The 121,896-nt window shown below is 47.8% G+C and overlaps 1 protein-coding gene across 4 annotated transcripts; it reads right to left on the reverse strand.

Moving 5' to 3' along the window:
* Positions 1-5,341: 5,341 nt before the first annotated feature.
* Positions 5,342-121,606, reverse strand: MAP3K4 (mitogen-activated protein kinase kinase kinase 4). 4 transcript variants are annotated; one of them, XM_058659994.1, is made up of 27 exons: positions 121,150-121,606; positions 83,733-83,923; positions 65,277-66,628; positions 48,166-48,408; positions 45,012-45,158; positions 39,242-39,399; positions 36,373-36,489; positions 35,050-35,149; positions 34,866-34,949; positions 33,836-34,099; positions 32,601-32,750; positions 30,497-30,658; positions 28,789-28,922; positions 27,572-27,650; positions 26,725-26,803; positions 22,977-23,073; positions 22,095-22,238; positions 18,728-18,828; positions 18,069-18,149; positions 14,627-14,818; positions 13,597-13,667; positions 12,105-12,221; positions 11,587-11,746; positions 9,726-9,848; positions 9,250-9,356; positions 7,200-7,379; positions 5,788-5,876 (listed from the first exon to the last, which is right to left on the reverse strand). In XM_058659994.1, exons 1-27 carry the CDS (start codon positions 121,290-121,292, stop codon positions 5,856-5,858), a joined length of 4,797 nt encoding a protein of 1,598 aa, XP_058515977.1. In that variant the 5' UTR covers positions 121,293-121,606; the 3' UTR covers positions 5,788-5,855. The 4 variants fall into 4 exon arrangements, with proteins under 4 accessions (XP_058516136.1, XP_058515977.1, XP_058516025.1 ...); XM_058660042.1 differs by having other exon boundaries at positions 26,737-26,803; positions 121,150-121,548; XM_058660153.1 differs by lacking the exon at positions 22,095-22,238 and having other exon boundaries at positions 5,342-5,876; positions 26,737-26,803; positions 121,150-121,547.
* Between the last annotated feature and the right edge of the window lie 290 nt (positions 121,607-121,896).

A 121,896-nucleotide genomic window follows, 5' to 3' on the forward strand; every position in this document is an offset into this window, starting at 1 on the left:
AGTCCCGACTTTCAAACCGCACACTGATGGCATCAGATCTACCCTGCTCCCAACGCATGCTTACCTTCGGTGTGTGCTTCCCAAGCACATCCACCTCCTTTGGTGTCTGGCAGCAGTACCTCTTGCTCAGCTGACATCTGAGCGACAGCTTTGCATGCAAACTTAGGATAAAAAGGACCATGTGGGTTAGTTTTCCGCATGATTTGCTTTCTCTGAGAAGCAGGGCTGTGACTTCCACCCAGATCCTCTCACCTGTGGCTCTGCTCCCAGGGCACCTTTCTGTCCTCTGGTGCCTTGAAATAAAAACTCCAGCTCTGCACAAGCAGACACGTGAAACTGTCCATCAGAGCAGGGAAAGGAAACAGCAAGCTCCGCCTCCTCTTGGTCATGATGGATTTCCGCACAAGGCCTTTGGAATTCTAGATGGTCTTTCGGTGCCTTTGGCCTCTCTGTGACCCGAGGGAAGGGTACCTCATGCTGACCAGGTGCCCATGTGCACGGTGCTTCATTCCCACCAATGCTGTGGGGATGGTGCCCCCTGCCAACCAAGGACCCTGTAAGCGACAGCTGTGGTAGTCTGCACCGGAGCTGCCTGCAACATTCCATCGAAGCCCACAGGAGCCAGTCTTGTCTAATAGGCAGCACATAACGTGTGCTCCAGAGGGCATCACTGTTAGACCAAACACCCTTCTACGTGGGTTCTACCTATCAGCCATCTCTTGTTACTACAGTGCAACACCTGTGGAAACTAAGTGAAAAGAGACGACATCTGTTGGGGTGACAGCTTTGGGAGATCACATCCAACACTGGGCAGCCCCCATCACTTTCAGTAAGGGCTGCGAGTATGCAGTGCCTGCAGAGGGAGGACCATCTGCACCCAGTGAGGGCCGCGAGTGGGCAGTGCCCGCAGAGGGAGGACCATCTGCATAGCTAGGAAGCAGAGAGCAGCTGGTCCCCTACCAGCCTGGGAGAACCACTTTCTGAGGGCACAGCCCCAAAGGCACACAGACCTAAGCACACCTGGACCTAAGCACACCTGGTTTATACTTCCACCCACTTAATGCCATTAATGTTTCACTCTAGGGTTTATAGTCATGTATGAGTTGGAGAACCAAACAGTATTAAAACCAGAGCACTTTAACGGGCTAAGAAGTGAATGATCTCTAAGTTTTGTTCAATGTTCTACAGCAAGGGCTGGCAAGCAACAGTCTGTGGGCCCAACCTGGACCAACCTGCTCCATACACAGCCAGCCCCCCACTGCCCTTGGCTTTTACACCATCACAGCACAGCTGAGTTTGCTTAACCAGACCACAATGCTCACAAACCAAAAATATCACCCTCTGGTCCTACAGCAAAGGCCTGTGGGCTCCCCTCCACAGAACCTCACGTCAGCAGACGCTGCTGCTTCTAGAAAGAAAAAAAAATTATCCTTTCCTTTATATTTTACATGAAATGTTTTCCTTATTGGAATGCCTTATTTACATTGCGTCTAAGATATGATTTTTTATTTTTAAAAAACTATTTTTAAAAAATGGTATAGAATGTAAACTTTTTTTTAAATGGTCAAATTATTATGTTTGCCCTCTACCTGCCATCATTAGTTTGAAAAAAAAATTTTTTTGAAAGAGTTAGAGAGAGAGGCCCTCCATCTACTGGTTCACATCCCAAATGGCCACAACAGTGAGGACAGGGTCAGGCTGAAGCCAGGAGCCTCGAGCCTCATCCAGCTCTCCCATATGGACACATGCAGGGACAGGGTCAGGCTGAAGCCAGGAGCCTCGAGCCTCATCCAGGTCTCCCACATGGGCACATGCAGGGGACAGGGTCAGGGTCAGGCTGAAGCCAGGAGCCTCGAGCCTCATCCAGGTCTCCCACACGGGCACATGCAGGGGACAGGGTCAGGGTTAGGCTGAAGCCAGGAGCCTTGAGCCTCATCCAGGTCTCCCACACGGGCACATGCAGGGGACAGGGACAGGGTCAGGCTGAAGCCAGGAGCCTCGAGCCTCATCCAGGTCTCCCACATGGGCACATGCAGGGGACAGGGTCAGGCTGAAGTCAGGAGCCTCGAGCCTCATCCAGGTCTCCCACATGGGCACATGCAGGGGACAGGGTCAGGCTGAAGCCAGGAGCCTCGAGCCTCATCCAGGTCTCCCACACGGGCACATGCAGGGGACAGGGTCAGGGTCAGGCTGAAGCCAGGAGCCTCGAGCCTCATCCAGGTCTCCCACATGGGCACACGCAGGGCACAGGGTCAGGCTAAAGCCAGGAGCCTCAAGCCTCATCCAGGTCTCCCACATGGGCACATGCAGGGGACGGGGTCAGAAGCCAAGGGGCTGGAAAGCAAAGCAGCATTTGCAAGGGCTGCAGGTGTCACGGGCAACGGCTTTAGAACACTATGTGGACCCCGTGATCCATCATCTTGAGAAAAAATGTCTTAGGAGATGAGTAAGTTAACCCCAAAATTATCAAAAGAAGGAAACAGTAGAGAACAGTATGAGGAAAAGTGGAAATAGAAAAGAAAGCAATTGCATTAATGAAACTGTAAGTTGGTTCTTTGAAAAGACCAGTAAAATTAACTGATCATCTTCAGCCAAAAAACAGAAGTAGAAAACACAAATGACTAAAATCAGGAATAAAGGCAGAGATCACTACCAGGTAACAACAAAAATTAAAAACATTATCTGGAAAGACTGAGCAGCTGCACGTCCACAAACCAGGAACAACTAAAATAGACAAGCTCCTGGCGAGATAGCCAACACTGAAACTGACTAAGGAAAACAATCTGAACTAGCCTGCAAACATAAAGAGCTGGAGTTACTCACTGAAAACTTCCCCACAGTAACAGAGGCCAGCTGGTGTCACGGTGAATTCTACCCAACAGTCAGAGCAGCTGGCACGTACTACTACCAAGGCTAGCAACTGCAACTGGGGGCGGGAGCAGGGAAAGGATGTCTGAACTGCAAAAAATGAAAGAAAACGGACCTCAGATATAGAAGACACCATATCTACTGAAGCTATTAAAGGAGTTCAGCAAGGCCACGGCTTACGAAAATCAATACACAGAAGTCAACTATGTTTACACAGACTGTAAATGAACAATCTGAAAACAAATTAAGAAAACATTCTCACTTACAGTAGCATGAAAAGCAAAAAAAAACCCACACCAAGCTGACTGCTAACGAAATCAAAGACCTAAAGAACCGGAGAAATAGCCTGGGTTCACAGGTGGGAAGATTTAAAATGGAGACCGCAATATTACCCAAGTGGGAGACTCCACAGAGAAACTGGAAAACTAATCCCAAAATATGGAAACACAAGTAATCCAGAATAACAAAAATAAAATAATTAAATGAAAATAAACAGTTGTTTTTGGGGAAAAAAAAAGCTGGAGGACTCAAATTTCCATTTTAAAATCTTACTAGAATGGTTAGACTAATGGAAGACTTAGAGTCTACAAATAAACAAAGGCATTTATAGTCGTCTGATTGTACACACGGATGCCAAACAATTTAATGAAGAATCACTTTTGCACCAAACAATGCTGGGTCAAATGAACACTCACACGCAGAGGGGTGAACGGTAGCCTTACCTGACACCATGAATTTCAACACTTTCTCATCCGACTTACAAATAAACTTGTCTTTGAATTCTATTTTCCATTCATCTTTTGAAGTACTCTCCTACGTAAAAACTTGTGACTCAATAATAAGATAAATAAACCAATTTTACAATGGGCAAAAGCAATGCACGGACATGCCACCAAGGATGAGATGAGATGCTCCCCATCCAAAAGCCCACCGAAACCACGATGAGAGTCCACTCCACACCAGAATAGCCACTGCTATTTAAAAAAGGTAAATCAACCCCACAACAACATGTATGGGAAAGGCAGCCCTTGTGTGCTACTGCTGCGAACATGACATGGTGCAACTATTTCAGGAAAAAAGTTTGGAAGCTTCTGAAAATGCTGATATTGAATGTACCATGTGACCCAGTGAAGGGCGTATGTCCACATGTGGGATGTTCAGAGCAGCATCAATAAACGGAAGGCAGAAGCAAGCCAACTGCCCATCTGCCAGGCACACCCGCACAACAGAACATTCAGAAGAATGAAGGAAGTACCCGTACCCTCTCACACAAGCCTCACCACCTCAGCAGGTAAAGTCAGGAGCAGAACACCACACACCGGAACGCTCTGTGTGTCTGTTCAGAATAGCCAAAGAGCGGGTCTCAAAGGCTGGGGGTTAGCTGGAAAATGACTGCAATTTTGGGGTGATAGAAAAGTTGTGAAATTGGAATGTCATGATAGTTGTATGACTACAGCAATAGACTTAAAACCGCTACTCAAAAGTCAGGGAGGTTCTGACTCAAGGAGCTGTGCAGGAGCAGACACTGTGGCACAGCAAGCTAGGTTGCCACTGGGAATGCCTGCGTCCCATACCTGGAGTGCGTGGCATAGAGTCCCACCTCTGCTTCTGATCCAATTCCCTGCCGATGTGCCTGCGAGGCAGCAGGTCACGGCTCCAGTGCTCGAGTCTCTGCCACCCACGAGGGAGACTCCAGCGGAGTTCCTGGCCTCTGGCTCTGTTAGCCCAGTCTGAGCTGTTGCAGGCATCTGGGGAGTGAACCAACTCTGTCACTCTCTGTCTTCCAAATACATGAACATCTTTTAATTCCTTCCCACCTATCCATCCCCCCAAAAAAGCTGTGTAAAAGAAGTCCTGCCACAAAATTCTAAGTGTCTGTAAGTCTGTCTGCGATGCCGACACTCCTGACACCGATCTCTCAGCTGACTGCTGTGGGAGAAGGCGGGAGAAGGTAGGTGCCTGCTTGGGAACTGCTGTGCCAGGCTCAGACACAGTACATAAGGGCAACTCAACAAGCTTCCAGAAAGATCACAGGAAAGCTATGAGGAACTGCACACACACAGAAACCCAACCAACCTAACAGCTAAGAGGAAAGACAATCAGTGATCTTTAATTTGGGGGTACTTCCGGGTACACATTGGGAAGGTGCCTGCTCACCAGGAGAACAGAGCCAGCGTGTGCATACAGACCCGGCACCTGCACTTCTCCGTTAGGAACACACTGGGCCCCCAGCATGTGAGGACAAAGCTTCCATTTCATTCATCGGCCATAAACATGTCGATGGACAGGAACTCATTCTCCGTGCTGGTCTGCTTCTTCCAGCACTCCTCAGCGGGACGCCCTGGCATCTGAAGGACCCCACGCAGTGGCCGTCTCGAGCACCCTTGATTGTGCTCCTTCCGCTGAAACGCACAGGCGTGAGAACAGTTGCTCCCCATCAGCCGGGAACCACAGAAGCACAGTATGACTGGACTTTCCTAAAATAAACCATTTATTGAAAAAAGAACCTTTTTCTTCAGTTTCATTAATCAGCCTTTTGTGTAACAAACCTGCAGCTTGCCAACAACAAAGAGATATGGTTTCACAGTCAGTGCACTCGACAAACAGGAGATTAAAAACAAGCTCTGGGACGCCTGATAACACTACAGCTTTCTCTGAACCCAGGAAGGTCAAACACACTACACGGATGTCACAGGTCTCAGGCACGCGAGAAACGGAGGAGGCAGAGGCAATGGTCCGTGTACAGTAGTAATGGCACTTAACATGCAGCTTCTCGAACCTCGTGGACCCTGCCACACAGCACACCCACAGGATCAGCAGGAGTGACGCTCGTCAGTCACTCAGTGTCACTGACGCTGGGCAGTCTTCAGTCTTGCGAGGGAAGAAGGCCTTTACTGCTTTTCCGCTCGGTCTCTGTGTCGATATCCCATACAGCAGTAATTGAGGGAGTCTCTGGGTCCACGCCATGGGGGCCGCAGCCTGCTGGCTCATTCTTCATCTGTGCAAACCTGTGGGAGAGCACGAGAGCTGAGCCGCTAGAGCCTCCGAGCCGCCGTGCATGCACAAGGCGGGAGGCCAAGGAGGGCTCTGCCCAGCACTGCCAGTGCCAGGCCAGGGCCAAGGGAGAAGACCAAGGAGGGTGCGTGTCAGGTCAATGCACCCAAACTAAGAGAGCAACTTAGTCATAAATGGCTATTTAGTCATAAATGGCTCTACAGGTACCCTAAGTGGCTGATCCTGTTCCCAGGATCATTCCCCACTCCCAACCCGCTTGCCTCCTGCAGAGAGCACCCGGAAGGTTCTTCAGAATTCCGGGGTCACCACTCTCAACATGCTGTCTCCCAGCAGCACACCCTGGCCCACCTCCCACAGAAGTTCTGAAGTGGCAGCTCCAAACATCCCAACGCCTACCTGAAATCCCTGAGCAGTGTTCCAGCCACCCCTCCATTAACCTGACCGGACGGACACCACTATCCACCCGACTGCTGGCTTTCCCTGGCACAGCGAATGGGACTTTGTGCCCTGGTGAGAGGCCACGGAGCAGGGAACCGCTCCTTGCCCACTCACCTCTCCCACCCCACCAGTTCTTCAGCTAAGGCCGTTCTCCTCCTTCACAACTCGCCCCGACTGCTCACTGCATAAGCACACACTGCAGCCAGAGCGCCTTCCTCCACCTGCCCCTGCCTTCCAGCCTCAGCCCCTCTCAGCCCTGCCTGCTCCTCCAGCCTCACCCATGCTCCCTCTGCTCCTGCACAGCTTCAGCCCAGCAGACAGTCTCCCCCTTTCCTTCATTCTGTCTGCCGTAACCCTTCCCTGCTGCTGTCCAGGCCATCCTTCTCACACAGGTCAGGGCCACTCCCGACAGGAAGGCGGCTGCTCACTAAGCTTACCATGTGCTACATGTGAAGGCACTTCAAACAGCTTAGGGAAAATCATAACGTAAAAATTTTGATTTTGGTGCCCAACAATTTGAAACACTAGCATGCTAGGCTTTGTCAGACCCTACAACTTTCCCATGAACGTTTGAAATACCTCCTTATACCCCATTTCTGATCTTAACACAGTGGTGGTGAATCCTAACCTGTCTTTCAAGAGATCCTACGGAAAGCCCCTTTAACTCTCAAGCAAACCTCAGACACAGCACCAAAACCAAGCTAGCAGAAGTCCCAGGATGACCACTCTACACATGAAAACACATGCCCGGCGACCGCCACAGAAGGACGTCTGGTTTCCCTGAACTTCAGTCCAAGTGTTTTACACCTGAGCTTCCAGGTGTTCTGAAGTGCCAGATGTAAAACTGAGCTCAAGCATCTGAACGTGAGGACACCTACCTTGACAAACGAGTGGTCGAGGAGCTGGCTGGCTGTCCATCTCATCTTTGGGTCACTTTCAAGGCAGTGAGCAAGGAAGTCCTTCCCTTCTCGGCTTAGTCTTTCAGGGATGGGTGGTTTATGTCCCATTCCCACTTTATACATAATCTGGAAGTTGTGTTCATACTCATGCCAAGGCCTCTAAAAAGATTAAAGAGAGACAGGTTTTAGTATTACACTCAATCTCTTTTTGGGCATCTCAAGACAAGTATGTATTAGGCAAGAGTCAGGCAAGCTTACTGAGAGAGCCACACAGTAGCTGTTTATATTGTAGCTATTCAACTGTCATCATTAACACAGACACAGGGACAAGTACAGCTGTGTCCTACTATAAACTTTATCTATAAAACATGCTGGCCAGCACTGCTTGCCTCTCTCGTTTGGGATGTTTCTAGTTGTAGCATATGCAGAAGCCTGCACTACGCAATTAAAAATTATTTGCTAAATATATCATATTACAAATACAGGGACTATACAGGAACATAATATATACTTGCAAAAAATACTATGAAAATGCTAGTAAAACCCGTAAAACCCAACAATTTTCTTACAGGGATGTTTAATAAATACTGAATAGTCAAAATCCCATTTCTGCATAGAAAAAAAAGGCTCGTAGGGGAAGGAAGCCGGCCTGTGTGGTATCCTAACTCGTGAACATCAGTTCTGTGTGGTGTGTCCTTCGTGTCCAGACCTATCCTTGCTTTTATATGTGTCCTGAAGGAAATGGCAGATACTGTGGGAGAGCTTCCTATTTTAATGCCAAGAAAAATAATATAACCTGATATATGTTGGGCAGCTGCCAAGGAAAGCTGCTTAATAATTTCATTAACTTCCTCCTCGAAGTGAGAGGTTTCTGTTTTTTTCCTCCGTGCATAAATGCTACTGCAGAGACACGTGCTGTACGTACAAACACACCAGGTGCATGTGTGTCCTAAACATCTGTTGTCTGTCCAAACAGTGTGCGCATCTTTATATGCCTGTAACTGGTCACCAAATCTGCTTCTGCTAGAAAGTACATTTTCAGAACTCCAAATTCGCAGGTTGGAGGGCTCTGCACAATCAATGCATCCTGACACTGGAAACTGGCCCGCAGTGTAGTCTGTCGTTCAAAATCTGTCTCCATAACATGTCCGTTTCCTCACATCCTCTCCAACACTGAGTACTACTCACTTGGAAAATGCCACTGCACACTAGCTAAAGATCAAGTTTCCCTGTTCCATGTACACTTCTGATTATTCGTGGAGTCCATTATCTCCTCATGTTCCTTTTTAAGACATCAGATTATTTTTCGAGCAATACTGAGTTCGCAGAAAGACTAACTGGAAGTCAAGTTCCCACACATGCCAGGCCTGCAATGCCACTGTGATGTGCAGCCACACTCCTGTAGGTGCTTGTTAGGTCAGATAACTCAGCGCTGACACATGGCTGCCACCTACACTCTGAGTGCGTGCTGAACACTCCACAGGCTCGGCAGACGCCAAGTGGCATGTGCCCAGCATCACCATTCCCTATAGAGTAACTCCTTGCTCCCGAGTTCTCCACTTTGCATATCCTCCCTGAGCTCAACTTTTGGCCAGCTGGGATACTGCACCACTCTGTGATGCTGTGGCTTCCAGCAGGTCACCCGGCACAGAAGCACCCAGCACCTGGCAGCCTTACACACGGGCACCCTCACTCAGCGCCCGGCAGCCTTACGCTTGAGCGCCCCCATCCCAGGCCACGCACACACCATTCTGTGTCTAGGAGTGGCTCCTTTTTATCGCTGAGTACTTGTTTACCTGCTGAGTCTGTTTCTTCCTTTATCTACCAGAGGACATGCTGTCTGCAATCCAGGTTATGAATAAAGCTGCAGTGAAAATCCACGTGCAGGTTTTGATTTGGAGCCAAGTGCCTTCTGCCAGTGCCATGGTTCTCTGCAAGGCCCTACCTTTGTGTCCAATCGTACTCTGAAGGCAAGGCGTGCCCAGTGAGCCCACAGCACCACCCTCTTGCCGCTATGGGCTTGGCCTACCTTGCCAGTCACCATTTCTATGACGACACAGCCCAGGCTCCAGATGTCCGCCGCACGCCCGTGGCCTTCTCCTTTGGCACGAGTGATGACTTCTGGGGCCATGTATGCTTTAAAAGTCACAGACATGGCAACAGTAATGAGTTGTAAACACAGCAGCACACGCCAGTGGAGCAAAGCAATGAATTACGATCACAAAATGGTCTTTCCCTGAGTCACATTACAGAAAATACAGAAAAGCAGACTCAAGGAACAGTTTTTTCAGATAAACTGTACTGTAACCCACAGAGGAGCAGGCAGTGTGCTGTGCTGCCCACGTGAAGTGCTCTGAGAACAGGGCAGAGCTGCCCTGACCCTGCAGGGAGCATCTCCCAGCCCGCTGACCCGCAGCAGGCCCCTGTAGGACTGAACACCACCCATCCCCTGCCTCATGTTGCACTGGCAAGTCCAGGTGCCAAGGCCGACCCAGAGGGCCCTACCTGCTGTCCCCAGCGTGCTGTTCACTTCCCCAGGCATGGTCTGTGCATTGTTTTTAAGCTTCACTGAGCATCCAAAATCCCCCAGTTTGATGAGTCCGGATGATGTGAGGAAGATATTGGCACCTAACAAGAAAGAAGTAGTTGTCAAACAGCGGTGCAACCATAATGTAGGCATTTTAAAGTTTACATGGTAATCCAAAGCTCTAGGAACTTTGTTCATAAAAATTTGTGAAACTTTACTTATAATGCAATCACTTATAAAGCCAGTATTCACAGATGCTAATCATAGAAAGCAGACATTTTAATGTCAGTATACACAGCTTTCATCAACAGATTCTGCACTGAAATACCTGGTAAATTCTAATATTAAAAGCTTCAACATTAATAAGCAAGTCACACAGAAAACACGGTTGCTAGTGGTGGTCCCTGAGCACGGGGGCCATGTGCTACTGGTAGTTTGCACACAGGTGCGGGGTCCTGAGGGTCGCAGCTAGGGCCGCCTCTGGAGTGACACCTGACCCAAATGAGGCTCCATGTCCTGTAAGGTTCAAGCATTTCCACAAGCAGCACACGTGCCCAGCCCGAGCTGCAGCTGACCCTGGGGCTGGACAGCCTGGCCCTCTGCTCCAGCCAAGTCACACACCTCTGCTGTGTGTGCTGTGCAAGCCAGGCAGCCCAACAATAAGCTCAAGTCGGACAGCTAATCCTCCCTGAAGTGACAGCAGACCACATCCTGCACTCCACCTTCTAGAACTATCCCAATTCACACGCTCGTGGCCGTGCCCCCCAGCAGGGTACTCAGGAAAGACACAGGAGTGACTGGATTTGGGTGCTCTCAGCGACGCTGCTTCTGCACAGATCCAACAGGAAGACTTTATGCTTGATGAGTGGGAGTGGCCAGGAGATAGCTAGCTGGAACGGTCATTTAGCCTAGAGACTAGGATGTCCATTTCCCTCATCAGAGCTCCAGTGTGCACTTCCCAGCTCCAACTCCTGACTCCAACTTCCTGCCAGTGCAGCTCAGGGAGGCAACAATAATGACTCAAATAGCTGGGTTCCTACAACATGGACACCTGGATTGGCTTCTCTGCTTCTGGCTTCAGTCCAGCCTAGCCTTGACCACTGCAGGCAGCTGGGGAATAACCACAGGATGGAGGGCTCTCCCTGACTCTGTTTCTCTTGAACTAATATGAACAAATGGATGAAAGCCACTTAGGCAACACCATATGGCTGGGGGGCAGCCAGCTACAACACTGGCGAATGCCCAGTGGTTCTGGGTGAGCCGCATTACTGAGCAGGAGCCAGGCCTCCCTGAGACCAGAATCAGGCCAGCTCTGAGTCAACGTGCTTGGCTGAATGTCAGCCTGCAGGAGCAAATGGAACTCTCAGGTACAGGGCCAAACAGCAACACTTCCCTGCTGTCACTGTCCCCAGGCATGCTGAACAAGGTCAGGTGCAGGGGATGGTGAGAGATGGTCTTGAGACAAGAGCATGGCTGTCACTTTGTGCAAGGAAGAGTGCTTCTGACCAGGTATGGCAGCCAGACTCACCCAAGTCCAGCCGTGGGCTCAGGGCTGGTGTGGGTAAACGCTCCACCTGCCTCCACCAGCAAGGCCGTCCATGCAGGCTCACACAGGTGTTCCCACGCCACTGTCACATCACACACGTATGCAAATAAAGCCCCGGGAATAGAGACGCTGCTCTGGCCACAAATATTTGGAAGTGCATTGGCCATGCCAGCCAGCCTGCCCAGCAGCCAGTTCCCCTGCATGGCCCGAGGCCTGGACTCGCAAAGAGTGACGGGAAGGACGTTTCTGCACAGAGCAGCAGGGCACGCTGGGTCCAGGGCAAGCGGCAGTACCTTTGATGTCACGGTGGACTATGCCATGCTCGTGCAGGACGTTGATGGCCACGGTGATCTGCTTGGCGTACAGCCTAATGACGTGCTCCTGCAGGCCCAGGCGCGACACCTCTTCCAGCGTGCCCTCATCGCAGTACTCCATGAAGATATACATTTCCTCCTGCAGGGGAACCCAAGGCAGCCCTGTGTCTGTGGTTTTCCCTGTCACACACTGAAAGTGCCACTAAGTCACGGGCTGCAGGAATGCTCTCGCAGTGGCCGCAACATCTGCCCTCCTGGGCACTGACTATGCGACAGTCGCTTCTCGCTCCTCTGAATACAGTGCGCTGTGATCTCCGACGGAGACCACACGGCTGTTCCTAGTGACACATGAGAAAGCTGCACATGTGCTCTCCTAACAACTGCATGGATGACCGACAGCCGATTCCCCTGGTCTACTGCTCTGAAATGAGAAGCCCTGTCAGCACCAGATCCCACTGCCCTCACGGGCCTCTCCACAGTGGGGGATGGCGGCTCACCCTGTGCAGCTCCACACCAAAGTACCGGACCAGGTTGGGGTGCTTGATGCCCTCAAAGATCTTCAGTTCGTCGGCTGTCTCCTTGATGGTTTTATGGTCATTGGGCTGAAATCGGATCTGCAAAAGGTATGTCACTGGTGACTTACAGTGCTATCACATGCTACTAGGCTCTAATGCCAAGTCCTTCCATCTCCCCCACCCAGGCCCACAGCCCAGTATGGGCAATTACGGTACATCCAGATGTTCTCTGCGGTGTCCCAAGTGAATTAAACAAACAAGCCTGCTCTCCAGTATTTCTTGGTGCTGTAACAGCTAATGGAATTGTTACAACTACTGCGAGGGAGTTACGAAACACATGGAATGTCCAGGAAGCAAACACTTCATGCCCACACCATGCAGAGGACAAGTTTGAGAGTTCACAACCTGTTCCGATCTGCACACGAGTGAGACCGAGGCCCTGGCACTTCGGCGCCTGGCTTCTCACACTCAGCAGTGTCTCCAGGCTTCCTCACGTGTGCCAAAGGTGACCACAGACTCAACAACAGGTGAATGCAACATGCAGAGTACATGCTGGGTTTGCTACTCGCTTGTATACAATCAATCCACATTGTATACACACCGCAAAACCATGTTGTACCCTGAAGACATACGCCACAGGATTTATAAGTCACAGACACAAAAGAAAAGAAAACAGGGCTCACTACCAAGCTGGGGCAAGTTAGGAGGAGGCGAGGGGGTCAGACAGAGAGGAGGCTCTGATGGCTAGGAAGGGGGAACGAGCAAGGCAGGGCAGAGCTGGGGGCTCAGCAAGCTCCCACTGCTCTCTGCCCACCACTCTCCTCACTCCCAAATCTCTGGTGCCTCCCCCTGACGTGGGCTCATTCCCAGGTTCCTTCCTATGCCCTGTTCTACGGCAGCTCTCTGAACAAAGCTATCACGACCAAAGCATTTCCTCCCACAGGATGGTACTGTGACTGCCCTCCTCCTCCCACAGGATGGTACTGTGACTGCCCTCCTCCTCCCACAGGATGGTACTGTGACTGCCCTCCTCCTCCCACAGGATGGTACTGTGACTGCCTCCTCCTCCCACAGGATGGTACTGTGACTGCCCTCCTACCACAGCTTGGTACTGTGACTGCCCTCCTCCCACAGGTTGGTACTGTGACTGCCTCCTCCTCCCACAGGATGGTACTGTGACTGCCTCCTCCTCCTCCCACAGGATGGTACTGTGACTGCCCTCCTACCACAGGTTGGTACTGTGACTCCTCCTCCAGACTTCCTCCATCTCCCTCTGCACGGCATTTCACACACCTGTGCATATTCAGGTTTTTGTGTGTCTCACTGAAATTTCCCACACCTCTGCTTTCCATGTGTGTGATGTCAGTGGCATCTGTCCACGTGGCCTTGTCCAAAAGGTGTAATGCATAGTTGGTCTGACCACTTGCCAGACCCGTGCTTAAGCCAGCTCCATGCACCAACAGGGGCCACTCACCTCCTTCATGGCCATCAGCTCCCCGGTGTCGACACTGATGCAGGTGTACACCTTCCCGTACTGTCCTTCTCCTGTGAACAACAGACAGGCTCCTGCTCGACGCCATTGAAACCCATAAAAACATGGTCAGCTGTTCCAGATGTGTGCTTAGGAATCCATAATTAGATTTGCTACTGAAGCCCCAAAATGTTTTTTAACAATAGAAATCTTACACAACCTCTCCAATATGCCTTTTCACTAAATTTCTATAAATAGACTATAAGGGACTCTGGTTGATGGCAGAGGAGGTGTGGGCTGAGCCGCCACAGCCCCCCTTTTCTAGGCCCCAAGACTCCTCAAGAACATCTGGGCAACGGCTCTAGGCCACGGCCGCAGGAGCACGCGTGGCTGCCCCTGTGGCAGGTCCAGAGGCCTGTGGATGCAGACACTGTTCCATCACCTCTCTCGGAAACCAAGCCAAGGGGTCATGTGACTGGACAAGACTGAGAACTACCACCAAATGAACTGACAAAGGACCAGGTTGTCTTCCCTGCCAGTCAGCCTCCTGGAGCTCTGAGCTCTCCATGATACAGCTCTCCTGCCCCTGCAGATCTGACTGCTGGACAGACGACCATGCTTCTACGAGGAACGGTCTGCAGCCAACAGCCTCTTCCCTCACACGACCTGCCACTTACTCCGCAAGAAGCAGTTAGGCTGCTAAATAATGCTTCAGAAAGAAGTACGCCACAGTCTCATTCCCACTGTGTTCCTGAGTGAGTAAGAAAACACACGGGCAAGTGGCAGCCCCTGGAGCTACCCAGCCCAGATACTTGGTGTGCCATCTCCCACTCTTTCTGCAGTCTCACCTTGCACCACTCTCAGAACATAGTCTCTAATTCAAATCAGCAAAAACCCTAAGTACCCCCGGGAAAATACTGCAATCTGCCATGCCTGTAAGAAAAAAGAGCCAACAAGCTAAGCTTACCCCAAAGGACAATGGCAGTCACCACATCTCACAGACTGCAGCCCCTCCGGTCCCTTGGGGTCTTACCAATCTTGTTTCCTCTTTGCCACTTGAACGTCACCTTCCTCAAGCCAACATGCATAACATTGTCGTAGGATTTGGGGGTGTCACAAACTTGCCCGATGATATTCTTCCTCCTCATTTCTCGATACCGCTTTTCTTCGAACAATCGCACCGACTTCTGGACGGCTCCCATGGGGCCTTGCTTCGAGGTGGAGTCTGCAGAGGGAATGGCCAGCTCAGTAGTGGCCCCAGCCACTGACCTCACCCCGCCTCCAACAAAAGCCACAGCGACAGAGCAGTACACAGCAGCACCCGGCTACTGCAAGGTTCACCATTACGCGAAGTCCTTCGACACAGTGTGAACCACCTGTAATACAATTTACACAGAACGCTTGAGCTAGTCAGAAAAAAAAATTAGTGCTGCCCAGACTGGAGCAGGTCGACTGCACTAGCCCCGCCCTCCTCTCTCCAATCCTGTCTTCGTTTGTCAGAATCATCTCCCGAAACAGTAAGTTTGACCACGCTAATTTCCCATGTAAATCTGTTTGTTTTCAACTATCTGTCAAGCAAAACGCGTAGCCCTTCACACAAGACGAGGCTGCAGAATCCGGATCTGCCTTGTCTGCCTGGTTCCTTCTCTACCTCCCTAATACCGTTCCTCAGCAGCTGACCCGAGCCTTTGGGCACCCATGGGTGCGTTTCTGACCTCCCACTCCGCCTGCTGGTCTCCCCTTCTCATCACAGCCCCTTGTGAGACAGTCTTATAGCACTGAGCTGAGCCCATGCCCCTTCTTGGTGCTTTCCCTGCTCTGGAAGGGGCCGAGTGGGGCTCTGATGTCAGACTGCCTGGGACCTAACTCGGGCCCCACAGTTATTTAAGTGTTCAACACCACTCAAGTTGACTGACTTCTTTCTCACTATCTTAGATATCATTGCTAAATGGAGCTAAGATGACACAATCCTGGGGCTGGAGTGAAGATTTAATGACCTCGGGCCTGTAAAGCATTTAGCCCAGTGTCTGGATCACAGGTTACTCAACAGAGAAGAGCCATTATCACTTGCCAACAGGCTCTGCATGTCTCCTGCTCCGACTTGGCTTCCGTGACCTGCCGTCAGAAATGCCCTTCACAGGAAGACACTGCGAATGCTGCCAGACCCTCACCCCAGGTGGCTGAGGCAGCCTCGTTACACGGCTGATGGCTCATGCAGGGGTTACTACCAAGAACTGTCACCCCTGGTTTATACCCTTCTCTGGGACCCCACTTCTCATCGCATATCCCAATTCGCTACCTAAGAACCTGAATCTTGCAGCAGAAAAAGAGATCCTTGAAAACAAAAATTTCCAAAAATTTAGAATATTTTCATTACAGCTACTTAACACAATCTTTTTAAGACAAGGATTCCCGTTTAACTTCTCTACTTCGCTAGGTAACACATCCCACCGGGTAAGCTCATCGCCAGCCGTGAGGCCATGGACTCCACGGTCAAATACTCCCAGGGAACGGCTGTTCCTCCTTTTCACACCTGCAGTGTGAACTGCAACTCTCCCAAGAGGAACACAGTTCAAATAGCTCCTGTGTTTCCTCAAATGCAAAGCATGCTTTCAAAAACATGACAGAAGCCTGGTGCCCAGGGAGACCAGTGGCGACACATGACTCACGGGGTGGAAAGGGGGCATCACTTCCTGTCGCCAGCCTCAAGCCAGGGAACCTCCTTAACCTGAACCTGCAAGACAGACTTCGTCACTAGCATGTACACTGTCTTACCACGGGCGGTTCTTACTGCCATTTTCCTTTCCAGACCTCCCTTAGTCCAGCACCTTCCTGTTGATGCCGAGTTGTTGGAACTCATCTCCCTACCTGTCCCATATCCAGGTCAGCAGGCAACTACACCTAACAGGGTCCATCTTATCCTGTTCCTCCACACCAGCAACAAATCCACACCTTCCGAGCTCTTAAGGGCTATCCAGGGCTTGGTGGAGTAGCTTAGCGGCTGAAGTCCTTGCCTGGCATCTGCTGGGATCCCATATGGGTGCCAGTTTCTGTCCCAGCTGCCCACTTCCCATCCGGCTCCCTGCCTGTGATCTGGGAAAGCAGTCAAGGATGACCCAAAACCTTAAGACCCTGCACCCACGTGGGAGACCGGAAGAAGCTCCTGGCTCCTGGCTTCGGATAGGCTCAGTTCCAGCCATTGCAGCCACTTGGGAAGTCAATCAGGGTACGGAAGATCTTCCTCTCTGCCTCTCCTGCTCTCTGTATATCTGACTTTCCAATAGAAATAAATCAATCTTTAAAAAAGAAAAGGGGGGGCTATCCAGCAACTCCGGGTGAGGCTTTTAAGGATTCAGCTGCTCACTGAGGGCTGCTCACCCTCTCCTTTAACCCCATCCCTAACTCCACCTGCATTCCCAGCCCACACCATCCAGTGCTGCCCACCGGGCTAGGCTACAAGTCATGAGGCCTCCAGGTGTTTTTTCCTCAGCTTGCTGGAGACCTGCAAGGGCCAGAACAGTCTCTTCCCTGCAGGAAATCCTCCCTGAACGCTCTGGGGCACGCTTCTGAGAAGCCACACATAGGACTATGGTGGTAGGGACAGCACTGGACATAGCAAGAAAGGAACTGGGCTCTACTGCTCTGCCATGGACCATGCTGGCTAAGCTATGTGGCCTCTCAGAAGATGCTTCACTATTTCTGAAAGGCAAGCAACACCTATGCTTCCTACTGCTCAAGACTGCTATGGCAAAAATACCCGGAGGCATTTTCTAGATTAAAAAGAGCTAAAATGGAGCTTTTCTATTTGTTCTTTTTGATTACTACCAGTTCTAGATTATAAGTTCTTTCCTTCAACTTCTTGGCATAAAAATGATTATTTCATGAATCATCACTATACTCCTACCTTGTAAAAATAATTAAATTCAGCTGCTTTACGAGTAGACTAGTGAGGCTGGTGTGGCAGCACAGGTCATCCCACGTCAGAGAGCCTGGTTTATACTCCCAGCTACACTGCTTCTGCTCCAGCTTCCTGCTTAGGGGCCTTCGGAGGTCACCAGTGATGGCTCGGGGACTCAGCCCTTGCCATCCCTACGGGGAACCTGCATTAACTCAGGGCTCAAGGCTTCAGTCTGGCCTAGTTACAACTGCTGCAGGCTTTTGGGGAGTGAGCCAGGAGCTGGATAGCAGAGTTCTTTCTCTGTTTCTCAAATAAATTAAGTAACTTTTTAAAAATCTCAAATACAATGAAACAAAATACAAATATGAGTAACATTCATGAGCCAAAGCTTTACTTCATCGTAAGAAGCAAGAAATGTCCAAAAACGTAATAGATGACAGAAATCGATGTCAAAGGCAGAAATGAGATTAGCAGATATCAATGCAGAAATCATAACAATTCAGAAGCTACCACCTGCTTTAGCTGAAAGTGGTCACCCTATGCTTCCACATCTCCGAGTTCAGTGTCCTCTGCTCACCTTTGGTCTGGCTGATAAGGGTCCGGAGTTCCCAACTTCTTCGTGCCGACCCACTCGAATCACCCCTAGGGTACGCTGGTTCTGCAAGGAGTGTTTTTTCAGACAAACGAACATTTACGAAATCACTCTGCTCAAGTGATACGGCAAGGCTAACATGGTGCGAGGCCATGGCTGCCAGCCGCCTGCTGCTCCCAGGAAGATCCTTAATGTGTCTGTTGTGGGCAAGAGAATATGGCTCTACAGTAATTCAAACCAACTGTGCCAAACCAAGACTCGGTTACCAGCATCAGAGAACATCAACTGCACTGAACTTTGCACAAGTGACTGGGAAGAGAACTCGTGTAGACCCCAGATCTCCTGCAGGACTCAGTCATAACAGGGCTGCTTCTCACGAAACTTCAGCCCGTCACCAACAAACTTGGATGACACTGTTCACAATTTTAAAATGAAAGTTCTCAGCAATTAAAACATCAGGAGTAATTTTTAAAGCAATAAAAGTGGATGTAGAAGACGTAAAGACAGTTAACTGCATTTACAAAGCCAACAGCTCAGCAGTACATCCCAGAGCTCGGCTGCTTCCTACGCTCCACTCCTTCTTAGCGCATTCAGTAGGGACGATGGGCCCGGTTGCAAGGCACCTGCCACCTGCCAACACTCACCATCTCGCTCCTCGGTGGGACTGGAGTGACGACTCAGGGACCTAAACTGCAGCTCTGCAGCTATGGACGCCAAGCGGTCATTTTCAGGGACACTGGAACCCCTGTTTCAATATTTTTAACAATTGAGCTATCAATTCAACAGAAGTCAAAATGAAAGACCCGTGAGTCTTCTAGAACTGTGAGGCTCCAGTGGGGACAACACTGCCCTCCCCCACCCCACACGGGCAGTGTCTGCAGCCCCTCTGACTATCACAACTGGGCGAGAGCTGTGGACATCTGGTGGATAGAAGATCCAGCACGGGGAGCCCGCAGCACGAGCTATCCCCCCACAGAGGCACTGCCCAGGGGCCTCCTCTGGAGGCAGCCCGAGAGCTCTAGAGCTGGGAGGGGAGTCCTTATCTGTTAGGAGCATTCCACGTCCACACCTCCAGAGCTAGGACCCAAGACCCAGAATGCCCGCCTCTATAGCACAGCATTTGCTAGTAACAACAGAAATGAAAAGAAAGCACTATTTGTTACTGATATGTGGAAAGCTCCATAATTTAAGCCCAGGAAGAATAAACATGGATTTGCCAGATCTGGCTAAACTTAAAGTTACCATCCGATTACATTTCTGTCCTTAATTTTATTTAAACTACTAAAACCATTTCATAGCTCAAACTATTTCCAAACTTCATAGTAAGAAAACAGAAGAGAATACTTAGTGATTGCTCCAGAGGCAGCCAAGCAAAGTGCAGCAGAGCAGGAAGCTGAATGTATTAAAGAACCAAGTTAATCGGCTGCCTTTCCAGCAGGAGGTAAGGTGTTCAGCAGCCAGAGTGAACCCATGGAGAGTAAACACTAGCATTAAATAAGGGAAGTGTTAAAACTGCCATTCAAACCATCAAAGAACACACAACAAGCAACACTGCATTCGCTTATTAAAAAGTTAGTGTGTATTTTAAATGAATATGGTAGCATTTATGCTCTTTTATTATTATATATTGAGTAGACTGAAGGCAACATGGTCTATTGAATAAAAAGATGCCCATGAATTATAAAAATACCTAACCTTCCTTGATTTTCCCTATAACCCTCAGCTGTGGCACAGTATCTGCTAAATCTGAAGAGAAGGGACACCATTACAGCTAAAAGCTCTGGACATGACTTGATACAAAAGCTCACTGGTGTTAAAGAAACACATGTCACTCCTCGGAACAGCCACAAACTGTGGGACCCTGGGGATGCCACTCACCACCTTGGCTTCCTGACTTCAAGAGTTCAACAGCCAACCCTGTGTCCCTCAGGATTCTATCTGAAGTGACACACCAATGTTGGTAACCAACGTCTGTGATGCAGCAACTGGCTCATAAAATTCAAAAATGAACAAGCAGCTCTGGAGCCTGGTGGGAGCCAGGCTCCCTCCAGCAAGCAGACAACTGCTAAAATGCTTCTGTAAACAGAGGTAAGACAGCTTGAGTTCAACGTAGATGTTTCTTCAGTCCAACAAAAAAAGTGCAAAATATTATGGGGCCAAGTGAAACTGGGTTTTGTCTGGGACAGACAGGGCTCCGCACGCACAGTCACAGACCAATGGCTGTGCTGAGAGTGGAGGCTCTCAGCTCTGGCGAGTGCGTGCACTCCGGCGAGCACCCCTTGGGTCCCGTGAGGAGGGTGACAAGGCCGCCCCTGCGCTGTCTGGGGGACCATGCTCCTTGCACTGCTGCTACGCGTGCTCCTCTGCAGTACAGAAACCCCAGTCCTCTGTGAACGCGGCCTGCAGCACAGCTGACTGTGTGGCTGTTCACATTCCTGAACATCAAGCACTACACAGGCCCAGATTCAGGACGGACACACACCATATGCTACTCCTGACAAAGTGCAAGACCAAGTGCACCTAAGGCATACACTGTTAGCACAGAACACCTAGGGTCCCAGTTCATGGACTGCCACAGAGCGGATGTGACGCTTTCCTCCAGTTCTGCAGCAACCTCAGGTGCACAGTGACGTAGTGGGCACCACAGCCGGTCACCTGCCTGTCCGCCTGTGTTTCAGGGAGTCTTTCGCTTTAATTCTACTGCATTTGTAAAAGAGACACTTTCAGTTGCCCAAAGGGATATGAAAATATTTGTCATAAAAGGCTTTATTCATCAAAAGGGTGAGTGGAAATCTCATGCAACATTAACTGTTAATGGTTTTTAGTTGCCTGCTTAAGCTGTGAGAGACTCAACTATTTTTTAGGTTATAGATTTTTATCACTAAAAATTAGAAATATTATTTTAATAAGCAAGAAGACCAGAAGTACTTAGATATTTGTCTGTCACTGATAACTCTGTAGGTTTTCTTCTTGCTAGGCAGTATACTAATATGTTTCCTCTGAGCTGAACTCCAAGTCCCTTCACAATGTGTTTTTGCTCAGTTCGTTCACATTCCAGTCCCTGGACGATCTTGTTGGAAGATGAGAATACTGACAATGTCCCCTGTACTAAGAGGATGGGACTCAGAGCTCAAAGTCACGTCTCCATTAAGTAAATGAGAACTTCATGACATACCCTACCAAAAAGATGACCAGAAGGGGACCAGCACTGTGGTGTCACAGGCAAATTAGATACTTGCTTGAGAAATGGCTGCTCCCCCCAGCACAGCTGAGACAGCACAATGGTCCAAATTCTTGGGCCCCTACCTCCCATAAGGGAGGACACATGGATGGAGTTCTGGCTCCTGGATTGGGTCTGACTCAGCCTTGGGTATTGTAGCCATTTGGGGAGTCAATCAGTGGATGGATGACCTTTTTCTTGGTCTTTCCATAATTCATCCTTTCAAACAAATAAATCAATCTTAAGAAAAAAAAAAAGAAAGAAAGAAAAACTACAAGGCCTTTCTCCTTTCTTACTTAAAAGGTTTAACTTAGACTTAAATTTTTCTGGAGCTTGCCAAAAGTTGAGAACAGTTCTTTCAAGTAGCAATCTTTCCTACATGTGATCTACAAACTCTATGAATCCTCATCTGTATTTTCATAAACTGCCTTTTTATTCAGTAACAGGATGTGATTAGAAAACAGACCCCCTCAAGAGTGCCTCAACACCTGATGTCCTCAACCGGAGGCCAACTCCAGAGCACCTGCTCCAGAAAGGGCGGTGACCAGAATGCCCAGGCCCTCCTCATGTACCCCATGATCCTCCTGGCAGCCTTTCCCGGGGCTGAGCCCGGCAGAGCCACAGCTCATAGGAAGACCAGCACCAGGAGATCTACTGGTACTGCTTGGTGTCATGGCCGGGGCTGTTTCGAGGACAAGCCTGGTGACCCCGTGACGTGTCTCGAGTACAGTGGCCGTGGACGGACAACCGGGGGGTGACCAGATGTGGTGCTGCTGGAGGGAGGAGACTACCTGGTATCATGGGCACTGCTGGTGGGTTTGGGCGGTGCACAGTCGCCGCCAGAGGGGCCAAGGCGACTGGTGGCAGCGGTGGCAGCAGCAGGAGCAGCAGCGGGGCCGCCGTGGCTCCGCACCTCCGAAGGCCCGCTCCGGGTGCTAGGACGAGAGGAGAAACTTCAGGAATACAGGTGAGAAAGGGGGTGGACCGGCAAGTGGCTCTGGTTCAAACTAAAATCCTTACAGCAAGGAGGGCGAAAACATTTAAAAATACAAAATGCAAACTGTTCTTTGATGGACATTCAGACCAGAGGGGGGCGCTCTGAAACTTAATAGCAACAGTAGTCCTCACCTCACAGATAGAAGTATGATTTTAAAAGTGAGGACCCTCATCAGCTCAAGACGCAGAAATGCCACCACATTCCAGGCAAGAACTGTGAAAGCACCGAGGGGTGTGAGAACCCTTCAGCAGCACACTACCCTGCAACCACACGCACAAGAGCCAAGCCTAGAGAGGCTGCTCCACTACTGAAGGGACAGTCAGCACTGGGCTTTTCCCCAACATTTATTATACACATTGGTGTTTGTTTTGCTAAGGTCATGTTTCAAAGAAAGAAAAGGGAAGAACTGATCCAAAGCCAGAAAGCATTTAGTAGCTTGAGGTTACAAATAAGCGGAGAGGCTGGGTTATCTGGAAAGGGACAGGTTTGTTCCCAATGCCACAGCGTTTTCTCCTGGGTTGAAGGTCTCATGGCTGTGGCTCAAAAAAGGGCACGCAAGGGCTCTGCGAGGACCACAAGAAGAAACACAGAACCAACACTCAGCTCTCAGGGCAAGCACCGAGCATGCAGCTCAGAGAGAACCCAGGAAGCAGATGGCCTGAGCAGCTCCCAGTACCTGAAGCCCTCTGGCGTCGGGATAATCAGGTGAGGGTTAGGAGGGTCGCTGTGGCACCGAGGCACCTTCACGGGCCGGGGGCTGTTCCGGTGAATGGCTGCCAGGGAGAAGAGCAACACACCGTCAGAGGAGGACAGTGAAAGCAGGCCCCTCGCTTAACACTCCCAGTGACCCAAAGAAACCCGGTCAGGCAAGTAAGGCATTTATTCATACACACAAGATTGTGAGAAATGTTACCTATTAGCTTAAGAAATCCCTAGCCCCCTTCTATATTCTTCTGTAAGGAAAACATCTTGTAAATCCTAACATGAAACATACAGGATGGACGCTAAATAAAGGATTCAACTCGTTTCAGAGAGAGGAAAGTGTGTTTTGGGGGCACATCTCTAGGTTGTCACCCCGTTAAGAAGGTTCTGATCAGAGGTGTCTTCCCCAGTCACTGTCACTCCCTGAGCATGTGTGCACCTTGGAGCCACGCACGTGGGCAGGACACAAACGAGAATGGACAGTGTTATGGGGTGCAGCCAGTGATAGCCAGCACCCATTGAAATGTGGCTGTGTCTCCCTACCCTCTGTCCTGAGGGTGGGTCCTAACAGCAATGGAATGATAATTCCATCCTCTACCACTTCCCCACGTCCTAAATGAGCCAGGATATTGGATGCAGACAAGTCCAATTAGTCTAAGCATTTTTAGCTACAAGTCCACTTCCTGTCATCCTAATGAGCACTAATCAATTCCTTAGCCTACAACACTTAGGTATTTGCTACTGCCCACCTGTGATTCATCTATCAACTAGAGGGGATGGTATTGCATTGTCGTGTAACCACTCCCCTCACAAGCCCCTCTAAAAGGCCCATGAAGCGGGGGCTCTCTCTTTCTGGCCAGGTGCCTCCATTACTCTGGCACCTCGACTCTTGGCTGACCCAGGGCAGGTAATCCCCTGAGCATGGTCCCTGTGTGCTGCTTAGATGGGACAATGGTTAGAATGATGTTGTTTCTGGTCTGTGTACTATCTGGAGTTCCAGGAAGGGTGAGGCCTAGCAGTAGTAGAATGTGGGCAGAGAAGCCAGGGAAAGGTGAATGTCTGCAGCTTTGTAAGTGTGTCCAGGTTCTTTGTGAGTGTGTCCAGGTTATTTGTTGCATGTCTCTTAGGATAACTTATATTGTTGGAGAAGCTGGGACATAGGTTTTCAGCTTAATGGATGGACTTAAGGATAATGACCATTTGTTCCTTTGGGAATTACGATTCATTGGATTATTGGTTGGATTGCTGTATGGACTTGTGATTTGCTATTGTGTTCTATTATCACCAAGCTTAGTTAATAAACCTTAGACATGTCTGGTGTGATCTCACTCGTACCCTGCAACAGACAGTGCCCTCCCCTGGAACGCTTTCTTTTCTCCTTTCACATACTGTAGCAGGAGATAAGTTTGGATAAAAGTTAAAATGAAACCCAAAACCATGACAAAATTTGAAATCAAATTTTCAAACTAGATAACTCCACCAGTGATTATAAAAATGCTGAAAATTCCACTTCCTCAATAACTAAATGTGTTATATTTTGGCTGCTTCCCTAACATGTTTTTCTCTCCTTTGTTTTAACACTCATTTTTTTGGATCCTTCTTTCTCCTTCCCCCTTCAGTTAATAACATTAAGACTACAAACAGTTCATCGTAAAGACACTTTATCCTAAACAGACGCCCTCTTCCTTCACCGTCTTGCTGGCTTCCTTTCAATAACATCACCCAGGAGAGACAGAAGTGTTGCATACACAGTACTCAAGTTCTCTGGCAAAACTCACAAAATAAATCCCTTGAGCCATCTACAACAGCTGAAGGCCATCGTGTCTGACTCGTGAGTTCAAGGATCACTAGGCTAAGCGGAAAACAACAGTCAGAGAGATAAAGTGAGGTGCGGAGCAGGATGACTTCCGCAAAGCCACAAGGAGCTGCGGAGTTGGCTGCCACGGAGGTCTCCATGAAGGTTTACAATCAAGACATGCCATCTTAGAGAACACTCGTGCACAAGGCTCACATTCTACATGCATCGACTCAAGGCCACCTCCGGAGCATGCAGACGTGGTTGGACAACACTGTGAGGCTTCCCTGGAAAGAAAAGCCAAGAGCCAAGAAGCAAAAAACAGATATTCAAACTTCACAGGTAATGAACATTTACCACTGAGAAGCCTGTTGACAGCAGGGGCCTCCACAGCCCTTGTGGGATGTGCAAGGGAATCAATCAGAGGAATTTCATCTTTCTGCTCAGAAGAGATTCGCAGCCAAGAGGATCCTTTGGTTGCGCAATAAATGGCAGGAAAACAACCTACACTTGCTGAGTAACTATACAGGCACAGGCCATGGTGGGCTAGAATGAGTTTGTTACAACTAATGAAGATAAAGTATGGCACTCCAGGGACCCAATGTACGAGAGCAAGGAAGCAATGACAAAACATAACAGCAAAGCCAACACTGAAGCAGAGGACAGCTTTGCTGTGTAGGTACTAGGGCTGGGGCGGCTCATGGATGCTGAGTGAGCAGCCCCTGGCCCTGGGGGGCAGGAATCAGAGCAAGGCGGACCCATTAAGAGGGCTGTACTCCCAGCTCTGCAGGGACTCACACAACCAGGGATCACCTCTGTGGTGCGGGACATTGATTGGGACAGGAATTTTTTTTTTCCATTTATTTCAAAAATCTTTCTAAATTTTCTTTGTTGGGATTCTTCTATGAGAAAATTATCCTTATGTTTAAAGTATTTTTAAAAGTAATTTTTACTGAATTCTTGCTCATGCAGTCTTAGAGAAATCTTAGATGAAAAAAGTCAAAGTCTATGACAATACACTTTAGCAGAAGTTGAACAGGAATACGGCATGTTTATATAGAATGCTCAAGTAGTTTTGAAAACAGCAGCCTGCATTTTCCTAACGGCAACAGGAGGAACATGACGCAAGTTTTAAAAGCAAAAAAACCAGTACCTAAAATCTGTTCTACTCAATGTTCTGCAGCTGGTAATCACTGTTTAAGGACAGCAGTGCTGGATAAATTTATCACTTAGGGATATTTTGGCATATTTTAAATTACATAAAGTAAGCTTTCATTGTAAGCGTCCATCACATAGACAGTTTGCTTTATTTACAGACAACGCCAAGGGCAATCTTATAAAGAGTAAAGCAGGTCATTTTGCTGATACATATTTTTAATAAGTTTCAACATACACAGGAAAGCTGCACACTAAAAAAAATAAGAAAATCAAACTAAGTAAGTGTATAGTAGCTTGAAAAAAAACAAAGTAGCCCTAACTTGGAATTGGTCATACCTGGTGGAGATGTGGGTACTCAAAACTGCAGTCAACACACACCCTTCCTGAGGAGACAAGCAGGGCCCAGGAAATCATGCCAGCCCCCGCATGTCAGGGAGCTCCTGCTACCTGGCAGCACAGCCACCTCCTCCGGGCTTCCCTCCGCTGAGAAACACTTTAATGAGAGAGCATGAAGGTCGTGCCGACATAGAAAAAAATTAGTCGGCTGGCGCGGTACACCTCATGTTGGTATTCTCACCTTCCTGTCTATGAATTTAGAAAGATTATGTGGATTTCACCTCATGTATACCTCATGGCTGTTGCTTTCACCACCAATTTCCTGAATATTCTAAAAACACCTTTTGCAGCATTTTAAAGTGTGCTGCTCACAAGGTGGTTTGCTCATCCACACCAGTATGATCCACAGGAAATGCTGTAATGCTGGTCTTACCAAGGTACAAACCTGTAACAGGACTGTGCGGCTTCCCTATGACATGGCCAATGCACTCATTCATCAGGGCTTGTAAACTCTAGAAACCAAAGGGACGGAGAATGAAGGTTCCCATTAATGGGATATGTAGCACAAATTGGCTTCCAATATATTTCAAAGAACCATGCCATATTTCCAAAGTTGGTTTTTTTAGAAAACAGATGCAAACATAAATTAAACATCAAGTATACATAATTTTCAGGAATATAGTCTATAATCCCACTTTATTTTATACACAGAAAAAAATGCACAGTCGACTCCCCAGCAAGCAATGATGTACACAAGCAAAGGCACATGTAATCTGCTGTACCACTGGGCAGTGGCAGGGAGCACAAAGGCGCATGTAATCTGCTGTACCACTGGGCAGTGGCAGGGAGCACAAAGGCGCATGTAATCTGCTGTACCACTGGGCAGTGGCAGGGAGCAGCTCCAGCACCCCCAGACCTGACGCAATCCAGCACAACTCAACACTCACACAGGCATTATGCTCTGATGTGAGACAGCCAAAGCTCGTTTCTCATGAGATTATCAAACCAACAAGGCAGTTTATAAAAGTAGCAAGTTTTTCACGAGTGCCAGGGTTTACAAACAACTAGGCACTGTCTTGGGCACAGGAACACTGATGTTTTTATAAAAAAAAAAAGGAAGACAGCAAAAAGAATTAAGAGAACTTTAACTTCTCAGTATTACCATGATAACAACATTAAAAATATCTAAGAACCATTATTACATAGTTAAAAAAAATGCATAACCAGGGAAGAGGCTGGGTTGTTTGTTTCCAATGAAAAGCATTTCAGGACATTCATACCAGGAAGTCATCCTCTGGCAACGCTGAAATAAAGGCAGGCTCAATGGCTTGAAGAAAATCAAATCCTTGAGTGGCCCACCTGTGACAGGACAACAGTCAGTAGTCACAAACCGCCCACAACATGCCAAGGTGGAAAGTCATCTCACTGGATAAACATGGCTTTTGGTTTCACTTCAATGACCTGAGTAAATTTATAATCCAACCATTCAGAAAGGACAAAAACATTTTCCTGCGTTGCAGCCCTCAGGACCTACACAGGAGTCAGGTGCCATGTGTACTTTAGCAATTACACAAGCTATGTAAGGAAAAGCTCCAAGTGGCCAGCCCAGATGCACCAAACCTATGTCTTCCTAATGTGGAAAGAGGCAGAGTGCCCCGGCAGCACCAATCAGAGAACAGGCGGGGCGCTAACCCAGGTACCAGCCCTCAGGGCTGCTGCAGGAGTAGGATCAACCCAGGGCTCACAGGGCATCTAGACGCTCCCCTGCAAATTCCAAGAGCCTCTGAACAAACACGCTGCTCATCCTTCTACTTCTCATTTACACCAAGGCACAGGTTTCAATCCCATAGGGGAGGCATTGAGGCCAGCCCTCTGGACTGGGAAGAAGGTGAATTCTCTATGAGGAAACTCCTTCAAGCCACAGCAGACGAAGCTGCTACCTGCCATTCCTGGTCTCGGTATAAAAAGAGCTCTGGGTCAGGACGCAGCTGCTCCTCTGCAGAGCCAGCTTCCCGCCAACATGCCTGGCAGACAGCAGATGGCAGATAGCATGCCAGATCCTGGCCAGCCACATGGGAAACCAGGAGCATTTTGGACTCCTGGCTTCAGCCTGGTCAAGCCCTGGCCATTAGGGGCATCTGGAGGTCGAAACAACACATGGAAGATTTTCTCTCTCTCTCTCTCTCTCTCTCTCTCTCTCTCTCTCTCTCTCTCCTCTCTTTCTTCCTCTCCCTTCTGCCCTCTTGTTCTCTGTTGCTGTGCTTTTCAAATACATGAAAACAAACTTTTTTTTTAAAGGTAACCCAATTTGGAACAAATTACTTAAAGTTTTGAAATTAAGGGATTATTCGGGTATACATGTGTATTTAATGAAACTAGTCAAAGAATTTACAGTACTCCTTTTCAGGTGATCTGCTGAAAACTAAATTTAGCATACAGAAAGAAAAACCCTCCAAATGCAGGTGACCTGGCTGGACGCATCCTGCTCGGGCATTACCTTGGTCTGGTGCCTCTGCCACTCTCACACTTAGTCAATACATAATTCATCCACTTCCGGGCAAAGCTTATATATTTGTCTCCTATCTTCTGTCTAAACTCGCCAGACATCAACCGGACAACTTCTTTATGATACTGTAAAAAGATTTCATGAATATCAAAATTAAAATGAAAACCAGTCATTCCTACATGTGATCTTAAACGTCAAGTTCTAAACAAAGAACAGAACACATCGAATCATGTAAAATTCATAACAAGGAATCTTCAAAACTGTCACAGAAAATGCACAGTGTATTAAAACATTTTATGCACCCAAAATAAACTCATGCCAACTTATCCTAAAGTGCCCGGACAGGATCTGGCACGCAGTGCCAAGAAGGATTAAGATAAGATTTTGAAAACAGCCCTGAGCACAGCAATGTGAATTCTGCTGAAAGTGAAGCAAGAACAAACATTAAATTTATGGTGAAGCTTGAGCTTAAAAACAAAACAAAAAAACAATAGAACAAATGGTGCAATCATTGAAGTTTTGTGAAAAATGGATGCGGACAATGCACCACAGAGCTCAGCAGTCCGCACACTATTTTTTATGAAGGGATGAGCTCCCGTGCAACAGGAAACTAGCAGAGGCAGGAGAGCAACACGAACTCATCTTGCCCGCATCACAACTGCAGAGGACCAATGCTTAACAGCAGAAACAGCAGCCCATACCACAGGCTTGTCAAGTCCTACAGAAACAAAAATCTGGAGCGGAACACTCTGCTCAATAGGACCAAACTGTCCTGGCAGGTGGGCTGCAGGCCAACGCAGAGCTGCCAGTGCGCCTGGCCCGAGACCCGGCACAGATGTAACACAGCTTTAGCAGTCTGAGCCTGTACTCAAAGCCGGACAGAGGCAGCGCAGGCCTGGCCAGAGCAGAGCAGAGCACAGCGCAGGGCTGGACAGCAGCTCCTTGACAGGCGTGGGGATTCTATGGGTGGACACTCCGGAAGGACAAACATGACAACCCATGTTCATTAGGAGGGCATTTCAAGAGGCCAGACAAGCCGTAAGGCTTCCCCAGGAGGCCTCATGCCCACAGCAGCATCCGTGCACGGCCAGAGTCCTAACGGGAAATCATGCAGCATCCGCCCCGTAGCCCTGATTTGGCTCCTTCTCAATTTTTGCTTCCTAATCCTAAAAATCTCAAAAAAGCAACCACACAGACATGGCTAAATCCTAGGCCCCTCGGTTGTTCAGGGAGGGACCAAATGGCTGGCATCCACCAGTTACAAAAAGATCTTCACCTTGATGGAGCTTATGTTGAAAAACAAGCTTCTATTTTTGCTTTTTCATTCTATTTTCCATGAACTCCTTGACATCCCCCATATAATCCAAACAGCGTAAAGACTGATGGAGAACGCAGTACCTCAAAATGCAGTTTCATAAATATTTTGTTATGCTTAAAAATTAACAATACATTTTTATATCAAACATTCTTTTTTGAACGTTTTAAAATATAAGACACAGGTTTTAGTGCAAACTAAAAAGTGGGCAACTACCTAACAGTTCAAAAGTCAACATTTCAGATATTCAGGAGTGAGACAGAAGACAGTCGTGAGCAAGCTGTGGTTACAGTTAACACAGTTCCCTGAGGGATTTCTAACACTCCTCCGCACATCGCTGCAGAGCAGGTGCCGGCACCCTGCTCCTCCTCTCACTCTGCCTACCTCAAACCCAAAGTTGTAGCCCTGGATCATGGCTTCCCGGTAGTACTGCTGCAGCGTGGCGGACTCACACTCATCGACTTCAGCGTCAAATTCTGACGTGAACATGTGGTCCACACGGTCAATGGCGTTGCTTATTCGGTTGCACAGCTCTAAGGCGTCGTTCTGAGGAGTGTCAAACCATGGTTAATCCAAAGGCCGCAGATCACACAACACTCACGCATGAAAGGGAAAGGCCATCAGGCCACTGCAAGGAATGTCTGCCACTTTTAGCTATCAAAAGGAATGACTGAGTAAATTCTGTTATCTTCATCTTTTCTTGTCCTGATACTCTTCAGCTCCTTATGAAATTACAAAAGGGAAAAACCCATTTAAAACAGTATCGTCAAGTGACCGCCTGGTCTTGAGTAGACACTGCTGTCTTCAGCCTCTATGTCAGCCTCCAGAGATTCTTGGCAGTAGCTTGGAATTCACTCAGATGAAGGACTGGCATCCATTGGCCACAGTGGAAAGAGAACTGGGATGAAGCTGAACGGCCTCCAACGCACAGGACCGGCCACACAGCCCAGAATTACAACCAAAAATGTCAATGGTTTAGAGAATGCCAAACTGGTGCCAGTGAAGCCTGGCTGGGTGCTTCCTTCCACAGATCCTGAAATACACCTGAACTTACATGCTCTCATCAGGAAATGCCTTAAGTACTGTGACAACATCTTCCACAACCTGACACCCTGTAGCTTGGAAACCAAGATCTGGACTTAGCCCACCTCACATGCGCACCGCACCTCCCGCCACCTTTGCAAGTAGAGCTCAGGCCCCAGCCCTTTGAGCTGTGTGATGCTCAGTGAGAAGGCCCACAACCTGGAACTGCGGCCACCCATGTCCAAACGGGCCTTTATTGATCCCTGTCCAGTCTGCATCCCTGGAGATCCTCCCGTTGGTACTTTAGCAGGGGTAACTCGGGGGCTCAGGATTCTATACTCCTTCAGCTCAAGAATAATTCATATCTTAACTAATCCTGAACTCTCTGGATGTCATCAGCTCGAACTAAAGACAAGACTACCCTGCTCTGGGATTAGGGTAGAACTACACTCTGTAACAGAGATAAACAGCTTGTTACTGTTTCTAGATTAACAACAACCACTTATCAACATCTTGTAATTCCACGGAGCTCTTCTTCAGGATGCCAAGCCCACTGTGACCGACATGGCCAGACAGTCTCGGAGGGCATGAATGGGGCCAAGATTGAGAAATGGACACAGAACTGAAAGGAGAAAAACAGAAAATAATGGGAGAGAATGCGAGGCTTTGGCTTGCTATAAATTCTAAAAGCCTTTGTGCCTGTCTACAACTGTTTTGTTCTGATGACTCACTTCACAGAATTAGCTCAACAAAAGAAATAATCTGATGTACACTATTGAAATCAGCAATCTTAAATCAATATGAACACAGGTCACTGATGAAGGAGAAAGTCACATCAGAAATGAAGAGACCTGATTCCATTGTAGCTCTGTTGCTGACCACCTTGTGTGCAGGATGACACCACCCACTGCCCAGCTTTCTACCCTCCCCAGCCCCGAAGCTGCAGAGCCTGAGGAGGGGTCCAGGAAGATTCAGGGACCTGAAATGACCAGTGTGTGGCGAGGAGTGGAATGGGTGAGGTACCCTCCTAAGAGCTCTGGCTCCCTGAAGGATGGCAGAGCACCCTGAGCCCAGCCAGCACCACACACCAGGAGGACAGCAGAGTACCCTGTACCCAGCCAGCACCACGTTCCCCAAGGACAGCAAAAAAACCCTGTTCCCAGCCAGCACCACACACCAGGAGGACAGCAGAGCACCCGAGCCCAGCCAGCACCACATCCAGGTAGGATGGCAGAGCACCCTGAGCCCAGCCAGCACCACAGCCCAGAGGACAGCAGAACATCCTGTCCCCAGCCAGCACCACGTCCCTGGAGGACAGCAGAGCACCCTGTCCCCAGCCAGCACCACAGCCCAGAGGACAGCAGAACACCCTGTCCCCAGCCAGCACCACATCCAGGTACAATGGCAGAGCACCTGAGCCCAGCCAGCCCCACGTCCAGGTAGGATGGCCTGCTCAGCACAGTACCTTCAGCTGTTGCAGGGCTTTAGCGATGATGGGCTGACTGGATGTCTGCTCCTGGCGAAGGGTCACAAGCCCTTCGATGGCCTGCTGGAAGGCTTTTCTCTGAATTGTGAGATGGGCCGACTGCATGACAACCAGCAGAAGATGATCCACCTGCAAGGACAGCCAAGCACAGGTCATGAAATCATACCCACTGCTCCCTAGTTCAGCCAGCCTCAAGGCTACCATGCTAGCGGCCACCTGACCAGTCACTTTGCAGCAAAGTGCCTGCCCGGGTAAAGCAGTGCAGTGGGCATTGGCACCTCCATCTTCAGCAGTGTGAAACATCCCCATGCTGCCCTGCAAGCAAAGCATCTTGGAAACACCCCAGAACTTAACACTGCGGGAGCCACAGGTGTGTGCAACATCCGGAAGGGAAAGGCAGGAAAGACAGCAATGGGATCCAGTGAAGGACTCCGCTAAGAAACGGAAACTGTGTTCTTTATCCTTCAGGAGAGAGCGCCACAGTGTTTGAGGGATGGGCAATGCGATCAAGTGTGCACAGCATAATCACTCTAGAACTACCAAAAACAAAAATATAGAGCTGGAGAGAGGGGGAGGACAGGCTTGAAGCTGGGAAACTCTACGTCACTGCAGAGCTCAGGGAAGGGCAGTGCAGACTCCAGCAACCATTCATGCCCTCATGTTCTGCAATGAAGTATTTGCAGGAAAAGCTGTCAGCCTCCCAGGACGAGTAGCTAACTGAAGGGTGGTGGCTGGATTTCTACCAACTGTCACACTGCTGGTCTTCACATGCAAGTGGACATTCTGCCATCTACATAACTTGTCCTAGGATCCTGGGATCCCTGGTGGGTAAGAAAGGTATGATAGCCTACTATCAAAAAAATGAAACCCATTAAATAAGCACTAAGCCACAGCCCCTGGGATCCCTGGGATTCAGTAACAACAAATTCCATTAGTAAAACAACGGCTATTTGATAACGCATCTAAACATGTACTTACATGTCTGGACTAAGAACTGGTATAAGTAAAACATATGCTTTATTTTAAACATTTCTGTATAACTTAACACCATCAGCGGAATGAGCTGGAAATGTACCTATTAAAACACTGAAGGCAGTTCATGTTTGAGTTACTCCAGTTATTAAGTCAATCACCCATGAGTTGCTTCCAGCTTACTGTGGCTGAAAGCATTTTAAGTGGCATGGTGAAAGGCGGGCCTTGGGAGGGAGACCCACCTGCATGCTTCTCAGGGTATCAACTGTCTCCACCTGGGGTGCAACTTTGACTGGTTGCGCCTCCCACCCGCCCCAGCCATCTTGAGAGGCGTGGACCCGGGTATTCTGCTTGGCAAGCAGCAGGTGGGCATCAAGTAGCGAGTCATCCGAGTCCTTGGAGTCCTTCCCAGCCGCAGCATTCAGCAGCTGCAAGATTGTACTCTTCTCTTCAGCCAGTGCATCCGGAACAAACACCTGCAAGCTTTCCAACCCAGGAATCTGTACCTGGAGAAGAAATAACCCAAAATGTTACGTAGGCACACTGTCCATGATGGAGACGAGTCCTCCAAAAATGCCAAGTCTCAGGAGAAGGCACAGTCAAGGAAGCAGCTTTGTGCCCACAGGAGGTGGCATAAGACAGTGGGCTGAGCGGGCAGAGGCCCTAGCAGCTGCTCCAAGCACAGGGAAGCTCGCTCACCATTTTACGTTCAACAGCCAGAAAATTCCTCTGAGGGGTGAAACCACCTCCATCAATGCACAGTGGCACGTCCCTGACACCTGCCCCGGCAGAGGCAAAAGGTGATATGAGGGGTTCACCCCCTCTCCCAGGGACAGGCACCACAGCAAGTCTCTGCAAGTCATACTCCTGGGATAACATTTCCACAGACAATATCAAGCACTAACTGTAAAGGCCTTAAGTCCACAACCCACAGGGTGTAAAGACAATGACTGGGAAAGAGACTGCTGACAGCAGAAACGTGAAAACGAAAAACAACCAAAACTTTAAATACGATCCTCTTGCACACATTACTTAAAACATGCAAATTTAAATTAATAAATTAAATGGATTGAGCAAATGTTTGATTACATTATCTGCGCTCTTAAGACTAGTGAGTAAGTACATAAAATCTTGTTTTTCCAATGATTTCACTGAAAAGGCTATGGAACACTCCTGCCTGAATTATTCACTACCTGGACCTTGAAGAAAAAGTTTGTTCCAGAATCCAGTAGGGAAGGCCAAACCATTCAGTTCCTCCATCGTAATGATTACCTTCACATACTGCTTTGACTTCAGAACATCCAGGAAGTCTCTCACTGGAGCTGCAAGAACAAATTCTGCTGCTATTTCCAGGTCCTAGGATCACAGAGAAACTTCCTTAGGATTAGTTTTCTTAGGATGGCAAGGATAATAACAATGATAAATTAAGAGAAACAGCTGAGACCTGCAGACTCACCTTCCTCAGCATTTTGGCAAAGCCCAGGGCCTTCGAGGCTCTCTCCCTGGCTTCATGAAAGAGCTCCTTCAGTGCCCGGCTGATCTCGATCACAGACCTCCTGCCAAGAGCAACGAAGGTCGGCGGGAATGCAGAGGGTCGTCACCACCAGAGATGCAAAAGCACTGACCAATGAACATGCAGCGAAGCAGTGGGAGCAGCCACCTGCTGAGAATGCACTGGGATACCCGAGCTGACTCCTGACCGACAGTGCTGTGCTAAGTGCTTCTGTCTAGCAACCGACAAACAGCAAGTAGTATGCCCGGTTTTCTAAAGATTTCACTACGACAGCTTCTCGGGGTTCACTGACTCTCAGCTTATAGTCCCGTCTATACTCCCAGAAAAGAGGGTCTCTAGTGAGACATGCCACCATCTGGGTTGCCCACATGCCCATCACAGCCCACCTGAAGGTAGCAGTGTGACACCACTGATCCAAGACATGGGAAGAGGACAGCTCAGTCAACTCCACACCACACTGTGTGACCCTCCCTTCTAGATCCACCCCTCGCAAGCACAGGAGCCACACCTGGCTGGATCACGACACTAGGTGTGTGTAATCTAGATCCATGGGTTTATTCAGATTGGCTCTCAAAACAGCAAGACCTGAACACGGAATCATTCTATTATTTACTATCGCTATCTTCTTTCTTGAACTCTGTGCTCCAGGGGTTCTGAAACCCACACTTCAGAGGGTCAGAGGGCACCTTTTAGTTCTAGGGAAGTCAGTTTCATCTGGGCGTTTGCAGTATCACGATACTGCTGATACGTGGCCCCCAGTCGGCCGTATGGCTGATGTACATGCAATGCCACAACACAACCAGCTGCACACGATGCAGCCTGAACAGCATCAGCACAGCAGTGGAAAATCTCAACAGGTGAGCAAGACATGCTCTGACACACTTAGAGTTCAGTACAAGGAATAAGCTAACCAGAAAAACAAAAAAATAACATCATGATCATTAGACTGTACTAATGGACTACTTGCCACATAGGTTTTAAAGGACAGAAACACAGTAATTGAAAACTTTGCAGAAATCAGGGAAGAAGGTAATTGCACTCATTTTTAGCTAACTCTTCTCTAAAAGCACTATTTTGATCATACTGAAGAGATTCTTTCAAATTTCATAGAAAATAATGAAGCTTAAAAATCAAATGGAAAAAAACAACATGGTAATAAATAAATTCTTCCAATCCAACATAATTTGGACCGAACAAGTCTCACTCACTGCCAACAGCAGCCCCCCTGAGGGAAGGAATGCCAGGGGAAGCCAAGTGCAGACCCACCTTATTTCATCAGAGGCACTGCTGTCATCTGCGCTGGTCCAAAATTCAGCGCAGCTCTCCTGCAGGCCGAACTCTAAGAAGCAACCTGTGGATTTCAGCAGCATTCCCGCAATGTCACTAAGGAAACAGAAATAACACAAATAAAGCAGAGAAGAAAAACTCTCCTTCCTCACACCAATTCTAGAATGCGGCAGAGTTTAAAAATCAACAACAGTGGGAATTTCCCTTGCCTTTCTTGTAGTATTATAGTTCACGCGAAAAACAAAATCAAAATCTGGACTGTGGCCAGTGCCTGTGTGTCCCATTACCACAGTATTTCATTAAAACTTTAGAATTTTAAATTCTACTCATAGTAGCTCTGTTATTTTTATGCAAATGTTATTTCTACTTTACACAAATGTTCAAAGTGGTATAAACGATAGGACAAGAAAACAACCGGATTCCTTAAATGCAACTTTTTTAGAATTTCCCTTACAATTATTTTTTATAGTAAGAATGAAATATCCTCTGTAGCCGTTTCTTCTCAACAGACACACCATCTAAACCTTGGTACGTAAACATATAACCCAATGTATGAGTCTACACGGACACAGTACAAGTTTCATAGCACTCTTCTGGCCCCTCTGATGTTCAAGGCAAGGAGTTCCGATCCAGTTTGACAGCACAGACACTGAGCAGGTGCAGCTAGGCACACAGCCGGAACCAGGTGCAGAGGGAGGTCTGCAGGGACTGCTGTCACAGGCCAGCAGACCAGATAAAGGCCCCTCTCACACCCAGCGAAGGGCACCCATGGCCAGAAAGCCCTGGGGACACAGGCAGAATTTAAACAGGAGAACAGAAAAGGGGCACAGCAGCCAAGAAACACAGAGGGGAGGAACGCCCAGGAGGAAAACCAACTACGAACCAAAGGCACAAATATGTGCCAGTCAAAAATCAAGTCCATTAAAAGAGAAAAGATCCCATCTGAAATCAGTCGAGGGTATGCCCACCACAATGGGTGGTCCACGACCTGGAGAGTCAACCAAGGCCTCAGATGCCTGCTGCTCGGCTGACTCTTTGGCTAGGAAGAAGGTGGGCTTTAAAATGAGGGGCAATGACCAAAGCAGAAATATGCTTTCCAGAAGCACATTAGACAGGAAGATCCAGAGTACAGTTATTGAACAGATGCTGAGAACTTGCCATGTGCTAAGGGACAGTGAACAAAATGGCAGAGAGAGACAGCTACAATTTCAGATAGTGGTAAGTGCGCTGAGGCCAGACAAAAGCAAAGGAGTGCTTGTGGGTAGCAATTTCTCTTTTAAGTCTACTGAGACAGAACATCTGAAAGCACCCTGAGGAAGTGAGGAACTGAGTTATGAAGATACCTGGGGAAAGAGCGGCCCAGGGAGAGGGACCGGAAGTGCACAAAGCCTGGGGACCCAGCATGCAAGGCCACGGCTCCAGAGCAGCGCCAGGAGGATCCCCAGATGAGCTCAGAGACTGTGCAGTCCGATGGTGGAAGATCTGGGCAGAGGGGCAGCAAGGAGCGGGGAGCACCTGTCAGGCCCTGGGCACACCTGAAGCACCAGTGGCATGTGACAACCAAGACTCCAGGCTGGGTTCAGTTCCAACACGGCCTGAGCTGGGGGAGGCAGTCCCCAGAGCAGCAGGTATGAGTCTGGCACTGCAGAGCCCCAGGAGCAGGTTCCGTGAGCGAGCCTCACAGTGAGCCCACGAGTCCCAGGGAACAAGGACAGTACAGCAGGAGCAAAGCACAGGAAGATCACAGTGATGCAGATCGACCGGGGGAAGTGAGGCTGTGGGAATCACAGACCTCGGAGCTGCAGGGAAACCCAGTGGGCGGGAAACAGACAATACAAACAGCAATTATAGGCAAAAAGAAGTTATGGAAGATAAGGAGGGGAGGAAGACTGAAAATGTGAACACACACATTTTTTAAAAGGCTAACCAGGAACCATGAAGAGGCAAGTCCAGACAGTCAGCTTGGGAACTGCCGCAGCCCGGGGACGGGAGCCTGAAACAAGAGCAGGTGTACTGCTCACCCAAAAGCCAGGACATGCAAACTGGCTAGCAGAGGGTAGGGAAGCCGATGCCTGACTCTGAGATCCGGGCATGGGGCAGGCTAATAGGGACAAAAGCAATAAGCCATCCAAGTCAGAAGAGCAGAAGTCCTGAAGTACCCTGCGAGACACTGCGCTGGGTACAGACAGCCTGACACAAAGCAGGCAGAGGAACTAAAATGGCTGATGAGACAATGTGAAGCAGACCTCAGGGCACAAGAGGGACCAGGCATGCATCACAGCAAGGCAGTGCTGTGGAGGCCACGGCAAGGAGCCCCAAGCACCACTCGGGGTCCCTGAACTAGGGAGCCCATGCCCGTTTCCTAAACAGGGTCTGCGCTGCCGCCCTCTCACTGTGGATAAACCCAGCTCGTCGATTCGGCCAGGGGCTGTGCATGCCCAAAACATCAGTTCACCAGTAACTGAAACCCACAGGTCTACTCAACTTCACACGCACTTCAATTCTTCTTTTCGTTAAAAAAAGAGAGCAGGAGTGTTAAACCTAAGACGGTTTCTCAGGCGCAAGCTTAACCTTTGGGGAGTGAAGGGGATTGTCCTGGCCTCTAGTTGCTGGGTGCAGGAGCCCTTTCCCCGTCGTGACATCCAGGGAAGTTTCCAGCTATGGCGAAGTGCCATCCAGGGACACAACCACCCCACTTGGGAACTGCTCCTCAAAACCCGGAAGCGGGGCTCAGGCCAGAGGGAATGACCTCTGTCTGCACCCCTGGACGCTCCAATGTGTTGAGAGCACCCAGGGCCCCGGAGGGCAGGCAAGGCGGGGCGCTGCTGCGGAGGTGCGAGGTCCCTACCAGAAGAGTTTGCCAGCCTGCGCCTCTCCCCCGCGGATGTAAGGAGTGATCTCTTTGGTGAAGCTCCATTCTTCTTCCAACAGGTTTTTTAAACTATGGGAGGCTTGAGGTAACTGCTGTAACATCTGGATCCAGCTTCTCATGTAATCAAAATATACCTTAATAAAAACACAAGTTACAAAGGAAGACATTTGAGAGTAGAAATCAGCAACTCCCCCTGTTCACCTCTGATGACAGGAGAGCTAAAAACCAGAAAGGCGAGACGGGAGACAGCTGTCAGGAGCAGGCAACACAGACAGGCAAGCCTCTTCATCACTGTCAGCCAGTGTGTAATTTAAAATTGCATAACTTTCCATCAAGTCAACATATTACTCACAATCCCTTTAAATCTCAAAGAAAATCACCAAAATGTTCATAATACACAGAAAAGTACAATCAAATAAAAAAAGAGCACCTGGAAATTGTCATGACTATGCAGTGAAATACATGTTGTTCCTTTCTTGTTGGGGTCATTGCTTGAAACGGCATCCCACGTGCTGGGAACAGCGGTGAGCACACCTCTCCTCAAGGCCTGGGGTGTGGACGCTGGGACCCACTCTCAGAGTACCTGGTGGTTCTGAACAGGCACTGATGCCACCACAAGCCCTGTCACTACAGCCGTCTGTCTCTGTTCTGGCCCTGATCAATGGTTGGTCAGTGTGACTACCGTCCAGGGTCCTTCTGGAGACGGCCCTTGTCCAGGCCTCTCACTGACCATGAGGACTGCCTGCGGAGGTGGCACCAGGGCCACAGCCACTCTCCCAGGACTCGCTGAGGACATCTGCCCCTCAGCCACACCGTACTGGAGTATCTTCAGCTTCTCCACCCTCAGGTCCCACCTTCCTCACCTGGCTCCATCTTACAGCTCATGGGTGCCAGTCATTTCTTTTCTACGATCCAGTAATAATTTCAGCAATAACAGCACTCCAGTCATTCCCTTAGTACTAGAACGCTTCAGCTGTCTTCGTGCTGAGGGCCCTTCAGCCGCAGGCTACTGACAACGGATCTGCAGCAGTGGCACTTACAACCAGAGCTGAGTGTGGGACATAGGTGCTCGTGGTCTCCCACCACAGGGCCCAGTTGAGGCAGGCTCCTCAGTGCTGGGCGCCTGCTGTCCTTTCACCCACCTGGGGTCCCCCATCTCCCCGACGACCCTGTCCAGGCACAGCTCTGACCTTCATATATGCCCACGAGCTGCAGAGTCAGCATTGTCTTGCTTCTCATTGCTGCCAAGCCACTCCTGCATCTTCTTACTTTAAAACCAATGCTCGGGCCCGGCGGCGTAGCCTAGTGGCTGAGGTCCTCGTCTTGAATGTGCCGGGATCCCATTGGGCGCTGGTCCTAATCCCGGCAGCTCCCCTTCCCATCCAGCTCCCTGCTTGTGGCCTGGGAAAGCAGTCGAGGACAGCCCAAAGCCTTAGGACTCTGCACCCATGTGGGAGACCCGGAAGAAGTTCCTGGTTCCCGACTTTGGATCGGCGCAGCACCAACCGTTGCGCTCACTTGGGAGTGAATCATGGGACTGAAGATCTTTCTCTCTGTCTCTCCTCCTCTCTGTACATCTGACTTTCCAATAAAAATAAAATAAATCTTTACAAAAACCAATGCTCAACCCTGCGCCTTTAAAATGTATGCCAAAGATTGTCGCCAAGCCTTTCTTCATGAGGTCACCTACTGAATTCAATTTCCCATCAGGCTTTAGACCCCACTTGTCAGGCTCTGGTCTGCCAATGATGTTCCTTGTCCCAGCAGCAGCCAACACGAAGTATGACGAGCTTCATATGGGTGCCTACCAAACAGTCCCACCGCACTGCCTCCATTACAGGCAAACGCTCCTCCACTTCGGTCAGGGTTCCTCTCTTGTTCCCACGACTGTCCCCCTCCCCTCCAGCCAGCAGCTCAACCACAGCCATAGCCACAGGCCAAACTTCAGCTGGACTAACCTACTGACTCCTCGGTTTTCCCCTGCCTGAGGTCCACTGCGACCCCACAGGCTTACCCTCACAGCAGCACCTCTGCCAGCACATGCAGGCCGGTCCACAGTCCACAGCTCTGGCTGCCTCACAGCTCAGGGACCACCCCACCCTGTGCCTACACTGCAGGTGCTCAAAGTCACCCCAACATGGCTGTGTGTTCCAGGGGCCACCTGAGTGCTCCTGTCCCACTCCCTCTACTTCCCTACTCACTGAACCCACACACCCCTCATCCACTCACAGAACAAGATCTCATCCCTCTTCACAAAGGACAGCGACCTCCCATTTTCCTGACCCCGCCCACACCCAGTGACACACCAAGGGCTGCATTTCTCCCATCTGTTCCCACGTGACCTAAGGTGCAGCTCCCTCACACTGTGGATTTCCTTCGTAGTAAAGCCAGTTGCCAGGCTCGCAGAGCAGGTCATGCCCACTCACACACCACTGTCCTTCCCCCTGCACCTGGCAGTCATTCTCAATGCCTCTCCCACCCCCAACCAGCCCAAGTCCCGCCCATATCACTTCTTAACCCTGGCAATCCCACTCTTCTGTCTGAGTACCTGTACACCTCTCAGAGCTTCTGGAGCTCCCACAAGCTGCCTCTAAGGCCAGTCCTGGCCCCATGACCATCTCCCGGACAACCTGTCCCCTGCTCCTCCTCCCTACACAGGGGGCGGGGCATCTGCCACCACTGTCAGAAATGGTTTCTCTTCATTTTTCTCCTTTTTAACTTACAAAGCAAAGAGCCTCAACAAAATTCAGAAACATTACACAGAATGAGCACATGTTAAGTGATATTCTGCCATTCTTGCTTTGGGTAAAACTTGAGCAGAGCACAGGAACAGAACTGTTTTCCCTCTCCACTCCTCTTCCTTCCTTCCCCAGACCCATCTGGGACCAGGAATTCAGCATACTTCCAGCCTCTGTGCTCTGCAACAGTCTCTAAGCTAACACATACACATGAACTTGCAGAGAAACGCCGGGGCCCTTCCCCAGAGAAGCCTACATAGGCCAACGAGCCCGGAAGCCTCTTTGGTCAGGACATCACGCTGTCCATCACGCGGCAGCCGCGTCCCACCCGGGACTCCCTGACAGCACCCAGCAGATGCAGTTGGGCACACAGCGGACCCTGGTGCTAGGCACAGCCAGCTTCCTCTGCGGAGCAAAGCCCACCCCTGCGTGGCGCTCAGGTGTCTCCGCCACCAGCTGTCTTGCTCAGCACTGCTGTTCCTTTCCAGCGGCTTCCTGTCTGTTCCCACATCACACACTCCTGCGACTGTCGCGGTTACTTCTGAAACAGGCACAGGGACACACGAGTGCTCACAACAAGGTCTGATACCTCACACACACATCAAGGTTCCCGCTCTACAGCGCAGCAGCCACCACAACAGGGGGTCAAGGTCCTCAGCCAGGCCTTCTCGCACACAGGCTCACCTCCGCTCCTGCCCCTGCCCATCTCCCCAGAAACCCCAGGGATGAACCTGGCTGCAAAGTGGGAGTATGGAGTGCTCGGACCACTCAAAGCTGCACTTCCAGCTGTTCCCTGGGTATTCACCCCAACAGAATCTCAATTTGGGGAGACTGCTGTGGCCACTTTTCTCTTTTTCGGAACATGGAAGTTTTCTTTTTTTTTTTTTTTTTTTTTTGGATTCTCTTCTTGCTGGATTTCACATAAAGGGTGCATGGCAAACATTATTTGATTGGTGGCCCAACAGCCATCTTCCCTTCCTTCCTAAGAAATGTAGATTACAGCGCACACCAGGCTGCTCGCCTGTGACATTACAGAGCAAAGTTCAGGCAGGCACCTACCAGCACAGCCAGGACCAAGTTCTAGGCATGGCTGAGAAAAAACACTGAACGTGGGCGGTCCAGGCTTCCAACACCGCACAGGTGCATCGGTGTGCGCAAACCACATGAGCAGGAAGGTGCGGTTCACCAGTCTGGTGCTCCTCACCATCAGGCTACCAACCTCATGAGACAAGGCACTGGGGGACACCTGTGGGAGGCCTTGGAAGGCAGTCTGGGAAGCAAAGTCCTGCCACCTTCCTGAACTTCTGACTTAGTTATCAGCAGAAAGAAAACAAGACAGTAACTTACTTGTTGCGTTTTAAAATGACTTTTCAATAACAAAGACTTTTCGGACATGCAAACTGCCGCCATTGTGTATACCCTGATCTTTTTTTTTTTAAAGATTTATTTTTATTACAAAGTCAGATGTACAGAGAGGAGGAGAGACAGAGAGGAAGATCTTCCGTCCGATGAGTCACTCCCCAAGTGAGCCGCAACGGTCGGTGCTGCGCCGATCCGAAGTCGGGAACCTGGAACCTCTTTCCGGGTCTCCCACACGGGTGCAGGGTCCCAAGGCTTTGGGCCGTCCTCGACTGCTTTCCCAGGCCACAAGCAGGGAGCTGGATGGGAAGGGGAGCTGCCGGGATTAGAACCAACACCCGTACAGCATCCCAGCGCGTTCAAGGTGAGGACTTTAGCAGCTAGGCTACGCCGCCGGGCCCTATACCCTGATCTTTTACACATTCTCCATAACATAAGAAAGTAATCTCAAGCTCAGGAAAATCATTTTTGGAAAATGCCAGTCCTGCCAGTCCCACTTCCGCGAGGCAGCCCAGAGAGCCAAATGGTGAATTCCTAGCCTCAGCAAAGGCAGTAAAGCGAGCAAGCGGTCCCTTGACCAGACACGGGGCATCTGCTGAGTGAGGCAATGTATGCTGTTCCAATAAAAAGGTGTGGACTCAGCCAGCATCTAACCCAGCCCAGGAAGGGGACCTGCTCAGGAGGCGCTGCAACAAGGCAAAGGTCAAGTGCAGATGGTGGTATTCACTGAAGAAAGTATCCACTGATACTGTCATTTTCTCCTCCATTTCTCCAAAGAGGCACATGACATGATCCCCTGTGCACCTCCGCTAAGGAGTCACTGTGTGCTTACTGCCTAGCAACACCACCAGCCCTGGGGCAGGCCTTCCTTGTGTGTTTTCAGTTAAGTATTTACTGACAGAGAGCCCAAGCACCAGTCCCCTCCCCAGACATCCACAACTAGGGCTAGGGCTAGAGCCAAAGTCGGAAGGCGGGAAGCCAACCTAGGCTGCCATGTGGGTGCCACAAACCCAACCATCTGAATGTCACGAATGTTCCTGGGGATACACATCAGAGCAAACTAGGGCTGGGAATTCAGTCCAGATACTCTGTGTGGGACAAGTGTGTCAATTATAGGGGAGGAGTGTGGGACACTTCCAGCAGAGGAGAACAACACAGTCAACAGTCCAGAGGTGTTCGAGCACAGGGTGCATGAGGACACTATGGTCCTCGTTACGGGAACAACAGAAAGCAGACCTGTTCCTGGAGATCAAGTTGGCCACACGCCCTCCAATGTGCTGGGCTCCTCAATGAAGCCTGCCTGTCTCGGGGACGTGCACAGGCTAGATTAGGGGATGCTTCTCAGCACTGAGGATGTGCAGGTACAAGTGGCCACCACAGCCAGTGGCCACCACATGCGGCTTCCTGTTCTTCACTTCTCCCAGGGCCATGCACGGGTCATGAAAATAGGAACGGACTTAGATTCTCCTGGGCCATTCTGCCAGTAGGTGAACTATCCTCCCAAATAAACAAGTCAAGACTTGTCAAGCATTCCCAGCGTGGATTCAGGGAGGACAGAGGTCATTTGGGACTGGAGGGAAGAACTCGAGTCACGCTCCCACGTGCAGGGAGCACACAGGTAAGGGAGCAAAGTGCCCTTCTCGGCTTACCATCAACATCTTATGCAGATCCTCCTCGAAGGCATCAATGTTGCAGCTGGTTCTCTCCAGGTCGTGCAGAACCTCCTGTAGCATGAACTGGTAGTACTGCTTCATCAGGAGGCCTCCCTTCAGCACCTCCTTACACTCCCTCACCAGCTGCAAGGCAACAGGCACAAGCCCCGTCACTCCTGCGCCAGCACCCAAGAAGCCTTCATTTCTCACACACACCCACCGGCATCCCTGGAAAACGCAGCCCTTGGCAGGGCTCCCAGGTTCCTCAGCAGCTAGCGTATGTGACGCACTGAGTGGTCTCCACCAAGAAAGAACAAAAACAGCAAAAATACTGGAATGCATTATTACAGCATGGATACGCAGAGAAAACATCACACAGGCAAATAATGTTATGCTGAAATACATTCCTCTACAAATTAATGCTGAAAGTGAATTCATAGCTAAAATCGCTTACTAATTTGCATTATAAGACAGAAAAGTCTTAATGAAATGTAACTGACAAAAAACATCATTATAACTACTCAGATACTTAACACTGAGCATGGTAGCTACAGCAATAATTTAGCTACTATAATTTGTGGCCAGTCTACTATTAAAAAAAAAAGCTCTAAGAGCTATAAACATAAGCAAACAAGTCTAAGCGTAATCTGATGAAAGACAATAGAGGTCAAGCAAGCAAAACAAAGAAGATGTTTGGGCAGAAACGTTACAGGCTGGAAGACAGTGGGATGAGACATGAAGGCAGCCACTGCCTTCCAGGTACTGCACCCCGCAAAGCTATCCTGCAGACATTCCCAAACACCAGGTGAGAAAACGTAGCACCATCAGACCTGACCTGCAAGACATGCAGTGAAACTAATACATAAAAAATTTTTTTTCAGAAGGTAAAAAATTCACAGAAAAGAGAGCCTAAAAGTAGCATACACATCTCAGCCAACTGGTCTTTTGCAGAGCAGCTAAGAGCACACACTGGAGAAGGAACTGTCTCCATAAGCAGGGCTGGGAAAACGCGACATCCACACACAGAAGACCGACCCCAGACTAATGACCATCTACAGAACTCAACACAAAATAGCTGAAGACCTAAATGCAAGAGCTGAACCTATCATACTACTAAACGACAACAGAAGGGGACTGTTTCAGGATACTGGAATGGCCAAGGCATTTACGGCTCAGACCCCCAAAGCACATAAAGTAATAAAAATACACAAACATGATTTTACCAAAAATTCTTCTGCACTACAAAGAAACCAATCAATAGATTGAACAAACAATCCATGCACAGGCAGAAATTATTTGCAAACTATACAACTGACAAGGGATTAATACACAGACTACACAGGGTGCTCAATTACACAGGAACAAACAATCCGATCTAAAAATGGGCAACAGACTTTTCAAAGAAATACAAACATCCAGGGCCATGAGAGAATATTCAGTATCACTACTAGATGCACATCCACAGAAAGTGAAATAAACCTGCACTCCCACACTTACTGCAGTGCTAATCACAACACTCAAGAAATGGAAACCCCCGTCACTGTCAAGTGCCGAATTAAAAATACCGGATATACACGGGACACTACTGAGCCACAAAAGGGATGAAATTCTGCCACTTGCAGCAACACAGAGAAGCCCATTGTGTAAAATGGTTGGCCAGGCAAAGAAACACCATACAGAATCACAAAAAAAGAAACCAAAGAAGTTAACGGCAGAATGGCAGTTAGCAGGAAGGAGGAAGAGCAAGAGGAAGAGGCTGCCGAACAGGTACAGTGAGACGGGAAAGAGAGCCTGGTGTTCTGCACAGTAGGGTGACAAAAGATAACAATAACACAGAGATGCTTCTCGCAGCTAGAAGAGGGTGGCAGGATAACACAGAGATTTTTATTGTTGTTATCATTGTCAGTAATTCTCAAACTTTTTAAAACACACATGGACTAGTTTTACAAGCAAACTATAAATAAGTTAGAAGTAATTATCCATGGCAACCAAGTTCTCGTGACAATTAAGCCTACCAACATGTGTTCAATTCAGATAATCTTACACATTGAAGATATCACATGGGTACTTAAAATTGATCTCTAAACACAATTAAACCAAGAGTTCTATTTTCTTTTTATTCTAGCAATGCTAAAATAACCTAAGTCTTATTCCTCATAATAGCCCTACTGGCAAAAGTGAGCCTGCCTGGTTTTCCCAGGTAAGAAACCAGAAGATCTTAGATATCTGCTACCACTTGGAGGACAAGCTGAAAGCCTGGTCATAGTGTACAGCCAAGTAAGAACCAGAAACAAGACAGCAGGAAGGAAATAGAGCTCTGGTCGGTGCTGGGGACGGACTACAGGAATGAAGATGAGCCGAACTCACCAGTCACTCTATTCCACGCCTAACCACACACGTGTACACGCCCCAATCACTCACATACATACACACAGATCCTATGTGCACCTTCTGCATGACCTGTAACTACCTGTGTTTCTTCTACCTGTACCAAATCAAACAGCTCCCAGCCCTTCTATCCCAAGGTGATGTGCATCTACAAAAAAGAGCACCAACCCTTTCCTCTGCCTGTCTGAAGAATTTAATTCTGCAGAGTGGAGGCAGTACGTTACTACCACAAAGCACAAGCACAGTGTTCTGCAGCACTCGCCCTGCAGACACATCTGCTGTGGCCATTCCTCAGATGACCCTGGAACGTCGGTCCCCGTAAGACTTCATCCAAAAGGAGCAACAGCCAAGACTGGAAGCTGTGTCACAGATGAAACCACCCAACTGCTTAACTGAGCAAAAGTCCAACCACCTCGCCTCTGCATGCTCTAAACCCATTCTTCCGCTTCCACATCCTTCAAGCAGAATAAAAAAAGTCAACCTGAGGAACTTTAACCATCTCTCATGAATGAGAGATTAAGTCTCCAATCTTCAAACACTGTTACCAAGAAGTCAGAGGTCATGTGACCATTCTTCTCTTTGCCCTGTCTTAGAACAAAGAGGTAGAGAGCAAAAGTGGTGAACCACAACCTTTGGGGACTACACAGAAAACATTTTACATTGTTGCCAACAGAGCACTCAAAAACGCTACAATCCAGCAGCTGTTTGTAACAAGCAGGGGGAGAATCCTCAAGCTGCAGGGTAAGAGGTCCCAGGCACACACCTGCTTAATGCTGAGCAGGGACGGCTCTCCGGCAGGCCTCTGCTCCAGTCTCAGCTTGAGGCACTCATGGATGACGTTCAGGAGCACCCGGCAGAGGACCAGGAAGGCAGGCTCGAAGGAGGGCAGGTCCATGGCCCTCAGCTCCTCCCAGGACACGGTGCTGCGTTTCTGCTCAGCTGAAGGCGAGGTCCTGGACAGCTGCACATAATCCGAGCCCCACATGGGATCTGGGAATTCAGAAAACTAGAACGAAAATTCAACATGCAATGATTAAAAAGACACACTGGACAGTACCCTCAGGTTGGGGTCATAAGCAATTATTAAATTGTTGACAAATCTATATATCCTAATTGCGCTGAGAAGAGTCTTTTAACAAGTTAACATTTTCAACTGGGACCTCAGCAAATCTGAGTGTTTAAAAATCATAGCAACAACTGAAACCAAATGATAATGCTTTTAACCAAGAAGTCTGGTAGAGAAAGAAAAGAACCAAGCTCATGCTTAGCAGTTTTGCAATATACTTTACAATGATCAGATCACTGTATCTTCAAGGCTACCTATTTACAACTTTCTCTAGACTAGAAAAACAAAACAAAACAAAACAAAAAACCCAAAAGTATGAAAAACAGGTAACTCATCCTTTGCAGTCATTTACATGACTATAAAAGCAGTAGATGTAGCCAGTTCTCTCCACAAGTTCCTGGGAAAACAGACTCCTGAGGTCCACCCAGCACTGCCACCCAAGGATGCAGCATTTGGTGCTTTCCAGGAACCCCAGGGTGGCTCACCCACTTCTTTAGCTGCCCTCGAAGTCTTACACCTCTTCCCTAAACACAGTGGAGCCTGGCTACTGTCCTCAAATCACCGTCAACAACATCCTGGCCAGTCTCCTTCACAGATCCTGCCCTTTCCTTTTATTGACAATATTAAAACCAAGCAATTTTTCTTCAATGTATAATCCCCCAGTTGCAGGTGTTCTGCCTCCATGGCATTACTCACTTCCGTCCTCCCTGTCATTCATGAGCTCCTGGTTGGCCTCATTGCTCACATCCTGACCTCTACTGTGTTCTCTTCAGAGCCAGAACGACCATTTCAAAGCCTAACACAAGGAATCCACTCAATAAAACTTAAAACTCCACCCATAGCTTCCGAGGGCCCATGTGACAGACTCCCTTTCAGAACTTTCCCCACACTGCTCTCATGTGACAGACTCCCTTCCAGAACTTTCCCCACATGACTTTCATGAGACAGACTCCCTTCCAGAACTTACCCCATACCACTCCCATGTGACGGGACTCCCTTCCAGAACTTTCCCCTTACTACTCCCATGTGATAGTCTCCTTTCCAGAGCTTTCCCCACACCACTACTCCTTGCTTACCTCAGCAGGACCTGCCCGGGAGGGCTCTGATGCCCAGGAGTTCCCCATGCCACACTTCATTTCCTCCCAGAGCATGTACTTTTTGTTTTCACAATGACCTGTTGACTAAAACCTCCCAAGGATGAGGTCTTAAACACTCTTACCATTACAGGACCAACACAGGACCATTCTGAAAGCAGCTAGTCAGGGCTCACGGCTGACACCTGCGCCCCACCAAGTCAGGCCTGAAGAACTCCGTCTTAACAGTCCTCCCGACCTGAGCCCACCCTCCTGGGCAGCCTCATCCCTCCTGCCCTCCATGTGGCTAGTGCTGTCCTTCACACGCAGGTGCCTGCTCGTCATCTGACCTCTCTGCCAATGCTGTTGCCCTGCTCAGTCAACCCTCTTCATTATTTCAATTTGAAATCCTTCGTTTTTAAAGCTTACCATGAGACATCACTCAACAACATTCTTGTCACATCCCAATCACGAAGCTTTAAACAGAGTTTATGCTGACTTTCCATTGTGGAGATAGTGTGGTTCCATGAGGAAGAGAAATCGAGGTCCAAATCATGAGCTGCTTTACAGCAAAGAAAGGCAACCATCTCACTGAAGCCAGATTTGCACAGCCTCATCTGGAGCTATCCAGGAAACACGACACCTGGCCATCTGGGGATCTCATCTTCACATTGGATCCTGGTGTCTATGTGCCCACAGGTTCACAGGGCACAGTTGGCACCATGACATCTGTTCAGTCTCCCACACAACATCCCCTTGGGCCACACCCAGACACTCTGTAAGATGTATCAGCTCTACTTCTGGAACATTCCTTCTCCTCTGAATGTCAATTGCTTCTCAGGATTCTAACGTTTGAACTCACCAACCTCAGTTAACCCCCAGGTGGTTCTGTGCTAAGGCCTGGTCATATGGGCTCCTTAGCACCCCATGGCACCCCTACAAGCCATGCACTTGAATCATTTAGCCCACTGGTCTTCTCTGTGTGGATCTATCCTAGTCTTCCATCACCACTTCCCTCTGCTTACCAGAAACCACTCCAGTCTGTTGACCTCAGCCTAACCTGGCTCTGAGCTTGTGCACTGAGTTAACACCTTTCGCCCAGGGAATCCCTCCTCATCTCAAGATGGCTCTGTGATTACTCCCAATGACAAACTGGATCTCCCTCTTTCCCTGCCAATATCTGTGCCTTGATTCCTTGGCTGGATTTACTACACTTTATTGTCTGTCTACTTCATTTCCTCCATTAGCAGGAGCACAAACTAACAGCAAATATCCCTACAAGAGTCCCTCCTGGACCTGACGTTTATGTCCCATGTTCACTCACGATTCTTGTTCTTGTCCCTTTTTCTCTGAGTCCTGCTTTGCGGCAGCTGGCCAGCTCAGTGTTGGAAAGCCAGGCCGAGCCAGAGATGGAGCTGATAATAAGGACAGATCAAAGAGAAGCAACACTCATGAAAACAGAAAAATAATTTAGAACATTCTGGAGAGCTTATCACTAGGACTCAGAGAAAAAGGGACAAGAACAGAAATCGTGAGTGAACGTGAGACATGAACGTCAGGTCCAGGAGCACCAACACTGAGTAAAAAGAGGGAGAGGAGGAGGACGTCCAGCAGTCCCAGGCGCTTATCCCGAGGGAACGGGGAAGAACAACTCTCACCTTCTGTAAAAGCTACCAAAGGAAAACTGGGTTGGAACAAAGACGTCAAAACAGACACAAAAATTCCTGAAGAAAAGCCAAGCTGTGAATCTACCACAATCTGTAGAGGCAGATACAACTATATGATGACAACTAAGTGATGAACTCAAGTTCCAGAACGGAATACACGGATTTTTTCTTAAGCACACTAGGGCACTGGCACAGTGAAGACACACTTGGGATGCCTGCACCCCATCTTGCAATGCCAGCTCCACTGTAATTCTGACTTCCTGCCAATTCCTCCCGGGAGGCAACACAGACCAGATCAAGTAGTTGGGTTTCCTGGCTCCTAGCTTCTACCCGATCCAGTGCTGGCTACTGTGGCCACTGGGATGCAAACCAGTGGATGGATGATGGCCGCACCACCCCTAAAATAAGGGAAAAAACCTGAATGTTCAATTCCAAATTATTCCAGAAACACCCGAGAGTGGAGGAAGGGACAATGGGACACAAGAACAGCGCGTCTGCTGCAGGTCCATTCCTGTAATGAGCACAGGCCTCAGTGTGGCGAGAAACTCCTCATCAGCGCAGCCAAACCAAGACACCCAAACACGGCAGGTCACTAATAAAAATGCAATGTACTTAAGAGTTCTAATCCTAATGCAATTTTGTGTGACTCTGACAAACCCCTACAAACTTCACAGGGAAGGGAGGAAGCCCAGAAACTTCTGAACGGAAGCAACAAATAGGGGAAAACGGCCAAATCTCAGTAACAGGCCTATTCCATTTAAAACAGAAAAGTGCTGGCATCGTAATAAACAGATCAAAAAAGGAACAGATCCAATTATCTGTAATAACTTAGTGTAACAAGTAGGGAGCAATTTAGGAGACCAGAAAAGAATGGATTATCCAGTGACTGTTAAGAGGCAACTGAAGGAAAAACAAGTACTGCTTGCCTCATGTCCTACCTTGTGTTTCCACGTACCTCAGGCAAATAATGATTCTGAAAATCATACTATTTCATAAATTCTTACGTGCTACAGAAATCAATGTATGTATTATTTTAAATACAGTAGCACAGTGAACAAATATCAGAGTACCTCAAGCATGTGTGAAGTGTCCCCATCCTCTACTTCCATTTTTCCATCGTTATTTTGAAGCACCCTTATATTTAGAGATTCCAAATGCACCAAAAGCTAAAGACAGCAATATGCTAGGTTAAACTGTATGACACTACCAACTTGGTCAGCCAAAAATGATCCAATATTGTCAGGTTAGCACAAGTCAAACTAATAAAAACATCTCTGGGAAGACAGTGGTGGTGGGTGCATTTTGACTTCCATTTTGTCCCCCATCAAAGAGAGAAAACAAGGTCAAGACTGCAAGACACACTTACAATGAAACTAGACAGCAAAGTATCTTCATGAACCCCAAAATAGAGGGGGAACACGATGAACTCCTCCGACGTTCACAGGCATAGCATTCAAGTGCAGGGAGCCAAGGCAGTGAATGGATATCTAACACGTGTAGGGCTCCACATTCCAAAACCACCATCGAATGCTCAGCCACAGTCACTGTGCAAGCCCACGGGAGCAGTGGAGGAGGGGCAGCGAGATGTGAAACAGCTACAGTTCTACAGAGCCCCACAAACTCCTGCATCTGGTACCTCAGATTCCCATCCGGGGCAAAGCTCCACACGAAGCGGGAAATGACAAGAGGAAAGCTCAACTGAACACGACAGAGGGAGGAGAAGGTGCAGTGGAGGGCAGGGAACCATGGCGAGCGAGCCCCAGCCAGGGCAGGTGTGTGCTCTCTGGCCCTGGAGACGCAGCACTAAGCAGTATGTGACACCTTCGAGCTTGCTCTCTCCCCAAACTTCATCAGGACATGCATCACACTGTAAAATACACAACAGAGGACTGTGACAGAACCTAACACAAGGTTAACATAAACAGAGGGAATAAGGCGCACACCCACTGGGCAGTCAGGACATGCATGCCAAAAGGGGTGGCCATGTAACCCAACTTTAAAATACACTAAAAGAAAAATATAGGCAAAGTCAAAGCGGTACAACTCAGAAAATACTTTTCTCACTTTCAATCATTTTTTTAAAAAACACAAGGGAGACCAGAACTGCAGCACAGCACGGCAGGCCATCTCCCACAATGCTTGTCTCCCACACGGAAGCTGGTTATGCTCAGGCTACTCCACTTCTCATCCAGCTCCCTGTTAATGCTAACCTGGGAAGGTAGTGGAGGATGGCCAGGTGCCTGGGCAGCTGCACCCACGTGGGAGACCCGGAATAAGCTCCTGGTTCCTGGGTTTGGCCTGCCTCAGCCCTGACCATCACAGCCATGTGCAGAGCGAACCAGGAGACGGAAGCCCTCTCTCCGTCACTGTTTCTGAAGCTCTTTCATATAAATAAATGCCTAAAGAAAATACAAGGGACACAGGAGTAAATACACATGTTTCTGCACAGAAACAGAAGGCTTTAAAAAGGAAGGCAATTTTACACATCAAAAAGGAATGAAGAAAAAGATATACATCAAAGTGACAGGAGATAGGCAAAATATACCCACAACATGTAAGTAGTGGTTCCCAAAGAAAACCAAACTGTGAAACACAAAACACTTAAAGCTGTATGTTAAGAAACTTAAAATTTAAAAAGCTGACAAAAAAATACTTGAAACTGCAAATGATGGATTTAAAAATATCAAACTGAATGAATCAACACCACATAAAACTAGAAGATGGAAAGACAATGCTTTTTTTTATTCAGCAAATTACAGCATTTTAAAGTGTAAAAAAAAAAAAAAAAAAAAACCACACTGTCACCGACTTTTGAAGGTCAATGGCTCATACCAAAGGCAATGATGGAGCGTTTATTCCAGGGAAGGAAATACATGGCAAGGTTTTACAGCCAGCCAAGTGCACATCCATGTGCAACTGGGAACATTACTCAGGGAATACCGTCTTCAAGAGTCCTTACTGAGGAATCTACACGACAGTAAGTGGCACACAAGACACTGGAATTGGAAAACAACGCAGGAGCCAAAAACAGAATCCTAAAGAGCGATCATCATCCATCCTGGTGTGCACACACACGTACATACACACACACACACACTCACTCATCCATCCTGGCGCACACAGGCGCAGACCCACACACACACACACACACACACACACACACCATCATCGATTCTGGTGTACACACACACACACCCCATCATCCATCCTGGTGCATACACACACCCCATTATCCATCCTAGTGTACAGACACACCCCATCATCCATCCTGGTGTGTACACACACACACAAAGCATCATCCATCCTGGTGTAGACACACACACCCCATCATCCATCCTAGTGTACACACACACACAAACCATCATCCATCCTGGTGTACACACACACTCACACCCCATCATCCATCCTGGTGCATACACACACATACACAGGAGCCTTCAAACAGAATCCTAAACAGTGATCATCATCCACCCTGGTGCACGCGTGCGTGCACACACACACACACACACACACCCATCCTGGTGTACACAGACACACACACACCCCTCTGTATCCCTGTAGTTCTAAGATGTAACAATGGCTTGAAGCACTAAGTTACCTTCAATCCTGGCTGTATGGGCATGCAAGACAGAAACACCACAACCATCAAACTCTGCAGGGAAAGGGATGTGTGTGTTAATACCACAGTATGTCTCTAGGGAAAATTACTTTCAAAGACATCTAGGAATAAAAGAGAACTTCCAATACTGGAAGGGCAAGTTCGGTGCTGGGGTCCATGTGGTGGGGTGGAGGACATGAAGGTGTGACGAGAACTGTTACCCTGCAGGCAAGGCTGCAAGGAATTTCCCGCTGCACCCAGGGCCCTGAGGATGTCTCTGCAAGTACCTGGAAGCCTTTCCACCTCCCTTTGCAAAGACACCCAACCACCTTGCTGAGAATTCTGTAATCTATTCAGGCATTGTCTGCCACTGTGGAGCTGGTTTTTACTATCAATGTGAGCTTGGAAGTTGATGTTGCTTATAAGTCTTGCAAGGGGCCTTTTGAAATTCACGCTGTCTCTGTCTCTGCTGCCCCCATTGACCATCCTTGATCTTTAGCTCCCTCCTTCTGTGAAGCATTTCCTCCCTTAACTGATTCAACATTAAGCTGTAGAATGAGGATTGTAGTAGGAATGTGTTACTGATTGATACGCACCATCTACTGAGCAGTTAAACATGAAACAAAGGGCAGAATTATCCTTGGAAACACCCACTTGACCATGATGCAAAAAGTCTGCCAGAGCTTGTGACTGCTTCTGTATAAATAAAAGGGACAGCTTTCCTGCATTGCCCATTATGATCCTGAAATCGTAGTGGTCCATTTCTTTCCTCTCTATGCCTACTCCACGTACTTTTCTCGAATTCCAAACTCAGCGGCAGTTGGCCTCCAGCAGTTCGATATGATGAAAAGATGGTAACCTAAAGACATCTTTAAAGAGGAAAATATAAATCCATCTTAAATATTAGGAGTCACTAAACAAAATTCTATATCCCAAACTGGAAGGATAAAAAAATTTTTTTAAAGATCAACTATCCTTAACAGAAAAGCTAGATGACTTTGGGATAAATGCACTTTCATACAAACACCTTAGATAATTGTTTTAAAAATCACAAAACCAATACCTAAAAATAAAAAAACTAAAGTTTATAAAACTATGAATGGATAAACTAAGTGTGAATACTATAGAATAAAATACTATTCAGCCCTGAAAAGGAATGGAGGACTGACACAGAGCGCCACGTGGAGGAACCTGAGAGCATGACTCCAGGTTCAATACGCGGGGCACAGACGATCTTTTATTCAGCGGCTCCACTTCCATGAAATGCCCAGACTAGGCAACCACACAGAGAGAAAGGACAGTAGTGGTTGCCTTGGGCTGGGGATGGTGGGGGATGGTGGGGGGTGGTGGGGGGTGGTGGGCAGAGGAATTGTGGGGGCTGCGGCTTCAGGAACAGGCCTTCTTTCAGAGGTAAGGAAAAAGTTCTAAAATTAGACAGTGAGGATGGGTGTCCAGGCAATGTTTACCCGACTCTAAATTTAGAAAACCACTGAACTTAACTCTTTAAAATGGTCAAGTTTGTGGTATGTAAATTACAGCTCAATAAAGCTATTATTTTAAAAATAAAAAAGGACAGAAGAAAATCTAATGGTATATCTAGTTACTGGCAGAACCATTATTCCAGATGTCTTTAGAACACAGTAATTTGTGGTCATATTTCTAGTGTGTTACACTCTATGCATGAACAAAAATACTAAAACTGTTTCTGTAGCAGTCATGTTGCATAGTATTATTCTGAGATTGTTCTGTGTATATTTTTGAATACAGTAAGTAGATAGTACTTAATTATTACTGAAAATTGAGAGTCTCAATATAAAACAAAGGAGATGATACACAAGTTAAATCAGACAAAACTAAGTAAAACTCTGAAATACCAACACTGTATGTATACCGTATCCTTCTGTTGCAATGACATCAAGAGTGTCCAGACTGATCCTGGGGTATCGTTTCCAGGGAAGCAGAGCTGGGGAACACCTGGGCCGGGGGCCATGTGGGGCCCGTGCAATTGTTTGGTCAGGCCAAGGCAACCACAAGCAGGACTTGAAATCCAGTGAGTCTGCAGCAGGCTCATTTTTAAGTTGATAATTGTGCACGGCCTGCAAATTATGTCGTAAATATCTAAACAACCCTTGCCAAAAGAAAGGCTCCCTCCCCTGCGATAAAAGGACTTGGACTCCCAGTCAAGCTGCCTGCTCCTCCACCTGGAGCGGGTGACGCAGCACAGCGGCATACAGAAGCTTGCCACACCTGGCAGCAAGGAAGCTACCAAACACTACTTGGGAGAGTTGTGGGGACAAGGACAACCGGAACCTGCTGCCAACTGTCTAAACTGACAATAATTCTCCGATCACAACAATTACTTCAGAACATTATACTAATGATTTCAACCATTTGACAGGCATCAAATATATTTAAATTTGTAACTTCAAAGTCATCCTAACAAAAAAAAAAAAAACAAACAAAAAAAAAACACTGATTGGTAACAGATGAGTCAACTTAACATTTTGAAAAAAGGAAAATTAAAGGGAAGGAATCATTTTTATCACATCATTCCTACTTAACTGAGAAACTAAATAATGGATTATGAAAAATTTCTCCTCAGAGCAATTTCTAATAAATAAGTAAAAAAATATTGGAGGCACTGTGGCATAGCCCATCAAGCTGCTTCCTGTGGTACCAGCATTCCACATGGGCACAGTTTGAGTCCCAGCTGCTCTGTTTCCGATCCAGCTCCCTGCTGTTGCTGCTGGGAAAGCAGCAGGAAATTTCCCAAATTCTTGGGGTTCTGCCATCCACGTGGGAGACCCGGAAGAAGCCCCGGGCTTTGGACAGCCCAGCTTGGTTGGTGCAGCCATCTGGGGAACGAACCAGCAGATGCAACAGATCATTCTCTCTCTCTTCCTCACCCCCTTCTTTTCTCTGTAACTCTGCCATTCAAATAAATAAATAACTTTTTTTTAATTTGAATGTTTTCATGTTTCAGTCCTTAATGATTTAGGGAGTATAAGCAATGGCCAGCAGCTGCTATTAACATCAGACACACACTGAATGTGTGCTGGGGGGTGATGCAAGGAGCCCCAAAACGGACCAAAGCACAGCACTGCACAGCCAGCTGGACTACACAGAGAACACAGAAACTTGTTAGAGGATAACTGAGGGTGCGATCTCCTCAAGTCAGACCACAGGCCAGCCTCCCGATGCAAAACCCTGTTCCTTCAATAAATACACGGCAAAAGCCAGGGAGAGAAAGATGTATGGAGACTCAAGAAAACCTTTAGCAATACAGTAAGCAGTATTTGTAAACTGACCCAAACTACAAAATAAGTTCAGAAGAAAATTGTCACATGGCAATACAAATAGGAACATTCATTTCAATTATATCAAGGAATTGTTGCTAGTTTTAGGTGTGATAAGCACTAACATGGCTCTCTTTTAAAACATGCTCTTCTATATGTAATACTGTACTGTACACTTAAAAAATTGGTAATAATGTTCAGCTCATGCTAAGCGTTCGGACCACAACAAAAGAAAATGCCACGCCCCATCCCGCAGCAAAACACAAAGAAGCCAGTAAAACATGACAACTGACAAGGGAAGGGATCAAGTGGCCACAGTTCCTGGTCATGAGAAGGACCAACATGATGGGGCACAAACTCATGAGGGTTTCTGGGAATATTTTGTCTGCTTTGACTTACGGTTAATATTTTCCACACCAAAAAAAGAATTAGCTACATAAAAGGAATAAGAAACAGATACAGTATTTTCTCACAACCTTAGAGCACACCTAACATACAAGTATATGTATTGGACAACAGAAAAATCCAGAAGATGTAAGACCGTTACTACCCTTAGCAGCAGCACAAGAATAGACAGGAACTTTGTTTTCTGTATGTTTCCAAAAATTAGGTAAAAGACAAGTATTTAAAACACACAAACAATTAGATACCAACAGCCCTTAAAGATCCTTCAAGTCAGGCTGTACTAATGATCCCCAAACCAAGAGTTACTAGGGTGACCAGGAACACTCCAGCCAGCAGCTTCCCTGTGGCAATGTGAGCCCAAATGTGAACAGACCTAGTATTTCAAAAGAAACCAAATACCTAAGTTTACATGTGACATCTTTCCATTTTTAAATGCTAGTCACCAACTAACAAATTACTCAAAATGTTATGTGGGACAGGTATTTCCAGAGCATGCAGGACTCTAAGCTAGGGTTCTGGGTCCCCATCCTGGTGTGGCCCCTGACTGGCTGTGAGAACTGGGCCAAGCTGCACAACCCCGCCCCCGCCACAGGCACACAGTGCTGCCCACTGGTCTTCACATCCCTGTGGCGTGCTGGCAGCACCAACCCAGCATTTCCAAGCTTGCCGTGCTCCAGTGGGCTGACTCGGAACTCACGGTGCTGCCGTGCTCACACACCAGACACACAGGGCTCCAGCGGCAGTTCTAGGGCCCAAGTCTTAAACGCTGGGAGATTCTGGGTGTGCACACTCAGAAGGACATGTGTTTTCTCAAGACTGACAGATGATTTGAAGAGCAGAGCATCAGAGAGAGAAGCAGATGAAGTGAGGGAGATATTCCACCCACACGGCCAGGCTCCGGGGTTCCCACAGGGACAAGGACTCAAGCACCTGATTTAACACTGCTGCCTCCTAGGATGCAGCAACAGGAAGCTGGATGTCTGGCTGACACAGGGTGACAGTGGCACCACTGGCCTAAGTGGGGCGTAACCAGCTGCGCCCAACGGCAGCCCCAGGCACACGGACTTCCAGAAGTCTCCAGGACAGTGCTCATGCGCAGCCGGGAACAGAATCCTTACAAGTAGGAATCTGGTATCCCAACACAGGGGAGCCAAACCCCTGACAACCTCCAGCTGCTCTTCATGAACTGTCACTGGCCATTAAACTTACAATGATGACCTGACCACTTCTAATTTAAAAGAAGGCAGTTAAGAAAAAACTCAAAAATATTCCTACATTGGGGAAACATGAATGAGAATATGCAAAGTTAGATATTTTGTGTACATTAAATGTGAATATATTCATTTTGCCTTTCTCTAAATTTCTTAAGAACACCTTAAATTCAGTATGGGTACCTAACATTCTAAGTTACAAAAAGTGGACTTTACAGTATGAACACTTTCCTAGCTCAATTTTTAGCACTGTAACATCGAGGTCCTAAGGCCCTGGAAGAGTCCCTGGATGGGTGCAGGCTGAGATAATGGACCTCAGGACATTGTCACTGTGTGCACAGAGGATGTGAAGTCAGCCCACATCCCCACACAACGGTGCTTTGACTGTGTGCTGTAAAGGCAAGAACAAACAGGCTCCGCCCATTCCAGATGCTAACTGATTTTTCCCCAGGGCACTGGCCAGCAGTTCTGAAGCAATCCGACACTAGAGCAGAATAAACATAAATAATTATGGTGATGGGAGCCAGGTGGCTCCCTGTAACAGAATTGCTGTGAATGAGCAGGGAGGCAGGGTAGAACTAGAGCCAGGGACTTCAGCAGGATCCCACGCTTTTAAGCTACATTGACAATCGGATGGAGGACAGACAGATGGACGAGACCTGCAAGCTGCATGGGCTACGAGATACCCTGTGTTTAACTCCTCACCTAGGGGTCAAAAAAGCAACAGCACCCACAGGAGCAGGAACACACCCAGTGCCCAAGTCTTCACCTAACACCATTCTCCCTGGAGAGAGCTTCTTCCAGCAATGCAGCAGCAAAAACGTAAGACAAGCCCAGACCGTCTTGTGGTAAGAAACCATTCAAAAAAGCAGACCACACAAAAAGGATGGGAGTGTGTCAAAAGGAACAGAAACCCATCAAAAGCCTCCAACAGCTAAAACAAGAACCAGTTTCAACAAGATCGTCAAAATAGTGCTGAATGTATAACCTAAAGCAACACAAAAATACTGAGTCCACACTGACACAAATCACCAGAGGCAAATTTCCCACCCCCAAGAACTCCACAATAACACCTGCTCCGCCACAAGGCGGCCATTCCCCCTGCCTGGAAGCTGCTCAGCAGTGCACTCCTAGACACTGTGGGCACAAGGCAGGGGCAGGGACTCCTGCAGACACCTGGTGGACCCACCTTTCCCAGACGACAGAGGTTAACGTCACCAGTGACAAGGGCGCCTCAGGTCTGCAGCCTTGGTCCCCAAACCTGTCACCCCACTATAGTCACGGGAAAATGTTCTCCAATCCCGTTATGGATGTGACAACTATAGGTAATATAGCGTCTCTGACTGGACTGTGGAATGAAGAGGGAGTTAGTGGGAAAACCAAGAAATCCAAACACCACCTTATCCAAGTAATACAGCAATAATTCCCAAAACATATAGTTCAGGTACCAGCATTTTGTTAGAATATTAATGTCACAGTTGTGACAAAAGTACAGATTTGAGTAAGAAGATGCTTAGCTGGATGAAGAGCGAATGAAAATGTTATGTTTTCTTCATTGCAAATTTATTACTGAGTTTATTCAAACAATGCAACTGTTTTTCACACTAAGGACAAATCTTATGTATGTTTACATGGCTTCTTTTTTTTAAGTTTTAAGCTAAATTAATACTACAAACGAAATAACCCTTTGTTGGAGTCACATTGGGAAGCACACCAAATCTCACTGGGCTGGGCTGACTCCCACCTGGGAGTGAAGAAGCCAGGGGAGGGTCCCAGCACCCGCCATCGAATAGGAAGCAGCAGGTGCTGGTGGCCTCAAGACACCCACCAGAGCCCACCAGCACACAGGAAGCAGCTGTCAAATGGACCCACCACCAACATCTGGTCAGTCATCCCTGGACCAGAGGCAATCTGAGCACAGACACCGGGGAAAGAGGCAGGAATGACAGGATGCTCTCAACGACCAGGGAGCAAGAGAACTAGGAGACAAAGCAAGCAGCATCAGAACAACCTTGCACCACCTTTGGGTCCACAAAAGGCAGGGAGAAACTCTTCCTCCTCTTCTCCCTCCTACCTGTGCTGTTCTTCCATCAGCCAGGAGTTAGACGGCGGGGCTGCTGCTGCCTCAGGCACCAACACAGATTTCAGGGACAACCGTGCCCCTTCAGGTAGGCATGCTCAAGATCCCAAACAACTACCTGACAAGTGCACTTGGAAACCAGTCCATCTACCAATCAGGAACCACCTACATAACCAGAAACACACTCCGAGGAGTCAGGGCAGGGAGTGTGTGAGCTACAGCCACATCACGTTAAACACCGGGATCACTGACGGCCAACTGCAAACAAAATTTTCAGCACCACCAGCCACAGTGTCTGTAACTTAAGAGATTATGAAAGACAATGATAGAGTTTTAAGAGAACTTTTTCATGGAACGTGCTTAAAAGCAAAGGTGAATTAAATATAAGATCATGCTTTATCTCTAAACATTGGCTACAAATAGAAAATACAAATAAAAACCAAATATCCAAAGTATATTTCTTCCTTTCTGTAAGTTCTTCTAATACTACCATTATCACAAAAACCATAAAAATAGAGCAAAACAAGGTATGTTCTATGTATACTCTATGGGACTGGGTGGTCCAGATGTTCCTAACAGTTAAAAAGGAAAACGTAGTAACCCTCAATAGCTACGTATATGAAAATACATGCCCTTAAAATTTATCACTTGGGGGCCCAGCGCAATGGCGTAGTGGTTAAAGTCCTTGCCTTGAACGTGTCGGGATCCCATATGGGCACCAGTTCTGGTGCCGACAACCCCGCTTCCCATTCAGCTCCTTGCCTGTGCCCTGGGAAAGCGGTCAAGAATGACCCAAAACCTTGGGACCCTGCACCCGTGTGGGACACCCGGAAGAAGCTTCTGGCTCCTAGCTTCGGAATGGCTCAGTTCCAGCCATTGCAGCCATTTGGGGAGTGAGCCATTGGATGGAAAATCTTCCTCTCTGTCTCTCCTCTCTGTATATCTGCCTTTCCAATAAAAATAAATAACTCTTAAAAAAAGATGCTACCTTTCAAAAACAAACAGAACTGATCACTTGGAAGAGATATTCAAAGGCATCATACAGTTTAAAAATAAAAGTAAACAATTGTCCAGTCTATATTTATGGTTAAATTCAAAAGAGAAAAAAAGCAACAAAACTCCTGAAGCGAGTATTTGACGTGCACAGCATGTTACCATTTAAAGAAATATCTTTTTGAGCCTCCAAACAGCCCTCCGCAGCAGGTAGGAGGGTATCACACTCATTTTACAGATGCAAGAACTCAAGCGGCAGAAAGCTGAAGGTGCCGACAAAGTCATAGGCAGGCTGAGGCGGCGCCACAGCGAGCAGCTTGGCTCCTGCTCGGAAAGTCAGCCAATAACCACAGCCAAGTAAACTCGGCGGACGAGGACGCAGAAACAGCTCACAAAGTTCAGAGGAAAACAAAACGAAAAGGAATACTAGAACCCGTGCATATTTTTCACAATGTTTTCTATCAACTTTTTTTGAAGGCTCCTCATCTGATGGCAAAAACTTTTGCACCAAAATAATTGTATTTGTAATTCCACCTCTCCATCAACTTTTGGAAGCTCCCTTGTCATTTTCACATCACACACACACAGCCCTCCTTGTGAACGCCATATACCTAGAAGAGATGTAAGAATAAAATCCTACTTTTCATTGAGTGAAATGAATTTTTCAGACCCTCTTCTTTCAGCCTGACTAGATTCCCAAGAGGAGAATGAATATGTTAGCTCTCTGCTACTCTTGCTATTTGACAAATGCAACAGTTTATGAATCAAAACTTGAATAAGGCTTCTCTAGTTTATTTTGAAATGTAAACAACCTACAGCTAATTGACAAGTCATCTTTAATTCATATGCTTTATGAGCTTTTCATATGTGCTTATTTATTTATTTTGTTTGAATAAGGACATTCTCCTTGGTTCCATCTCAGCTAGTCACACAAAGGAACACAACTTCGACGGCAGCTAAAGACCACAGCTAAGTACTGCCGCTGTTCAACAGGCACTCTAACACACAACACCAGCCACCTGTCCTCATCGCTCTTTGCTCCAAGGCACGGTTAATGGTCACAGAGTATGGAGGCGGGAAGAAGGTTTGGGGTGGGTGTGTAAAACCACCCCATGCCCACCCAGCCCCAGACCTTACCACATGCACCCACAGAGCCACTGACAGTGGGAGGGGGTTACAGGGCTCACCCCAAACCGTGCTTCACAACACAGAAGGAACAGCAGCCCCATCTTGCCCCTGCACATTCCTGGAGGCGAGGAAACCATCCCAGACAAACATAAAACCAGGGCGTGCCCTGTCGCATGCGCAGTTTTGCTCTGCCCCCTAATGTTCCACCTGCGCTGTAACCAAAGATTATCACAGAGGTTCCTTGACCAACAGGACACAAAGCCCACTGGCCTCTGCCCCCCTAATGTTCCACCTGCGCTGTAACCAAAGATTATCACAGAGGTTCCTTGACCAACAGGACACAAAGCCCACTGGCCTCTGCCCCCCATAATGTTCCACCTGCGCTGTAACCAAAGATTATCACAGAGGTTCCTTGACCAACAGGACACAAAGCCCACTGGCCTCTGCCCCCATAATGTTCCACCTGCGCTGTAACCAAAGATTATCACAGAGGTTCCTTGACCAACAGGACACAAAGCCCACTGGCCTCTGCCCCCATAATGTTCCACCTGCGCTGTAACCAAAGATTATTACAGAGGTTCCTTGACCAACAGGACACAAAGCCCACTGGCCTCTGCCCCCCATAATGTTCCACCTGCGCTGTAACCAAAGATTATCACAGAGGTTCCTTGACCAACAGGACACAAAGCCCACTGGCCTCTGCCCCCATAATGTTCCACCTGCGCTGTAACCAAAGATTATCACAGAGGTTCCTTGACCAACAGGACACAAAGCCCACTGGCCTCTGCCCCCATAATGTTCCACCTGCGCTGTAACCAAAGATTATCACAGAGGTTCCTTGACCAACAGGACACAAAGCCCACTGGCCTCTGCCCCCCTAATGTTCCACCTGCGCTGTAACCAAAGATTATCACAGAGGTTCCTTGACCAACAGGACACAAAGCCCACTGGCTCTAATGAAAAGATGCACATCCAAAAAAAATTTGAGTCAGTCAAAAAGCTAAAATACTACTCAAGGAAAATGACACAGATAAACTCATTTTCAAGATTTCTAATCAAAATAATATCCACATAAACTAACCTCTTACAAAACAGCCTCAAAGTACTGGTTCATTTTGTAAACATCTTTATTTATGAGAATGTCTGACCCTTCTTCCTAAGGTTTCAGGATCTGGCCCTTATAATAAAAATAATCATCTTGCAAACTCAGGTTCCAGTCTTAAAAGCGAGGCCTTTGCCTTACCATTTCTGACTAAAAAGCAAAACAAACTGCATAATAAACACCATACAACACATGCTGTCATGTGCTCTGAGCAAGGACCTGGGAGTGACATGCCACTGCCCACGGGACACCTACCTCCATGGGACGGTCACTCTTGACCAGAGCAATACGTGCTCTTTGTAAGGAACCATCCATGAGCTTGTGAAGTCTTAAAATTAACTTTCTTAAGCCCATCTGCTTGAGGGCCTTGTCCACAAACGGTCTGTAAATCGAGGTGAGGCAGTGCCGACTGCAGCCAGCCTCGCTGCCGCTGTCCGGGGCGCCCCAGCCCAGGGGCTCCTCCTCCGACTCGAGCCGCTCCAGCCTGCGGCTCACGCGGTCGTCGAGGCTGCTCTCCGAGCACCGCCGGGCATGCGGCCCCCTCCGACCAGAGGCCAGCTCCTCTTCACTGTCATCCGTGCTACTCTCCAACTCCTTCAGTTCTCCTTCGGTGTCGTCCCCCTCGTCCTCCGGCTCATTGCCTTTGGATGGGCGAGGGGAAGGGATTTCAAACACTGGCCAGCCAATGTCTGACAGATTCTTGATGCCCAAAACAGTGCCCATAATCCTTAATTTCTGGTTTAAGTCTTTTGTGATGTTGAGCCACAGACAGAGTGCCTGCACCCTGTCCTGGAAGTCCTTGGCGGCATATTTCTCGTAGTCCTTCTGGAGAGCCTGCAGTGACGGATAAAGTGCTTCGATGTACTCCAGCAGCTCCATGATCCGCTTCACCTGCTCGAATGACACCCTCTGGCGCTGAAGATGCTTGTGGTACGTCGAGTCACCCGTGCTCTTCATGCCACAAGGGGCCGTGCTCTGCCCTTCTGCTGGAGGGCCATTGAAACTAGCGCCATTTTGGACAAAGGCAAAGCTCCCATAATTCACCTTGAAAGTAAGGATTTCGTTGATGATGTCCGGGATGGCCTGACGGGCTGTATATAAAAATAGGTCCTGGTCGTTGATGGTCCGTCCTGCATGCCAGGCTTGCAGCTCCAACCAGATGAGTTCGTTGGATCGGTTAAACCAGAAGGCAGATGTATTTTCCTGGCCTCTTTGCTCCCTGTCCTTCTTCTTGGAGACTGAGGTAAGCTTTAGTAAAAGTCGTAAAGTTTCAAAAAACTTTAAGCGATCTGCAGGACAGTCAGTCCGGGAAGTCTGGCGCGCAGTCCTGGCGATGGGCATGGGCACCGAGACCGGGAGCTTGGAGTTGCTGCAGCCCAGGCTGAGGTAAGGCTTATTCAGGTCCACCTCGGGAATGGGTTTCTTTGGCAGAGAGCCGCCCACCGAGTCCAGCATGAAGGAGCACTGTGCACTCTTCTTGTGGTCACGCTCCGTGGTCCTGAGAGCCGCCCGGATCTTCTTGTCCTGCTTGTAGCTGTACTCCTCCACGCTCTCCACCACCTTCCCAGCCTCTCTGTGCGGAGCTTGGTTGGCTGCGTTCATTTTTTCTGTTTAAAAAAAAAAAGTCACGTAAATGAAATACAAAGCTACTCAACATATCCAATAAAACTGATACTCACATGTTCCTATACACTTTCAGGGTGTTATCAGAGGAAAGTCCATATGCTGAATATTCAAAAAGTCAAAATATACACCTAATGTTTCTTTTTTCTGAAGGTCCTGGGCTTTTGCCCTGCTCTATTACACTTGCCATGTTCTCTTTCACTGCCAAGTACTAACTGCAAGCCAGGTGTTCCTGTCTGTGCAACAAGCACATTCATCAAGTCCTTTAAGCAAACCTCGACCACAATCACCGTCCACGTAACAAAGAAGAATCAGCCTAGGAGATCTGGCAGAAGTCCGCATCCGAAGGCTCCACCGCTTCCTGCCTGGGAGAAGCTACCCGAGGCCAAGCACACGGCCTCCTGCAGGATCTTCGGGGCACAACGAGGCTGCAGAGAAAACGATGCTGACGCCACCCTAAGACTGTTCTCAACCAAGCGGAGCAGCAGTTAATAAGCAGAAATGCAGGCCATGGTGCTTCACTTGCTTTATTTCTCCTTTGCCACAAATGAGCAATAAGATTTAAAATTTTATCATGAGCAACATTAAAGAAATGTAGACTAATTACGTACTATTTGCCTATATATTGACACATAAAATCATTCACAATTACTGCAAAGGCAACTTAAAGCCAACTCAAGTTAGTTTTTTGAACATATTTCACATTATTACTTATTATTTTTTCAAGATTTATTTATTTTAAAGTGAGAGTTATAGCTATGGAAGGACAGAGTCAACCTTCCTCCATCCACTCACTGATTCATTCCTCAAACAGCCACAACATCTGGAGCTGAGTCAGTCTGAAGCCACGAGCTAAGATTTCCTCTTGTATCCCACACACGTGCAGGGAGCGAAGAAATGGGGCTATCCACAGCTGCTATTCCAGGTCATAAGCAAGGAGTTGGCTCAGGAAAACGAGCATCCCAGCACAGGACCCAGCACACAAATGGGATGCCAGTGCCAGCAGGCAGACCAGTCTGTCACACCATGATACCGGTCCCTATTTATTATATTATTACTTATATATAATTATATTATTTATATCATTTCTAACACGTGGTATGTATTTTATATGAGATGCCAATATCATAGAGGTTTAACGTGCTATGTCATAACACCAAAGCCAAATTAGTTTTAATAAGAAAACTGTTAAGGGACTAATCCTCCCCTGTCAAGCACCAGGATCCCATATGGGAGCCTGTTCATGTCCTGGCTGCTCCACTTCCCTTCCAGCTCCCTGCTGGTGGCCTGGGACACCAGCGGAGAATGGTTCAAAGCCTTGGGACCCTGCACCCAAAAAGGAGACCCAGAACAATCACTGGCTCCAGGCTCCAGACTCCTGGCTTTGGATCAGCTCAGCTCTGGCCATTGCAACCATTTGAGGAGTGAACCAACAGAAGAAAATCTTTCTGTCTCTCCTTCTCTCTGTAAATCTGCCTTTCCAATAAAAACAAATCTTGAATTTTTCATGTTTCCAAATACCACTTACTGTAGACAAGGGACCTTCAAAAAGTTCAAGGAAGACACAGATTGTGAAAAAAAACTGTGCATGATTCCTAACTTTTTTGCACAAAAAGAAACTTGCACATTAAATCCACCTTCCCACCAACTTTTTAAAATACCATGTTAAGTCCATCAAAAAGATGTTAAATAGATCTGTCTAGGAACATTTGATGCTTTTTAGTACAAACCACTTTTATTTTTAAAATTAACATTTTAAGAAGAGTGAAATTTTTACCTACAGTATTAGTCTGTTTCATAAATTTTTTAATGGTTTTTTTCTTTCCATGATACAGTTCTACAGACCCAGGGATTCCCCCCACCCCCTCATCCACTCCCCAATATTTCCCCCCATGTTATCACGATAGTATAGCTTCATATACTTTGAAATGTAAATGCTTTAACTTTTCCTATTTCCCGGTTGAAGACATTTCTTCGCGGGAACAGGCACTGGCACCCCTGCCATGCCACCATCTCATCATCGAGCTGCCTGAGTCCCAGGCTGCAGCTCTGCCCTCTATATCAGCTTTCTGCTGACACACATCCCAGTTTGGTCCCTGCTGCCCCTGGGGTGGACCTAGCCTGCACCCTCCTTGACTTCCACCTTGCCCAATGTGTGGTTGTTGTGGGCGTTTGGGAGTAAACTGGTAGATGGGAGATTTTTTTCTCTCACTTTCAAATAAATTCCTGACTGATTTTTAACAAGAGAAATCCACTATCAACAAAGAAAAAAAATTCTATTCTAAGCAATAGAACTGTTCTTGGTTCTTGGAGGCCAGAGCTGTGGTGTAACAGGTTAAGCTGCCGGAATTCCACACCGGCGCTAGCTGAAGTTCCAGATGATCTACTTCTGATCCAGCCCCTTGCTAACGCTCCTGGCAAAGCAGCTGAAGGCAGCTGAAGGCAGCTGAAGTCCTGGGCCCCCGCACCTCTACAGGAGACCCAAATGCAGCTCTGGCTCCAGTTTGGCCCAGCTGTTACAGCAATTTCAGGAATGAACCTCTCTCTCTCAAATAAATAATTATTTTTTAAAAAGAAATTTCATTACATTTCATTGTTTTCAGCTATAACATTCATAAAATATTTGCCCAGGCTAAATCTTCCAAGTTACCCTTACCTCCTCTCTGCTTCATCTAAGTTTTTATTTATGCCTTTACTAATGGAGCAAACACACAACATTCACTTTTATTTAGTTCATCAACAGAACTTGGAAAGCAGGAATGACAAAGGCTTCCACATTTCACTCTATTAGTTGTGGCACGGCTGCTTAAGCCTCTGCTTGTAATGCCAGCATCCCACACCAGAGTGCCAGTTCACACCCACGGATGCAATGCTTCCAATCTAGCTCCCTGCTAACGCATCTGGGAAAGAGGACGATCCTCTGTCACCCACACAGGAGGCTGAGATGGAGTTCCAGCCTCCAACTTCAATCTAGGCCAGCCCCAGCCATAGAAAACATTGAGAGAGTAAACCAGCAAATCGAAGATTTCTTCCTCTGTCCCTCTACCTTCAGATTAATAACTCTTTTTAAAGAACTGATTCATACTATACTTTGCTAACAACTATAAAACAATATGCACACTGTATCACTGTGTATGACTGGAGGTAAAACTAATGAGTTTAATTCCTAATATACTGAATCTGAAGAGCCCACAGAACGCCACGCACAGACTGTCTTACAGGGAACGAAAATGCAGGTGCCGGGCTCAGAAAAGCATCACAGCTATCAATTCAGAAGTCAGCAGGACAAAGCCCTTCTGTACAACACAGAGCTGGGGACATGGCCACAGGGTGGCAGCGGCAGAGCAGGGGGTGTGCCCCCAAGTACTGAGTGCCAGTTACAGGACAAGCTACATGCTTCAGGCTGAAAATGTGTACATCAATGTGGCATAGCATTCTGAACAGATTATTTTCACACAGTTTATAATCCAAAAGCAACTGAGAACAGTAAAGTATTACTTTGGTTATGTAACTTACTCATGTTACGTAATTATGATTTAAAGATCTGGGAGGAAACAAAGAATTAACTGAGAGCAGCTGGCAACTTTTAACCCAGATGGCTGGAAACGTTACATGGAAATCAAGCCACATCTACCAGGGGACAGACCATGAAGCCATCAAGAGTTGGCAGTTTCTTTGCTATTATTCAACAACTAACAGAACCAAAGGTGGAAAATGCCACAATTCCATTTTTTTAGACATAATCTCATTTTAGCAGGCTTGAAAACTAATTTTTGTAGGGTATCTACAACATCTTACAACACACAAATGCTAAGGCTTCCACTTACATGAAGATGTCACAGTCAGATATTTGGTTTGATAGAGGTAAGCAGTAAGATGGAACAGAAACCAAACTGGTCTTGAAAAAAACCAAACACATACAAAATAGAAATTCATACATACATGATGCAATTTCAAGTTGAAATACAAACCCAGTCTAGCTACGAGGGTGCAGAGGGAAGACACCGCTCGGAAGCCCACATCCCACACTGAAGGGCCTGCGTACAAGCCCAAGCTCTGCTCTAGATCCCAGCTTCCTGCTCGCACCCCCTGGGAGGCAGCAGGTGATGCTCAGGCCCATGGTCTCTGCCACTCACCTAGGAGACCCGGACAGTGGTGGGCAGCTCGGCTTCTGACCACCCAGCTCAAGGTGTGGCAAGCACTGAAGCAGTGAGGGCGAGCTCTATCTGTTTAGGATTCTCTCTCTGCCTTTCAAATATAAAAAAGATAAATACCAAACAGTGAATCACAACAGCATCTGATGAAGGATACTGGCAATTAAAGATCGGGGGGCCTCAATAAGATCATACAGTGCATTACACCAAGGGAGAGCCGAGGAAAACGTCAGGGTGGAGAGGAGAAGCCACCGGGCTCTGGTGAGTGAAGGAGCCAACGCCTTCTCCGTCTGATGGACCGTGGACATCTCCAGATACAACCCCAAAGTTCATTACCAAGAGACTGATTTGTTTAGTGCATTTTCTAATAGGTCTAAATGCTCCCCAAATTAAGAGAAGTTAAATGTAAACAGGACCTCTGAAAAGGAAAATGCTAAAAACCACAGAGAGATGGGAGGGTTTACCCAACAAGCTCTAATTAGAGGGATGAAAAGCAAATTTGTAACAATAACTGACTAATGAAACAGCTGATCTCCCAAGAGGTCATAAATTAAATGGTGTGCTTTTTTTTTTATTAGTACAATGAACGCAAATTTCCACAGTACCTTTTCTTGGACCAATCAACCACAATTCCTGCCAGACTGTAATATAAAATGATTTTTACAAAGAACTTTTTAAACTGAAAACAACAAATGCAAACCAACGTGATTCAGCTGTTTAAAAAGACACTTGTGTAAGACAGCTTCCCACCTTCCACATTTACAAAGAAATGGCTCCTGGGAAAGTGTCTAAAATGTATTTTTTTTCTAATTCAAGTCCTTGAAAATCTTCTGTCTCATCCACATATTATACAAACTCAAAACACAGGTCATATCTGTGCTCTAAGACAAGCAAGTGTGAACCAAGGCATGACTGCGGACAATGTTACAGCAATGACATCCTAGAACACCAGCCAGAGCTGCTGATGGGGGCCAAAGCAGCACCTGCTTGCTGCTCACCACACACCCCTGGACCTACTCCCAGTGTCCCTAACTCAGCACAGCTGGAAGGGCACCATGTTTTGGGAAATACTGCCTAAACTATCTCATCATTTTCCAAGCACAGGCTTTGCAAAGACTGCTATATGTTCATCACATTACAGCACAGACAGCTAGACAGATGACAAATGTCCAAAGAGAGATCCGAACCCCTGTGGATACTACTATATCCTCTGACCCAGCACAGATGCACCTCTCAGGCAGTACTGACACAGGAGTGCTGCAGGAGACGGATCTCCACAGGCGACCTCATCTACAACAGCGTCTGCTAGACCTGGGACCAGATTCAACCAGCAGAACACACAAGGCAAGCAGAGGGGAGCACAGGAAGACACAAAGGCAGAAAACACACACAGTCCACCTGAGCAACGACAGCCTGGAAACCCAAGTTAGAGCCCTGGGGGGACCAGCCTTGGGGCACAGCAGTGAAAGCCACAGTGACCCATATGGGCATCGTTAGGTTCCAGTCCGAGACACTTCACTTTGGGCCCAGTTTGTTGAAAGGAACCCAGGGATGGTCCTTTCCCTGTTCACATTCCAGTGAAAACAGCAGAGGATGGTCGAAATACCTGCATCCCCACACCCACAGGGGAGGCCCAGAGTTCCTGCGTTCAGCCTGGCCCAGCCCTGTTCACTGCAGCCATTGCGGGAGCGAACCAGCACGTGCAAGGCTGAGTGTGGTCTAAAGAGCTAGATCTGTATTCAAAGCCATTGTTAACAAGCCACGTTTCTGTGGCTATTTAGATCAAATCTAACTTAAAACAATTCTCAATGGATTTATTTACTTATTTTGTTTTTTTTAATACATTTTATTATTATTATTTTATAATACAGTTTCATATTCCCTTATCCCCTCCCCAGTTCCCTCCCTCCCAGTTCTTCTATATCATTACTAACATATAGTTCTTCATACTCAGTCATATGTCCATCACTGCGGACATAGACAATGGCAGAGAGTCCAGAATCCTATTGTCAATATATAGTAAACAGTTTCATTGTAAGTCCATCTTTGTCTGGAAGTAGAAATGCATACCACACTATATCCTCACATCTGAATGTTAGTCTCCATTTCGCAGCTACTGTACATCTCCTTAAATGAAAAGTCATAATTCAAAATCAACAATAGAAAGAAAAGAAGAAATTTACAATGCCATGAAGTTAAATGACATGTTACTAGATATGACAGTCTCCGTGACACAACTACTGTACATTCCCTTAAATGAAAAGTCATGATACTAAATCAACAATAAAAATAGAAATTTACAATGCCTGAAGTTAAATGACATGTTACTAGATATGACAGTATCCATTACACAGCTACTATACATCCCCTTAAATGAAAAACCACAAAACAAAATCAACATCCGGGAAAAAAGAAATTAACAACAACAAGAAGTTAAATAGCACACTATTAAATGACTAATGTGTAGCTGAAGAAATGAAAATCAAGAACCTTCTTGAAGAAAATGATGCCACTGCATGATGTACGAGTCATTGAATGATTTAATCAGAAGGAAGTGTTTTGAAGAGATGAAACCAACAGAAAACAACAAAATCCATGCAATACAGTTTCTGCTGATTTTTGTTGGTGAAATGTGTCTCTTCTAGACAACAAATAGAGGGTTTTGTTTTTTAACCCAGTCTACTACTCTATGACGTTTGAGCTTAAGCCATTTATATTCAGAGTTTAATATACATGGGTGCTAAAATGGGTGTCATTTTAGAAATGGGTTGTGGAGACCATGGTGGAAATCTGATATAAGAACTCAGACCTGGAACTCGGTGGAGGTTGTGGCACAAGCGACTGCAAGCAAAAAGTTGTGTACCAACCACAATAAGTAAAATCGCACTGTAGACCTGTGGGGGACACAGCTTAGAAACCTGCCCCAAGGAGAAGACTCTGCTAACCAGAAGTGCAATGACCAAGAGCAAAAGAAGAGACAAAAGCGCAATGAATATTACTGAAGACTCCCCTGCCAAGGAGCAAAACCCTATGCCAACCTCACAGTTAACTGAGGAAGACATCGAGAAAATGGGGCACACAGAATCCACAAGACTCATTTTAAAGATTCTGATCAACAATGAGAAGCTCATGCAAGAGTTCAAAGAATTTAAGGAAGCAATAAAGCAAATCAAGGCTGGTATATCAGAAATTAAGAACACAGTAGAGCAAATTAAGAGTACAGTGGAGAGTCGCCAAAGTAGAATGAAGCAAGCAGAAGAATCTCAGAATTGGAAGATATTTATTTTGAACGACAGAATTGCCGAGAGAGAGTTTTTCCACTCTCTGCCACTGGTTCACTTTCTAAATGGCCACACTGGCCAAGAGTGGGCCAGCTTCAAGCCAGGAGCTTCCTCTGGGTATCCCACTTGAGTGTCGGGTCCCAAAAGCTTGGGCCAGCTTCCACTGTTCCTCCCAGGTTGGAAGCAGGGGGCTGGATTGGAAATGGAGCAGCCAAGATTCAAGCCAGCGCTCACCTTGATGTCAGCATCACAGACAGTGGCTCTACCCACTAAACAACAATGCCAGTTCCTTGAAGCCATTTTTTAACAACTCAATTTTATGGCAATCTTACATTCTTTAAAAACAAATACTACTAACCCCAGGACTATCAGCAAAGGCCACATGTGTACATACACTTGAGGTAGCTGCTAATGGAAAAAAGCATATGCATGTACAAATTATGACTTAAATATTAAGCTACAGTTCTATCTCTATAATCTAGCAACAAAGGGGACACAGTGTGGTTATAAGACGAAGCTGATGATGTTCAGGCAGATTCACTCTGAAAAATAGTTTGCCTTATGTGTCTCTCACCTAAGCAAGGGAATGAAGTGGATTTACTACTCCCTACTGCTCTATGAAGAGGAAAACAAAACTAAGATGGAGTCACTGCCTTTCTCTTAAGCCAATCTTAACAAACAGTTGCAAGTTCATCTAGCTAATTATTGTTCAACACTTATCAGAATCTCAATCGTTAGAATTTAGTAATGATTTGATATCATCCAAAATTATCATATTAAGTGACACCACAGCTCAGATCTGTAATTCACTGAAATATGAAATCATGCCTGGTCAGTTCTTCAACAGCCTCCAGGCGATTACAGCACTCCGAATGTCACAGTCAGCTTTCCTAGTACTAAGGAGCTAACCATGCTTACCCAGATGACACTGCTGCATTTTCATGTCTTTCACAAACAGAAGTTAATACTTTGAAATTTAAACCCAAAAAATGTCCAACATTTCCAGGACAAGTAACTAAATGAGAAAAAGGCAGAAACTAGGCAAAAACAGCCACGCACCCATCTAACCAGCCACGCACCCATCTAACCAGCCACGCACCCATCTAACCAGTCATGCACCCATCTAACCAGCCATGCACCCATCTAACCAGCCAAGCACCCATCTAACCAGCCACGCACCCATCTAACCAGCCACGCACCCATCTAACCAGCCACGCACCCATCTAACCAGTCACGCACCCATCTAACCAGCCACGCACCCATCTAACCAGTCAAGCACCCATCTAACCAGTCACGCACCCATCTAACCAGCCACGCACCCATCTAACCAGTCAAGCACCCATCTAACCAGTCACGCACCCATCTAACCAGCCACGCACCCATCTAACCAGCCACGCACCCATCTAACCAGCCACGCACCCATCTAACCAGCCATGCACCCATCTAACCAGTCACGCACCCATCTAACCAGCCATGCACCCATCTAACCAGCCACGCACCCATCTAACCAGCCACGCACCCATCTAACCAGCCACGCACCCATCTAACCAGTCAAGCACCCATCTAACCAGTCACGCACCCATCTAACCAGTCATGCACCCATCTAACCAGCCACGCACCCATCTAACCAGCCACGCACCCATCTAACCAGTCAAGCACCCATCTAACCAGTCACGCACCCATCTAACCAGCCACGCACCCATCTAACCAGCCATGCACCCATCTAACCAGTCACGCACCCATCTAACCAGCCATGCACCCATCTAACCAGTCACGCACCCATCTAACCAGCCATGCACATATCTAACCAGCCACGCACCCATCTAACCAGCCACACACACACAACAGCACGCCGCAGACGAGGTAGGTCTCACCTGTCACCTGCACGCCTATGCCATCTGTCCCATGCTCTCCTATCCTAGGGACAACCACCAGGACACGCTCTATCTGGAATCCTCCCATGTGCTGGTGACACACCAGCATCCCACAAACAGAAACAAGACCGACTCCCGGCACCGGCTAGGCAGGATGCTGTGTGTCCACTTGAAGAAGCCAGGCTAACGACTGGGCCTGAAGGGCAGCCTCCACGACTCCACTGGCTCCCCACTTCCTCCCAAGTGAGACGGCTCACACCCTGCAGCCTCTGGGAAAGCTGCCGACCTCTCTGCCAGCATCTGACCTTGCCCGTAACTTCATGTCTGCTTTCAACAGAACCTGTGTGGATTACATACAGACACTACAGAAAAGGTCCTTATTAAGACAAGCTATAAACTTGCAAATTGAATTTGTAAAACAAATTGATATAGTTGTAAACTCTGTACCTAAGGCATCCAGAGTTATGTTCACATCAGGGAGCTGTGACTGTCGAGGCCTGCTCTCAATGAACAAAGCTTCAACATGAAGGAGGGAACAGGGGAGCAAGAACAGCGCACCACAAAAACTTTGAACAAAAAAATGTGCCATCTGAAAAATAAAGCACAAAAACCTGATTCTAGAAGCACCACAGAACAATGACACATCATATAACACAAGGATGGTAGAAACAAAATACAATTTACATTTCTGAGAATACCCAGGGTGTGGCACGTGCCACCTTCTGCCCATCGTTTGCACACACACTACTATCCCTACCGCAGAGGAAGCACTGGAGAACCCCCGGAGCCCTTAACTTCACCTGCCCCTGACCAATGAAGTGAGAGACCTGGCTGGGCATGGTTGGCAAGCAGAGGAACACCCTTTTAAAGGCGGCCCTGACCTCCACCTGAGCAGCCTCACCTGTCCACAGCTGTACCGCTCCACGCACCTGTCATCACAGCCACAGCTCCCACGGGCCAGCTCTTCGGGAGGCACGGGGGCATGCAGCGCCAAGCCAGGAGCTCCAAGGCAAGGCACTGAACTTAGAGTCCAGCACAGGCATGGTGGGAGTGGCTGAAAACAGGGTGTCCCACAGGAGACGAGCATCCACGGGAACACGTGGGAGAAGGTGTGCTGCACTTCCCATCTACAGGTCAACAGCAACCGCCTCCATGATTGCAGGTCCTACCCAGAGCCTATTAAATGAAGGGCTCATGAACCCATCCTCCCTGGTGCCTAGCTTAGTGAGCTCCTGGTGAGCAGAGGGGTAGAGGCATAGGGGCAGTGTGTTGACTCTCCTGTGGCCTGCAGCTGCTTGGCCTCACTTTGCTTCCTAAGCAGAAGTAGGGACCTGGGCAGCATCGTGGCAATGTAAGCTAAACCTCTGTCTGTAGCTCCAGATCCCAAATGGGTACTGGTTCATGTCCCAGCTGCTCCACTTTCTGATCCAACTCCCTGCTTATGACCTGGGAAAGTAGTGGAGGATGGCGCTATACCTTGTGTCCCAACACCCACGTGGGAAACCTAGAAAAAGCTCCTGGCTTTGGATTGGCTCAGCTCCAGATGTTGCCTGCCCCTTGGGGCAGTGAACCAGTGATGGAAAGATGGAAGTTTGGTTTCTCTCTCTCTCTTTCTGTTTCTGCAAATCCACCTATCAAAATATACATATATACATATAAGATGACAATGACAACGTGGGCAGTAAAGAAACAGGAGAGATCTAGTGACTAAGAGAGCCCCAGGACCACCTGCAGCTGGATGCCTGCAGGTCGCAGACTGCTGATTCCACCTACAGAGGCCCTCCCAGCAACACAGAGATGCAGGTCTGCATGAGGAAAGCCAGGACGGTACGGCCTGCATTCCTGAAGCCACTGCTTATTCCCACCCCTCTCTTCCCCAACGGCAGAGTTACTCTTATTGGAGGACCTGGGTGAGAGCCCCACTCAGCTTCCAAGCCTAACCTCCTGCTCAGGTGCACCTGAGGAGGCAGAAGATGGCTCAAGCAACTAGATCCCTGCCACCCCCATGAGGGACCTGGACTGAGTCATTCCGGGCTCCTGTCTTCATCCTGGCCCATTCCTGGTTGTTGTGGGCATTTGGGTAGTGAACCAACAGACAAAATATCTCTTTGTACCTAGATTCATTTAACTAATTAGTGTTACAAGGGCACTTCTTTTCTAAAACACTACACATATATATGCATGATATTTGCATACACAGCATTTATATTTGGTCTCATAGTTCCAGGACATGTCACAACAGTTTTAAGTATTCAGTCACATTACCAATTACAAGCTCTTTGACAAACATAACTATAAAATTAGACAAGAAATGGGTCACCACTGTGACGCTTCCTGTTAAGCCCTCGCCTGCCATGCTGGCATCCCATGTCAGAGCACTGGTTCACGCGTCAGCTGTTCCACTTCTGACCCAGCTCTGAATGTGCCTGGAGAAGCAGCAAGACATGGAATAAGTACTTGGGACCTTGGCAGGAAACCTGGACAGAGCTCCTGGCTCCCTCTTGTCCAGGCCAGCCCCGGCTGTTGCAGTCATTTGAAGAGAGAACCAGCGGATGGAGAACCTCTTGCCTCTCCCCCTCACTCTGCTGTTCTGCATTTCAAATAAATATATATTTTTAAAAGGTAGGTTTATTTTGCAAAAAAATTAGATGTAGCAATTTAAGAAGACTGGCAGAAATCTTAAATATTAATAAAAAAGAAGCAACACAGTCTACATGGTCGGTAGGAACATTAAAAAGAAACAGTCCTTCAAAAGAATGACATGGAAAATACACACTACATTTCAATGACCACACCTTGAAATGACAGTTCCACCACCAAGGATCTAATCTGCACCAAACGTCCACAGAGGTGAAAGACTTGTTGATTCGTAGTGACAGGAGTGCCCTATGAGGACAGCAGTCAGGGCAATCAAAGGACCGGCAGCGGAAGCCTCCTCGTGAAACCAGGCAGGAGCAGCAGCCACCGTGGACGCTGTAAGGCGCCCCGACACGGTACCAGAGTGGACATCTCTCGGTTAACAAAACAGACACCAATGCTGTACTTCTACTTCCTCTTGTCTGTGAATTTACCATTCCAATATATCACTAGTGAAGGGCCGATGGAACTCTGCAGCATCATAATTCTACCAAATCAGAGTTCTGTAGTAACACATATGCACCACAATCAGAGGCAAAACTTCTCAACATCTGAATTTGTAACAATGACAAGCAAGCCCCAGGGGTCAGTGCTATGGCATATGGGCAACACCAGCATCCCATCAACACCAATTCAAGTCCCAGCTGCTCTGCTTCCGACCCGGCTCCTGCTAAAGCAGCTGGGAAAGCAGCAGCAGACGGTCAGCCTGGGCCGACAGCCTTGTGGGAGGCGCAGATGCAGGTCAGAGTTCAACAGCCACCGAGGTCATTTGGAGAGTGAACTAAAGGACAAAGATCTCTTTCTCTCTTAATTCCCTATCCTTTAATTCCGTCTTTCAAATAAATTAAGTTCTAAAAAATCTGCAGCTATTCTGAGCCTGTGATAGTCCGTTCAGGCAATAGCTATCAGCACTTCAAACAGCGCTGCTGGTTGCTGTCTCCTTTTGAAGAGGGTCCTCAGTGTCCTTTGTAAGTCCTTGTATTCCTGCAGAACGCCCTGGACGTGCACGCATCCATGTGGAGAGGAGATGGGAGCAGAGACAGTGCAGCTGACAGGCAGCACATGCAGGAGCCCGTCTCCAAGTCCACCAAAGGACTGCACTTCCACTTGGGTCTCTTAGACCGTGTGCTTTGAGGAAGCCCAATGGCCCCAAAACACTCCTAGCTTCCCAAGCACAAGGACATCATGCAGAATCCACGACGGCCACGTGGAAGGCACCAGAGAAGAAAACAATGCTGTTCCTTCCGTCTCGGCCACGCACAGACAAGGAAGTGAGGAGGCCATCTTGGGCATCCCGTGGAGAAGCAGCCCCTGTGGGATGGGTCCTCCAGTCCCCTGAGGCCCTCCAGCTAAGCCTGCAAACACCCCAGGCAATCAATCTGCACCCTAACTAGCACCTCAACCACACAATCAGGAACAATACAAGGGCTGCCTTCATGCCACAGGGTTTGAAGTAGCCTGCTACACAGCAGCAGACAACCAGAAAAGTACAAAATTACTGGTGACCCAAAACAAGACTGCAGTTTGAAAGCACAATTTATTTGCTTGTTAAAGCAGCAAGTAACCTACCAGTTCACATTCTCTTAGGAAACTTTTAAAAGTCTGACCAAGCTAATTAATTCCGAAAAGCCCCTGAAAATACTTAAGGCCAAATATATTAATAGAAATCACACACTGATTGGAAATCTTGGTTTCTGACAGCCTTCAGGTCACAGCACAAAATCACTTGTTCCAGAAGCCTCCCTAAGCCACGCCTTCCCAGCCTCCCACCCCCGCATTGTGAGGAGATTGCTTATCACCCAGAGGCTCCCTACCAGAGAGGAGAGCCACCCCCATCAACACCTCCAATGGTGCACACCAAGAGCCATGCCGCTCCCTTAAAGAATAGGATGGAGAAGTAACTGGGGAAAAGCAGAGGGAGCAAGGACAGAGCGGATTAGAAAGGAGGAAGGAAGGGAAGCAGGTAAGACAACAACTACAGGGGCAGTGCAGCTGAGCAAAGACAAGGCTGCCGGAGCCCCAGGTCCAGGCTGGCAGCCACCCAGAGGCCCGGGCCCTGAAAACAGGCTTGCCGGTCAGCGAGGACCAAAGGGATGTAGGGAGCGTTGCTGTAAGATTCAAGGCAAGAGAGGCAGTAAGCACTGAGTAATCTACAGCACAACAGCAGCTAACACTGAATACACAACCCTGTGACACTCAGGCAGACCATTTCACAGATAACAAAACGAGACACAGAAGGTGGCAGAACCAGGCACAGAATCCAGGCAATCTGGCAACTGGGTTTGTGCTGCCACACTGTGAAGGTAAGCTCACAATGACCAATTCCAACATCACCAAGACGCTGAAATGGCGCCTCTGCTCAACACAGTCATTTGCAACTCGTTATTCATGAACAAGAACCTCAACAAGAAACAATTCACCGTGTGACCAACACATGAAGCCAATTCCTCCACATGCACGAACGAGACAAAAAACTCCTAAAAACTATAAACTCAGCAACCTGCCGAGCTCAGGCGGCTCGACTGTAAGAAGAACCCTGTGTAGAGCTGATGTTTCACTGCAGGAGCTACATATTCAAAGATGATTCTGTCAGGTAGCAGGCCCAGGCCTCAGCACTTGGCACAACTACCCAGGGGCACTGAGAAGACACCACCACCCGCGATACGACAGCCACTGAAACGGGGAGCACGGGGTGGCCGTCCCTGCAGTCAAGGCCCCACATGGCTCCCTATCCCAGCGCCCGCTAACGCACAGTCAGAGGCAGCTGTGATGGCTCAGCTGACTGGAAAAACTGGACTGAGCCCCCAGCTCCCAACCTACACTGGCCTAGCCCCAACAGTTACAGGTGTCTGAGTGAACCACTGGATGGGGGCACCCTGTTTACTCTGAGAATAAAAATGTTTTTAAAATTAGGAACACAGGTATTTTGACTGTTTATAAAGAACTATACTGGGCCTGGCGCGATAGCGTAGTGGTTAAAGTCCTTGCCTTGCACGCGCCGGGATCCCATTTGGGCGCCGGTTCTAATCTCCGTGGCCCTGTTTCCCATCCAGCTCCCTGCTTGTGGTCGGGGAAAGCAGTTGAGGATGGCCCAAAGCTTTGGGAACCTGCACCTGCATTGGAGAACCGGAACAGCTCCTGGCTCCTGGCTTCAGTTCAGCTCTGCTCTGGCCATTGCAACTACTTGGGGAATAAACCGGCAGATGGAAGATCTTCCTTTCTCTCTCTCTCTCTGTAAATCTGCCTTTTCGATAAAAAATAAATAAATCTTTTAAAAGTTTATAAAACATTAAGTGAAAAGGGAACTGGTTACAAAACAGTAAACAGAACATATCTACATAAATACACACAAAGAGACCGTAGGGTCGGAGTTCATGTGAGGGCTCATGGTGATGCTTACATCTTTTTTCTAAATTTTCTGCAGTAAAAAGCGCAATCTTTTGCAACATGAAAGTAAGTGAGAGGGGACGGTAGAGCCCTGGGCGTGGCGCGCACGACAGCTGTGACATACACGCCTTCCCGTCTCAGGGCAGGCACGGGGAAGTGGTGGCTGACAGCTCTCAGAGCTCTAGGAGCCTGTGACGCTACAAAACAACCAACAGAAAGCGGCTGTGGAAGAGAAGGAACAAACCTCCCTGTTCCCTCAGTCAAAACCCCTGAAGGAGGACAGGAGTTCCAACAGCTGTGGACTGGCTGTGTGACTATTTAAAACCCAAGGGACACCTGCAGGGCAGCTTCACCCCTGCCCAAAGGACCAGGAAAAAAATCCAAACCACACATCATGAGAACTGCTTGACAGTGAACACATTCCTAGTGCCACCTCCGGCCTTCAGACTTGAACATGGTGCTCAAGACACGGGTCTCAGTATTTCTACCTCCAAAGTAGAGGAAGCTAATGCTGCTGTCCTGAAACAGGACGAAACCGCACGTGAGCAGGGTGCCATGAGCATCTCCCATGGGGTGGCCCTGAGCCAGGGGCACTGACCAACAGCAATGCGGCAGGCCAGAGAACCAACTGCAGCAAGCATCTAAGAGAAAGACACAGGGCTGGCTTTTAAGCTCAGAAATCACAATCCAAAGTCAGGAGTTTCCAAAGTGACAAGCACAGGCCGTAGGGGAACAACCTGCTGCAAATTAGGTTTTACAGGAAAGCTGCAATATCACTTTCTGTGGAAAAATCCTGAGTGGAGAAGACGCTCCTGCCCAGCTGCCTCAGGAAGAGTTCACTCAAGCCAACAGGGCAGGGAAGCCCGCTGCTCCCTCCACCCTTGGCCTTCGAGACAGGGCTCTGAAGGGAACGCAGACAACAACAACAATTCAAAGTTTTCAGGAGGAAATGGGAGTGACTTATAGCACAGAAAACTTCTGAAACCAGCCTGTTCTTTCTTTCATAATACCCACTTTCCGTGAACTTCTCATCTGAAGACCCCACAAGGAGAGGAAACTGACCACAGAGGAGCTAAGACCACACCAAGTAATCAGAGACTGGAGCGAGCCTTAGGCCAGCACCACCAGGCCTGGGTACTAGCACGCAGTCCGTAATGCAAGCCATAAGGGAGGCAGAAACTCCTCTCCATCGCAGAGCAGCAGCTGTGGCCACCGGGCACCGACTGGGCTCAGGGCCCCAGTCTGCAGGTACGATCTAGTGGCAATGGTCTCAGGCGACCAGGGAGCTCAGGGTAACAAAGTCAGGTTCTGGGCTCGCGCAAGCCCCATGCCTCTGGACCGAAGGAGCAGCCACGGTGAGGAGGTGGGGGGTGACTGCGCCACCCACTGCACACTCCCTGCAGCCTCTGGGATTGGGACGCTGGCATTCCTCTGGCATACACCTGGCTTCTTTTGCCCAGTTCCCTCCTGATGCGCCAAGGAAGCAGTACAACATGGCTCCAGTGCCGGCACCCACAGGGGAGGCCCAGATGGAGTCCCAGGCTCCTGTGCTTCCGACTGACCCAACCCCAACTATCACAGCCACTGAGAGTGAGCCGGCAGATTGGGAACATCTGTCTCTCTCTGTAACTCTGTCTTCCAAATAGACCAACTTTAAAGAGAGAGAGATTCATGAGCAGTTATCTACCACTGAAAGACTACCTACTAAGAGGGCTATGCCCTCTCCCGCGCATCTTTTCCACATTCCCGACTCACCTTTCAGACTGCACCGACTGGACGGCTTCCCTGCGCTGTTCCTCTGGTGCTTGGCGGACATGCGCTTCATCTGGCGAGGCGTGCTGGGGGGAGAGGCGCTGTACAGATGTTCCGTATTTGTTTCATCGGAAGAGTCCTCTGCATCCGAGTCAGGCCTCTTGCAAGGGAAGTCTCCCGAAGCACACTCCTGCCTGAACGAAACGGTAAGCAGAGCGGGTGTTCAGGAAGACAAGTCCAACAAACCACTTGGGGCTCCTACACAATCCCATGTCCCACTTCCGGGTGCACTAGCCGCAGGAGCCACAGAGAGGGCCAAGTGCAGCTACCGGACGCTGCTCCTCAGGTTTGTAGGACTCTTCTAACAGGAATGATGTCTAAAAGATCAAGGAAACAAACAGCTAAGGACTAGATAAAATCAGACAGGACTGTAAACAGACTTGTGAGCCAGCGACTGCCCAGCTAACCAGGGAGTGAGCAAGCTCAGGCCTGCCTGGACTTATATCCGGGGGAGAGCAGCAGGATGATCCACCCTTGGACCACAGAGCGCAGCTTGCAGGGCTGGGAGAGGGGCAAGGCAGCTCCAGGCTCTCCGATGACAACACAACGCAGACTGTGCAAGTGTGCCCCTGCTGTCCCAACAGGGAACTTAGAAAAGGAACTCGTTTCTCTGCACCTTCAAACCCAGCTTCTCAGGAACCGGCCCTAGGAAAACGCTGCTGGCCAATTCTCTGCTCCCCTGCTAGTACCTTGATCAGCATCACCATTTTGACAAAGCTCTGCTTTTGAAAGGCTAAAATAAAACCTGATACAAACCAAGACAGATGCAGTTCTCAGCAGTGAATGAAGAGTCAGTTTCAAAATCCTTTCTACACAGAGATAATCACAAATCTATCCCATTCTGAATATTCTTTATAAAATACATATAGTTTTGTAGCCCCAAAAACTCTACTACATGCAACTAGCTTTATTCCTGGAAATTTGCATCTTGGTATAAAATCAAAATGATTTCAAAATCACAAGGAAAAAAAATCCCTGAAATAAAATAAATGAGTGCAGTTGTTTGGGCAATGCACACGAAGGCCCCACCTGCAACGCTGGATCCCTTATCAGAGCACCCATCTGCTTCTGGCCCGCTCCATCCAGCTGCCTACATGTGTGTGGGAAAGCAGCAGAAGATAGCCCAAGTACTTGGATGCCTGCACCTACGGGAGAAACCCACATGAGATTCCTGGCTCCTGGCTTTTGGCCTGGCCCAGCCCTGACCTTCAGAGCTAAACAATGTGCCTAACCACAGAGCTGGACTGAGAAGAGGTCCACTCTAGAGTGACACTGCTACAGGCGCGGGCTGGCGGGGGCGGTCCCTGTGCCCACCCGCCACCTAGCAGAACGCTGCTGCCTACTGGAACAGGCGTCCTCGGGACGGGCGGATGGGGTCGCAGCCACCTTGGCACTCCCAGCGTCTTCTGAATTCTCCCACACGTGTCACAGTAACGTTTGTGTTCTTAGGTACTTTCCCACTAACAGTGCAGGGTAAGGAAAGCCTGCAGCACCTCACTTTTCTGTCTCCAGGGGGCGCCCAGCACAGTGGGCACCCAGCACAGTGGGCACCCACCACAGTGGGCACCCACAGCCAGTGCTTTTCCACAAGCTCACACTCATACACTGTCATGGAAACCACCAGAAAGCCTCAGCACCAATGTTGGGACAGCCAGACAACAGGCTGATCAGAAGAACAGAATTAGACAGGGAACAAACAAACAAACTCCGAGCTCTGGAGACGTGAATCTGAGAGCTAAAGCCAGGCCATGCCTCCTGGACCGACAATCTTCCTAAGCCTTTAAAGACGACGCTCAGCTACAAGTTGTACGGTCCACATTCCAAAACATTTCACCAGAGTTAGTTGTGAAGATCTCTTCTACTTGACAAAATAAAGAAATAAAGGGCTATGCTAAATGCAAAATGATCTGCCTTGCGAGGACCCAGCAGCATGCCACGGATCAACGAATTCACATCACACAAAATGAGAGTGAAGAGGGCCTGCCAACATCAACCATGAATGACTCCAGAGGCATGGCCCTGACCTGAGGCGAGTCAAGCAGAGTTAACGTTTAAAGTAAGTACATACGTAGGCCATGTGACCCGCATGTCAGAGGTGAACGCTGTGCCTTAAACTCATGGAACAAGGAGGCCAACTCCTGTGAGAGTCTTAATTTAAGGAAACAGAAGATCAATTACTTGTGCAGCATCCTCCAACTGTGGACAAATTATTTCTCCACACACGGAAAAACTCATTTGGCCACACTCCCCAAATAGAAGTAAAAGCACAGACTGCTGTAGTAATTCCGCAGAAGCTGACGGTCACTGGTCTTCAAACCTGCATCTGTTACCAAAAAGAAGTCGGCTCTGTCCACCTTCACAAGGCACCAATGGACAGCAAGGCACTTCCAAGTGTTTCTGAGTCATTCAATTACTCTAACAGCAAACGTTAAAGAATGAAGTGGAGATGAACACTGTCATAAACAATGTATTCAGTGGGACAAAATAATCCATTTCCTCTGGATTATGCTACTTGTTATGCATAATAAAAAAATGAGCTGGGAAAATCTGATGTGGAGCTTCCAGCCACAACAATGCACAATTAAAATGAATCCTAGGACAGGCATTACACAAAGGTGAAGCCACGTGCTTAACTTGCTTGGGTTTTATGTAACAACCAAGATGGCATTCAACTTACTGGAAATGTTACTAGCTTATATTCCATCCAAGTAACTCAGTAACTTAATTACATGTCAGAATGAAGTCCAACGTTACTCAAAAGAAACAGAAGGGCCCAGCGTGGTAGCCTAGTGGCTAAAGTCCTCACCACAAACATGCCGAGATCCCATATGGGTGCCGGTTCTAATCCCGGCAGCCCCGCTTCCCGTCCAGCTCCCTGCTTGTGGCCTGGGAAAGCAGTCAAGGAGGCCCAAAGACTTGGGACCCTGCACCTATTTGGGGGACCCAGAAGAGGCTCCTGGCTCCTGGCTTCAGATTGGTGCAGCTCTGGCTGTTGCAGCCACTTGGGGAGTCAATCAACAGATGGAAGATCTTCCTCTCTGACTCTCCTCCTCTCTGTATATCTGACTTTCTAATAAAAATAAATTAACTTTAAAAAAAAAGAAATAGGAAAAAGTCCAACACTCAATTAAAATTCACAATGTCTACCTTCCTAATAAAAACTAATAAACAGGAAAAGAAGTTCCCAAACAGTAGAAACCCAATAGAATCAGACCAGAAACTACTGAAGTAGAACTCAGAGATGAAAACTAGCCAAGACGAAAAACAGTCTGGTTGGAATTACGGCAGTGCAGACACGGCAGAAATGACAGGCGAACCTGAAGATGGCAGCAACAGAAATCATCCGAAATGAGTCAGCCTCAGGGAGGGGGAGCCGAGCCGGGGCCCTGCGGGCAGCAGCACACACTGTACACGCACAACGTGCGCCTTGGCAGAGCCCGAAGCCAGCCCGCAGAGGGCCAGGGATAAAAACCTCGGAAAACAAGGCTGCCCAATGCTCTAACACTAAACAAAAACTAAGTTCACGGATGCAACAGGATCAGCGAGCTGTAACCAGGCTTGTATTATGTGCATCGTAGACAAATTGCTGAAGACCATCAATGAAGAGAAAAATCTTAAACACAGCCATTGGACAGCCATCTGGGAACCCTAGTCTAGAGGTAACACACAAGCACAATGCATGACAGAAATCAAGTTACTTAAAAATTACTTGGAAGATCTTGGAAAATAAACACTTCGTGGCAAACTCAAAACAACTCCTCTCGGGTCAACTAAACGACCGCAGGCAACGTGAAGTTCATGTGAGGTGAGCCAATCCAGCCAGCTGACTCCTCGGTACAAGGTGTGGGCAGCTGCCTGCACACACGGCCCTAGCAGCTTTCACAAACACACCCATGCCAAGTGTCGCTCTGGCACCACGCTAGGCTTCTGACTGCCACACCTACCAGTGTTTTACTCTTTTAACACAAAAGCCAGCTCAAGTGTACCATTCACTTCACAACAGGACTTGGCCTAAAAGTACGTCCTGGACTCAACCCAAGGAGGTCTGGTATAGCTTCAGATGAAAAACAACATGTGGAAAGAAAACAAAACAAGAATTCCTGGGACTTGGGGATGCCCAGTTCTGCTGTGACACACAGGTCAAGCACCCTGGCGCAGGAAAGGCCTCACCTGTGAAGGGAGGGGCTGCGACACTGCAAGGCCGTGTCACAGGACACTAAGAAGGCACTTTCTTCGCCGACAAGCACACCACTCACCGGGCAGTATCTTCTCCCCGAGCTGCCCACCAACCTGCTCTCCCCGTGCCGTTCCCAAAGCCAGCGAGGCTCGCTCGGCCTGCAGGACAAATCACAGCTATGTTTGAAGGGACAGAGCTGGTTCCCACACAAGAATCAATTTACTAACAAGTTAGCTGTCTCTTATCGGCCTGTGGCTGAACATTCCTCATCTGACCCCCAGGTGAACTATAAACTGCAAGCTTTCAGTTCAGCTGCTGCACCAGCTCAGATCACAGTGCTTTGAATAACCTGCTTAGTCTTGATTACTTTTCGCTCAAGACTCTAGTTAAAAACTGAAATTAACTTTTTTTTTTTTAACGAGACAGATTTCCTATGGAAAATGAACAAGAAACTCCCTTCCGGACTATCCATCAAGTTCCAGGACAGCAGGTGTCAGCTCTCTTCCCTCACACCATCTCTCCAGTATCTGGGACAGCCTGCTGAAGATTAGGCTCAGGAATCACTCGGTGAATAAACGGATTGGGGCAAAATAATCTTATCTTCAGTACTTCAGATTTAATCATCATTCTGATTCTATTATAAAATCAAGCTCACTATTTTCAGAATGTAATTTGTAACAGGTCATGAGGCTGAAGACTGGTGATTTCTGCAGGATACTGTAACCCTGGGTGCTGAGCTGTCAGAGACCAGAATGGCAGCAGCAGGGCACAGAGTAATCACCGCCTTGAAGTCAGAATTAAACAGCCTGAGATCCTTGGGCCCCTGCACTTCATAGGAAGAATGCAAATTTTTGCCAAATTATGCTGTGTTTTCTTGCAGACATTTCCCTTAGAAGTCTTCCTATTCAATGCCGCTGGGACTTATGACTAGCTTGTTTATCAAAAAATACACAGGAAGTGCAGGCAGGGTGGTAGTGAGCTGTCCAGCACAGGCTCCAGGCCCAGCCACTCCGCTGTGGACAGAGCTCCCTGCTAACCCACCTGAGTGGCGATGGGTGATAGCTCAAGTGCTTGGGCCCCCGCAGATGGAGTCGTGGGTGCCTGGTCCAGCCTGGTGCAGCCCTATCTACTGTCTGCCTTTCAAGTAGATAACACACACACACACAGAGTTTTAAAAGTCCATGCAATTAAGTTTATTTTGTGAAAAAAAAAAATCAAAATTCATGCAGTCTTACCACGAAATACATTTTTCATCAACTGTTTTGTACAGAATGTTATGAAGTACCCCTTTATACTGAAAGCACTAAAAATGAAACACATAAATAAACAACTGAACTGTACTCTGGTGGCCCTTACTTTGGTGGCCCCTTGGTGACCTGGCCACCTGGTAACCAAACCATCCATCGCCACTTCTTGAATGTGGGATAAACCTAGGAGTGCTCTAACCAATCAAATGCAGCAAGCCAGCGGTCTGTGCTGAGCCTGAGTCACAACTAGTGGTCCCACCAAAGGAGCCCAGCCTCCCAAGGGGGTAAGGCCACACACACAGCCAGGTCAGCGTCCAGCTGAGCTCCCCATGAAAGAAAGCCGCAGCTTGCGAGTGAGACTATGGAGGATTTTACCCATTCTGGGTCTGCAGAAAACCAAGACCCAGGAAACCACTCAACACCATGACAAATAACAAAACCAATGGGTTTTAAGCCATCGACCTTGGGTGTACTTTTCCTTTCACTTTAGGCGCATGGCTGCTCACCACGTCACTGAAGGCCACGTCCTTGTCTTCTGGCGATGTCCCCAACAGATGTGACATACCACGGGCACACTGCAGCATCTCCACATCTAATCCTAACTTTCTTTAAAACAGAGGGGAACTTCAAGGCGTTTGAGGAGCAACTTCGCTAGGTTTTCACACTTTTCTTCCTAAATCTTAGCAGCTCTCTGCTATACCTAACGATGCCTGCGGTTTATCTTTATTGATATTCTGAGCATTCTAAATCAGCTCATGAACAAGCCACACGGTTTGGCGTGATGACTCAGTGGCTAAATCCTCACCTTGCAAGCACCAGCATCCCATATGGGCACCAGTTTGTGTCCCAGCTGCTCCATTTCCCATCCAGCTCCCTGCTTATGGCCTGGGAAAGCAGTAGAAAATGACTCAAAGCCTTCGGACACTGCACCCATGTGGGAGACCTGGAGGAAGCTCCTGGCTCCTGGTTCCTGGCTTTAGATCAGCTCAACACTAGCAACTATGGCCACTTGGGGAGTGAACCAGCAAATGGAAGATCTTTCTCTCCATCTCTCCTTCTCTCTGTAAATCTGCCTTTCCAATAAAAATAAATCTATAAATCTTTTTTTAAAAAAAAACTACAATTCTCTTAAACATTTACATTTGATAGATTTATAAAGCAGATGGAAACAACAGCCAAGAATGGACCAACCCAAAGCCAGGAGCAAGGAGCTTCTACCAAGTCTCCCACACAGGCAGCAGGGATCCAAGCACTGGGCCACCTCCTGCTGCTTCTCCCAGTCCATTAGCAGGAAAACTGATCAGAAGCACAGCAGCTGGGACACTAACTGGTGCCATGTAGGATGCTGGCATTGCGAGAACTGGCCCCAAGTATATGTTTTAAGGAAGAAATGGATTAATGTCATGTCTTAAAAAGGCAAACAAGCATATTAAGTCTACTGAATTTACAGATTTATACAAGACAAATTTCATTAGTCCTGAATTAAGCAGAACATAAAATAATGTATCAAAACAGAAAACAAATATATGTGAAACAAGTGAACCATACGGACAAACTTGACACACACTTAGAAATGAGAATAGCTAGGGCTGGCATTGTGGTAAAGCAGCTGATGTTACTAGCTGCAACATCAGAAGCCACATCAGTGTTGGTTCAAACGGCAGCTCTACTTCCAATCCAGCCCTTGGTAATGTGCCTGGGAAAGCAGAAGATGGGCCAAGTACTTAGGTCCCTGCTACTCTCGTGGGAGACCAGGATGGAGTTCAAGCTCCTGGTTTCAGCCTGGCCCAATCTTGGCTATTGCAACCATTTGGGTAGGGAACCAGTAGATGGGAGATCTCTCTCTCTCTCTCTCTCTCTCTCTATTTCCTTCTTTGTATATAAGTTTGCCATTCAAGTAAATAAGCAAACCTTTTCTAAAAATAAATAAATGATAATTATAAATTGCTTAAAAGTATTTTCAAATATTGCTTTCAGAAAATAGACTATAATAAAACAATAAAACCAAAATTTAACAAAATGCTTTAAAGAAGTTACATCAAATATCTTTTACCAGAAGATACCCCTACATAAATGAATTACTAAATAAATATTTCAGGCATTTAAAGAAACAGAATGGCCTTAAAGAGTAGCAAATCAGGTAGTAAAACACATGAAAAGACAAATATAATTACTTGTTTTTGAAACCTTGTTGCAAATAGGTACTTGAATACAGGAAATACAGGACATTTTCAGGTACTTTTTTTTTTCTGAGATCTAAAAACAGGTTAAGTGTAGCTCTATCTACTCTCTGAAGCTTTGATCATGAGTACCAGATCGGACGGATGTGCACAAACGAGCAAGAAGAAAAGCAAATGGGCCCGAGAATCCTTCCTGGGTCCATGTGCAGGTCCCAGGGGAGCGCTGGGAAGCGCTGGGAAGCCAGGCGGCAGGATGCCCTGCAGACACAAGCAAAGAACTCCATCCCTGTTCAGGATCACTGTGGATACATTTGACACTGAAATGCCCACCGAAAGATTTCAAACGGGAGCAACATCAAATAAAGTGAGTATTCATCTAAAAAGTTATTTAGGCATAACTAAAGAGAAAAGGGGGGAAAACTGGAAGGAAAAACAAGGGGCTTATGCCAAGGGCACACAAAACAGTAGAAAGTTTACAAAGAAAAAAGAACTGTGTTTAAAGGTTTAATTAAAGGCTGTTAAAATCTATTTAAAGCTAGCAAAAAGAGAAGAATTATGGTCTCCTAGCCACTCTCTTTTTAACAAATGGGAACATGTTTTTAAATCATCCTATTATAAATCAAATCTGCTTCTAGGAAAATATTTTGGAATATGAATTAACTATTCCTTGGCAAACTTTTTTTTTTAACTTTCTTGAATGAGCAAAGTTAGATGTATTAAATACACTGCAAAGTGGGCAAGCCAGGCGGCTGGGGCTGGCAGTGCCGCAGGCTGCAAGGCAGCATTGGGCGGGACAGCCAGGGGCTGCAACATGGACTACAGGCCAAGCAGCTGCTGACCGTTCACGGAAACCAAGCAACTCCAGAGCCATTTTCTGCAGGAAACACATAAGCTGGAAGGATGCCTGGAACTCACGGTTCATCACTTTAAAACTGGACAACACAATTACTGAACTGTAACAACACACATTCCAAATATGAGCACCAACAATTTACAAGACAAGTCAGGGACTCAGAAGCTTATGAGACATTCTCACAGGATTCTCAGTGAAGGAAAACAGGAAGATGAGTGGAAAAAGCCAGCGTGACACTGCATCTCGCCTTGTGCTTAAACATCAGCATAGAAAAAGCCCAACTCTCTGGGCACCTGATCTGAAGCTGCAATGCCATTCTGCAATAAAAAAGAATTTTAACATCGGGACAGGAACAAGAAACTTGCAACAGGAACCTGGAGCATCTTACAGCACCAGCAAGGGAGAAGGAGTACTGAAAGAATAAAACAGGAAAGATTTTTGTGGCACAGCACTTAAGCCATCACCTGCAATGCCGGCATCCCATAAGAGCATTGGTTCAGGTCCTGGCTGCTTGGCTTCCAATCCAGCTTCATGATACTGTACCGGGAAAGCAGCAGAAAATGGCCCATGTGCTTTAGCCCCTGCCACTCACATGGAAGACTCATAGGCGCTCCAGCCTCCTGGCTTCTGCTAATGGAAGGTGTTTGGCACACCTCCTCCCCTCAACACACCATACCCCTTGGGACACGCCCGGTTCGAGACCCGATGGCTTGCTTCTCAGTCAGCTTCCTGCTAGTGTGAACCTGGGAGGCAGCAGGCAATGGCTTGGGTCCCTAGGTCCTTGGGTGCCTGACACTTACACGGGAGAGCCACAGTCGTCTTTGGTTTCTTCAGCCCACCTCATCCTCTTCTGTGGAATCATTTGGAGAGTGGCAATGTATGAAAGCTCTGTTTCTGTCTCTCGAATAAAACAAAAATAAATAAAATTTACCAATAATGAGAGAGCGCCAACAGGAAGGGCTCCTGTGTGGTCAAAGCTGGAACCACCTGAGCGACAGTGAGAAGCACGGGCCATAACTACAGCATCCAGAAGTCCACGCCCATAAACTCACTGGAAAAAATATCACATGGGACAAGAGGTAGCTCTCCAAAGAAGCCATATGTGTAACCTCTCTAACAGAGGCAGAATTTAACTCCACCTTGAAGTGTCAGCTGTGCTTTTACTGACCGAGCCCCACAGGGCAGAGAAGGCTGCAGAACATCACTAAGCTCACGGCAGAGGAAGCCGACAGCGGCCACACAGGCCAGGACATGGAGGTGGGCACCATGACTGCCAGTCCTGCTGCCAGTGGGCACCTCTGCTGTGATGCAACTACAGCGGCACTTCACCTCTCTGGCCATTCTCCCTAAACCCATGAATTCTCTGAAACCATGTGAAAACTACGCAAACCCAGTCTGAGGAACATTCCACAAAATACTTCACAATCAGTCTTAGAACCATCAAAGTAACAAAAAAAAAAAAAAAATTTCTAAGACACTAATCGCAAGATGTGAGAGCCTAGATTAACATGGCACCCTGGCCGGGGACTGGGAACAGGAAAAGAACAAAAGGGAAAAACAAACTCTGCTGGAATAAGGTGCAGCACAGTGCGTGGCTACTGGCCCATTAGACGTGACAACAACGCAGTGTCACGGCACAGGGTTCACGAGAACTTCCTGGACTACCTATGCACCTGAAATTGAGGGTTTGTTTAAAAATGTACTGATTAATGGCATTACATGACAGTGCTGAATAAAGTCAGCGTTCGTACATGAGTTTATAAGACTCAGAGCCAAAAGTAAGTAAAAAATGTAAAAGTCGTCACAAAAATTAATCAACTCTGTTTAAAGACAATGGGTAATTACAGCTGCAAAAAACTGTAACTGGTAGGTGAGGGAATATCATATGAAGCAGTAGCTCCCAAAACTGCATCAGAATCAGAAGGCCACACGGCCGTGTCTTCCCCCAGGGATTCTGATCAGAAGGCTGGGGACACTCCACCACTATCCCAGGGGCTTCCGTCCCAGGACCAGCGCCACAGCAACTGTCCTCGGCAGTGCACTTCACTCTATCACAGCCACAAGAGCTACCCTGAGTCCTGGCGGAGAGGCGTCCACTCCACACCCACGAGCTGGGAAGGCGCACAAGCCGAGAACGCTGACCAGGCTGAGGCCACACATGATGTGTTTTTTCATAATGTGGTGTCCATAGGACCTTGCTTCCTGTTTATAGCAAAGTCATTTAAGTGTCCTATTTGCACTGTCCTAATCATTTCCTCTTTAAATAAATTCGATTTTCTTAGAAAAGAATGAATTTGGAGAGAGTAAATAAATAGGACATGAGGCACAAGAGGACAACCAAAATAACCACATTTCACACAGGTAATGGAAGACCGACCAGCTGATGAGAAGCTGGAGGCTCAGGCAAATGAGGATTCAGAATTAAATCAAGACCAAAAAAACAGTAAGGTAACACCAGCCAGGAAGAAAAATGAAATGTACATCTACTTATGTTTTAATCAACTCTGTAACCTGTCACACAGTGATGAACTATTCTAACTATAACAGGGTAATTACTGCCATCAGGGCCCATGTACTGACCACCTGCCAGGCACCGTGGAGCTATTTCAGAAAAGGATCCCTTGCCAGAGAGGCCAATCTTTCAAGACGATGAGAGGTACTCATTACCAAGACCCATTACATAGTTTACAAATGGCACCCAGCACACCCTCCCCAGGATCCCAGCAGGATCGAGCACAATCCCAGGCCACAGGACACAGCAGGAACTGCTAACCCAACACTCAGCTTCACAGTGGCCAGCCCCCAGGCCCAGCTGCTCCCACCTCCCATGGGCCTCTCCCTCACCCCTGCTCTCTCTCCTGTGGATGTGGACCAGCGGGCAGGGGGGATGAACGGACCACTCTAAGACTACACCTATTTCCTTTAAATAAGGGAGTCGGCTTGGCTCTGAGTCTGCATCAGAACTGGGCTGGCTACAGTTTCAGGGGAAAGTAGGCACTGGGGTCCAGACTCCGGCTTCCTGCTAATGCAGATCGCAGGAGGCACCTGGAGACTGCTCAAACAACTGGGATTCTGCCACACAACCATGGGACTCAGACTAAGCTCTCAGCCTTCAGTTAAGCCTTGGCCCAGCCCTGGCCATCACAGACATCTGGGGAGTAAACCAGAGGATGGAAGATCATGCTCTTTCCCTACCCCCACCTCTTCAATATATTAAAAATTTTTTGATTATTTGAAATAAATGAACAAAAAATGTTTGTTTCTAAACATCAGAAAGTCTACCTCAAATCGTCTCTCCTTCAAACAGCGACCTCCCTCTCCAATCACGTGCCTTCTGGATTAGCCAACTTACACCACACACATAAGCACAGCCTTCAGACCAGTGGGTGTCTAAGCTGATCTCACACAGCCCTGTGTGTGTGTTGTCTAACAAGTGCAAACCACTCCCAATAGGAACAGAAAGATGGACCTTTTAAATCAGTGCAGTGATTCTGAACAAGAGGTTTTTCCCATTGAGAATGGGATTTGGGGTATGTTCACAAAAGGCGAGTCATCTGCTTCTATTCACTTTGGTTTTTCTTTTGGGGATTCTGTTCTAAATGACCTGATTCACTTATGGATGAGAACACTCAGTAACTTGTACACCTCCTGCAAGTGTGCAAGTGAGTTCACGAAGCTGACTGTCTGAGAATCATAACTGCATCACACAAATATGTCATTCAATAATGATCCTTGAGAATTGTGCCAGGAGTTAAGGAAAACTACATTTCTGAACAACAGAGTTCCCACAGAGATTTAATCAGCAGCGATAACTAGAAAATTGTATCCGGCTACACACAGGAAGACTATGCAAAGTGTGGATTCGAATGATGCTGTGAAGGAACATGACAAGGAGCACGGGGCTGGGATAGGGAGCACGGGGCTGGGCCAGGGAGCACAGGGATGGGGCAGGGAGCACGGGGCTAGACAGGGAGCATGGGGCTAGACAGGGAGCATGGGGCTGAACAGGGAGCACGGGGCTGGGCAGGGAGCACGGGGTTGGACAGGGAGCACGGGGCTGGGCCAGGGAGCACGGGGCTGGGCAGGGAGCACGGGGCTGGGCCAGGGAGCACGGGGCTGGGCAGGGAGCACGGGGTTGGACAGGGAGCACGGGGATAGACAGGGAGCACGGGGCTGGGCAGGGAGCACGGGGCTGGGGCAGGGAGCACGGGGCTGGATAGGGAGCACGGGGCTAGACAGGGAGCACGGGGTTGGACAGGGAGCACGGGGATGGGGCAGGGAGCACGGGGATGGGCCAGGGAGCACAGGGATGGGGCAGGGAGCACGGGGCTGGGGCAGGGAGCACGGAGCTGGGCAGGGAGCACGGGGATGGGCCAGGGAGCACGGGGCTGGGCCAGGGAGCACGGGGCTGGGGAGGGAGCACGGGGCTAGACAGGGAGCACGGGGCTGGGCAGGGAGCACGGGGCTGGGCAGGGAGCACAGGGCTGGGCCAGGGTGCACAGCAGTCTGGACAGCCCTGCAGGGAGAGTACAGCAAAGCAGCTGCTCTGAGGAAGGTACACCCTGAAGAAGACCCACAGTCCCAAGGAACTGACCAGAGTGGGGAGTGTGAGATGGACTCACTGGGGAGGCCAGAAGGACGGCCAGCAGGGTGGGCAGTCAGGGCACCCAAAGCGCAGACACAAGCCGTGCCTCTCATTCCAGCAGCAATGGCCAGCATGCGGGGACAGGGGAGCATCAGAAGGAAAGATCGAAGTGAGCTCCACATTCCGGGCAAAGGATTTACTGGATCAACCTCTCAGCAGTAGACAGATATACAGATGCACAAAGATATTTTTTATATATTTTGTTCTCACACAAGCACTTTGAACGATTTAAAGTCAGAGTGAACACTTATTCAATCTACATCAACAATCAAGGCCAATTCTTGTTTTGTCACCAACGCAGGAAAAACCATTATCCACCTAAGTGGAACAATTGCCTTTTAATTGTGAAATCCACAAAAATGTCAGGTTAACATTTAAGAGGTAAAACATTACCCAATACCAAAGGCAGAGCCAAAGATACTCGGGGTGGCCGGCTGGCACAGCAGTGCAGACACCACGTGGCCCTGGGTTTAAGTCCTAGCTCCAGTTCCAACTCCAGCTTCCTGCTAAGGCACAACCTGGGAAGTGGTCAGCAATGATTCGAGTACTGAGTTTCTATTACCCACACTAGAGATCTGGAATGAAATGTAGTCACTTGGCCTGAGCCTGAGCCTGGCCCAGCGTGGCTACTGTAGGCATTTGAGGAGTAAATCAGTGAATGAGACAAATCAATCTCACTCACTCTTATCTCTCTTTCCCCACTGTGTGTGTATGCTTTAAAATCAAAATACTCAGGCCCAGTGCAGTAGCCTAGTGGCTAAAGTCCTTCAAGTGAACGCGCCTGGATCCCATATGGGTGCTGGTTCTATTCCTGGCAACCCTACTTCCCATCCTGCTTCCTGCTTGTGGCCTGGGAAGCAGTCAAGAATGGTCCGAAGCCTTGGGAACCTGCAACTGCATGTGGAAGACCCAGAAGAGGCTCTGGGCTCCTGGTTTTAAATCAAGCACAGCTCTAGCTGCTGCTGCCCCTTGGGGTGTGAATGATTGGACAGATGATCTTCCTCTCTGTCTCTTCTCCTCTCTGTATATCTGACTTTCCAATAAAAACTTTAAAATATTAAAAATGAAAACACTCATGAATCCAGTTTATCACATGAAAACTATAATTTTCTCACTGAATAAAAACTAAACTGGAAAACAACCTCAATTACTAAAACACTTTAGAAGGAAAGAAAATAAAAGTTCCAATGTTTAGTTGTATAGTTTCCCTCCTTAAGAGAGTGTAACTGGCAACCAGAATACATAGAATACAGAACTAAACTTCCTGAAGATGCCACACATGAACCCCACGGACAGCTTAAGAGAAATTCGTTAGGCCACACAACTGACACATAGAAAAGGCAACAACCCAGGTATCAAAGCTGTGTTATGCTTTTATCTCCATCCTGGGGCCTACCAGTGCCAGGAGAGGGCAGAAGACTGACAATGGCATGTGCACTGTTCTGATTAGGAGTCCAAAGTTCCAATCAGATTCTTAATGACAAACATTACAGAAACTGGCCTGGTTCATATCCACCACACACTCAGGAAGGCTCTTGCACCAGATCTCATCCCAATAGGCACTGGATTCATCAAGGATGAATAACATTCATCCAATGTATAACATTCCAATCAACAAGCTACAAGGCAAGTCTGCCACACTAGCCAAGAACAAACACGACTCCAAACACAGGCTTTACACAAAACCAACTTTTACACATCACACAAATGCCACGATGGTCACTCAACACGATCATCCACAATTTTCCAATGCGCACATTTTATGTGCAGAATAACAGAGGCCTTTCTCACACCCTATAAAAGTAGTCATTAATACAAATTAACATACTGAAACTGCTTTTATTTTACGATTTATTTATCTGAAAGGCAAAGTTACAGAGAAAGGGAGAGACAAAGATCTTTCCATCTTCACTCCTCAAAGGACCACAATGGCCACAGCAGAGCCAGTCCAAAGCCAGGAACCAGGGGCATCATCTGGGTCTTCCACGTGGGTGCAGCAGTCCAGAGACTTGAACCATCATTTACAGCCCTCCCCAGCATATTAGCAGGAAGGTGAATCAGAAGTGGAGCCATCAGAACTTTAATTGGTGTAACTGGTGCCTATATGGGATTGCTGGCTGGCACTGCAGGTGGAGGCTCTACCCAGTACACCATACCATGGTGCTAGCCCCTAAAATGGTCCATAATTAAGCTATGATAAAATACAGCAAACATTAGTCCTTTGGAAGAAAGAGATTTCAGACAAACATGACAGAAAATGATACAGTGAGTGACAGAAAGGGAAAACTCCGTGGCTGGCACTGAGGTGCAGCACCCCATACTGGAGAGCCAGCGGATGTCCCAGCTATTGCAATTATTTGGGGAGGGAACCAGCGGATGGAAGATTTCTTTGCATATCTCTTGTTCTTGCTCTCTGGCACTCTGACTTTCAAATACAGAAATAAATAAATCTTTAAACTAAATAAAATTTTAAAAAGAAAAGGCAGGAGAACCATTAGTGTTGTGGAGTAGTGGGTTAAGGCAGCGCTTACTACACTGGCCTCCAATGCTGCAGTGCTAGTCTGGGTCCGCTGGGAAAGCAATGGATGTGCTAGGGTCCCCACCACCCCTGTGGGTGACCAGGATGGACTTCCAGGGTCCTGACCTCAGCCTGGCCCGTCCTCAGCTGTTACAGGCATTGAGAGAGTGAACCAATGATGGGAGATGTCTGTGTCTTGCTGTCATTCTGACTTTCAGGTAAAAAAAATAAACCTGATAAGGAAAAAAGCAAAATGCTTCTAACAAAGTATGGGCCCAGCTTAATGGCTCAAATGCCTAATTCTCCCTTTGCAAGTGCCGGGATCCCATATGGGTGTCAGTTTATGTTCCGGCTGCTCCACTTCCCAACCAACTCCCTGTCTGTGGTTTGGAAAGCAGCAGAGGACAGCTCTGCCTGCACCCACATGGGAGACCCGGAGGAAGCTCCTAGCTCCTGGCTTCAGATCGGCTCAGCTCCAGCCATTACAGCCATTTGAGGAGTGAACCAGTGGATGGGAGATCTTTCTCTGTCTTTCCTTCTCTCTGTAAATATGTCTTTCCGATAAAAAATAAAATAAAGTAAATCTTAAAAAGTGTCTTCAGAAAGTTCATGGAAACACATAAAAACTCACGCAAGATTTGGTTTTTGCATCAAAATAAACTTCTCTTCTGAGATTCCACTTTGCATAAACTTTCCATAGTACTCTCATACACAATCCACAGGTGTGAGAACAAAAGACAAAAACAAAAGAATATTGTTACTTGAGAGGCCAGCTGTGGCACATTACACTAAGCCGTCATCTGCAAAGCCAGCATCCCATATGGACACCTGTTCAAGTCTAGTGGCTCCACTTCTGATCAGGTCTGTCAAAGGCCTGGGTAGGCAGCAGAGGAGGGCGCCAGTCCTTGGGTCCCTGAACCCATGTGGAAGAAGCTCCTGGCTCCTAGCTTCTAACTGGTCCAGCTCCGGCTGCTGCAGCCATTTTGGCAGTGAATCAGCCATGGCAGCTGAGACGCCTGCATCCAAGTCCCACCTCCATCCCAACTCCCAGCCTGCTGCCAGCGCACACCTAGGCAGGCTGCAGGGAAGGGCTCAAGCAGCTTGCTCCCTGCCATACACATGCAGTGTCCACACCGGGTTTTTGGGCCCTGGCTGCAGCCTGACCTGGGCCAGGTCCAGCCCAATCCTGGCCACTGTGGACACCTGGGGCCATGAACCAGGAGATGGGAGTTCTCTGTGTGTACATGGATATACCTGTATACCTCTCAAATAAATACATATTTAAAACAAAAATAACTTACTAGGAAAGTTCATGAGAAACAGAAACAATGGTTTATCTTTGGCTCAAACAAAATTGAAATCCATGCATCTGATGTGTATCCATAAAGATCACAACAATGCACACACGATGGAAAACCTACTCATGCATTTCAAAGACAATCTGCACCAGGACACACGTCCCCTTTAATCCAATGTTCCTACAAATTAAAAAATCCATGTTAAAGAGGCAAAAATGATCTGATTTTGAAGGTTAAAAAATACGCCATAGAGTCACTTCAGATACTTTATAGCCAGTTAACTTCTTTGGGCTCCAATTTCCGTAAAGTATATAAAAGACTTCAAGGAGGCATATAAAAGATCTTAACCTAACCCTTGCAGACAAAGCTGACAATGCTCACACTGTTCAGATACACTTCTCACCCAACCCGGGCGGCAGAAGACCAAACCAGCAACACCTTTGTTAATCCCTCCTGTGCTTTTCAGAAAAGCAGTGAAGGGTCCCATCACAGCATCATTCCAATCTCTACTACTGCAGGGTGGGGTTAGTATTAACAGAAACAAACCTGCCACCAAATGCTTCTGATTCAGCAAGTAACATCCAAATTAGAATTCTAACTCCCTACAGACATGTAAGTCACGCGACTTACGACAACAGAACAAACCTTTATAAAAATTTTCCCTATCTTGAATCTAAACACTGCTTTGTGCTTTAACACCTTGTTGGTTAATCACCAGGAACACTGACATTCTTTTTTCTCATCTATGACTGGCTTTCTCAGTGCACACAATAAAGCAATACTCCTATGATATTATCATTGTTGGAAACATTTATTAATAGAAGTAACAGCACTGTGATGTGGAAAAAACAGTAGGCACATCTGAGAAATACCATTTACACATGACAATTTAACAAACTACACATGAACCGATCACTTTAAGTCACCCATGCAATAACTATTTACTGAAAGCTACAGCGTGCTAAACACTAACCCTGGAATACAGAGGTTAACAGATAAAGACACCCAAAGCAATCTGAGCTTTAGTATTCAAACTGACGGGTAAGGGCCTGGCACGGTGGCCTAGTGGCTAAAGTCCTCACTTTACAAGTGCCAGGATCGCAAATGGGCGCCGGTTCTAATCACAGCTGCCTCACTTCCCATCCAGCTCCCTGCTTGTGGCCTGGGAAAGCAGTCGAGGACAGCCCAAAACCTTGGGACCCTGCACCTGCATGGGAGACCTGGAAGAGGTTCCTGGCTCCTGGCTTCGGATAGGCTCAGCTCCAGCCACTTGGGGAGTAAACCAGCGGACAGGAGATCTTCCTCTCTGTCTCGCCTATCTGTAAATCCGACTTTCCAATAAAAATAAATAAATCTTTAAAAAAAAGAAAAGAAATTGGAAAGTGAGTCCTTCTACTTTCTTCCCCAGGCTGTCACAAAGCAGCACAAAGACAGATACTGAGGTCAACAAAACACAACTGGGCGTCTGCCTGTGGCCCCGAGCGAGCTGTTCAGGAAACAGTGCAAAACGGGACCCTAACTCACACCATGTACAAAAATTAACTCAAAAGGGACCAAAAATCTAAATGTAAGAACAAAAATTCTTAGCAGAAAACAAAGGTCTCTCATGGCACAGAAGCATGAGCAACAATTTAAAAAGAAAGAAACAATAAATTGGACTTCATCAGACCAAAAAAAAAATTTTTATACACCAAAAAGAAATCAAGAAAATGAAAAAAGACAAGTCACAGAAGGGGGAGGAAACATGACATCATGTGTCTGATAACTGAGAAGAGCAAAAAGTGCGAAGGTAAAAACAAAAGGCACAAACAAGGGACGCATGGGTGGTGTGCGGTCAGAGGGACGCATGGGTGGTGTGCGGTCGGAGGGGTGCGTGGGTGGTATCTGGTCAGAGGGACGCGTGGGTGGTATGCGGTCGGAGGGGTGCGTGGGTGATGTGTGGACAAACATCACTTGGAGCTGCCCACGTCAGTGTGTCCCAATCCAAGTGCTAGCTCCACTCTGGATTTCAGCTTCCTGCCAACGTGCATCCTGGGAGGCAACAAGTGCCTACAGCGTGAGCCCAGTGCCAGACAACCACATGGGATGCCAATGCCTCCCAGCTTCAGCCTGGCCCAGGCCCACTGGGTGCAGGCATTTGGAGAGCCAATCAGTGGATTGGTTTCTTGCTTCCACTGTCTTCCTTTCGGATAAATGAAACTTAACAAAAAATTAAATTAAATATAAATATTCTAACAGCTTCTTTTCTTGCTTGGCATTCTGCAGAAACAATGAAATATCCTTGTCAATTTTCTTTTTCCTGCAATGAGCCCTTCCTGGATCTTTCATTTTTTGAAAATGATCATTAATTAGGCACAGCCCTCAGGCTTCTTGTTGCTGCTTCCCAGGCCACGGAGCACTTGTGTTCCACAAACCAGGGCCGACCCAGGGGCCATGGCAGTGGGTCGACCAGGCCCTCGTGGGCAGAAGCCTTGGAGAGCAGGTTCAGACAGCGTCAAGCAGATGCCAGCACACTGAGTCAGGACATCCATAACTGCAGACAAGACAATGCACTTGTGAGAGTGCTAGTGGAAGGTGCAGTGTAAGCTGAATGTGCTGAAGGAGAGGACTGTGGGTCTTGTTTACACTGTTGCTGATGTCAATGTTTTATTTCCAGGAGCTGGCCATAGAGCAGATCCTTCTGTCTGTCCTCTGAGCCATCTACACGTGCTGTAAATGTAGTGGACTTTGCTTCCATAACCGAAATTATCTGGTGCATTTTGTCTTCCACACTTTGCACTTACCTCAAAATAAAGGTCTGAAGAGCTTTAAAACTACAAGTATCTTGTAAACCAGGAATCTATCCTAAAGAAACAGGCCAGAATACAGAGATGTTTATTACCTAAATATCTTACACAGGCTTGAAGCACAGCAAGCTAAACCCCACCCGCCGGGCAACAGCAGGGGTGACTGCAGCCACCGCCCGTGAGACTGAGCGCCGGCTGCTGACTCCCAACCCTGCTCCCACAGGCACTTCAGGAGCGAAGCGGAAGATGCAAGACCACTCTCCCTCTGTCTTGCTCTCTTTCCAATGAAAATAAAGTTATTTTTTAAAATTTAATTTAAAACATCATTGAAAAGATACTTGTTTTGAGGTAGGCATAGTGAGTAAAGCTGCTGCTGGAAACACCAGCACCTCATCTGGGTACTGGCTGAAGAGCAGCTGCCTCCCGGCCCTCAGCCCTGCTACTGTGCCTGACGACGCAGTGGAAGATGGGCCTGGGCCTCCGACCCCTGCCTGGAACACCCGGAAGCAGCTCCTGGCTCCTCCCTTCAGACCAACACAGCCTCAGCAGTCGCAACCATTTGAGGAGGAAGCTAGCGGATGCATGATCTCCCTCTGTCTCTGCCTGGCTCTAACTCTGCCTTTCAAACAAACAAATAAATCGTTTTGTAAAACAATATTTGCATCAAAATAGACATCAGGCTTCAGTACTTTTCATGAACTTTCTGAAGATCCACACACACGTGTACTCACACACATGTATACACATAAATACATACATGTTGAGGGAAATGAGCTTTTTTTCTTAAGGACCGCCCTACAAAAATAAGTTAGTGCCCTACAAAAATAAATAATCACATATTTCAGCCACAACTTTAGCACCAAGATCAGTGCTAAATTTCAAACCTGACAGATCTCGGATTTTAGAAGGAAGCAAACAAGAGAACAACAAGGGTACGACGCGTCTTTCCCGAGCGGCCTTAGGCAGGAAGCTAGCAGACCCCAGCCCTGCGTCCCTCAGTGAACGGAGGCTGCCCATCCAAGGAGCAGCACACAGCCAACACCTCTCCGCTCCGACAGAGTCAGGCTTTCAAACTGAAGGTCACAGCCATTTGTGCAGAGAGGCCCACGGACCAGCTCGCAACCCACACTGCACAAGAGCACTTCGGCTCCACCACACTGTACGGGGCTGTGGACCCCGCCCCTTCCTGGGTTCTCGAAGGTGTTCAGGATTGTCTGTGTCTGGGACCTGGGAATAAAAATTCCTGGGAGGAAAATTTACCCAAAGCAAGTACAGGGAAGATGTTGCTCTCTTCTCAGTGTAGTTCCCCTCCCCCCACCCCACCCCCACCCCACCCCCATCCCCAACAAATCTTTTTCCTCTGTTCTATCCTACAAAGTCTGGTTCACAAAATCCCCTCTCGAGTCCTCAGTGGCTGACTGACTGACCCTGTGGGCCTGCACTGGGCTGGGTAAGTCAGGCTGTGGCTGAAGGGTGAGTTCAGCTTTAGGTCCTCACCAGGAGGGAGGACTTGAAGGAGACAGCGGGAGGGGCAGCAAAGCTAGTGCACCTGACGGGATGCTGCGACCAGCGAAGGTGGTGGCCTTCCCAGGCAGGGCCCAGGCAGCCTCCAAGGCCCCTCTGAACACGCCTCACTCTGCAGCACAAAACCAACCAGCCATCAGAATCCTACCACCACGTGTGACATTTAGCATCAGTAAACGCAGAGTCCCCAGATTTCATGAAGGACTGAGTACACATCCAACCCATCTACTTCCAAAACCTTTGTGAAAAAAAATATATATACAAAACCCGCATTTGTATATTCCTACATTAAAGGACTTCAAGATTTTAAACAAAGATGCATCTGTAGCGAGTCTTCTCCAAAGGTCGCTCCGTCAGAAGATCAAGGCTGCGCTGACAGGCCCTACTCAGGACGTCCTGCAGCGAGGCAGCCTAGGCAAACCTCCTACCCATGCAGACATCCCCACTCCAGCCACACAGGACACCACGGCGGGGGGGGGGCTCCCTTTCTTTACCCCTTGTTAACCCACTGGGGAAGCTGTAATTCAGTGCTGAATCCATCTGCATACCACCCTGCTGCTTTCCTGGCACATGGCACCCGTCAGCCCTGAGACCGGCACTTCCTGATGTACCAACACACAACCAGGGGTACTGCGACTCAGACATCAATGCTGCCCAGCCGTGGGCGAGCAAGCACTCACGGGCAACTGACACTGCCTACACATCTGCTGAACCTTCACGGGCTGAGGCCAGTGCCTTCCACCGCAATCCCGGGAACCCTGTCCCTTTTAAAATACACCCACCCCAGGAGATTTGAACAGAAGGTTGTGGCAGAGCTCCACCTGCCTGATTCACAATGTGTAAACTTTTGGTGTGGCTTACAGCTGGGTGATGACCATACATAAAACTACAACAGACAAACCTAATCTTGTCAAGTAGAAAGAACTACAAGATCTGTCTCAGTGAGATAGGCTAAACCTCTGGAGTTAAAAGCCCAGCAACTGCTTCCTACTCCACTCAGAGTCCAAAGCTGTGGCAGTATCTTGACAAAGATGCTGCTGTGGGAAGCCACACTGGGCCAGGAGACAGACACTCCTGCACTCTAGCAGGGAAGATGGTACCTCACAGGTTCAACTGGACCCACCGAGCATGGACACCCCCAGGACTAGAGCCCACAGAGCACCCTGACCTTCAGCACCCAGACAGCCAGTCTAGCTATCTAGCCCCTGGAGATGTACCTACTCTCCATTAGCTACCCACTTTCAACACTTGAAATATCACTCCTTGCCACTGGAACCTGGGTCCACTGGCACTCAATCAGAGCTCCAGTGGCCCTGCCCAATGTGCTCACCTAAGCACTAGGTTTCAGCACGCAACAGGGAAGACGCTGATACTCTGGGTAGTCTACACATCTTCAAGAGTGGACATGCTCAGTCGGCTCCTAATCCTGCAGAGAAGGACCTGCAGAGGCAGCTGTGCGCTCCAGACCCGAGTCCCTGCCACTGGCGGCAGCCAAGTTCCCACAGCCCGCCTACCCTGGGCATCACTCAGCTTCTGCCCCTCCCACAGCTGCCTGAGTTTGCTGGGACCACACAAGGTATACTCTCTTGGGGATTCTGGCCTGGACTTCCTATGCCATAACCAGTACAGCACTCTGCCAGCTGGCTGCTTAGGGCTCCTGCAGACTTGGAGTGCACCAGCAGGGCCAGCATGCTGGCTACGACTCAGGGCTCCAACCCAGGCTTTCTGCACTCAGCCCAGCAGACAGCTTACTTGCCCCAGGCTTTCTCCTGGGCTCTCGCTGTCCTGTCTAGGACAGCCTGCAGCACACTCAGGGCTCTGTCCTGTGCTTTCCCTGCACCACAATGCACTCCAGGCTCCCTGCTCCATCCAGCACAGCACACTCTTTAGGAAAAACTCGATTAGATCAAATAAAACATACAGGTGAAAGCCTTAACAGCCTAGATCAAGCAGCAGAAAGAATACCTCATCTTGCAAGCAGGTCTTTGAAAACATCCTTCTCAGACAAAAAAAGGAGAGAGAGAAGCAAAACAGTATTCAGGCTCACTGGGACACCACCAAGTGAAACAACACTTGGCTTTTATGAGTTCCCGAAAAAGTACAGCACAAAGAGAAAACTCCAAAATTTGCAAGAGAAAAGCACCAGATCATTTTCAAGGACTCTGCATCAGACTGACAGCCGATTTCTCATCAGAAACCTTACAAGCCACAGAGAATGCAAAGGAACAGCCCAAGCGATAAAAGAAAAAAGACAAAACAAAACAAAAAGGCTAACTCAGAATACTTTACCCAGCAAAGCCTGCTTTCCTAAATGAAATAAAGACCATGTGGACAAGCCCAGACCAGAGCTCACCACCAACGAGCAGCATTCCAGTGACACTCAAGGGCATACTACATAGAGAAACAAGAAAGGTAACCTCACCATCAGAGACCGAATGCATACAACCTAGCAAAAAATGCAAAACAAAAGAAATGTCAAGGGAAAAATGAAAGGCCCACATTATTACTTCTCAATAATAATCCTGAATGTAAATGGACTAAATTCCCCAACTGAAAGACCGAGACTGGCTGCAAGGATAAACACCAAAATCCAATAATATGCTACCCACAAAAATAGACTTCAGGGCCAGCACTGTGGTGCAGCGGTTCGAGCAGCAGCCTTACAGGCTTCAGTTTACATCCCAGCAGCTCCACTTGTGATCCAGCTTACTGCTGCCACGCCTGGGAAAGGCAGCGATTGATCGCCCAAAGTCCTTGTGCTCCTGAGATCCCCATGGAAGCCCTGAGAGAAACCCCGGCTCGTGCTCTGGTCTGTTGCAGTCACCTGGGAAATAAACCAGTGGATGGAAAATGTCTGTTCAAACAAAGAAATAAGTCAAGGAAGAAAGGGAGGGAGGATAGAATATACCTATGAGAGAGACACTGAGGGACTGATGGAAGGAGGAGGGAAGGAAAGAGTGCATTTATGAAAGAGAAAGGGAGAGAGAGACAGGAAGGAAGGGAGGGGGGAGCAAAGGAAACATGGAAGGAAAGCAGGCACTTACCAGCAGACACACAGTCCGAAAGTGACAGACAGAGGAAAGCTACTCCGTGCAGATGGAAATGGCAAGCAAGAGTAGCTACAGCCAGCAAAACAGACTTTAAGGGAAACAACTACGCACAGAGACAGACAAAAAGGTCACCACATAATGATCAGAGGATCAACTCCGAAGGGAGATCCACCCATTGTAAACAAATATGCCTGAGACCTGAGCATTCACTTTAATATTTATTTATTTTTATTTGAAATGCAGATTTTACACGAGTGAAGGTGAGACATCGAGAGAGGTCTTCTAGTCAGTGGGTTACTGCCCAAATAGCCACAATGGCTGGAGCTGAGTTGATCCAAAGCTGAGAGCTTCTTTCCAGTCTCCGATGAGGTGCAGAGTTGCAACACTCCGGGCCATCCTCTGCAGCTTTTGCAGGCCAAAAGCACAGAGTTGGATCAGAAGTGGAGCAGCCAGGCCATGAACCAGTGCCCATACGGGATACCAGCACTAGCAGGTGGAGGATTAGACTGCCATGCCAGCCCCAGAGCATTAGCTTTTAGAGAAGAAATGTTAGTACATTGAAAAAAGAGATGTAAATTCCACTACGATAATCCTGGGGTACTTCAATACCTTGCTTTGATCAATGGACAGATCAACAGACAAAAATACAGTTACAGAACGTTCCACCCCACGGCTGCAGATAAACACTCTTCTCATGAGCACATGCAAAATTCCCTGAGACAGATCATATATTAGGCCATAAAACAAGCCTCCAACAATTAAAAAAAAAAAGATAAAGATATCATATAAATCTTTTCAGACCACAATAAAGCTGAAGTTAACTTCAAAAGAAACCCCAGAATGTACGCCAATGCATGGAGACAAAACAACATATTCTTGCATGAATAAAGGGTCAGTGAAAAAATCTAATGGAAATTTAAAGATTCCTTGAAGCTAATGAAACTGGATCGCAATGTATCAAAACTTACAGAATACAGCAAAAGCAGGACTCAGAGGAAAGTTCAGAGCAGAAAGTGGCCTGTACCAAATAATCAAAGTAACAAAGTATCTCGAGGATCTCGAAAAATAACATATCAAACCCTAGAAGAAATAGTAAAAATTAGAAAAAAATTAAAATAGAAACTAAAAACCGGAACTTGAAAAGGTAAACAAAATTGATAAAGAGAAAAAAAAAGTGAAGACTCAATCAAATCCAAGTTGAAAAAGGAGACATTACAACTGATACTGCAGCACACAACGAATCATTGGAAGCTACTGTACACAACCATATGACAAAGTGGAATATCTGGAAGAAACGAAGGTTTCTGGAAACACAGGACTAATCGAAACTGCCTCACAGAAACATAGAAAATCAGCACGGAGCAAATGCGATGGAGAGACACTCTGCAATACAGACTCTCCCATCATAGCAACCCCAGGGTCGCATGGCTTCATGGCTACAGCCCATCCAGCTGTGCAGAACTCACACCAAGTTCCCAGTTATTCCAAACCACTGCAAGAGAAGGAACACTTCCAAACTCATTCCACGAGGCCAGCATCACTTAACTGCAAAACCAAAGACAGGACAACAGAAAGAATTGCCTACCAATATTCTAGATGAACGCAGGTGTAAAAATCCTTGACTAAAAATAGCAAATTGATGCCAACAACACATCAGAAGGATCATCACCCTAATTATATGGGATTTATCCGAGGCATGTAGGGATGGTTCAACACATACAAATCAATAAACAAGACGTCATATCAACAGAATGAAGGATCAACACCATATGATCAACTCAATAGATACAAAGGACACATTTAATAATGACATAATTCATGATTTTAAAAAAACTTAAATTACACATAAAGCAATACCTACACATTATATATGACAAGCGTACAGCCAACATATTGAATGAGGAAAAGCTGCAAGCATTTGCAGTAAGATCTGGATTCAAACAAGGATTTCTACTTCCTTCGCCCTTTGGCCAAAGCCACTGGGACACAAAGAAATAAAGGTGCACAATTCAGAAAACAGGAAGTCCAATTCTTCTGCCTACAGGTGACACAGTGTACACACAGGGGAACTAGACGACCACCCAAGAAACTCCTAGAATCTGCAGAACACAAAAACAACACACAAAAGTCAGTATTGTTTTTGCACATCAATAGGAAACTTGCTGAGAAAAAAAAAAAAAAAAACTTTAAAAGCAATCTCACTCACAATAGCTACCAAAAAAATTAAACACTTCAGGACAAATATAACCAAGGATGGGAAAAACATCTACAAAGAAAATTACAAACCACTAACAAAAGAAACCAAAGAACACTCCACAAAAATGGAAAGACCTCCCGCATTCATGGGTTGGAACAATTAACTTTATCAAAATGTATTTGCCACCCAAAGTGATTTTCAGATGAAATGCAATTCCCATCAAAATACCAAGAAAATTCTTCAGAGAATTAGAAAAATGAAGTTCTAAGACTCGCATGCAAACACAGAAGACTCCAAATTGCCAAAGTCATCTTGAATAATAAAAACAAAGCTAAAGACATCACCATGACAAATCTCAAGACATATCATGGGGCTATCATAACAAAAACAGCCCAATACAGGCACAAAAACAAACATCAGAACAAACAGAGCAACAGAACAAAACGAAACTCCAGGCATAAATGCAAGCACCTAAAACCAACTTATCTTTGCTAAGTGTGCTGAAAACACTGTCCCTGGAGAAGGCACGTGGTTATGGAGAGACTAGATTTCCACATGCAGAAGTTTGAAAGAAAACCCCTTCCCTCGAGTCTAGACAAAAATCAAGTCAATGTGTCAAAGCTCTATATCTAACACCTAAAACTATGAAACCTAGGAGAGGAAAACATAGGGGAAATACTCAAGACAGTGGCATAGGTAAAATGATTCTCTAGGTAAGAATCCAAAAAGCCCAAACATGAAAGCAATAAAAACAAAAGTAGACAAATGGGATTATACCAAGATGCATCTGCACAGCAAAGGAAATGACCAGGCGCGCGAAGGAGCTCCCAACAGAAGACAGTGCCTGCAAGCTGTGCGTCCAGTAACGCACTAACATCCAGAACACACAACAAGCTCAAGCAACAACCACAAATCCACTTGAAAAATGGGAAAAGGATCTACATAGACATTTTCTTTTTTTTTTTTTAAAGATTTATTTATTTTTATTACAAAGTCAGATAGACAGAGAGGAGGAGAGACAGAGAGGAAGATCTTCCGTCCGATGAGTCACTCCCCAAGTGACCACAACGGCCAGTGCTGTGCCGATCCGAAGCCAGGAACCTGGAACTTCTTCCAGGTCTCCCACACCGGTGCAGGGTCCCCAGGCTTTGGGCTGTCCTCAACTGCTTTCCCAGGCCACAAGCAGGGAGCTGGATGGGAAGTGGAGCTGCCGGGATTAGAACCGGCGCCCATATGGGATCCCGGCACATTCAAGGTGAGGACTTGAGCCACTAGGCCACGCCACCGGGCCCTACATAGACATTTTCAAAAAAAAACAAACACAAACACCCAACAGACACATGAAAAAATGCCCAGTTATCACTAATAACAGGGAACACCAATAAAAACCACAGTGAGGTGTCACCTCAGTCCAGTTCGAATGGCAAGTACCCAAAAGTAGGAAATCAAGTGCTAGTAAGTATGCGGACTGCCAGTGAGAAGGTGGAAATGCAAATTATTAAACCCATTATGGAAAGCAGTATGAAGATTCATCAAAATGGAAAACTCAAACAGACCCAGCTATCCCACTTCTGGGAAAAGGGGTGGCCATATGAGACACCTGCACGCCCATGTTTATGGCAGCAGACAGGGAATCAACCTGGACAGCTGTCAACAAATGACCGCCAAAATTCCTGCTGCATTTCTACCTGATGGGACGATAGTCCTCTGTAAGAATGAATGAAATCACAATGTGCAACCAGATGGTCCCAACTAGAGACCATTATGCTCAGTGAAATAATCCCAAAAAGATGAGTATCGTATGTTCTCTCTAATATAAAGAAACCATCATGCAAATTAGGCTTTTGTGTTTTCATCACCCAAGCGTTGGTTATTCAGTGGCGTGTTTTTTCAACTCTATGATGCTATATCTTTTGTTTATATTTTAAGTTCATATCTGCTGTTGACCTTAAAAAATAAAGAATATGCAATGTATGTGCTGTTGTAACTGGTCAAATACCCCAGTTCTGGGGGTGACAAAGTATAGCTGCTTACTCATCTGTTTTTTTGGTGTTTTTTGTAAATAAAGTTTTATTGAAACATAGCCACAAAAAAAATGAATGAAATCCTGATATTTGCGACAAAACAGATGGAACTGGAGCTCAGTATGCCAAACAGAAAAACAAATACCACATGTTTTTGTCAGTTATGGAAGTTAATATAGTACTAAAAAGCTGTATGGATGCCATATTATTCAGTATATATTTATAAATATCTATAAGTGGTGCCAAAGCTGTAGCTTACCAGATTAAGCCAACGTCTGCAGCGCCAGCATTCCATATGGGAAACTATTTGAGTCTGGGCTGCTCCACTTTTGATCCAGCTCCCCGATAATGCACCCGGGAAAGCAGCAGAACTAGGGCCCCGGTACCCATGGAGAAGACCCAGATCGAGCCCCAGCTCCTGGCTTTAGCTCACCTAGCTTCAGCCTGGCCCAGTTCTGGCCACCACAGTCATCTGGGGAGTGAATCAGCACATGGACAATCCCTTTCTCTGTAACTTTGCCTTTCAAATGGATAAATTTTTTAAAAAGTGTTGAATCTGTTGTATTTTACCTGAAATCATTTTAAAAAGAAATGACAAAAAACACTGAAAAATTAAAATACACCCTTTTGAAACATTCTTGTTGAAGTAGAAAAAGCAATATATACATTCAACGCAATCCCAATCAAATTGCCCAAAACATTTTTCATGGAACTGGAAACAATGATCCAAAGGTTCATCTGGAAACACAAAAAACCACGAATAGCTAGAACCATCCTGAAGAACAGGAAGTTAGCAGAGGGAATCACAATTCCAGACCTCTGGACATACTATAGGGCAGTGGTTATCAAAACAGCCTCGTACTGGCACAAAAATAGAGAGGAAGATCAATGCAGCAGAATAGAAACACCAGAACGGAACCCAAACAGGTACAGCCAAATACTCTTTGACAAAAAGACAAACGACAATCCAGGCAAATGGGAAGGTCTGTTCAATAAATGCTGTTGGGACAACTGGTTAATAGCCTGCAGAAACAAAAAAATAGATCCACATCTCTCACCATACACTAAGATCAGATCTAAATGGATAACAGATCTAAACCTACATCCAGAAACCTTCAAACTTTTGGAAGAAAATGTTGGAAACACACTGCAACACTTAGGGGTAGGCCCTCGCTTCCTAAAAAAGACTCCAAAAGCAGTAGAAATCGAGACCAAAATAAACAATTGGGACCTCATCAAACTAAGAAGCTTCTGTACAGCTAGAGAAACAATCAACAAAGTAAAAAGGCAACCCACAGAATGGGAGAAGATCTTCGCACACGACATAGGTGATAGAGGGCTAATCTCCAGAATATACAAAGAGCTACAAAACAACCAAAATGTCAAAACAAACAAGCCACTCAAGAAATGGGCATGGGAAATGGGCAGACACTTCACAAAGGAACAAACCCAAATGGCAAATAAACATATGAAAAAATGCTCAAGTTCCCTGGCAATAAGGGAAATCCAAATGAAAACAGCAATGAGGTACCACCTAACGCCAGTAAGACTGGCCCACATGAATAAAAGCACCAACAACACTTGTTGGCGAGGTTGTGGGGAAAAGGGAACCCTACTCCACTGCTGGTGGGGCTGCAGGCTGGTACAGCCTCTATGGAAATCAGTATGGAGAACATTCAAACAACTCCAAATCAATATACCGTATGATCCAGCAATAGCACTCCTAGGAATATATCCAGAACACTTATTTTATGAGAAACCAACATGCACTCCTATGTTCATAGCAGCACAATCAGTAATTGCAAAAACATGGAAGCAGCCAAAATGCCCATCAGCAGAGGATTGGATAAGAAAGCTATGGTTCATCTACTCCATGGAATACTACTCAGCTATTAAAAAAAGCAAAATGCAGTTCTTTGTGGCCAAATGGGCCAAACTGGAAACCATAATGCTAAGGGAAATGAGCCAATCCCAAAAGGTTAAATACCACATGTTTGCCTTAATTTAAGATGATATGATGTTATATATAACATGTTATGTTATGAATGTTATATGTTGTATATAAACTAAAATTGAAATGTCAATGAGGTGGTCACAGAAGGTGGTGAAGAACTCGCGTTTACTTTTAACATATTGGTTACTCATTACTATGTCAATTAATTCCATAATGATGTAAATTTGTGCTGATGGTATGTTGGAGCTTTTAATTGATCGGGATGATACTCTGCTGGCTCTGTCTTCAGACCAGAGAGGGTATACCTAAGAAGCCGTTGAACTTGACTGGACAATAAGATGCTGGACTCTATGTTTGGTATATGCTTGCAATGGGGGAATCTCAACTGAACTTGAACTGTGGTTATGCAACAAGGTGGAGGAATCCACCATGGTGGGAGGGTTTGGGGAGGGGTGGGGAGAACCCAAGTACCTATGAAACTGTGTCACATAATACAATGCAATTAATGAATTAAAAATAATAAATAATGAAAAAAAAGTGTTAAATCTGTCTGTATTTTACCTGAAATCATTTTAAAAAGAAATGACAAAAAACACTGAAAAATTAAAATACACCCTTTTTGAAACATTCTTGTTGAAGTAGAAAAAGCGAATTCTCTATTTATTTGAAAAGCAAAGCAACACAAAGGGAGACACAAAGAAATCTTCCATCCCTTAGTTTATTCTCCAAACAACCACAACAGCCAAACTCGGGCAGGGCTGAAAGCAGAAGCCAGGAACTCTATCGGGGTCTCCCCTATGAGTGGCAGGGCTCCAAGCACATGGACCAATTCTGCTCCCTCCTTCCAGGCAATTCTGCAGGCAGCTGGATCTGAAGTGGAGCAGGCAAGACTCAGAACCTCCCCCACAAGCAGCAGTTCAATGCACTGTGCCACATGTGACGTCCTACCTGTTGGGGACACACTGGTGCTTCGAAAATCTGGCAACAATGCTCTGTATATGACATGGAATCTCACTGAGTTTAATTTTTAGTGCCAATCCAAATTAAGGAGAATTAAAATTGTAAATGAGCATTTTAAAAACTTGGGCTCTACAGTACACAATCTACTTTTGAAAAAAATATGCAACATGTTCATGATTAAAAACTTTTTTAAGTGAAAGTAGCAAGTATCCTTTTGATCTGTTTTGTATAACTTTTTTAAAATGGGAGGCAACTAAAGGTTTCGAGGAACTCTATTCAGTAGCGTAAGTACAAATACAGAATTCTTCTGGCTCACACATCAAATCAGAAGAAAAACTGTTGTGAACCTAACACAGAAGGCGAATGGCCAAACGCTTTTTTCTACAGGGTTAATGTCACGATCTGAGACCAAACTACTTCCCCATGACTGCCCACAGGCTCCAGGAGCTGAACACTGAATTACAGAATTCACTCCCCAAATGGTCCCAATAGCTGGGGCTGGGCCAGGTCCAAGCCAGGAGCCAGAACTCCATCTGGGTCACCCTCATGGGTAGCCAGCGCTTGGACCAACATGGGCAGCCTTTCCAGGTGCAGTTACAGGAAGTTCAACAGGAAGCAGACCAGCCCGGATTTGAAATACAGCACCACAGGCCACAGCTTAACGCAAGATGCCAACACGACAGACCCATTTTTTGTTTAAGTGGGTAGGTCTCTCCCCACAGATCCGATGTAAAACATCCTAAGAAAGAAACCTAATGGCCTGGCCAGGGTCTCAAGTCTCCACACCTACAGCCAGGAGCTTGTAAAAAGAGGACCATTCCAGTAACCACTGTGCAGCTGGAAGTCAAAGAGGGACACTCCACACAGGACAGGGAAGACAGGGAGGGAGGACAGACAGCCATGCTGGAGAAGTAGCCAGGCATCCAGCAACCCCGTCGTGGGGACTGCTTCTCTCACTGCACAGGCTTCCTGAGACATGCGTGCCAACACCTGGGCCCCAGCAGAAGGCTTGGTCTCCTGAACGTTTTCCCATGACACAAACACAGATGCTAACAGCAGCCCAGAATTCCAATGCCGTTCTAGATTTTAGACTTTAGGACACAAACACAGCAGCAGTATGTGCCATCCTGATCGGTCTGAAACACGATATTCAACAAGGACCAGGTGACAGCACCAAGCACTGCTGTCACTGCCACACCTTTCTCTGAAATTCTGTCACAGGATTCCTTGTGGAGACAGTAGGGTGATCCTCAGAGACTTATTATTAGTTAACATCTACCATAGCATCAAAGTAAAAAAAAAAATGTCTGAGAGCCAACAAGGGTATAATCTAGCCCAAATTAAAGCAGGAAAGCAAGGCTTGTCAAGAATCTAAACCAAGCACTACAACCCATCCAACCGAGGGAAGTTTGTGACGCTGGGGGGAAAGCAGCCAACGTGGAGCCCGGAAATAATGAAAACCCGAGAACTAAGGGTTCTGCTCCTGCCTCTCATGGAGATGGGAGCCAAGCCTCCCTCCCCACGTCTGCGAACAGCAGCCCATCTCCTTCAGCACTGCCATGCTTCCCCACCATCTCCTCACTGCAGCTCTCTGCAGGCCCAGGACAGCCGCTAAGCACGTACAGCCAAAGTCCCTGTGCCCGAGAGGATGGAGACCAGCGCCCAGACTTGCTGCACCTGCCCAGGCAATGCCAGCACAGGCAGGGATCCGAGGCATCAGCCAATTTCTTTTTTCAACATCTCTTCCAGGTTTTCTTCAAAAAAAAAAAAAAGAGAGAGAGAAAAGAAAAAAAGCTATTTCAACATCTTACCAACTGGCAACATTAAACGGTCTTACAGACCCCTTAAAAACAGAATTCAGGGCTCGGCAGCGTGGCCTAGTGGCTAAGGTCCTCGCCTTGATCCCATATGGCCGCTGGTTCTAATCCCGGCAGCTCCATTTCCTCTCTATCTCTCCTCCTCTCAGTATATCTGACTTCGTAATAAAAATAAAATAAGTCTTTAAAAAAAAAAAAACAGAATTCACACCACCTGGTCAGACCAGAGTTGAGACAAGAGAATGCAATAAGTAAAAAGGTAATCATTGAGGAATGAGGGATGAGGCAGCAGGAAATTATTAGGGTAAACGTGTCCCTAAGTGATCAAGAGCTCTGCTCACCGCATTTTAGTCCCACACACACAGGATGCAGCCGACTCCAGGACACACAACGCAGAAGGCAGCGCAACTTCTAGCCATACGACAATCCAAGGGAACTGCCCATTTCAAAACATCAACTTCCTGCCATCACTGGAACCTTCCCTAGTTTCTGCTGGGTGACTCCTTGGCTACCCAGAACCAACGGCCATCAAGTGCCTCTAAGAGTGGTCCAAAGCCATATCCCTCCAGCAGCTGCAGGGAGGCTGGAGCCGCCTAGGAAAGCTGAGCTCATCAGGAGAACGGGAGACTTCCAAGGTCAAGACAGAAACAAACAGGCTCAGGGTGGCCATTCCAAGGGACACAGGGATCAAATCACCAGTGAGCACAGACACCCCAAGACTGCTCCGCAGTGAAGTCCACTTTCCAAATACATTACAAGATATTACATAAACATAGTCAATGGTTTAAAAAAGTCACTGTTAAATTCAAGTAAAATGTACTTAAAAGGCGACAGCAAGGAGGCCATTTGTGATGTAAATACTTTAAAGAAGGGGGCCAGCGTGGTAGCTTAGTAGCTAAATCCTCGCCTTACATCCAACCAGGATCCCATATGGGTGCCAGTTCATGTCCCAGCTGTTCCACTTCCCTTCCAGCTAGCTGCTTGTGGCCTGAGAAAGCAGTAGAGGATGACTCAGAGCCTTAGGACCCTGCACCTGTGTGGAGACCTGCGTGGGAGACCTGCGTGGGATACCTGGAAGAAGCTCTTGCCTCCTGGCTCGGATCAGCTCAGCTCCGGCCATGCTGATCACTTGGAGAGTGAACCAGTGGATGGAAAATGTTTATGTCTCTCCTTCCCTGTAAGAATCTAATAATATACATATACATACACACACACACACACACACACACACACACACACATATATTTAAAGTAGGGTTAAAATAGGAACTTAATGTCACACATAATACCCAACTTACTCTTGGTCATGCTTTTAGTTTTTTCAGTGCACAAGTCCAAGAAATCATAAAGATAAACTTTTCCCAATTAGTTTTAATAGCTCTGTTAGAAATATAAGAATCTTTCTTCTCAAACTGACCCAGAAACTTGAAAATGAGATGATCTAAAGAATGTTCATGACAGGGTCCGGCGGCGTGGCCTAGAGGCTAAAGTCCTCACCTTGAACACGCCAGGATCCCATATGGGCGTCGGTTCTAATCCTGAGAGCCCTGCTTCCCATCCAGCTCCCTGCTTGTGGCCTGGGAAAGTAATCAAGGAAGGCCCAAAGCCTTGGGACCCTGCACTCTGGGAGACCCAAAATAAGCTCCTGGCTCCTGGCTTTGGATCGGCACAGCTCTGGCTGTTGTGGTCACTTGGGGAGTGAGTCATTGAATGGAAGATCCCTCTCCATGTCTCTCCTCCTCTGTATATCTGACTTTGCAATAAAAATAAATAAACTTTGTCATGAACATTCTTTTTTTTTTATTTTAAAGATTTAATCATGAACAATGACAACAGCTATCCCTCTTTAAAAAAATCCTCTTATTCAAAAAGCACAGCAAGTCCCCATCAGTGAGGCGGAGCAGTGAGGCCGCAGCCGAGCAGGGTCACACCTTGAAAGCAGGTGGAGGGCACATGGGGCCCAGGTGCAGGCCAGCTGGCACCAGTGACGAGCAGTGAGGCCGCAGCCGAGCAGGGTCACACCTCTACCAGCAGGTGGAGGGCACACCAGGTGCAGGCCGGCTGGCACGTGCCGCCCCAGCAGGCTCCCAGTACAGCTGAGGCAGCCAACATGCCCAGGCCTGTGCCCTGCAGAAGACGTGTGCACGACCACAGCCTTCCTGATCGATGACACAGACACAGGAGTGAAAGCAGAACCAGCTGACCCGGAAGCACATGGCCAACAGCCAACAGCCAACATCTTCGCTGGAGGCAGGCAGGCGGACAACCTGCACACTTAAAATTGTCAGAAACTGAAGGGAAACAGACCAGCTCAGCAGCTGGAGGGCCACTGCCCCTGCTGTCGCCAGTACACATCTACAGAAAGTCAACTTGCTGGAGATCGGTTCGGCGTGCTCAAGAGGCGGTGGTGACAACCAGGCCATTAAAACACAGAATAACAGCTTTGCCTGGTCATCTGTTCTACAGATTTGCAATTAATGTAAAATGAACTGCAATGTTGCTAAGAAAAACATGTCTAAGATCTTCTTGTTCCGTACACTGCTATTCACTTCCAGTTGGATGCAGCCCATTATCCTGACCTATTTTTACGATAACAAAGACAGAGGGAAACGTGGCCAGGAACACCCAAGCTCCTCTCAGTCACCGGAGTGGCAGTCTGCATTTCCGCTCCTTTCTATGGCATGTATGATTCCTTTCCATATTTACCTGAGAGCATCCAAGCCCTCCTCCCACCCCTCCTCTCTTCCTCTCTTCCTCTCTCTCTCTCTCTTTTTCTCTCTCTCTCTCTCTGAGTCAAGCTAGACAGAATGCTGTCTTCTGATCTGTTAAGGGGAGACCGAAATCAAACCCGTTTTTCACTATGGCTAAAGGTACGTGCCAAGCAGCCAGACCTTGGTCCCTTTCTGAAGCTCCGGCCACACCACTTCACCTTTGTGCCTCAGTTTCCTCGCCTGCTCAAGGGAGATAAGAACAGGACCTCTCTCATAAAGATAAGGATTAAATGAGTTACCAGCAGTCAAGGAACCGGCACACCTGAAGCCGGTTAAAGCCTTGGCCGCAGCTCATCCTATTAACAAGTTATGAAATAAGCTCTTGGACAACACTTTCCAAAAAAGTTGGCTGCATTCAAAAGCAATTCTTATCATACCCGCTAAGCCATTATTTAGGCCGTAAAAGAGAAAACAACCTTCGCAGGGGGAGAAGCTGGAGCGGGGAGCTCAGGCACCCGGCGAAGTGCAGCCGCCGTCCTCTGGCTCACAGTGTATCAATCACGTTTGCCACAAACTTGTTGGGAAGGAGGGGACGATGACCACCAAGGATGTGCTTTGCACCAAATAAATGCGGGGGAGGAAAAATGCCGCTTGTCTTGCTCCTGGAATTTCGGAGTGAGACCCTAGGAGGCAAGAGGACCTGTGGAACGTACTTTCGTTACGGCAGGCTGAAAGTGTCCCAGTCCCGGGATGCAAAGACAGGGAGTAGCAGGGTACTGGGACACACAAACACGGGCTTGAACGAGGCGGGAGTCGTTAACTTGGACGGAGTTCACTGTCGCAATTTAAAGAAAACCTGGAAGCAAGTCACAGTGTCTAGGAAACAGGCTGCAACCCCAGCTTTGGGTACCCAAGTTCCCATCTCTGCAGCCAAGGCCGACTAGACAAGCCCCCCGCTAGAAGTCAGTGCACTGAGAAGTCCGCGCTCCCGGCTCCCAGCTCCAAGGGCAGGCAAAGGCCCCAGGCCAGGGTCGCCCACCTGTCCGCCCGCGGCGGGGATTCAGCGGGCACCACCCGGGCAGGCAGGGGGCAGGGGGCCAGCGGGTGCGCGGACGCGGCCCGAGCGCCTCCCGCGCTCGCAAAGGAGGGCGCAGGAGGGAAGGGACCACCTGGCCCGGGCGACGCCGAGAGCCCTTGGAGGGCGGCCAGCGCCCAGCTCCCGCCGCGTCCAGGGCGAGCCCGGCAGCTGCAGGCGGGGCCGGCGGGCTGCGCGCCCGCTCCCGCGCCCGGCTGCACCGCGCCCCTCTCGCCTCAGCCCGCGCAGCCTGCCCACCTGGCGGCCAGCGGAGGGCCCCGGCCGAGCCCGCGCCACGACCTGAGCCGCTCGCCCGGAGCGGCCGCCTGCAGCCGCCACACTCACCTCGCCGCCGGGCAGAGCTCGGGCTCGGGCTCGGGTTCCGCCGCCGGTGCCGGTGCTGGTGGCGGCGGCGGCTCCTCCATGGCGGCAGCAGGGGTGACGGCCAAGGCGGGAGCGGCCACCAGCTCTGCGGCGGCTTCTCTCATCCGTGCACGGAGCCCCGCATGGCCGCGGCGGGCAGCGAGCTGCAGCCTGGCGCGGGCCAACCGAGTCCCGAAATGCGGGAGTGACTCGGCTCCGCCTCCGCCTCTAGCCCCCCGCAGGAGCCGAGAGCGGCGCGGCCATCTTGGGGACGGCGGCCGGCCGAGCGCCGGGGCTACGGCGGGCGGCGAGGGACAAGCCTCCCGGGGCGGCGCGGCCGCTGGAATCCGACGGGGCGGGGACGGCGGCCGGGGAGGCGGGGACGGAAGGCGGAGAGCTCGGATCCCGGAGCGCCGCGGCAGGTGCCGGCGGGAGCCCGTCTGCGTCGGTCGACGGCGGCGTCTGCCGTGTGGGGCTCGCGGGCGGCGAGGGCTGGGCGTGCCCCGGGCTCCCCCGGCCGTCCGTGTGGGCCGGGCGGCGGCCGACCAGCTGGCGCCCCAGGGACGCGGGAGGGCGCGGCGGCTCCGGCGGGGCGCGGGGAGGACCCTGCGAGCGCTTTGTCCGCGGGAGCCTGCAGGGCGCGCCGCCTGAGGGGCATGCCGTCCTCGCGGCGTCTGCCTCAGGGCTGACCGGTCCCGAGCGCTCTGACGCGGATGCAACCGGAGACTC

Source organism: Ochotona princeps, chromosome 1 (genome assembly GCF_030435755.1).
Source record: "Ochotona princeps isolate mOchPri1 chromosome 1, mOchPri1.hap1, whole genome shotgun sequence".
Classification (NCBI taxonomy): Eukaryota; Metazoa; Chordata; class Mammalia; order Lagomorpha; family Ochotonidae; genus Ochotona; species Ochotona princeps.

Bases quoted from the DNA above. Each gene is read 5' to 3' on its own strand.
- MAP3K4 (XM_058659994.1), bottom strand. From the start codon at position 121,292: ATGAGAGAAGCCGCCGCAGAGCTGGTGGCCGCTCCCGCCTTGGCCGTC. The intron at 36,490-39,241 runs GTAGGGACCTCG...CTGTTTCCTTAG, and splicing joins CAGGCTGGCAAACTCTTCTG to TGACATTGCGGGAATGCTGC. The intron at 34,950-35,049 runs GTGAGTCTGCAG...CTGTGATCCTAG, and splicing joins TTGCCAAAATGCTGAGGAAG to GACCTGGAAATAGCAGCAGA.